The 109,042-nt window shown below is 51.8% G+C and overlaps 5 protein-coding genes and 1 long non-coding RNA gene across 18 annotated transcripts; 3 read left to right on the top strand and 3 right to left on the bottom strand.

The window, feature by feature from the left end:
• The first annotated feature begins 16,837 nt into the window (after window positions 1-16,837).
• UBE2L6 (ubiquitin conjugating enzyme E2 L6) lies at window positions 16,838-36,436 on the top strand. Of its 6 annotated transcripts, none has more exons than XM_008531111.2 (4): window positions 16,838-17,286; window positions 20,452-20,547; window positions 24,574-24,760; window positions 26,710-27,624. In XM_008531111.2, the coding sequence occupies exons 1-4, from the start codon at window positions 17,260-17,262 to the stop codon at window positions 26,859-26,861; spliced, it is 462 nt and encodes a 153-aa protein (XP_008529333.1). In that variant the 5' UTR covers window positions 16,838-17,259; the 3' UTR covers window positions 26,862-27,624. The 6 variants fall into 6 exon arrangements, with proteins under 6 accessions (XP_008529333.1, XP_008529331.1, XP_008529332.1 ...); XM_008531109.2 differs by lacking the exon at window positions 26,710-27,624 and adding an exon at window positions 34,912-36,436 and having other exon boundaries at window positions 16,925-17,286; XM_008531110.2 differs by lacking the exon at window positions 16,838-17,286 and adding an exon at window positions 17,588-17,857.
• On the bottom strand, window positions 28,334-40,383 carry SMTNL1 (smoothelin like 1). Its single transcript, XM_070563930.1, has 8 exons — window positions 40,258-40,383; window positions 35,171-35,871; window positions 34,792-34,924; window positions 34,627-34,678; window positions 33,361-33,522; window positions 33,048-33,162; window positions 32,723-32,874; window positions 28,334-28,956 (listed from the first exon to the last, which is right to left on the bottom strand). Exons 2-8 carry the CDS (start codon window positions 35,867-35,869, stop codon window positions 28,812-28,814), a joined length of 1,458 nt encoding a protein of 485 aa, XP_070420031.1. The 5' UTR covers window positions 35,870-35,871; window positions 40,258-40,383; the 3' UTR covers window positions 28,334-28,811.
• Window positions 40,384-45,628: 5,245 nt separating this feature from the next.
• TIMM10 (translocase of inner mitochondrial membrane 10) lies at window positions 45,629-48,426 on the top strand. Of its 4 annotated transcripts, none has more exons than XM_008531113.2 (3): window positions 45,629-45,868; window positions 46,361-46,472; window positions 47,993-48,426. In XM_008531113.2, the coding sequence occupies exons 2-3, from the start codon at window positions 46,402-46,404 to the stop codon at window positions 48,192-48,194; spliced, it is 273 nt and encodes a 90-aa protein (XP_008529335.1). In that variant the 5' UTR covers window positions 45,629-45,868; window positions 46,361-46,401; the 3' UTR covers window positions 48,195-48,426. The 4 variants fall into 4 exon arrangements, with proteins under 4 accessions (XP_008529335.1, XP_008529334.1, XP_070420030.1 ...); XM_008531112.2 differs by having other exon boundaries at window positions 45,800-45,933; XM_070563929.1 differs by having other exon boundaries at window positions 45,805-45,868; window positions 46,305-46,472.
• Window positions 48,427-56,572: 8,146 nt separating this feature from the next.
• LOC103558235 (uncharacterized) lies at window positions 56,573-59,091 on the bottom strand. 2 transcript variants are annotated; one of them, XR_011523883.1, is made up of 4 exons: window positions 58,951-59,091; window positions 58,276-58,428; window positions 57,351-57,576; window positions 56,573-56,747 (listed from the first exon to the last, which is right to left on the bottom strand). It is a non-coding gene; the product is annotated as an uncharacterized lncRNA (long non-coding RNA). The 2 variants fall into 2 exon arrangements; XR_011523884.1 differs by lacking the exon at window positions 58,951-59,091 and adding an exon at window positions 58,571-58,679 and having other exon boundaries at window positions 56,573-57,153.
• SLC43A1 (solute carrier family 43 member 1) lies at window positions 57,380-80,595 on the top strand. 4 transcript variants are annotated; one of them, XM_070563926.1, is made up of 15 exons: window positions 57,380-57,607; window positions 58,911-59,077; window positions 65,779-65,956; window positions 66,068-66,123; window positions 66,255-66,331; window positions 69,123-69,215; window positions 70,862-70,995; window positions 71,917-72,095; window positions 73,224-73,370; window positions 73,467-73,502; window positions 73,736-73,874; window positions 76,183-76,324; window positions 76,579-76,652; window positions 78,367-78,490; window positions 79,853-80,595. In XM_070563926.1, the coding sequence occupies exons 2-15, from the start codon at window positions 58,924-58,926 to the stop codon at window positions 79,997-79,999; spliced, it is 1,680 nt and encodes a 559-aa protein (XP_070420027.1). In that variant the 5' UTR covers window positions 57,380-57,607; window positions 58,911-58,923; the 3' UTR covers window positions 80,000-80,595. The 4 variants fall into 4 exon arrangements, with proteins under 4 accessions (XP_070420027.1, XP_070420026.1, XP_070420028.1 ...); XM_070563925.1 differs by lacking the exon at window positions 57,380-57,607 and adding an exon at window positions 57,709-58,258; XM_070563927.1 differs by lacking the exons at window positions 57,380-57,607; window positions 66,255-66,331 and adding an exon at window positions 58,177-58,258.
• A 6,552-nt stretch (window positions 80,596-87,147) lies between these two features.
• RTN4RL2 (reticulon 4 receptor like 2) lies at window positions 87,148-103,106 on the bottom strand. Its single transcript, XM_070563923.1, has 3 exons — window positions 102,520-103,106; window positions 95,687-96,168; window positions 87,148-88,503 (listed from the first exon to the last, which is right to left on the bottom strand). The coding sequence occupies exons 1-3, from the start codon at window positions 102,548-102,550 to the stop codon at window positions 87,754-87,756; spliced, it is 1,263 nt and encodes a 420-aa protein (XP_070420024.1). The 5' UTR covers window positions 102,551-103,106; the 3' UTR covers window positions 87,148-87,753.
• Window positions 103,107-109,042: the final 5,936 nt, after the last annotated feature.

The raw sequence follows: 109,042 nt of genomic DNA, 5'->3' as shown, positions 1-109,042 counted from the left end.
CCCTCTACCTCCACCTCCGGTTCTATGTGTGAGGCTAGAAGGTGGTAGAAAACCGATTAACCTCTTACCCAGAGGGTCTAGGGAACATTAATCTTTCCCTGTGTCCAGCCCATCAGCAGGCATTTGAGTAACATCTCCAGAGTGTATCGGGAATGCACTGGCTTCTCTCCTTCTCTGGGGCGTAACCCCAGGCCAGCCACAGTCATCTTCACCTGGACCACTGAAGAGCTTCCTAACTGGTTCCCATGCTTCCACTCGGCCCCTTCTGTGCATTTTCCATTGCACAGCCAGAACTGTAAAAATACAAATTGGTTTTCCATGGGAGACCATTCTGATGGGAAGCCAGTTAAAAGACTTTCTTTCCACTCATGATAAAATCTAACCCCTCTAGCTTGGCCAATGCGACTGGTGCCCTCCCAGCCCAAGCTCCTCTTGTGTTACTCAACCCCCGTAGTTCCATCTAGCCCCCAGCCTTCTGACAGTTTCTAGAATATCCACCCTCTTTCTTGCCTTTGCCCTGGCTGTTCCCAGTGCCACAACTGCCCTTTCACCAACTTTCTGCACGGCTCGTTCATCCTTCAGATTTGAGCCTTTAAACAACCCACCCGGAGAGGGCTTTCACCCGCCATCTCTATTATTCTCTACCACAGTGTCCCTTCGGTTTTCCTCATCACATTCGTCACAAGGGGAATAATCATTTTGTTTGCTCATTGTTCACTTGACTATTATTTGTCTTCCCCACTAGACTGTGAACCACATGAGGGCAGGGACCCGGTCTGTCTTGTTCACCATTGTATCCCTGGCATTTTGTACTGTGATCACCATCTAGAAGATATTCCATAAATGCTTGTTGAATAAGTGGCTGCATCCTGCCTAAGCTAAAAGACAGATGTTCTCTCATAGGGGCTGGATGTACTGCTGAGAATCTCAAGTGATTGTCCCAATAATTAGTGACAACCATATGTATTCTGAGTGAGGAGATGGGTGAATTACCTGGGAATGAATCCAGTACAAAAGTCATGCATGGGGCCGACCCGGTGGTGCAGCAGTGAAGTTCGCACATTCTGCTTCTTGGCAGCCGGGTTTCGCCAGTTCGGATCCTGGGTGCAGACATGGCACCGCTTGGCAAAAGCCACGCTGTGGTAGACGTCCCACGTATAAAGTAGAGCAAGATGGGCATGGATGTTAGCTCAGGGCCAGTCTTCCTTAGCAAAAAGAGGAGGATTGGCAGATGTTAGCTCAGGGCTAATCTTCCTCAAAAAATAAATAAATAAATAAAAATAAATTATTAAAAAAACCCAGAAAGGCCTTCACCCAGAGGCAATGTGGGATTCCCATCTGTTGGTCTCTAACAATTCTATCTTTCTGCTCCCTCCCCCTCCTTCATTTCTGTGAAAGAGAGAAGACTACCCACCAACAGAATGCGTGGGGGTTAAAAGCAGCACATCGATTGCACACTGGTGTCACTTGCTAACTTCTGCTGTGGCTGGGGGCTAATGTGGGACGTCCTTGTGGTTCAGAGTCAGAATTCTCGCCTGCCTTGTGAGAGGCTCAGATTCCATTTCTGGTTCAGGCAACTTCCTTTCAGCCCACCACCTGGCACACAGCAGAATCTCAATAGATATTTGTTGAATGATTGAATGGCCAAGGTCCTTTGATATTGGCCATCAAGGACACACATGAAATGGTCCCCCTGTGCATTCTAGCAATTATTTTCTCCTACACACCCATCCCTACAGTCACTTCTGGCAGCTGCTACCAGGAAGCTGGTGGTGCCTGTTACCTCCTCGGAAGAACTGATAAGGCTAAAAGAGGAGAGACACAAAGATATCACATGGAGTTGGGGGTGGGGCGGGGGGGAGCAAGCCCTCCCCCAAATGCCAGAGAAACAGCTGCGCCAGGAGCGTATTAACAATTCAAGGCCAAAGCCTGTTCTTTATCCCACCCACCCCCACCCCGATATACTTCAGTCATGCTTTCCCTGTGCCTGCTAGCCCTGAGTTGACTCTCATTTTCCTACCCAAAACACCACTTTATGAAATAGATAGAAATTCAAACGTTAACACTAGTTGCCTGTGTTTACATGTGTGCTACAAGAAAATGATCTTTCGGTAAACATTGAAAAATATTGCAAATAGGGCTGGATTGATGCTCTCTATCCAACCCAACTGAACTCCACCCTTGCTTAACTTCATCCCCCGGTTTCCTTGCTCAGCTTAGCATTTGTCTGGGATTCAAACCCGGCTGAGTCTTTTCATTTAGTCACAAGCTCCCTGGGCCCTTTCCGGGCCATGCTTCAGGCCGCTGTGTTGCTCAGACTAGCGGCAAAAGCTCCTGGCTCACAGAACTCTTCCCCGGTCTGCATTTTCAGAGACTACATCTTCGTCTCCCACTGCCATTCTCATTCACCATCCAGACAACTGACCCAGAAAGTTGACCCATTGGTGGATACCAGCTCTCCTGCCAGGCCTCTGGACCTTCTCCCTGGCCTCTAATCCATTAGCCTAAAGTGGAAAAGCAAGAGAGGACAAAACCCTGGGGGAATGGGGTAGCCAGGACCCCTTCTTTCCACCTGGGGATGTGTCCTCTGATCAGGATATGGTTACCTGTGTGACAGGAGTCAGTCCTCAGGCCTTCAAAGAGGCTCCCTAGTCAGAATGCTAATTGACTCTTCTTCAAAGCTCCCTCATTTCTTAATTTTTTTTTTTTTTTTAACAAGGTGCTACCCCTGGGTTTAAAGGACCTTTGTCCTTTCTGAACAATTTTTAAAGCTGTTTTCTGCTGGAAACAAAACCCAGTTCTGAAGTAGTTTCCTCCTAGGGTCCTCTGGGAAGCTGAGGCCCCAGGCCCTGGGGCTTGGCAAGAGCAGGCTGGGGGGTGAGTCCTGCATCCCTGTGGACAAGGCCCAGGTCTGAGGCCAGTGGGGAAGGGCTCATCCCATTTCCAGGAGGGAGCTGGAGGAGCCAGGGGCCTCATCGCAAACTGTCCTCTAGGGTCGGGAAGGCTTAGGATCCTGGCCTTGGCTCCACGGGGCTGTGTTCCTAGGCCTCGGTCCCCTCACCTGTACAATGGAGGGCTTTCATTTGTGCCATATTCCCACACACCTTTGTACTATTATGTGATGAGGATTATTTTGGGCTGGTTACTTTTAAAAACTGCAGATGAGAAGGAGGCTCTGAGGAGTGGAATTTGCTTGCCCTTTGATGAGAGAGATTTGCATTTGTGAAGGAAACCTCCATCTGTGGGGGTGTCTCCCTCTCTGCACCAGGAGGAAGGGGGGATGGGCTTATCTCTGGAAACTCTTAATGGGGAAGGCAAGGACTTAAGTCTTGTTTATTGTGCTTGTCTGGTAACCTCATGTAGCTGACCCCCCCCTCCCCCACCACCACCACCAACATCCTCCTTTGTCTTTAGCTGAAGATAATATTTAAGGTGGTGGCTTCTGCCATTTACTTAATCCGGTCTGATTCTTATCTAAAAGTTATAAGACCACCCAACAACCAGACCCCACCGGCACTGATACCATTTTAACAACTTTTTTAACATATTCTTTCCTTTGTCTTGTAAAGAGATAACTCACATACCTATGCCTTAAACTTAGCCCTACCCTCAACCCATGTTTGCAGGAGCGGCTCTTTACTGCCCATGGGTCCTTTCCCCATGCTATTCCACACTATTCTCTAAATAAAAGAGCACTACTGCCAGACCTTGAGAGTCCAAGCAATCTTTCTTTCGACTCCTGGGCTCACCAACCCCGCATCACTATGTACTTTCATATTTGCTATGAACTGAATTGTGTCCACCTAAAATTCCTATGTTGAAGCCTCAACCCCTGACGTGACTGTATCTTGAGCTCGTCTTCAGGAGGTAATGAAGGTTAAACGAGGTCATAAGAGTGGGGCCCTGATCCAATAGGACTGTGGCTTCACAAGAAGAGGAGGAGAGAGACACATACACGTCCACTCCCTCCGTGTGAAGACACGAAGAGAAGACGCCATCAGCAAGCCAGGAAGAGAGACCTCTCCAGAACCCTACTAGGCCAGCACCCTGATCTCTGACTTTCAGCCTCCAGAACTGTGAGAAAGTACATTTCTATTGTGTAAGCACCCAGTCTATGCTCTTCTGTTATGGCAGCCCAAGCTGACCGATACAATATTGCTTAACGGACTCATGTTGTTTACTTGAATACACTGGTATAGAAAAGGAGCTTGACATCTCCTCTGTAAATGGAAAATCGATAGCACTCACTGCAAAATAGAATGAATCAGGGCCAACTAGGCCCAGGGCCTTAAGCCCAGGATACTTTTAGGGACCTCCAAAAATGCTTTAATTTTAATTTCCTTCAAAATCAGAAGAAAAAATAAATACAATAATGAATCCAACCTGAATTATATTCTTATTTATACCAATGCTGTTGTAAAATGTAGTTTATTATTATTATTTTTTAACGGAGGAAGGGGCTCACTAAGGCAAAAGTGTTTAGGACCGGTGAAAGTTAGAATGCAGCCCTGTGATGAATGAACGTAACTATAAAAGAAACACAATGAAAATGGTACAATGTTACTAAATTCTGGCTGATTCTGCCTGCTGAAATCTGTACCTCTTTCCTTCTTTTTTTTGAGGAAGATTCGCCCTGAACTAACGTCTGCCTCCAATCCTCCTCTTTTTGCTGAGGAAAACTGGCCCTGAGCTAACATCTTCCTCTACTTTATATGTGGGATGCCTGCCACAGCATGGCTTGACAAGTGATGCATAGGTCCGCACCCGGGATGCAGGCTGGCGAACCCTGGGCTGCCAACGCAGAACGTGGGAACTTAACTGCTGCACCACCAGGCCAGCCCCATCTACCTCCTTCCTTCTGTGCCTCCTCATTCAAAAGGAGATTACCACTGTTGAAGCAAATAATCCACAACCAATTTACAAATCAAAATTGGAGTGAGTTTATCATGAGCCAGATCTGAGGACTAGCCTGGGGCCTTCCTTCCCCAAGGAAGGAAGGGCACCAAAGAAGTGGGGTGCACAAATAGGTTATATACAGTCTTGGAACAATGAACATACATCACATATGTTAGAAATGTCCCTTTTACAATTTTCAGGAGATGCTTAGCTGGCACAGCAGATCGGTGGTCTGCAGGTCAGAAGTCACAACATAAGTGGTCACCAAGTGAGCACAGCAGGTCAGTAATTAATCCTTAGTTTAGGGAGAGATGCTTATCCTAAAGGAAACACGGATATAGGGGGAAGTTACATCCCTACCTTTGGGGGCATCATTCTTGTCTTTGGGACATAGTAAATATTCAAAGCAGATGTTCAATGCATGCTCAACAGGCCATGTCAGGCTCTTTAGGAAAAACAAGGTCAGGCCGAATTAGTTTTAACCCAAATGCCTTCCTCATATACTCTAATATATCCTATTTCTTGTCATTTATTTACCACCATGCGTTAGGTGTTAAAGGTGGACTAGCACCGATCTGATACTTTGTCCTTGAGAAATCAAGAAGGATCAAAAGAAACTGAAAAAGGAAAAGTTTTCTCAATCTTTGATTTATTGCTATTTGGTACCACCTAAAATGCTTGATACCCATTCAGTGGGTTCATCCTGTACTCCAGAGACACTGGATTTGATGATGATGATGTCTGATGTGGATCAAGTCTGCCCCAGGGAGAGAAGCCCAAGGCATCCTGGCTTACATGCTGATCTATATGAGCTGATTCATAAAGTTATATGACCACATGATAACCAGACCCCACCTGCACTGTACCACTTTAATGACTTTTTACATTATCTTTCCTTTGTCCAGTAAAAATGTCACGTACCCATGCCTTATAAATTTAGCCCTAACCTTCAACACATTGCAGGCCTTCACTGCCCATGAGTCCTGTCCCCATGCTATTCTCTGAATAAAAGAGCACTACTACCAGAACTTGAGAGTCCAAGAAATCTTTCTTGTGACTCCTTGGCTCGCCGAGCCTGCAGCAGCTGATACTTTGTCCTTGAGAAATCAAGAAGGATCAGAAGAAATGGAAAAAGGAAAAGTTTTCTCCATCTGTGATTTATTGCTATTTAGTGATGTGGGCTCGGTGAGTCAAGGAGTCGAAAGAAAGATTTCTTGGACTCTCAAGTTCTGGCAGTAGTGCTCCCTTATTCAGAGAATAGCATGGGAACAGGACCCACGGGCAGTAAAGAGCTGCAAGGTGTTGAGGGTTAGGGCTAAATTTATAAGGCATGGGTACGTGACTTATTTTTACTAGACAAAGGAAAGATGATGTAAAAAGTCATTAAATGGTATCGGTGCAGATGGGGTCTGGTTATTGTGTGGTCGTATAACTTTAGATATGTATTGGATCATAGAGATTGGCATGTAGGCCAGGACGCCTTGGGCTCTCTCCCTGGGGCAGCCTTGATCCACATCAGTTAGTACCACCTAAAATGCTTGACACCCATTCACTGGGTTCATCTTGTACTTGGGAGACGTTGGATTTGATGATGATGATGGCTCTTGTGTTATTGGGATCCAGGTTCCTTACTGATGAGGATTTTTAGGCTGGTTAATTTTAAAACTACAGATGAGAAGCAGGCTCCGAGGAGTGGAATTTGCTTGTCCCTTTGCTGGGAAGCATTTACATTTCTAAGGGAAACCTCTATCTGTGAAGATGCCTCCCTCTCTGTGCCAGGAAGAAGGGGGATGGCCTTATCTCTAGAAACTCTTAATCAATGCCAGAGGCAAGAACTTAAGTTGTTTGCTGTCTGGCAACCTCATGTAATTGACCCCCTCCCCCCCTCAAATCCTCCTTTTTCTTTAGCTGAGGATAATATTCAAGCAGTGACTCCTGCCATTAACTCAATCCAGTTTGATTCTTATCTAAAAGTTGTGGGACTGCCAAATGGCCGGACCCTATGGGCACTGATACCATTTTAACTATTTTACATATTCTTTGTCTTTTAAAGAGATAACTCACATACCTATGCCTTAAATTTAGCCTTACTCTCCACCCAACTTTACAGCAGAAGCGGCAGCAGAAGCGGCAGCAGCAACATGCCAGCAGCAGCTCTGCCTGCCCATGGGTCGTGTCCCCATGCTATTGCATACTATTCGCTAAATAAAAGAGCACTACTGCCAGATCTTAAGAGTGTAAGAAATCTTTCTTTCGACTCCTCGGCTCACTGACCCCACATCATTACGAGGGCTTCCTGTATGTCAGGCCCTGAGCTAAAAATTTTCATATTCAAATCTCGCTTAATCTTCACTAGGACATTGGGAATAAGGTCTTATTATTTCCGTGTTATAGATAAACTAAAGCTCAGAGAGGTTAAGTAATTTGCTCAAACTCATTTAGAAAATGTCACAATTTTAACTCCACGTCGGGGGGCTGGCCTGGTGGTGCAGTGGTTAAGTTCACACGGTCCAATTCAGTGGTCTGGGGTTCGTTGATTCGGATCCCGGGTGTGGACATGGCACCACTTGGCATGCCATGCTCTGGTAGGCGTCCCACATATAAAGTAGAGGAAGATGGACATGGATGTTAGCTCAGGGCCAGCCTTTCTCAGCAAAAAGAGGAGGATTGGCAGCAGATGTTAGCTTAGGGGTAATCTTCCTCAAAAATAAATAAATACATAAATAAATAAATCCAGGTCTGACGGACCCTGAATCCCATATTCTTTTCTTTTTCTTTTTTTTTGAGGAGGATTAGCCCTGAGCTAACTACTGCCAGTCCTCCTCTTTTTGCTGAGGAAGCCTGGCCCTGAGCTAACATCCGTGCCCATCTTCCTCTATTTTTTATGTGGGGCGCCTACCACAGCATGGCGTGCCAAGGGTGCCATGTCAGCACCCGGGATCCAACCCTCGAACTCCAGGCCACAGAGAAGTGGAACGTGCGAACTTAACCGCTGCGCCACTGGGCCGGCCCCACCTGAATCCCATGTTCTTAATCATTAGGTATTATTTCCTATTTTTGCTTCCCTCTTTTCAATTAATTTTCTTTAAAAAACACATCGTATTTGTTTATAGTTTTGAATGGATAGTTATTCACATCGTAGGAAATTTTAAAAATACAAACAGTGGAAAGTAAGCATGCTCCCCACCCCATCCCAAGGCATCCACTTTCTGTTGCCAAACTAATAAACCATCATCAACCAGCATCTTTCTCAGTTAGTCTATAACTGTTTAAAGATAATTCCAGAAGAAGGGAAAATCATGACTCTCATACAGATGTAAAATGGACACATGAAAGATTTCATTCCACTCACTAATCAATGATAAAACCAGGCAGATGTTAGAATCAAAGAGAATCTGAAAACAGACACATTTACAGATCAAGAGTATTGAAATGAATATGTAAATAGAGGCAAAACTGGTTTTTCCACGGGGTGGAGGAAAGGAAGTCAGTGAAACCCCTCTACTGAACAGAAAGAATTTACATGTCTATAAGAATAATTTGCACGTTCTCAGTTACTACAATTTACAGAGTTGTAACATACTCAAAGACGAGGAAAGGCAGACAGTCTGAAAAGGGTATTCTGTATGGAGACAAAATTTTTTTCCTCCCAAACTGATAACTACTCTATCGGGTTCTTAAGTATCCTTCCAGGTGAATCTTTTAACATGTAGACATAAACGTGTACACTGTAGTCATTAACCGCACCGGTAAGGTGCCAGACTCTCCGTAGGGCCTGAAAAGTATTTTTTTCCCAACTCTCTTTCAGATGGTCCCTGAGACCCCCCATCAATGACAGAGATGTCAAAAAGGAAGGTCCTGCCTCCTCCAGGGGTGGAAGATGATAGTTCTCCCCTGTGAAGGCCCTGGGACTGTCCTGAGCAGAGACCACACACTGTCACACCTCCCAGACCTACACGTTTACATCTGCAAAGCCCGAAGCCATCATGGGGCATGAAAAATGCTGACCCTGGGAAGGAAAGGAAAGGAGAGTCTGAGAGAGAGAAAGTTAGCAAGAGCAAAGAGACTCCAGAGCAGGCCTTCTGGACAGGGCCAAGCAGCTAAAAAAAGCAGGTGAAACTGGTCAGGCCAGGAGAAACAGGGAGTGGTGAGGACTTCAATACACAGGAGAGCGCATTCCTGATCTAGAGGGGCAGCCCCTGCTCGGCTCCACCGAGCCAGGGCCATGAAGGAATGGCCACCTAGGATCACCAAGAGCTTTATTTTCCAAGAGAAACCAGGAATAAAAATTTTAATGTAAAACCTTTCTGTTTTAAAGAGAGAATATTTTAAAATTTAAATGTTATTCGTTTTTGAAGAGGTAGTTCATTCACACTTTCAAAGACTTAAAAGGAAATGGGGTTTACAGTGAAAAATTTTCCTCCTCTCTCATACCCAGTCACCTAGTTACCCTCCCCAGAGACCATCACCATCTCTTATATCCTTCCAGCGACATCACAGGCAGACAGAGGCAAATACTATTTTTCCCTTACTTGCACAGATTACAGCATACTTTTCACACTGTCCTGAATTTTGCTTTTCTCTCTTAAAGTTAATCTTTAAGAGCCTTCTCTATCAATACATAAACAGCCTCCTCATTCTTGAGTACAGCAGCAAAATATTCCTTTGTATGATGTAACATAATTTATTTAACCAAATCCCTCTTGATAAACATAGAGATGGTTTCCAAAGTTTTGCTGTAATAAATAAGCCTGTATTTATATTATTTCACACATTGATAAATATATCTACAAGCTAAAATCCTAGAAGCAGAACCCACGGAACAAAGAAATGCATATTTATGATTTTGATAGTTACAAGATAAAGATTGTACAAATTTACATTTCAACCAGCAATATCTGAGAATGCCTATTTTTTCAGACTCTCTTAAAGATGTGTATTCTCCAGCTTTTTAATTTTTTGTCAATTTGATAGATGAAAAATGGTACGTTGGTACTGTTTTCATATGTATTTCTCCTATTATGAGTGTAGTTGCTGGTCTTTTCACATGTTTGAGAACAATTTCTACTGCTTTTCACTAAATATCTTTTCACATCTTTTATTCGTTTTCTACTAGAGTTGTTGATATTTTTATTCATTTGTAGGTGCTCTTTATATATTAGGGAAATTAACCCTTTGCTTGGAATAAGTTACAAATAAGTTTCCTACTTTGGTGCTAATATATCTTTCAATTTAAAAATGTTGCATCATATTCAAAAACATGTAAAGCCATATAAAGCACACCTGCAAGATTGATCTTGTTTCTGAGCCAACAGTTTGCCACTTCTATGTGATAATCCTAAGAAAATGGATGGGAAAACCAAGGTAGAGAGGCTGTTGATTGACCAAGAGTCATGCAGCTATGACCATGGAACTCACCATATCCTGGTTGTGCACCAGGGGACTTTTCCTAAATACCAGCTGTCCCTGAGGGCAAAACAACAGTGAAGTGTGACCCCTTTGCTCCCACCAAAAGGCCCAATTCAGAAAAATTTATAGATGAGGCTGGGGCTGAGGCAACCGGATGAAGGCTGCGAAGCACTCACCAGACCAGATAGAGATATCTGAGTTCTGATCTGTGACCTGGGCAAGCCATTTCCTCTGTCTTGGCCCCTGTTTTCTCCTCCACATGGCGGGATGTGACAGAGATTGGGGTGGTTAGACAGCACTAGACAATCCCAAAGCTCCCTTCCAGCTCTGGGATTAAGAGGACCTGGGGCTAATTTGAATGTCCTGGGACAGCCACATTCTAGAGGCTGTGCCCTGTTAAGAATAACAATTTAGATGTGCACATCCCTCTGCAGAGTCAAAGTCCTCTGGATATAACCTCATGAAGCACACAGGACAGAAATTCTCATCATCATCTTTTTTTTTTTGAGGAAGATTAGCCCTGAGCTAACATCTGCCACCCATCCTCCTCTTTTTGCTGAGGAAGACTGGCCCTGAGCTAACATCTGTGCCCATCTTCCTCTGCTTTATATGTGGGACGCCTACCACAGCGTGGCTTGCCAAGTGGTGCCATGTCTGCACCTGGGACCCGAACCGGCGAACCCCGGGCCATCAAAGTGGAACGTGCGAACTTAACCGATCACCACGGGGCCGGCCCTTTTTTTTTAAAGATTGGCACCTGAAGTAACAACTGTTGTCAATCTTTTTTCTTTTTTCCTGTTTTTTCTCCCCAAACCCTCCCAGTACATAGTTGTGTATTTTTAGTTGTGGGTCCTTCTGGTTGTGGCATGTGGGACACCGCATCAGCCTGGCCTGATGAGCGGTGCCATGTCCATGCCCAGTATCTGAACCAGTGAAACCCTGGGCCACTGAAGTGGAGTGCGCGAACTTAACCACTCGGCCATGGGGCCAGCCCCTCATCGTCATCTTTAACATGTAGAACTGAGGCCCAGGTAGACATGGTGGTTAAGAAGCAGGAAGTCAGCAGTCTGGGTTCAAGCTCCAGCTTAGAGACTGGACAGATGTGCGACCTTGGGCCAGTGACCTAGCCTCAGTTTCCTTACCTATAAAATGGAGACAATAAAAGAACTTATTTTATCAAGTTAGAGTGAAAATTAAGCAAGAACCATGAAACAGATCAATTATGATACTGCATGTCAAACACTTAGCACAAGTGCGAAACAGTCATGTCCCTCCCCTAGATTCCTAGGTTGAAGCCCTAACTCCCTAGTGTGGATGGTTTGGAGATGGAATCTCTAAGGAAGTAACTAAGATTAACTGAGATCAGGGGCTGGCCAGTGGCACAGCGGTTAAGGTCGCACGTTCCACTTCAGCGGCCTGGGGTTCGCTGGTTTGGATCCTGGGTGTGGACATGGCACTGCTTGGCAAGCCATGCTGTGGCAGGTGTCCCACATATAAAGTAGAGGAAGATGGGCACGGATGTTAGCTCAGGGCCAGTCTTCCTCAGCAAAAAGAGGAGGATGGGTGGCAGATGTTAGCTCAGGGTGGATCTTCCTTAAAAAAAAAACATTAACTGAGATCAGAAGGGCGGGGCCCTGATGCAATAGGATTAGTGTCCTTATAAGAAGAGACATCAGAGAGCTAATGCTGACTCTTTCTCTTGCACACACACCAAGGAAAAGCCATATGAGGACACAGCGAGAAGGTGGCCATCTGCACACCAGGAAGAGAGCACTCACCAGACACCAAATAGGCTGGAATCTTGATCTTGGGCTTCTAGTCTGCAGAAGCATGAGGAAATAAATTTCTGTTGTTTAAACCACTCAGCCTGTGGGGTTTTTTATGGCAGCCCCAATCGGGCTAACACAGCCTGTCACAGTTCACTGCACGTTAGTAATTATTGTTGTCCTTGTCATCACTGTTATCTGTCATCCAAAGTCCCCCAAGGGGCAAGTAAGCGAGTGGCTGAGCCAGGCTGAGGACGCAGGTTCCTCCACTCACCAGGCCACCTCCTTGCTCTTGCGGCAGGAATCCGTCCCGCTCCTCTCCTGGTGACCTCTGCTCCGTGCCCTCCACCTCACCCACAAGGGGAGGGCTCACCTCCATTGGGGTGCAATCGGTGAGGAGAGGTTTGTATGTGGCGCGCGTGCGTGTGTGTGTGTGTCTGTGTGTGTGTGTGTGGGAGACTTACCCAGGAAAAGGAGATGTGTAAGGTGGACAGGAAGAGGGAGTCCCTTCCTCAGTCCGAAGAAGCAGGAAATTCTCTTCTGCCTTTGGTGCCTGAGAACTTCTCTGGGCTCCAGGGCAACAGGGAGGGCTAGAGTAATTCTGAGAGCAACCCTCCCTGCCCCAGACAGGAATAAGCCCAGGGAGAGGGCTTGGAGGAAAACAACAGCTCCTTCCTAACACAACCCTCCCCTCAAAGATGAGGTTCTTTTTTTGTTGTTTTTAAAGATTTTGTTTTTCCTTTTTCTCCCCAAAGCCCCCCGGTACATAGTTGTGCATTTTTAGTTGTGGGTCCTTCTAGTTGTGGCATGTGGGATGCCGCCTGAGCATGGCTTGACAAGCAGTGCCATGTCCGCGCCCAGGATTTGAACCGGCAAAACCCTGAGCCACTGAAGCAGAGCACGCAAACTCAACCATTAGGCCATGGGGCTGGCCCCTCCTCCAAAGGTTCTTGAGCATTCTGAACACCTTGAGCCTCTTGCCCAGAACTCTCCACCATAAACGGGTCAAGTGCTTTATTACCTACAATGTGCCCCTCATGTACACAATCTCATTTTATTCTCTCAATAAACAGACTGGAGGGGCCAGCCCCGTGGCATAGTGGCTGGGTTCGTGCACTCCGCTTTAGTGGCCTGGGGTTCACCAGTTTGGATCTTTGGTGCAGACCTACACACCGCTGGTCCAGCCATGCTGTGGTGGCATCCCACATACAAAGTGGAGGAAGATTGGCACAGATGTTAGCTCAGGGCCAATCTTCCTCACCAAAATAAATAAATAAATAAAATAGACTGTAAGTCAAGCCTAGAGGTCTTTTTTTTTTGTATCTCTTCTTTTAACTTTAAAAAAATGTTTTTTGGGGCCAGCCCCGTGGCCGAGTGGTTAAGTTCACTTGCTCTGCTTTGGTGGCCCAGAGTTTCGCCTGGTTTGGATCCTGGGTGTGGACATGGCACTGCTCATCAAGCCATGCTGAGGGGGCGTCTCACATAGCACAACCAGAAGGACCTACAATTAGAACATGCAACTATGTACTGGGGAAGCTTTGGGGAGAAGAAGGGAAGGAAAAACCAAAAAGGGTTGGCAACAGATATTAGCTCAGGTGCCAATTAAAGAAAAATTTTTTTATTGAGATATAATTGACATATAACATTACATTAGTTTCAGGTGTACAACACAAGGATTCAATATTTGTGTATATTGCAAAATGCTCACCACCATAAGTCTAGATAATAACTATCACTATACATAGTTACAATTTTTTTTCCTGTAACGAGAACTTTTAAGATCTACTCTCAGGGGTCAGTCCTGTGGCTGAGTGGTTAAGTTTGCGTGCTCTGCTTTGGCAGCCTGGGGTTTCATTGGTCTGGATCCTGGGTGCAGACATGGCACTGCTCATCAGGTCACGTTGAGGCGGCGTCCCACATGCCACAACTAGAGGGACCCACAACTAAAATATACAACTATGTACTGGGGGACTTTGGGAGAAAAAGCAGAAAAAAAAAACTGGCAACAGTTGTTAGCTCAGGTACCAATCTAAAAAAAAAAGATCTACTCTCTTAGCAACTCTCAAATATCTAATACAGTATTATTAACTATAGTCACCACGTGGTACATTACATCCCCAGGACTTATTTATTTTATAACTGAAAGTTTGTACCTTTTGACCCCTTCACCCATTTCGCCTACTCCTCATCCCCCATTTCTGGGCACCCACCAATGTGTTCTCTATATCCATGAGTTTGTTTTTTTTGTTTTCTGGGTGTTTCTTTTTTTTTAGGTTCCACATATAAGTGACTTAGAGGCCTTTCTCCTCCAACCTGTTTTTATCCATACAGATGAATGTCTCTTCTGCTCAATGGTAAAGACACAGAGTTGTCCTCACCCCTCCCCGTGTCCCGCGGAGCACTCAACACAGGGCCTTGCATAACCAAGCGCTCAGTAAATTTTTGGAATAGATGAATAAACGCCAAGACTAGATCAGAGAGAAGTAAAAAGGGTTCTGTCAGGGAAGATAGTTTTGCCACTGCTCTAAGGGGAGCAAGCTCAGGCATCTCCTCCTCCAACCCAGCAAATTCGCTCCTGGGCAGGCACTCGACATCATTTTAATATTTATTATTATTATTATTATAACTATCACATATTGTCCAAATATCAACTCATCACTCCTCACATTCACTATCATTAACCCCATTTTACAGATGAGGAAATGGAGGCACAGATAGGTTAAGTAATTTGCCCAAGGTTATTCAGCCAATAAGAGTGGAGCTAGGACTCAATCCTGATTATTTATATCTTGGACTTACAGTTTTCAAAGTTCCTCCACTTCTGTGAGCTTAGCCTCAGTGGTCCTGGGAAGCAGGTGGAAGTTTCCATGGTCCGCTCAAGGCCGTGCTGCCTTGGGGGGCAGATGTGGAACCAGAATCCAGGTTTCCCTGGGGCTCCTTCTGACACCCAAAGGTCTGCATTGTGTAAGGACATGGAGTCACGTGCCCCTCCCAGCTGTGTAGGGGTTTAGGATCCAACAAAGGATGGTGAGGCTGGACTAAATCTATGACTCTGAATTCACTTCGAGGATGCAGGGTTTCTGTAAGAGAAAGGAAGGAGAAGCACAGAGCAGTGGACAGACATTGTTCCACGTTCCGGAACCACTTTCGGTTTCTGTATACACTGCCACCTCATCTTTACTCATGTTGCTCCTTCTTGGAACACCCTCCCACCACGTTCTTACTCTAGCTAACTTATCTTGCTTGGCAACTCACTTGGATTTTTATCTCTTCCAGGAAAATTCTGCCCCTCTGATGTGGGACCAAGTGACCCTTCTTAGGCTCCCACAGCACCAGATGATTCCCCATATCCTTACCACTTTGCATTAAAAATGCAGGGGCTGCATTCTTTCCCCTTGTCCCACTAGTCCAAGAGCTCCTCAAGGGCCGGCACACCACTCATGAAGGGCTAGGACACCACTTTTTTTTTTTTTTGAGGAAGATTAGCCCTGAGCTAACTGCTACCAATCCTCTTCTTTTTTCTAAGGAAGACTGGCCCTGAGTTCACATCCGTGCCCATCTTCCTCTACTTTATATATGAGATGCCTACCACAGCATAACTTGCCAAGCAGTGCCCTGTCTGCACCCGGGAACCGAACCCACGAACCCTGGGCCGCCAGAGCGGAACATGTGCACGCCAGAGCAGAACGTATGCACTTAACTACTGTGCCACCGGGCTGGCCCCAAGCCACCACTTTCTCATGGTAGTGTTCCCTAAATTCAGTGCCTGGCAGTCAGTAGTAGATGCTAGCTAACTGAGATGAATCAGATGCCTCGGTTCCCTCATCTCTACCTATGTGAAGGGACTGTGGACAGTGTCCTGTTCATTTCTGGCCTGTAAAAGATGCCCAGGTAAAGTTGATGAGATTGGATTAGAATGAATCATTCTGCAAATACATCCCACATCTGAGCAGAGAAGTAATTCGGTTCCAAGACACTCAGACAAAAACTACATGGAGGAGTGAGTTCAGAACTCAAAATACGCTGATTTCTTTCCTTATTTGGGCTGAGGGGTGTGGGGTGAGGAAGATGGCTTCGGTCCTGCCGAGGAGCCGCATTAGTACTCAGATTCTTCCTCAGATGCTGCTCCGTGTTCAGGAGCTGCTATTCCGCGGTGGCCTCAGCTTTGGGCTGGGGGAAGGGGTCTCTGCCCTTGCACGGAGGGGTGGAGATTCCTGGTTATGGGGGGGGGGGGGCACACAGTAGGCCTGCAGTTTGTAATGGACCGGTGGTAAAATAAGGGAGGCTCCTGAAGCCTTGGGGCTTGTCTTGGGGCTCCCCTGGCACAATGTTTCCTAAATGGGCGTTTAGTAGGCACTTATTAAAGGCTAAAGCTAATGAAGAACCGAATGGTCGACCAAACCCCCAAAGCAAGAGAGACTCGGTCCAACAGCGCCCCCCTTGCGGTGCCCTGCACCAAGCAGCCATCTGGGAGAAAGATCCTTTAGTCCCACCACCACCAAACGCTTGACAGCACAAAGGATCCCAAGAGGCCAAGGGAGGGGTCTTCGGAGGGGGGCTAGTTTACGCCGGTCCCCATCCATTTTTAGACGTGGGGCACTGGGCCCAGAGAGGGGAAGTGACTTGTCTGGGGGGCTCCAGGAATTCGAGGAGGGGGCTTAGGGCGGTCTGATGGTGGAGGCCGCTGAGCGACCTGTCGCGGAGCTGCGCTTGCACTGCAAGCTTCCTGTATTTATTTAGGGCGAGTGTATATTTGGGGCGGCGCGGAGGTGGCTCATGGAGATTGAGGAGCCCCCGGCGCGGCCTCCGGCGGCGGAGCTGGAACGGGAACCCGGATGCGCGGACTCCGGCCCCCCGAGCGCTCGCTGCCTGGCGCACGGCGCCCCCCAGCGGGCCGCAGGGATCCGGCACAGCCGCGCGCTCACGGGCCACCCCGGCTCCCGACAAAGAGCGCGAGTTCCGGGGATACGAGCCCACCGCGCCGGGGCCCAGGCTCATTCTCCCCTCAGCCGCCCCTAGTCCCAGCCGGGCGGGTGGGGAGCACGTCTGCACGGACCCCGGACCCGCGCTGGTGGCGCGGGGAGTGGGCGGGGCTCCCGGAGGCGGGGTCCCTGGGGCGGGGCGCCCCAAGTCCGCGGCCAGTGCACTGTGTGGCTGGAGTCCGCGGAGCCCCACGCTCCGTCCCGAGATGACGGCGAGCAAGCGGGTGGCGAAGGTAACTGCATTGTAGGAGGACCCCTTTCTCTTGGCTCTCCTCACCCTCCCATTCCCTCCTCCCTCCGTCCCTCCCCCGGCTTTCCGCTCTCCGAGCGCTTTCGTCTGGGTACCAGGGCTGGCTGAAACCCTGTCATCCATGCCCCCTTCCCAGAGGCGGCATGGGTCTGCGAGAGAGGCCAGAGCTGGAGTTTTGGGAGGTGGGGGCACATCAGGCGGGGGTGTCGCTGGCACCCTGAGCTGTGCGGGGATGGGGATGAGCCAGCTCCCCCCAAAGTGGTTTCAGTTTCATTTCTCCTGCCAGAAACTTGTGGTAACAATTGCCTGCGTCTCAGATGCTGGAAGGGTTCCTTGGCGTCTTCCTGGAGCCAGGGGCTGTGCTGGGGGTGGGTTATGAACAAAGATAACCAAGACAAGGTTCTTGCCTTGGAACAGCCCACTGCCCGCCCCATAATTTGGTACCTACATCGGAGGCCCGAGAAGTATGGGATGCTGAGCAGGAGTCAAGAGCAAGGTTCTTTGGGTATTCTCGGGAGGAAAAGATGCCAAGGTGGACCTGGAGGTGTCCTGCAGTAGGTGGCATGCATTCATTCTTTCTGCAAATGTTGTTGAATGCCTACTGTGTGCTGGCTGCCATTCTAGGAGGTAGGGAGGCAGAGAGGAACAAGAATCCTGCCGTGGTTGGGCATTCATTCCAATCAGGGACACAATTTGAAATGAGATCTGGAAGGATGGGGAGGGGGGCGATTTCCCCCAGGAGGTGGGAAAACCCAGGGAGTTTGGAGGACTGGGGTGCAGCCAGGAGATGGAGATAGAGGGGGAAGGACGAGCAATCCTAGTGAAGTGGGTCTGACACCCTCCAGGCTTTGAGTCTCTCAGAAGTGCCCCTCCAAGGTGCAGAGTGAGGGGCAAGCTTGAGGGGGATGAAGGAGGGCCTGCTAGCCTCAGCCTCTGAGAAGAAGATCATCTCAGATTGGGGCCCCCAGAGCAGGCTCAACCCAGAAGAACTGAAATCTGGAGGTTGGCAGCAAAAGGGGGCAGAGAGTGTTTCCAGCCCAGTGGGAAGGAGCCAGGAGCCAGTAGTTACTCCACTGGCACCATTAAGCGTTTACATTAGTTATTTCATATAATTCTCCCAGCAACCCTGTGAGATAAGTCATATACCCCCATTTTACAGATGAAGAAGTTGAGGCTCAGAGAGAATAACTTGGTTGTCCAGCGTCACCCAGTCGGTAGTGACGGGGCTGGGATTTGAGCCCAGGTGGGTGGGGCTCCAACCCGCAGGTTCCTTCAGTGGCCTCTGTGCTTTCATTTTCTGTTCCTCTGAGTCAGGGGATTTCCTAACCGGCCTCTCTGAAAGAGCTGTGTGTCCTAGCTCGGGTTTCAACATCCTCAGGCTTGCGGAAAGTTTTGGCAGAACTCATCTGTAACAGATGAAGTCCAGGTGATCCTAGTTATAGTGAAGTCGGGAAATGTCCATTCTGGAGCCTCTCTGTTCAACCTGGGCCTTTGTTCTTGCCAAAGAGTCACGGATGACGCTAGAACTATGACTTATAGTAGCAGATGCTTCTAGTTTGGGGTAAAAGGTAAATGAGAGGTGAGAGACACTGGGCAGAAGGTGCGAGAAGCAGTTCGTTGGTAAGAACAGAGATGGAGTATTGCCTGGGAGGTAGGAAACGGGATGGGGTGTGTTTCTATGTTGGGGGGGCAGAGAAAGGTCAGATGGGGCACAGTGTTAAAGGCCCCTCCCCAGCTGTGGACTGCGTTTGGAGAGCTCTCTCTCTGCCTTTGTTTACACTAGGATTTCTCAACCTCGTCACTATTGACGTTTTGGGCCAGATAAGTTTTTGTGGGATGTTTGTCAGCATCCCTGGCCTCTACCCCCTAGAGGCTAATAGCACTCCCCCAACTTGTGACAACCAAAGATGGTTCTAGACGTTGCCAGATGGGGCAGGGGGTAAAATAACCCCTGGGTGAGAACCACTGGTTTACACCTGTGTGTGTTCCAGAGGAATATGCCCTGCCCTGGAATGTCTGTTTATCTGTTGTTTTTTCCCCAAAAAAGAGGTCTGTTGTCCCACAGGATGGACCCCAAAAGGCAGAGAGGAGTTCCTTGGTCAAATATATTTGAGAAGAAGAAGAATTTGCATGCTGTGGGCTCACATCCTGGAGATTCATGATACACAACAGCATAGTAAAGCTTTGGGAGGTCCTGGAGTAAAGAAATCTGTTTAGCCTAGTGTTGCCCAACGTACTTGACCATGGAACCCTTTTCTTGTAATAACTGTTAACCTTGCGTGGGACACACTGTGCACATTTGCTCTCACTGGGCCTCTGCCTTGGTACCTCTCCGCTCCTCTGCAGCATGGGCTCCTATTTATGCGGCATGGCCCAGCTCACAGTGTCACCCTCTGCGAAGCCTTCCTGCTCCCCTGCCCCCTCCTTTCCTGTTATGTAGCCACGCATCGTCCACATAATCATGTTGATGTTTCTTCCATGACTCCAATGAAGTTCTCGGGGGCTGGGCCCTGTCTTAGTTGCGTGTCCATAGTGGATGTTCAGGAAAGGGTTGTAGGGCGAATTCAATGATGTCCAGATGACTGGGCCACCTTGTCCGCTTGTTTCCCTGCTCGGTGTGTGGACTTCTCCCCTGCTGTGGTCCGCCTGAGTCATTTCCTTTCCCCAGCCCCAGTCTGGAGGAGACCGACAGGGACAGGGTGATGACTTTGCTGCCCACTCTGCTTTGAGCACTGTAAGGGCATGTCGTCATGCTGGACACTCAGTGGATGCTATGGAAGGAAGGGAGGGAGTTAGGACCTCCTGACTCCTAGAAGGATGAGAGGATGGAGCTTAAGTACCTCGGTTTCAGGAGAAAGGCTCCCAAGAGTCTTTACTCCCAAGTTGTAAAATCTGGAAGCAGAGACCTTTGTCTTCCCTCCACCTAGTTCCTGCAGAGCTGTGATGAGGCTAAGATCAGATAATTCACTTAAAGCGCTCAGCACCGTGCCAACATATCCTAAACACTTAGTAAATCGGGGCTCGGACTTTGGGGGCTTCTGTCCCTAGGGTGCCCTGTTTGAGACTTGGGACAGCTTGCTTCTGGGATAGGGGAGGGGGCTGAATAGGGGAGGCTGGGCCCACTGTCTGCTCGCTGTGCCCCCTGCAGGAGCTGGAGGATCTTCAGAAGCAGCTTCCCAGGTACCTGCGGGACCTGTTCAGCGATGATGCCGACGTCCTGGTGTGGCATGCCCTCCTCCTGCCTGTGAGTGTCCATGGGGATCATGGCCTTGGATTAGGGTGACTTAGGCCAGGGGCCTGGGCAGGGAGGGTTAGTTAGGACTGGGCAAGAATTTTCCCTGTATTAGAATCTTTTTTTTTTTTTTTTGAGGAAGATTAGCCCTGAGCTAACATCTGCTGCCAATCTTCCTCTTTTTGCTGAGGAAGGCTGGCTCTGAGCTAACATCTGTGTCCACCTTCCTCTACTTTATATGTGGGATGCCTACCACAGCATGAATTGCCAAGCAGTGCCGTGTCCACACCTGGTATCCGAACTGGCGAACTCCGGGCCGCCAAACCAGAACGTCCGCACTTAACAGCTGCGCCACCAGGCTGGCCCTGAGAATCTTTTTTTTACTGGAGTTTATCATTGGTAGAGGGAGTCTCTCTCTGGATCGATTTCTTCTGAGGTCGAGGCAGGCTGATGAAGGGGCTAAAAGACTTTGGGACTTAGTCAGCAGCCCCTTCCTCAACCAAGCCCCCCACAGAAGCTTCAGCAGACGAACAGCATCAAAAAAAAAGGAAGGAGAAAGATCTCTTGGACCTTTGTCAAGGGGTAGGGATCAACTTCCTGTTTCCCACAGTTGGTAGGACTTGCTCCCTCAGACCTAAAATATATCTTGTTTTCTTTTAAAGATCATGTTTCAGAAAATTATTGCTCCATATGCCAACACAGATAACTCATCTCTGCTATTCTGATTTTTCTCTGCTGTTAGATATCATCTTGATAAAAATCTCCCTTTGAAGGCAGTCGTCCAAAGGACCTATCAGAGTGCAAAATCTTTATTTTTTTCATCTAATTGTTAGTGACTGAAGATATTTTCTTTTTTTTAAGGTATGCTTTTTGGTGAGGAAGTTTGGCCATGAGCTAACATCTGCTGCCAATCTTCCTCTTTTTTTTTTTTCTCTCCAAAGCCCCAGTACGTAGTTGTATATCCTAGTTGTAGGTCATTCTAGCTCTTCTGTGTGGGACACCACCACAGCATGGCTCGATGAGAGGTGCATAGGTTTGTGCCCAGGATCCGAACCGGTGAACCCTGGGCCGCTGAAGTGGAATGTGCTGAACTTAACCACTACACTGCTGGGCCGGCCCCTATGAGGTCATATTGAACTCTCTCAACCACCCCATGAGGGAGGTTATCGTCCTTTTACAGTTGAGGAAATGGAGGCCTAGGAGGTTAAGTGACTTGTCCAAGATCACACGGAATAAAGTGGTGGGCCTGGGAGAAAAGTAAAAATGCTTTATTTAACCCAGAACTTAGAAGGAAGTAGGATTTTCTCCGCTGAGCCTGCGGTGCAGTATGAAGCCCTCTGTCTGGTCCCACTTCTTCATCTTACAGATGAGGAGACGGAGTCCTAGAGGCGCTCACAGCCGCACAGCAAGCTCGAGGCAGAGCTGGTGCGGGTTCCCCAGCTCTCGGCTCCAGGCACTGCCACCTCCTTCCTCCGTTAAGACCCTGGAAGCCCAGCCGGCAGCCCCTGCGGACAGGACACACACACACTCCCCATCCTTCTCTGAGGCCTCACCCTTGGCCTTGTCTCTGCTTCCCAGGTCCCAGCTTCCTCTTATTGCTGAGAACATAAAGGCTGAGACATTTTCTTATCTGACCACTAGCTGCCCCACTTCTTATCTCAGACACACCCACAACTGCTATGGTTTCCGTTTGCCTTCTGCTAAGGAAGGGGAGCTCTCTTAAAGCCTTGACTCTGTACTTAAATACGTATGTCATTCTGGCTGTCTTTGTCCTGTCTTCTCCATAACAAAGGTTCTGGAAGGGCTTGGAGCTTTGGAACCAGCCTGAAGGCCCATGTGCTCTGTGCTGGGGTCACCGCCGCTCTGGGTCTCCTCCCTTCTCGGGTGTAGAATAGTGCTCATGTGGAGAGCTGTAGAGTCGACAGCGCTGGGGTCCCACCCAGAACTGCCACTGTGGCCCTGGCCAGGTTCCTTACATACACTGAACTTGAGTTTCCTCGACTGAAAATGGAGATGCTCACAGTTGTGAGTTTTCGTAATTCTCACCATAATAGCTGACGCATATGTAGCGCTTGCCACGTGCCAGGCCCTATTCTAAGCCCTTAACAGAAAGCCGCTCATTTAATGCTCACAGAAACCGTATGAAGAAGTCTATTATTATTCCCATATGGCAGCACAGAAAGGTTAAGTTACTCGTCTGAGGTTACACAGCTAGTGAGTGGCAGAGCCACGATTCACACTCAGGCAGGGTGGCTCCAAAGTCCATGTGACCCCTACACTCTGCTGCGTGGGCTAATGTGTGTCAAGCCCTTAGCTCCGTGCGGCACGGAGTAGGTGCCCAGGCAAGTCTTGAGGTTGCCGAAAATCCAGAGGGTCTTCCGCTGGCTCCTGGCAGCCTTCAGTGGCTCCAGCCCCAAGTTGTTTTTTTTATTATTTACGGTAAAACACACACGACAGTATTTACCGTCCTAACCTTTTTGATGTTTACAGTTCAGTGGTGCTAAGTACATTCACGTTGTTGTGCAATCACCGCCACCATCCGTCTCCAGAATTTCTTCCTTTCCCCATCCTGAAACTCTGTCCCCGTTAAACACTAACTGCATTCCTCCTCCCATCTGCACCTGGGGACTAATTTTCTTTTTTTTTTCTTTTTGAGGAAGATTAGCCCTGAGCTAACTGCTGCCAATCCTCCTCTTTTTTCTGGGAAAGACTGGCCCTGAGCTAACATCTGTGCCCATCTTCCTCTACTTTATATGTGGGACGCCTACCACAGCATGGCGTGCCAAGCAGTACCATGTCTGCACCCGGGATCCGAACCAGCAAACCCCGGCTGCCAAAGCGGAACGTGGGAACTTAACTGCTGCACCACCGGGCCAGCCCCCCCCCGCTAATTTTCTATTTTATGTCTATGAATTTGACAGTATTCTAGGTACCTCACAGAGGTGGAATCATACAATATTTGTTCTTTTTTGTGTAGCTGATTTCACTTAGCAGAATGTCTTCCAAGTTCATCCATGTTGTGGCATGTATGAGAATTTCCTTCCTTTTTAAGGTTGAATAATATCCCACTGTTTGGATATACCACATTTTGTTTATCCATTCATCCCCTGAGGGACATTTGGGTCATTTCAACCTTCTGCTATTGTGAATCATGCAGCTTTGAACATGGGCGTACAAATACCTGTTTGAGTCCCTGCTTTCAGTGCTTTTGAGAATAGACCCAGAAGTGGAATTGCTGGATCATGTGGTCATTCTCTGTTTAATTTGTCTGTGTGTGTGTGTGTGTGAGGAAGATTGGCCCTGAGCCAATACTTGTGCCAGTCTTCCTCTATTTTATATGTGGGATGCCGCCACAGTGTAGCTTGACGAGTGGTGCTAGGTCTGCGCCCAGAATCCGAACCTGTGAACCCTTGGCCACCAAAGCAGAGCACACGAACTCAACCACTATGCCACCAGGCCAGCCCCTCTGTTTAATTACTTTTGAGGAACTGTCGTACTGTTTTCCACAGTAGCTGCACCATTTTACCTTCCCAAGCCCCTGACTTCTTATGATTGCCTCATTTTCTCCATTTCCTCCCCCACGAGCAATGATGTTCTGCTGTACTTGCTAACGGCTTCCAAAGAGAGGATGTCTGTCTTCCTTTTCTATAATTCCCGGAAAGACTTTAAAGCTGAGATGGTCCTTAGAGCTCATCCAGTCAAACTTTACGCATTTTTCAAGTGAGGAAACTGAGCCCTAGAGATGGGAGGCGGCTGGCTCGTAGTTACATAGCAAAGCCAGGATCCACCTTTTGTGACTCCCAGGCCAGTGTTCTTTTGGACTCCACTCTTCCACTAGTCCATGACTCAGTTGCCAAATGATTGCAGGTACCGTCTGTGTCCCCGTTCATGATTCTTCCTAGGAGTGGAGCAGAGGATGCCTGGGATCCTGGAGTGGGGGCGGGGAGGAGGGGAAACTAGACCAAGGCCCTGGGAGGAAAACGATCTTTTCAGAGCTGCCACACCTCGGAACAGAGCTTGACCCCTTCTCTTGCACAGGAGAAACCGCCATACAACCTCAAGGCCTTTAAGCTGCGCATCAACTTCCCCGAGGAGTATCCGTTCAGGCCCCCCACGGTGAAATTCACAACCAAGATCTACCACCCCAACGTGGACAGTGACGGACAGGTGTGCCTGCCCATCATCAGCAATGAGAACTGGAAGCCTTGCACCAAGACCTGCCAAGGTGGGGCTGGGTCTTGCTTAAAGGGAGGGACCAATACTTGGGGTTACAGGACTGATTTTGAGTTAGAAAAGCCCCAAGAGAGGAGATAAAAATTGTGGCTCTCAGCTGAGGCTGCCATCAGATAGAAGGGATATATCCTGAGATCCTGGGCTGGCTCATCTGCTTCTGGCTCTGTTGTGATACCTGGGCAGGTATGACAGAGCAACGTTGCTATGAATCATGGGAGAGATAAGTAGCTGGGCTGTAGAGGGAAGGGCTTGGGATAAGGAGGCCCAGTGCTCTGTGTGTGGACCCTGGTGAAGTCTGTTCCTCTCCAGGGCTCCGTGCTCTATATGACAGTTGAGGGGCTAATAGTGATCATACACATCAGTTAATTAAGCACTTTCAGCACTGTGCTAAGAGCATCACACATCAGCTTCATTTAATCCCCCCAATATCCTCCTGAGATGGTGCTATCATTAGCCCCATTTAACAGATGAGGATGCCAAGGCATATGGGACGTGAAGCACTTGCCTGAGGTGGTGCAGCTGGCAAGTGGCAGAGCTGGGATTCCAAGCCAGGCTTGGCTGACCCTAGAGCAGGGCTGTCCAGCAGAGCTTTCTGCAGTGGTGGAAATGTTCAATAGCTGCACTGCCCTATTCCATAGTCAGTAGCCACGTGTGGCCATTACACACTTGAAATGTAGCCAATGTGACTGAAGAACTGAATTCTTTTTTTTTTCCTTTTTCTCCCAAAGCCCCTACCCCACCCCCCGTACATAATTGTGTATTTTTGGATGTGGGTCCCTCTAGCTGTGACACGTGGGACGCTGCCTCAGCATGGCCCGACAAGCGGCGCTATGTCCTCGCCCAGGATCTGAACTGGCGAAACCCCGGGCCATGGAAGCAGAGTGTGCGAACTTAACCACTGGGCCACGGGGCCGGCCCCAAGAACTGAATTCTTAATTGTAGTTTATTATTTTTATTTTTATTCAGTGTCTTCCTTTTCTTCGTTTTTTGATGGAGATCAGCCCTGAGTTAACATCTGCTACCCATCCTCCTCTTTTTGCTGAGGAAGATTTGCCCTGAGCTAACATCTGTGCCCATCTTCCTCTACTTTTTATATGTGGGATGCCTGCCACAGCATGGCTTGATAAGCAGTGCGTAGGTCCGTGCCCAGAATCCAAACCAGCGAACCCCAGGTTGCCAAAGTGGAGGGCGCAAACTTAACCATTACGCCACCGGGCTGGCCCCTGTAGTGAATCCTAATTAATTTAAATTTAGATGACCACATGTGGCTAGTGGCTACCATATTGGACAATGAGCTGTAGAGCCTATGGGTGTAATCAGTGTGCCCCTGGACCAGCTCAGGAGTTCTTAACCCTGAAAGTAAAGATCCTGGGCTGGAGAGGAGGAGTGGTCCTTGGATGAGCTTCAGGGATTCTGTGAAGTGCTCTTAACTCAGAACTGCATGCCATGCATACGCGGATGTGCCCTTGCTGGGGACATGGGCCACTGCCTTCGCCGGGTTCCCAAGGGCACCTGTGAAAGATAAGCACCATGAGGCAGTAGTGTTTTCCAATCTTCAGCCTCAGAACCCTTTTTCCCAAATACAAGTTTATTTGGAATCCTAATATCAAACAGAGAAAAACAGTGGTTCTTGCTGGAGAGGGGGTGGGACCTAGAAACCCCGTGTATCTCCCCCACCCCCAGGATGGGAAGCTTCTCTGGAGCTGTGGGACGCAGTCTGAAAAGCACTGATACAACCAGTCAGGCCTTTGGGCATCATCAGCAGAGAAAGCGAGGGGTGTTTGATTTGGCTGTAGAGTCATCCCAAGAGATGGAACCTCCTTGGGGGTCCCCCAGGGAGAGAGTGTGGCATTTCAGGGGGATCTGGGAGCGGGCAGCATCACCTCCTTCCCAGGACTTTTTCTCTCCATCCTGATATTCTGATGTGGTCTCTCTCCCCAGTCCTGGAGGCCCTCAACGTGCTGGTGAACACACCAGACCTGGGGCAGCCCCTTCGGGTGAGACTCGCTGACCTGCTGATGCAGGACCCGGAGCTGTTCCACAGGGAGGCCGAAGAGTTCACCCTGCAGTTTGGAGAGGCCCGACCCTCCTAACTCTGCTTCTGACCCCTCCCCGTGCCGGCTCCTCTCTGTGTGATGGACAGACACTCCTCATGGACTAGGGGTCAGAGCCCCTTGGTGGCCCATTCCCTTCTCATCTTTTCCACTTTTCCCTTCTTGGGTTGTTAGTCATTCGTTTGTGTGGGAGGTCGGGGAGGGGCCGCGGATACGTGTGTGTGGGGTGTGGACCTTCTCCGGGGTTCACCTGGCCACAGGTGTGCTTCCCCCACTCCCTTTCTCTGCCCCAGAGCCGGGGCAGTTTAGGTTTGCAGAGCTACAGGCGAGCTCTCCGGTGCTCTCCAGTGTGAGAATCCTGGGCTCACTCGTTGCTCCCTCTGAGAGACACAGGTCACCTTCCAGGCCAGCTTGCGGGAAGCGGACCCAGCAGCCAACCAGAGTCCCCCCAGGGCCCAGGTGTCAGGGGGCAGAGGGAAGTTGAGGTGGGGGTGGGAGGCAGCGCATATGGAGCGCATCATATTTACAAGTGAGTGCTTTGTTGATCGACTAATCGAAATCAGCTGGACTATGGATGGACGTGCATAGATTTAGGCGCTAAACCTTTTCTCTTCCACAAAGTGAAGAATACAGTCTCCATCCCAGAAATCTTACCACATGGTTTCTAACCACTTGCCATCCCATTAGGTGGCTAGTTCCTGAGGGCCAGGCTTCGGGCTGGGAGAAGTGTCCCTTCTGGCTTCCAGTCCAGGGGGAGCCACAGAAACCATGTGCTTGTCTAGCCATTAAAGTCACAGATGAATTGAGGAGTCTGGCTGAGTGTTTGCGGAGGGCTTGCAGTGGTTTCATCAGGAGGAGGTGAGCTGGGGATTTAGCTGCCATCTAGCAAAAGGTGTGACCCTCCTTCCTGTGAACTGATGGCTCACCCGGCATCGTGTAACCCCAAACGTTGTGAGGAAAGCTGGCCAGGAGGGGCTAGGCCATCCTCAGCCAGAGGGGCCGTCAACACGTCCACAGGGGTAACATTCCCATTTTATAGATGAGGCAACTGAAGTACAGAGTGCCTCAGTGGATTGCCAGGTCCGCTGTGCCCATCAGGGCAGAGCCCACACCTGCCGCAGTGCCAAGCTGGCTGGCTTTTGTTCTTGTGATTTTCGTGAGCTGTTCTCAGCAGCACAAACACTCCAAATGGCTGATGAAGCTGGACAGGCTTATTAGCAGGAAATGATGATCAGCTCAGGGGTTCATCGCTAGTGAGCCAAAACTTCAGCCAGAGTTGGAGGGATTAACTTAACCTGAAGGAAGAACTTTCTGGGTGCAATGGTTCTAAGCTACTGGAACACCACTGGCTTTTCAGAGACAGAATGTGGAGTATCTTTGAGTCAACTCAAACTACTAGCCTAGTTTGGGTGAGATTTCTAGAGAATCTTCTACTCCAGGCCTGGCCCTGGAATTCCCTAATATGGGAGAAGTGTGGAAAGAGGGACGAGAATTGGGAAAACTGCCATCAGTGGCTTGAAATATAAGGTTTATTTTTTATTTTTGGCCACCCATTATTGACCACTTAGGTGACAGGCACCAGGCAAGGCTTGGTGTCCATTTCATTATCTCATGTAACCCTCACAACACCTGCACGAGGTTTGAACTCCCCTTATCCCCATTCAGATGGTCAATTGAGGCTCAGAGAGGTTAACTCACTGGCCCAAGGTCACCCAGCTGGTTAGTGGTAAGACCCAGGCCTTTGTCCTTTCCCAAATGCCTTTCACGGTTGCTGAGATCATGTCAGGTGAGGAACTTTGGCAGCTGCGGTTTGTTGTCCTGGAGTGAGAGATGTTCCTGGGCAGGGTAGGGAGGGAGCGCTAAGGGGCCAGACTGGATTTTACAAAAGTACTTTTAATGCAGTTAAGACTGGTGCCACCTGCCCTTGCCTGAGTCCCAGCTGGTCAGCTGGGCGCCCTGCCCAGCTCTGCCCGCAGGGTCAGTCACTCCTCATTTCTTCTTGGTCTTCACCAGTCCCTTTTGCACAAGGCTGCGGTACAGCTCCTGGATGTAGGTGTAGACACATTTGGAGTCAGGCACCGCCAGCCGCACCATGTCATCCACCTCCAGCAGCTGGGCGCAGTCGGCTAGTTTCCTGAGGGGCAGGGGTGGGGTGAGGAAGAGAGAGTCGAAGGTGAAGCAGGTGGGCGCTAGAGGAAGGGGTAGGGCAGCCCGGCGAGGATGAAACCCACAGGATTGTGTATGTTGGAGCTGGGAGGTCATCTGAGCAACCATCCCATTGTACAGACGAGATAACTGAGGCCTGACAGTCAAGAGTCAGACTCAGCTTTGATTCCAAAGCTCATGTTTTCATTGGACTGTGTGTCCTCATATGGGAGCGGGACCCTCTAGTGTCTAGTTCCACGTTAACCCACCCCTTTCACCTGCTAGTCTATCTGTCCTCTGGAAGGCCAGGCTCCTCAGGAAGAATTGGAAGGCCAAAACCCCAATCCTATTTAGTGTTGGCTTGCGGCTGCAATAGCGCCATCTTCATTCAATCTCTGTGTATTTGAGGGCCTACTATGTGCCAGGCATTCTTTTAGGGAAGTCAGCTCTGAACAAGACCAAAACATCCCCACTTTCGTGTCACTGACATTCTTGTGGCAGAAGACAGACAGTAATCAAATCACGAAATAAATAGTACATCAGATGGTGAGAGGTGCTATGGAGAAAAATAAGGCAGGGAAGGGAGATGGTATGTTCCTGTGTTAGACAGGGGCTATTTTTAGTAGGGGGCTAGGGGAAGGTCTCTTAAAGAGAGTAAATCATGTGCACATCTGGAGGAAGAAGATTCCAGGCAGAGGAAACAGCATGTGCAAAGGCCCTGAGACAGGAGTGCTTGCTATGTTTGAGGAACTGCATGGAACTTAGCAGCCAGTCCTCTTTTTCTAACTTCCCAGCTGCTCTTTGGGGCCATGTGCTACTTCTGGCTTTGCTGAGACCGATCATCTGAGCTAAGCACTTTTGGGGCCTTGCTGCCCTGTGCCAGGTACTTTATCACAAGACTACCCCTTGAATGGTCTCATGTACTCTCCTCCATCTTCAACCAGCAGAAGAGCAACTGCAAACTCAGAACATTTGGCTGATTTGCCCAAGGTCAAAGTGAGTGACACAGCTGGGACTCAACCCCAGGCCTGCTGATGCCTCTGGCATCTTTGCCCTGAAGCCGGGTCTCAGCCGTCCCAGCCAGCCAGACCGCGTGGGTGCTGGCAGAAGGAGAAACCAGGGTCCCAGCGGAAATCCTCTCTTGGGGCTGAGACAGCTGGGCTGAAACCCAAGCCATACTGGCCTGGGAGCTGGGGGAGGAGCACAGACTGGAAGGTTTCGAAGAATCCAGTGCAGTGATCTCGGCTCCCTGGGTGTAGGCCCAGTACTGGCCTCCTGCACAGGAGAGGCAAGCGCTTCACTCCCATTGAGCCTGGGGAGCATGGCCAGGCTCCTCCAGCAGCACAACTGATCGAGCTCAAGCACTGGCTGTTCCCCTCTCTTATCCAAGCATTCCATGGGAATCAGAGGACAGTTCTGGAACAGCAGGGGCAGTGGGATGTGATGGCTGTGGCAGGGCCCCCTTACTTTGCACTCTTAATCTTCACGTCAAACCCTGAGAGAGGTTAAGTCAGCTGCTGAGGGTCACAGAGCTAAGAAGGAGGAGGCAGGACTCAAACTCAGCACCTCAACTCTATTTTCCACCCTCCATCCCCATGCATCCCCACCACATACTTCTCACTGCCTGACGCCTCCTGTCAGTCATCCCCATAACCCGATTATTCTGCTTTCCTGTGGCTCTGCCTGGTTGGAACCAAGGCAAGGACAATGACCTGTGACTCACAGGCCAGGGACATTTGGTCAAGGCCGAGCTGTGTGCCCTTCTGATGTTCACTTGGAGCTCTCAGCCCTGACCGGGGGGTCTCACTTTCAGATTCCGGTTCTGCCGCAGCCCACCTGTGCGACCTAGGACACCGTGCTACCTCTCTACTTGTGTCCACGCTCCGGTATTATTGTGAGCATCTGATGAGATGAGACAAGGAAAGCACTTAGTAGAATGCCTGGTACCTAGTCTCGCTTGATTCCTATGGCTTATCATCATCTTTAAAGGTGTTTCTGAGCCCAGAGCAGGACATGCCGCTCCCAGCCCGCTAAGCCCCGCACTCCAGGGTGCTCACCCCATCCCTTGGCAAGATAATATGAAAGTGGAGGGATCTTGCGGAACATCAAGTCTAGTGGTTTGCAAATGGCATCCTTGGTGCCCAAGGCCCTACAGAGATGCTTCAGGGACCATCTTGGAAAGGAGGATTGAGCGCTGAGCTGGGGTGCTCCAGGAACCCCCCCAACCTAAAAGCTCCCCCTTTAATCTGTTTTATATGTTGGGCATTCACTTAATATTTTGTTTGAGGAATCTGCTGGGAAAAAAACCCATTGTAAAGCACGGATCACTGTAATCCTCTCATTTTCCCCATGGAGACACGCAGGCCCAGAGACGGGGAGATTGCTGCCCTGGGCTTCTCTGCAGGTTCATGGCCAGGCCTGGGCCAGACGAGAGGGCTCAGCCTCCAGAGCAAGGTGCTGCTAACACCCCCGCTGACTTGTTCCCTGTCCCAGGGCTTTGGAAATGCCCTCAGCTGTCCACTCTGGGGCCTCAGGGTGGCCCTCATTAGCCACGCCCTCTGCATAGTCCTGTCTCTACCAGGTGGCTCAGAAGCCTCTCCCTGGGGCTGGAGAGAACGGGGCTCCAGGTATGAGCTCCTTGGGAGCCCTAAGGCCATCAGGGGGTGTCCAGGCCTCACAGGTGGGTAGAGGGGGAGGCCTCTGGCTGAGGCTGGTTTTGGTGCCTTGGTGGTGGGAGTGCCTCCCCCTCCCCCAACAGCCACGTCTTTGCCTCTAAGGTTCTTCTTGGGCTACACTGTTCCTCACACCCCTCCTGACTTTCTAGTACCGCCCCTTTCTCCATCCCAGCAGTACCCCTGGCACCCAGCTATGTGAGCCTCAGCAATAAACCTCCCTCCAGGTTCCCAAGTGAATAATAATTATCATCACAACTGTGATATCCTTCCTTATAATAGAGGGACAGCAGCTAAGATCTTTTTGAAGTGTTTGCTGTGGGTTAGGCACTGTTAGAGGGACTTAATTATGTACTTAATTCTCACACTAGCCCTGCAAAAGAGGAAATGTCATGCCCATTTTAAAGATCAGGATTTGGAGGGGCCAACCCGGTGGCCAAGTGGTTAAGTTCACATGCTCCGCTTCGGCAGCCCAGCGTTTCGCCGGTTCGAATCCTGGGCGTGGTCCTAGCACTGCTCGTCAAGCCATGATGAGGCGGCATCCCACATGCCACAACTAGGAGGACCCACAGCTAAAATATACAACTATGTACTGGAGGGGCTTTGGGGAGAAGAAGGAAAAATAAAATCTTAAAAAAGTAAAGATAAGGATATGGAGGCTCAGAGAGGTAAAGGAGCCTGTTCAAGATCACACAGCGAACAAATGGCAGAGTCAGAATCTGACCCCAAATCCCTTCAACCACCGTGTCTGAGCCAGCAGGCCTGCCTCTCCTCTGTCCCTTACCCCGCCTGCATTTCCTTTACGGCGCCTACTCCCCTTTGCAGTATATTTCAAGTGCATGTGTGTGTTTATGATCTGTCTCTCCCTTTAGAATGTAAGCCACGGGCAAGCGGGGATTTTGCTGGCTTCACCCACTGCCATGTCCTGAAACAGTTCTTGGTGGTCAAAAAATGTCTAGTGGATACATGAATGTGTGGCCACAGCCTCTATCTGAGCATCCTATGACCTCGCCCTAATGTAGCACTTGCCTTAGGCGGCCCCCGAGCTCCCACCCGACTCTGCCATCCGTGGCTGTGGCTTACTCTGCCGTGGAGAACGCCAGGGTGAAGTTGTGCCGGCGCTGCGTGGGGTCCAGCGCCGTGTAGTCAAAGGCATCGGGGAAGAACTTGTGGATGAGGGCGCAGAAGGCCATGCCGCTGCTCCAGCTTGAAGAGAAGTTCTGGATGTCCACGTGCTGCGGGCGAGAGGGGCCCAGAGCAGGCCTTGGTGAGCCTCAGGCCAGAGGGCCTGGACTGTGCCCCTCTGAGCCTCCTCCTTTCTGGGCTTTGTGCCACTCAGACCCTCCCTAGCACTGCTGCCCTGGGGAAGGGTCCCCTGCCCCACCGTGTGACCCTGTTCCATGCCCACCTCGTATTTTTTGGTCATGGCCCGGCACCACTCCAAGAGCATGTTCTTGACACCGCCAATGGCTGCCCCAGCTGCCTTGGTGTTTCGGAACAGGGCTGTGGTGCCCGAGGCTGCCCTGTAAGGGGAGAGGTGGAGATGGCCAAGCCAGAGAGGTGGGAAGCCATGAAGGGCCCCATCAGGGAGGACTCCCAGCCCCAGATGTCAGTCCTCCCACCTCGGCCTGGGCTGTTCCCACTGCCCCACCGTCCTCCCGCAGACCAACCAAGGTTCCCAGGGAAAGCCCAGCCCAGCCAGCTCCTCGCCTGCATCTTACCCGCCAAACTTGTCCACGATGGCTTTGCGGTTCTGTGCACGGGGCCCCCGGGGCCGGGCAGGGGCTGACACCCTGCGCTCAGGTACCTTCTCCTTCTTCTTCTCCTCCTGTGAGGGAGGGGGCTCCTTGGGACTCTGGGGCACATCGCTGGGTGAAGACTCACTGCATGGAAAGGTTCAAAGATGTATGAGAGGGCCTGGGGCCAGCCACTGCAGGGTACCGGCAGGGAGGGCAGAGGGCTGGCTGAGCGGGGGCGGTCCCTACAGTCTGAATGAGGCTTACAAAGTTGGGGCCCCTCCTCTCAGCACACATTTCCTCTGTGCCCAGCACTGGGAGGGGGTTGGGAAGGAATAATGAGGCTCAGGTGAACTTTGAGGAGCATGTGGGCTGGTGAGATGTGTGGCCAGAACGAGGATTAAGTCTGAGGTCTGACCTGAGTTTGAATCCTGGCTTTGCCTCTTATTTGCTGTGTGATCTTGGGACTGTCATGTCACTTCTCTGAGCCTCAGCTTCCTCATCTGTGAAATGGGGGCCAGGATACCTGCCTGACAAGGTGGTTCTAAGGCCTGAGTAAGAAGGGGAATAGAGAGCTCCCCTCCATGCCTGCCACATGACGGCCTGGGTGCTCAGTGAGTATTCCCTGGTTATCTTTCCTTAAGAAAGTGACACGAAGGTGAATTTGAGGTCAAAATAAAGGAAGATTCTTCTGTCGACTAAAGTGCAATGGCAAGAATAAGGCTCTCACTTTATCCAGTATCCTCCAGGCACCAACCACTGTGCTAAGTGCCTTACACACATTACGTCATTTAAGCCTCATAATAATCCTATGAGGTAGGTACAATTACTGTGCCCACTTCACAGATGAGACGTGAAGTGACACAGCCAAGGTCACACAGCTGGTAAGTGGCAGAGTCTGTCCAGACTCAGGCTTTCTGCTCATGCTTTTATGAATGGATGATGCTGATGCCATGGAAACATGCTGAGCGGTAAGATGAGGAGACCCTAGGAGGAGCTGTCAGGGATGCTGAAGAGCAGGCTGCAGCAGTGGAGGGGGAGGTGGGCCAGATATGTCCCATGCTCCCTTTTCTCCCATGCTCTGGCTCCTCTGGTTTCCTGGGCTCTGCCCTGGGATGGGAGGCTGAATGCAAGGAACACAGGAATAACTTGAGATTGGGAGCTGGGGAGGCCCTGACCCAGGTGATGGCAGCCTTTAAAGGGAGCGGGTGGTAGGAAGAGTCAGAGCTGGGGCCCAGAGTTTGACATTACCTGGCTGAAGGACTGGTCTCTCCGGAAGCCGCGGTATCTGGACCCAACCCATCTGGAGGAAAGGAGTGGGAGGGAGGGAAACTGGAGCTACCCATCATGCACTTCCTGCCCACCCCGTCAGGGTAGCCCCTGCAGCATCCCGTGGGCTCCTGGGCTCTCACTCACCTGGGCTGGTGCCGTGGCCCTCCTCCGTGGGGCTCTCGGGCCACTCCTCAGGGGAGCTGGGCATCACTCCTGCCCCTTCCTCTGACTCTCTCTCCTCCCCCTCATCCTGCTCCTCATTAGGACTGCCTGACTCCTGGAATGAACATGATCTGCGTGAGCTCAGCCACACAAGGACATGCCCCAGACTTTGTGAGGACTTCGGAAAGATCTGGAAACCTGAGGCCACAGTGCTGCATCCCCCATCCCTGGCTTTTGATATCAGTGGGAAAAAGACTAGACTTTCCCAAGGGAATAAAGCAGGGGAGGCTTGCTTCCTGGGGTGCAGGGGACTCTAGAATGTTGTGGGGGCCTCCTCCCTCCTCTCCTCTGCCTCACTCACCACCTCCTCCTTCACATCAGCCTCCTGAGGTTCAGCCTTGGCCTCATCTTCCACAGCAGCCTTCTTCTGAGAGTCTGCCTGGGCCTCTGGGACATGGGCTTTCTCCTGGGCTTCAGCCTTGGGCTCCTGTGTTTTGTCGCTCTCCTGAGAGGCTGCCGCGGCCTCCTCCTGCTCCTCAGCCTCCCTAGCTCCAGCCTTGGGCTCCTGCTCCCCAGCGGCCTGCTTCAGCTCAGCCTTGGCCTCCTCATTCACGTCAGCTTTCTCCCCAGATTCAGGCTTGGCCTCTTTCTCATCAGCCTTCTGCTTCTCAGAGGCCAGCATGGTCTTCTCTTTTCCCTCAGCCTGCTTGGGTTCAGATTTGGTCTCTTCTTTCCTATGGGCCATCTCCTGAGGAGCCGCTGTGGCCTCTTCCTTCCCACCATCTTCCTTCTGAGGTTCGATCTCCCCTTTGGATTCCACCTTGACCTCACTCAACCCATTTGCTTCCCCCTCGAATTCAGCTGAAATGCTGTCCTCGTTCTCGGCTGGTGCTCTTTCCTGTTTTCCTGCCTCATCTGGGGTCCCCTCTTTGACAGTCTTCTCTGCTGTGCCTTTGGCCACCTCCTCTGCAGAGGCTTCACCGCCCAGCGTCCCTGGGGCCTCTGCAGTCGGGGAGACGGTGGTCCCGTCCTCAGAGGGCTTCCCTTCCTTCTGCTCCATCTCTGGAAAGAGAAAAGAAGCAGGCGTGGTCATGCCCCATCCTTGTGTGGAGTCAAGTCCTCACCCTCCAAGCGCTGGCCCGGGAATCTGGAGGACTGCTGTTCGCTCCTGGGTCCCCCCACTTGGATATGTGACATGAGCACCCACGTTCCCTGTGGTAAAATGAGGGGATAGAGCACTGCTTCCCCAAAGGTGAGGTGTTGGGCCACCGTGACCTGAGGTTGGATGGAGTTCACCGCCTCTCTGCAGACTGTGGCTTGGGCTTTAAAGAACCTTCGATCACATAATGACTTTTCAATGATTTTGCCTCTTTTGGATCAAAGCCAAGGAGGCAGTTACAGTTTGAGCCTCACATCCTGGAACGCCCGTGGAGCAGTTGCTCGTCTCCCCTTTTCGCGGCGGGAGCTAGCCTCCGGCTCAGAGCCCAGGGCAGGCAGGAGTATCCAGATAGAATTTAATAACACTTTAGTTTCCATTGTATTTACTTTTACAGTTACTTTCTATTTTTGGCCAGTGATATGGAGTTTCCATTTCCAGTTGTGGTATAAAGTTTCGTTTAAAACTGTTTATTGGATTTTAAAGTAAGTGAATTCAAAGGAAGACATTCAGGAAAGCAGACTCCGGATGGCAGAGATGCAGCTAAATTACGGAGGTGGTGTAAAAAGGCCTGAAATTTGGGAAACCCTGGGCCAGTTGGTCTCTGGGTCTCTGCCTGCTCTGCCACTCGGTGGTTCTCAGGAAAGGTGGGCCTGGGCATGGAAGAGAGTCCTTTGGTGAAGAATGAGAATGTATTTACTCTCTCTAACCTCTGTGGGGAAATCTGACCTTCCAACTCCCGGGCAGTGTGGCGGGAGAGGGCGATTATGACGCCTTAATTTGGAGTTTCCTAGTCAAGTACTGTATATACTGTAGGATCTACAAAAACAGGTGTGCGGGAGAACAGGGCCAACTCCTTCATCCCCCTGCCCTTCTTGGGGGTCTGTTTACTAAGAAAACAATCCCCAAATAGGGTTCAGGGCATGACTCAGGCAGTAAAAGAAGTAGACACTCCAGTCACTGTCTAAAAATACCTCCTGCCCTCTGCAGTGCCATCCTTCTGGGTGACAGTACCCAGGGCACCTGAGTAATTGGGACAGAGGCAGGAAGACAAGCAGGTGAGGGGCAGGGCTCTGTTCCCACCATGCACTCAGGTCTTACTGCCCCCCAGACCAGAGTCCTGGGGTCCCTGGATTAGGTGCCCCCCATTTCCAAGGAAGCAGGCTGGGATTTGCAAAGATGCTCACATTGTCCTCCAATTCCCCCCTTCTACTCCTCCCCCACCAACCCCTCACACCAGAGCCCCTTGATGGTTCAGCTGCTCCAGCATGTATTAAAGTGAGAGGGGAACAAATAAGCCTGGGAGATGGAATGGGATCAGCAGGGAGCCAGGAGGCCGTGGAGCTGGCCTTGACCCCCATCTCCTAATCACTCACTCTGAGACATCAGCAAGTTCCTTCCTCCTTGGGCCTCAGTGTCCACTGACAGTGACAGGATTGGTCTAGATCAGGTTTCCTAAACTCTGTTCTGTGGAAAACTAGGGACTCCTTAAACATTAACAGGGGCTGGGGGATGTGTATTCTCTGGCTAAGGCTGTTCCAGAAACAGACATATACAACTTCACACATATATATACAGATATACAAGTTCCAGATCAATACAACTTCATTAGCACTTAAATAGATTCCATATACCCCACAGTAAGGAAACCTTAACATTGTTTAGCTTTATTTAACTCACTTTCCCCCAAACCTATCTGACCATGGATCTTTTTTCCCTTTACTCCCTTTGCTTTCTTTTCTTCCTTCCTTTCTTTTTTTTTTGTGAGGAAGATTGGCCCTGAGCTAATATCTTCCTCTTTTTGCTTGAGGAAGATTGTCACTGAGCTAACATCTGTGCCAGCCTTCCCCTGTTTTATGTGGGATGCCACCACAGCATGGCTTGACGAGTGGTGCTGGGTCTGTACCCAGGATCCCAACCCTTGAACCCCTGGCCATGGAAGCGGAGTGCGAGAACTTAGCCACCACGCCACTGGGCTGGCCCCTGCTTTCTTTTCTTTTTGCTTTGTTTTTCCTGAGGAGCATGTACCACCCTCCTCAGCAATGCCATGTTTGGCAGAAGAAGATACAGCAAATGCTCATCTAAATGATCCACACAACGTCTCCCTGCGTGTGTTCTAGTTTGGAAAACGATATGGAGAAGTGGTGAGAATCGCTCATTCTGGAGTCTTCCCACGATGGGATCCCGGCTCCCACTCTTTCCTAACTGTGTGACCTTGAGCAAGCTACCTGCCCTCCTGCATTTTGATTCTGGAAATAGAAATTGGGATGGTGGAGGGTTAAAGAAGCCAATGCGTAGAAAGGATTGTGAGGCGTGCCCGGCCTGGAGGGAGTGCTTGGTACACATCTGCTCTTATGGTGTGGGTTGGCCTGTGCCCAGCCCTGTGCCAGATTAAGGTCCTGACCCAGCCATGAGGGCATTTAGTTGGTAAGACAAGTCAAAGAGAGCGGAACACCAGTAAGATGATAACAAGCCCTTTTTATACCTCAAAGTGTAGTAATCGGCTAAGACATAGCTGAGTTGCAACCGTCTTTCCCTTCATCGACAGGTTACACACCTAGGGTGGTGGAGAAGGGCAGGCGTACACATGCACACACACACGCACATCCTGCGTGTTTGGCCATCCTGTGTGTTCATCACCTCTGCTTTCCACCCTCCAGGCTTGTCATAAATAGACAAGGAGTGAAGACACTCAGAATGCTGAGAAACCAGATAACATCACCCACCCCAGCATTAACAATTCTATAGCAATTTACAGCCTACGCTGCAGTGCCCTGCTTCATCTCACTGGTTCTTCGGAATAGGTATTATTGGCCCGATTTTAGAGATTAGGGGTTTAAGGCTCGGGGAGTTGAAGTCCCTTGACTAAAGTCATAGGACAATTAAATGTCCAAACTACACCTAGAACCCAGGTCTCCCGACAACCCATCCAGAGCTTCTGCCAAAGATGCTGCTCCCACCAGCTCCTCAGCCAGTGTCCCTTCAAAGGCTCCAGCCCAGAGTGAGGGGCACCAGGCTGGTAGGGGGGCAGTCAGATATGGCTGAGGAGTTCAGCTCGCTTCTTGTTTTTTTTTTTTTGGAAGATTAGCCCTGAGCTAACATCTGCTGTCAATCCTCCTCTTTTTGCTGAAGAAGACTGGCCCTGAGCTAACATCCATGCCCATCTTCATCTACTTTTTATGTAGGATGCCTACCACAGCATGGCTTCCCAAGCGGTGCCATGTCTGCACCCGGGATCTGAACCGGCGAACCTGGGCCACTGAAGCGGCACATGTGCACTTAACCACTGCGCCACCAGGCTGGCTCCTCAGCTCTCTTCTAAGTGCACAGGAGGCCCTTCCTTCCTCCTCTCCGCTTTCCTTCCTCCTTCATCCCCAGGAGACCTTCATACCATCCCTGCTGTGTGTCCAAGCAGCACTACAGACAGCTCCCTTTTCCCTCTGCCTGTTTCTTTTGGTAGAGCCAAAGGAAGAGAACCCAGGAGCCTAAGTTCCAAGCCCCAAACAGCAGAGACGACACTCGAGGGTTCTGCTGATACCTCCACGACCCACTGCCACCCAATCTGTCTTCCGGTGGTCCTGAGGCTTCCACTATCCCCCTCCCCAGCCAGGGACCCTCCCTTGGAGAGGCCACATTGAAGTGCTTAGAGAGTCTCCCTCCCAACTCACCTGGATTGGTGAGACCTGCAAGGCCCTCTCTACCCCTGTCAGGTCCTCCTCATGGACTGCCACCTGCAGGCTACTCTGCAGGTGATCTCAAGTTGCCCAACACCCCAGGGCTGAGTCCATGACCTCTGACATCTAAAGAGAGGGCACAGTGGTGGAGAGAATTAGAAAGGAGCCTGGGGGCCAGCCTGGTGGCTCAGTGGTTAAGTTCACATGCTCTGCTTCGGCGGCCAGGGGTTCACTGGTTCAGATCCTGGGCGCAGACCTACGTACCGCTTATCAAGCCATGCTGTGGCAGGTATCCCACATATAAAATATAGGAAGATGGGCACAGATGTTAGCTCAGGGCCGATCTTCCTCAGCAAAAAAAGAGGAGGATTGGTGGTGGATGTTAGCTCAGGGCTAATCTACCTCAAAGAAAAAAAAATAGAAAGAAAAGAAAGTGCCTGGCCCGTTGTCACTACTCAATAAGTATTTGTAAAAAAGAAAGGAACCTGGATTTCTCCAACCACGAGGCTCTACTTGGAATCTCTGGCCCTTGGAAGGTGGGAGGTGGGAGGTGGGAGGTGGGAGACAGGTTGGCAGAGGGAGGGGGGCAGTTAGAAAGGGGCCCAGGGCTTTTCCTACCTGTGGGGCTTCTGCCTGGGGGCTTGGGAGCGCTTTCCTTCCTCTAGCTGAGCGGCCTCACTCCCAGGCTGCCTTTAAGCCGGTAGCCTCTAGCCCCTGGCTCTTCCTTCCCCCGCCCCCCACCCCACCTTCCTCCCCGCTGTCCCCCCTTCAAGAGCCTTGAGCCACTGAAGACCATTGTTTACTACTCTGTTGGTACAACACTTTCCCCTGGCCTGGGAGGCTCAGATTTCCCAGGAAGGTCTGACAGGTGGCACCTTTCAATCATAGTGAGTCCCTCCCGCCCTGACCCTGGCACCATCGTCCTATGGTCATCTTTCTTCCCAGTGTACTCGCCTGGCCTTAGTAACCCTGGAAACCATCTGCAGGCCCATGTGGAGCATGGTCCACCAGCCCTCTGGCCTCCCCTACCTATCCAGAGACCAGGCCAGTCTTCCTCTGCTCCTTTCACCCCCTAACCCCGCTATGGTCCTTTAAATAGTCCCTTTTGCACTTTCTCAGACAAAAGCAGCTGCTGAAGGGTGGGCTAAGGAGGGGCTGAATGGAACAGCTGCTGACTTGGGGGATGTGTCTCGGGGATCACAATGGAGAGAGATTTGGGGTGGGGAGGGGCGAAGAGAAGGATGATGGCCCAACCTGATGGATTGCTGGGCTCGGAGTCTAGAAAATACAAAACTGAGCTCTATTTTGAGCCAAAGTGACTGGCACACAGTAGGCTTTGAACAAATTTTTGTACTAAATTGAGATTTTGCTCAGAAAAAACAAAACAAATCTTTACCTTCTCTATGTGTCATGTGATCTCAGAAAGGCCCTACTTTTGGAGAATGTGTGCAGGGGATAACCCTACCACTGACAAAGCTCGTGAGTCCCCCAACCCTCTCCCCTAGTCCCCACCCCTTCAGCCACACTGGCCTCCTTCCTGTTCCTGAAATCAATTGATTTCTTTTCACACTCAGGACTGTAACCTTTTTGCTTCTGCTCATTGTGAGACTGGTTCTTACTCATCCTCCTGCTCTCAGCTCAGATTTCATTTCCTCGGAGAGGTCTCCGTGACCTTCAGTCCCTCTCCATCATTTCATCCTGTTTTATTTTCTTCATAATATTTATTGGAATACAAAATTACCGTATGCATTTCCTTATTATCCGACTCTCTCAGGAGACTCTAAGCCCCATGAAGGCAGGAATTTTACCCACCATGCTCATGGCTATCTATGTGCCCAGGGCCTAGCCAATTTTCTGGTTCACACGAGGTGCTCAATAAATATATGTTGAATAAATAAATTAATTAGCTAATAGAAATATGGAATAGGAACTTGGGGCCTATGCGTGGGATGATCTGAAAGTCAGGTGTGGGTACCAATAGTTGAATAGTCTAATATTGATGGTTATCAGCTGCCTCTAGTGTCAAGATGTCTCCTTCACCCATTTAGAACTTATCTGCCCAAGATTGGTGAGCTTTTCTCTCTGGCCTGCTGTCCTTTTTTAAAATTAAAGCTCTTTTCTCTTCTTGTCCTGCTGTCCTTAGGTATTGAAAACAGCAAAATAGTAGATCATTGTATCGCTCATTAAACCTTCTCTTAGACAATTCATGTATTCACTGATTAAATGGTCTTTGAACACTTGCTGGGGATACAGCTGTGGAGATAAAAAATAGGCAAAACTAGATCATAGAGCTTACATTTTGGTGTGGGGAGATAGACAGTAAGCAAATTAATCAAAAGAATGTCTTATATTAGAGGCAGTAGGTTCTACGGAGAAAAATGAAGCAGAGAAGAGGATGAAGAGGCATTTTATTTGGGTGGGTGGGGGACACACTGTTAGAAAGAGGGGTCAAGGAAGCCATCACTAAGAAAGTGATACTGGAGTAAAGACCCAAAGGAAGTGGGAGAGTGAGGCATGCAGCTACCCGGAGAAAGAGCATTCCAGGCAGAGGGAACAGCAAGGGGAAAAGTAGGAGTGTGCTTGGTGTGTTTGATGACCAGAAAGGCCAGCAAGGCTGGGGCAGAGTAATGGAGCTGGAGAATGGAGTAGGAGATAAAAGGCAGTGGGGAGCCAAATCATGCGGGGACTTGTAGGCCACTGTAAGGACTTTGGCTTTTGGTCCGTGATCGGAAGCCATTGGAGTGTTTTCAGTTGTGAAATGGCATGATCTAACTTTAGTTTCTGACAAGATCTCTCTGGCTGCTGTTTTGAAAAGAGACTGAAGGGGGAGCATGAGCTGAGGCGGGGGAACCAGTGAGGACATTACTGCAGTAACCCAGCTGCAAGATGGTGGAGGCTTGGACCATGGCGTCAGCAGTGGAGGTGAGAAGGGGTGCGAATGGTAATAGTGGACAACAGTGATTAAGACTGTGCCAGCTTTCTTTTCTAGCTAATAGAATGACTATCCCATTCCAGGCATTGACGTTCTTATTGTCTCGTCTCCTGTTCATCTCAGGAAAGTCCACCCAGGCTGTCTCTCATGAGTGGTCACGGTCCATATAAGATCCTAGGTGACAACCCTCTCTCCCTTCCTCTGGGGCTAAGGTCCCATCCAAGAGGACAATACTAACCCGTGATGAGTAGCAAGTATGATTCCCCTCAGGGAGGCTGGGAGGCTGGGAATGGAGAGAAGACAGCATAGAGTGAGGGACCAGAGCTTCAGCATGGTGCTCACAGAGGTCAGCGGTTTTGGATGATGTATCTGGATTCCAAAGAGATCTTGGAAAGCTAGGGCTATAGAAATTGTCTTCTACAAGAAGAAATTTAGCAGGCACAATTGGAGATTCCTAGTGATAAGCTTCTCAAATCCCCAAATGTATAAATATAGGAAGGAAAAGACACAGTCTCATAGTAGATAATAACAATAACATCACCATCAAGAAGAACAATGATTTCCCAGGTGCTGGGGGGAGAGGAAATGTGGAGTTGCTGTTCAATGCGTGTAAAGTTTCAGTTATTTAAGACAAATAAGTTCTTGAGATCTGCTGTACAACATTGTGCATTTAGTTAACAATACTGTATCGTGCACTTAAACATTTGTTAAGAGGGTAGATCTCATGTGACGTGTTCTTGCCACGTTAAAAAAAGAGACAGTTTTGAGAAATTGGGGGAAATTGAATATGTGCATTGGATTACATGAAGAAATCACTATAATTCTGAGGGTATGAAAATGGCATTGTGGAAAAAAGACTTTATCTGTTAGAGATACAAACAGATGAGGAAAATATGGCTAAATGTTAACAATTGTTAAATCCTGATGATGGCTATGTGGAAGTTGCATATACCGTGCTCTCCACTTTTCTGTTTTAAATTTGCCCTAATAAAATTCTAAAAAAGAATATGAACAATGATTTTTATTGAGCATCTGCCATGGACTAGCTGCTTTAAGTACATTATCTTTTTTGTAATGATTTTTTTAGCTTTTTATTTTGAAATAATTATAGGTTTACAGGAAGTTGTATAAATAGTACAGAGAGGGTATTGAAGGTTAAATCTTACTTAAGATTTATCCGCTGAAGGTTAAATCTTACATAACTATATGCAATATCAAAGCCAGGAAACTGACATTGGTACAATGGTGTGTATAGTTCTATGACATCTTATCACGTGTAGATTCGTGTGAACACCTCCACAATCAGGACACATAACCATTCCACCACCACACAGATCTCCCTTGGGCTACCCCTTCATAGGCACATCTCCCTCCCCACCAACTCCAACCCCGGGCAACCATTAATCTCTTCTTCATCTCTGTAATTTTGTCACTTGAGAATGTCATTTATATGGAAATACAGTATGTAACCTTTCATAACACCTAATAAAAATCCCCCCTAGAAAGCAGATTCCTTTCGTAAGAACCAATCTCCTTTTTCCATGCAATTTTTCTTTCTTTCTCTCTTTCTTTCTTTCTTTTTGATGAGGAAGATTGGCCCTGAGCTAACGTCTGTGCCAATCTTCCTCTATTTTGTTTGTGGGATGCCACCACAGCATGGCTTGATGTAGGTCCCCACCCTGGATCTGAACCCTGGGCGCCGAAACAGAGCATGTGAACTGAACCACTACACCACCAGGTCAGCCCCTCCATGCCATTTCTTAATATTCCATAATACGTTGACTACATTCTCAAAAGCAAAAACCAGGGCAACATATATGCACTAAAACGTATGTATGACAATATTCATAGCAGTATTATCATAATAGCCTCAAACTGGAAACAACCCAAAAGTCCATCAACAAGAGAATGGAGAAGGACAGCAATAAGAAAGAATGAATAACAGATATGTATAACGATATGAATGCATTGAACTAAAGAAGTCAGGCAGAAAACAGAAGATCATGTATAATTCCAAGTACATGAAGTTCAAGGGCAGGCAACACTAATTGATGGTGCTAGAAGTCAGAATAGCTGTTAACTGCAAGAGAGGGGGTATTGACTGGGAAGGAACCTAAGATAACATTTTAGGGTGCTAGAAGCATTTTGCATATTGAGCTAAGTGGTGGTTTTCAGAATGAATAAATCTTAGAAAATTAAGCTTAAGATTCATGTATTTTACTCACTTTACTGTATGAATGTTATACCTCAATTTTAGTGTCAGGGCACAAGGTTTGACAAAGATGAGTCCTCAGAGCAGAAAAGGCCCAGGGTTGAAAATCGGACTTTCTTGGACAATTAGGGAAGCATATGGTGATCAACCATATAAAGTGTCCAGTCCACCTTTTCCAAAGGGCAGTGTCCCTTTGCATCATTAATCTGCATCTTCTATATTTCGTTTATTGGGAAATCTCTTGAAAAATCAAGGGTTGAAGCAGGTTTTTCTGTTGTGGCGGGAGTGCAGATGGAGGAATACATTGTCTTGAAAGATGAAGAGTTCACAAGTACCCTCCTTCTTCCTCACCCAAAGGTACTAGGTTACCTCTAATGAGGGCGAAAATTGCTCCTATTCATCTCTTTATGGCCCAGGGCGGTCTAACAGAAGTTGAATAAAACATAGCGCATACAGGTCTCGTTTTTCTGCGAGTGGGAACCGTGCCTGGCTTATCTTTGCAACCCCAGAGAAAGCTTAGTGACTACACCCAGCGGAATTCACTCAAATCCCTTGGAGCATTGGTCCTCAAACCTGGCTGCTCATAGGAATCACCTGGGTCCTACTCCCAGCGATTCTGATTTAACTGGTACGAGGTGACGCCTGAGCACCGGGATTTTTTAAAGCGTCCCAGTGACCTTAACGTGCAGCACAAACATAACTGCTGCTTGGGGGCGTTGCTCCTTCTCCACGCCTAATTTGTGCTCAGGCGTCACTCTCCGGGAGCGAGGGCGAGGTTCGGGGAACTCCGTCACCCTGCCCCTTCCTTCAGGACCAATAAACTCAAACCTCTCCGCCCAGCCGACTCGACATGCAGGCACTCTGCACCCCGCCCAAGCCTCTATGGTGTTTTGGCGTCCCCTCTAGCATTTCCAAGTCGCCCTCGCCCTCGGTCAGGGCCGGCCGCTCCGTCTCTATGGTAGCGGATTTCCCAGCGCCGGATCGTTGGCACTTGATTCCGGAAGCGGGTCTGGATCAAAGCAGAGGCGGGACTTCCCTCTCGGAAGTGACCCACGTGCTTCCGCTTTAGCCTCTTGAGGGCCTTGGTGAGTTTCTAGTGTTTGCCTGAAGTTGGGGACACCGGGAATATTGTGACCGTCCCCAGGCCGTGGTGAGTGACCATCAAGGTGACCTTGATGATGGCGCCGCCTTTTTAGGGGTTCAGCCCCGGAGTCGGGGCCCGGGCGCCTTAGCTCCGCCGGTGATCGAGTTCCCAGCTCCCCGGAGGTTCAGGCCAACGGTTTAGTGTGTCCGTTCTGGTCTCTCCATCTGCTCCTGGATAGAGGTGACCTCAAGGGACTGGGCATCAGGGCTCGGGAGCTCAATTTTAAGCCTTGCCATTGACGTGCTGTGTGACCTTGGGCTAGGCAGTGTTCCCCTTCGGGGCCTCAGTCTCCACATCTGCCAAATGGGGTGGTTGAACTCACTGAGGTCATTGGCCCCTGCCGGTCTGATGTCCTGTGATTCCTCCGCATCCTCTAGCCCCTGGGATGGGAAAGTGAATGGGAGGGGTGGCTGCTGAAGATGTCTGCTTCCAGGACTAGGAGGCTAGAAGATCTCTTCACGGTGCGGGGCGCAGATGGATCCGCTTAGGGCTCAGCAGCTGGCGGCGGAGCTGGAGGTAGAGATGATGGCTGATATGTACAACAGGTAAGAACCTACTCTGTGCTAGTCTTAGAGAATGATCCTGGGTCACCCATTCCCAGGGCAGAGGTGGATGACTTCTGAAAAATGCTTTTCTCAATCTAGGGGAGTCTGAGGTCCGTGCCTACCCTCCCTGGCTCCCCATGGTTGAGGGCTAATGCAGCCGCAGTATGGGGTCACTAGACCGAGTTGAGCATTTAGATTGGGATGGAATTGGCAATGAAGGAGCTGAGTGGGAGGAGAAGCTCCAGTCCAGGTTCAGGTTAGGTTCAAGGACACTTGAGCATTTGCCTTTTGACAAAGAGCACACAGCCCTCTTAGTAGTTCACATTTCTTAAACTCTGACTCTCAGGCAATTGTTGAGCATTTTACATGCAGTATCTTCTTTTTCATCTTCAAAATAATCCACTGGGTTAGTTTTACTTGTCCCATTTTAAGGTGAGGACATTGAGGCTTCTAGAGGTTAAATAAACTTTCTCAGAGTCCACAGCTGAGCAGTAACAATGTCAGGACCAGCACTTCAGTCTGACTCCAAACTAGTGCCCATGACCATTTAGCAAATTTGCGAACAAACTGTAGGTCCACCAGTCACCACCAGTATGGCCTTTGGCAAATTACTTGGGCTGTTTGACCAGTGGTTTCCCCATCTATAAAATGGAGATAATAGCACCTGTCTCATAGAGACGTCATAAATATTAAGTGTAAAAATATATAAGTTCTTAACATCAAGCCTGACATATAGTGAGGAGTCAACAAATGTTTGCTATTTTTATCGGCTTAAGCTCTCTGGTAGCCTCTCTTGATTAGTTGGTTTATCTTGGAGGATATATATTTGAATAATTTGTACCTTTACCACTTTTTTTTTTTTTTTTTTTTTGCGGAAGGTTAGCCCTGAGCTAACATCGGCCACCAATCCTCCTCTTGTTGCTAAGGAAGACTGGCCCTAAGCTAACATCTGTGCCCATCTTCCTCTACTTTACATGTGGGATGCCTGCCACAGCATGGCTTGACAAGCAGTGTGAAAGTCTGCACCCAGGATCCGAACGAGCAAACCCTGGCCCTCTGAAGCGGAATGTGCGAGCTTAACCGCTGTGCCACCGGGCTGGCCCCCTATTAGAATAATTTTTAAATGTAGGCTGTGGAGTCAGCTACCTGGCTTCAGATCCCAGCTGTGTGGGATCCTGAGGCTTTGTGCCCTAAGTTCCTTGTCTGTGAAATGGGAGTAATGATTGTGCCGACCTCATAAGGTTATTATAAAGATTGCATAACAGAATCCATGTCAGCACTTAGCGTAATGCCTGGGACATAGCTAGTACTCAACTAATGGTTTCGATTTAATTAGTCAGAAACGTGGGCTCCAACGAGGTTCCCCCTCTCAAAGAACTTTCAAGGTGGTTGAGGCACAAGCTCAGGATTCACACTGCCTTCTTGGGAGGTGGAATCCGTATAGCAGGGTGGGAATGGTTGAGAGGTCCTGGTATGCCACAGGATGCTGCCAACCTGACCTTGCCCTCCCTCCCCCACAGAATGACCAGTGCCTGCCACCGGAAGTGCGTGCCTCCCCACTACAAGGAAGCAGAACTGTCCAAGGGCGAGTCTGTGTGCCTGGACCGCTGTGTCTCCAAGTACCTGGACATCCATGAGCGGATGGGCAAAAAGTTGACAGAGTTGTCTATGCAGGATGAAGAGCTGATGAAGAGGGTGCAGCAGAGCTCTGGGCCCGCGTGAGGCCCAGACAGTATACGCCCCAAGGTGCACCCTGCCCCTTCCCACTTGTCTAATAAAAATGCCCCCATTGGGTGTCATCTGTGAAGACTGCCGGGCCTAGGCTCTCTCTGGAGAACCTCCAGGAGCCTAGAGTATGGTAGAGCTCTCTCCTGGTCAAAGAAGGGGTATTTCTCACACAGGAATGTGACTGTGTATGTGTGTATGTATATATATATTAAAGCAAGTCTGTTGACACCTGTGTGCAAAGCAACATGCCTGGCCCTTGGAAGTAAAGGCAGCAGACACAGCCTCGACCAGCAGAGGGAGTCTGATGTAGTGTTTATAGACTAGTGTGATGGCTTTGGTTAGCACCCCAGGTCTGCCACTTGCTGTGTGACTCTAAATGTGTCACCGCACTGTAGTTTAGCTTCATCATCTGCAAAATGGGGATAATCATTGTGTTCCCGTGAAGATTAGGTGAGTTAATATGTGTGAAACATTTAGAAAAGTGACTGGGTCGTAGGAAGTGCTCAGTAAATATTCATTATATATATGTTTAAATAACTACTTAAAATTTAGTGGAGATGGGCAGGCATTTTCACAAATGATAGAAAGGAATGATTTAGAAGAGAGGGTGGAAAGTGGATGGGATGTAAGAAGGAGGTAGCCAGCCTTTTGGTTCTAAATGGCAGGATTGAAACGTGTGAGGGGACCCAGCTTTCTTGCCGATGTGAGTGACCCTGCCTGGTAAGTGATCCAGGGCGGGGCCTGAGTGATGACCACTGCCATTCAGGGTTCCCCTGAACCAGGCACTGTGCGCATGCCTTGTCTTTGTACAACATCTAATCTCATCCATCTATCTGGGCTAAAGGTCCTAGTAGGCAGTGGAGGCTCAGAGAGGTGGTTGCCTGCTGGAGGGCACACGAATGGAGCGGTAACAGGCTGAGGCTGACTGCTGCGGTTGCTGTTCTGCTGGGGAAGGCTGCTTCTCATTCCTGTCCTGAGGATTGCCCTTGGAGAGTCATGCAGCTTTCAGAAGGTGTGGATCACACTGCAGGTGCAATTTTGGTTGACACCCATGCCCCTGTGAGGGCAGTACCTTCACAGGGGCCTTCACGGTAGAAGGAGGTATCTGGGAGGGAACCTCACCAGGTCATTGGGATGGAGAAAAGGAAACAATAGAGGGAGTGAATTTGGGGCTTAAAAGTGCAGGTTCAAGCCAGACCGCCTGGGGTGAAATGTACTAGCTGTGTGATCTTGGGTGAGGTTTTGACTGCCCTGTGCGTCAGTTACCCCATCTATAAAATGGCAATAAAGGTACCTACCTCATTGAGTGGTTGTGAAAATTAAATGTGTTGATAACTAAAGCCCTCAGGAGAGTGCCTAGCTCTCCCATGTTAAGTACTCAATAATGTTAGCTTTTTTTAATTATTATTTTATTGCTAAATTTGGTGTAAGGAGACATCGGATAAGCCCTCAGAAAATTTCATAACCATTGTCTGCCTACCTTGGTTGGTGGGCGGAAAGCTAAGGCTTCTTTCTAGGGACTGAAGTGCACATTTGGGTCAACAGGTGGCGCTGTCTGCTCACGGAATCAGCACTGCTGTGGCCAATTCAGCAAATGTGTATTCTCTGCCTGTTCTGTCTGGGCGTTGTGCTGGGAACAGGGGTGTGGTGAGGAAAATAGATACTGTACCTGCCCTCAGGTTTAGCAAGGGACATCAGGAAATTCTCTGATAGCACGTAGCTGGGACATCTAGAAGGAGTGGTAGGAGTGGAGGGAATAGCACTTGGCAAAGGCTCTGAAGTGGCAGAAAGTGTGGAACATTCAGGAAACAAAGCTTCAGCGTGTCTGGAGTGCTGAGGGTGAAGGAGGTCGTGGTGAGAGAGGAGGCTTTAAGGACTGGGCAAAAGAGCCTGATGAGCTGTGTTAAGAAGTTTGGATTATTTTCTACTAAGGGCATCAGCAAACTGTTGAAAGATGTAAACCCTGGCGGTGAAAATGACAGAGCTGCATTTTAGAGGCTCCCTCTAGCTGCCGGCCGGGTGGATAGTGGGATGTGATGGTAGGTAATGGATGAAGGGGAGATGTTCCAGGGAGCCTATAAGAATAGCTATGAAGTTGCTACAGTGTGCTAGTAAGTACATTATTTCAGTTAATCCTTTTAACAGCTCTGAGGCAGGTATGATTATTCTCATTTTATAGATGAAGAAGCTGAGACTCTGAGAAGTTAGTAACTTGCTGAAGGTCACACAGCAAGCTAATGGCAGAGCCAGAATTCCAACTTATTCAGACACTACAGCCCACTCTGAACCTCTCCTCTAGCAATGGGGGAGAATGCTCTGTAATGAGATATTTGTCAGCAATTTCATTCAACTATATTTATTGTTGGCCTGCTACACACATAGAGCGATAGAAAGTGTCCAAAGTGAATTAGCAGGTCCCAGCCCTCAGTGAATAGGTGCAGGTGGTGGGAGGGTGGGTATAGGAGAGATGGAACAGATCTACAAAGGGCGTTAGAATGGACTAAGCCCTTTCTGCCATAGAGAGGAGTCAAAAACTCCTAATCCTCATGCGTTTTTGCTAGGTTATCACAGTTTTAAAAATCAGGAAATGTCTCATAAAAATCTGGACTTAGCTTCTTTTAACAGTTTAGAAGATCTGACAAGTCAGCCTTCATTTGTGCTTGGCAGCAGTCAGCCGAAGGATGGGCAGGGGCTCGGCTGTCCACCAAACCTCCCACTGCTAATTTCTCCCCTCGTCATCCTCCACTTGACCTGTGGCCTGTGGTCTGTGCCTTCTGCTGCGTGTTCAGATGAGCGGATGCTGTATGAGAAAACATGTAAATATCCTGGCCTAGGCAGCCTCTAAGATGGCCCCCAATGATCCTGCCTGCTGCTCTTCATCCCTCAAATATAGGCATTTGCTGCATAATGCTGTTTCAGTCAACAATGGGCCACGTGTATGTCGGTGGTCCCATAAGATTAGTATCGTATAGCCTAGAGATGTAGAAGGCTACACCATCTAGGTTTGTGTAAGTACACCCTACAATGTTTGCACAGTGATGAAATTGCCTAATGACACATTTCCCCAAACGCATTCCAGTCATCAAGCAATGCATGACTGTAATCCACTTGCGTGTGCACTAGACATAGAAGCTTGTTTCTAACAAACAGAGCAAAGGTGATGGCATAACCTCTGAGGTTAAGGTACAAAAGATTATAATGGCCACCTTGTTAGTTCTCTCTCTCCTCTTGCTTGCTTACTCTGGTGAAGCAAGCTTCCATCTTGCAAGCTGCTGGGGAAGAGGCCTGTGTGGTAAGGAACTGAGGGTAGCCTCCAGCTGCTGAAGAACTGAATCTGCCAACAACCACATGAGTGAGCTTGGAAGCAGATCCCTCTCAAGTTGACCTTTCAGATGACCACAGCCCTGGCCGACACTGTGCAGGAGGAGACCCTGAAGCAGAGGACCCATCTGAGTTGCACCCTGACTCCTGACCTAGAGAAACCGAGATAATAAATCTTGCTTTAAGCCATTACATCTGGGGGTAATTTGTTATGTAGCAACACATAGCCAATACATGTGCAATTCTCACAACTGTTGGAATTGTCTGAGACCATGTTGTCCTTTCTACAACTTCACCTAGAATGGACCAGGTACCATTCCAGATATTTGGGATACATCAGTGAACAAAACACATAAAGATTCTTGTCCTTTTGGAGCTTACATTTCGGTGGGGATGGTTTTACAGAGTAGAAGTCTGGGCTGACAGTGCTGTTTTGAAGGAAAGAGCTCCTTCAGCTCCTGGGGAGAGGTTCTTAACCTCTTTCAGGTCTTAGATCCCTCTGAAACTCCAACAAGAGCCACAGACGGGTTCTTCAGCAAATGTATGTGCGCTTAGAATTTTGCACGCAATTTTAGGGATTTTCATAAGAATTGTTGTAGTCTGACCCGAGGGGAGTCTTGTGGCGAGCAGAAACAAGAGAAAATCTAATGGGGGAGACATACTAAAATAAGTCGCTTTTGCAGTTGGGCTAAGTGCTACAAGACATGACCAGGGAGGCATGGTGCTGTAAAAAGGAATGTGTCCCCAAGTCTGGGTGCTCAGAGAAGGCTGTCCCTCTGAAGGAGATAGGTGAGTGAGATTTGAAGGATGGGTAGGAATTTGCTAGGCGGGGGGCATGGTGGGTGGTGGGTTCTGTGTTAAGTGGTGGGAGGATGGTGGGAGGATGGTGTGGGCACAGGTCCCTGCTCTCTGGCCCATACAGTTCAGCAGAGGAAACGGACACATCGTGATGGGTTTTATGAAAGGGAAATGCGGATGATATGTATGCCACATAGCAAAGGGATTTATTGCTGGAGTCAGGCAAGGAGCCTTCCCCAAGGAAGTGACCCCTAAGTCACATTCTGAAGGATTAGCTTGGCCGGGGCAGGGGAATATTCCAGACCTAGGATGAACTTGGGGTGAGAGAGACCATAGGTTATGAATGAGCAAGTAGAGGTCACCATGGCGACAGCTTAGAGAGGAGGGAGGTCAGAAGTGGGGCTGGGGCAGCAGGTGGGGCACAGACAGACTCAGGGACACTATTGGGAATTTGTACATTTCCCCAACAGTCCTGGGAAGCTTTCAAGGGGAGCGACCCCATCTGTGTTTCCCGTAGATCATTCTGACATGGTGGGGTCATGTGCACAGGTGGAATCGGAAAGATGAGGTTGAAAGGGTTGCAGGAGACCAGGTGGAAGCTGCTGATGACCCAGGCTTCGGGGACAGCAGTGGATGGAGATGAGAGGTCTTTAAAGGGAGGAACCACAGGCTTGCTGGTAGGTTGGATGTGGAAGGTGAGGCTGGGAGCAGAGCCTGGGATAACTCCAGTTTTCTGGCTGAAGCAACTGAGTGGAGGGTGGTGCTTTTAGGGACGTGGGCAACAATGGAGGAGGAGCAAGTTAGAGAGGAGGAAGGTCATTTTTGGTTATTATTGAGCACTTATGATTATCTTAGAAGATCCGATGCAAGTGTATCTTTCCAGCTGCACCCTCACACCACAGTCCCCCTCATTCTACGTGCTTCATCCACCCTGTTCAGCTCCCGAAATGTCCTCCTGCTGTAGAACCTCTGCATGCGCTGTGTTCTTCTCTTGGGGGCTGATACATCCTACTGATTCGAACGTGGAAAGCTATCTTCAGATCGTGGCACAAGCAGCACCCTTACGGACCCCTTCCTGACCTCCAGTCTAGATCAACCCCCTCCCCAACTACATGTTCTGATAGCATCCTACCTCTGTCCTCCATCCTTTACCCTTCATATGTGATTATTTGACTCATCGATGCCTCTCTCCCACTGGCCTTTGTGTTTGTTGAGGGTAGAGTCTGTAGCTTATTCAGCATCGAATTCCTAGTGCCTGACACGTGCAAAAGTGTTCTTTTTAAATTGAGATATAATTCACATATCATAAATTCAGTCTTTTAAAGTGTACCATTCAGTGGATTTTACTATATTCACAAAGTTGTACAACCATCACCACTACCTATTGCCCAACATTTTCATCACCCCGAGAAAAAGCCCCATACCCTTTACCAACCACCCCCCGTTTCTCCCATCCAGTTCCTGGCAGCCACTAATATGCTTCTGTCTCAATGGACCTGCCTATTCTGGGCATTTCATATAAATGCAATCATACAATATTTGACCTTTTGTGTCTAGTTTCTTTCACTTAATGTTTTCAAGGTTCATCCATGCTGTAGCATATATCAGTATTTCATTTTTTTATGAGTAAATAATATTATATTGTATGTTAGCATACACTAATTTTGTTCATCAGTTGATGGACAATTGGGTTGTTTGCATTTTTGGGCTATCATAAATAATGCTACTGTGAGCATTTGTGGCTAAGTTTGTGTGTTGACATCTGTTTTCAATTCTCTTGGGTATATGCCTAGGAGTGGAATTGCTGGGTCATTTGGTAACTCTATTTACCTATTTTCAGAACTGCCAAACTGTTTTCCGAAGTGGCTGTAATATTTTATTCACATTTCTCATACAAAGGTTTGTAATAACTATTTGTTAGTCTGAATACATAATTTCTTTTTTCTTTTCTTTTCTTTCTTTCTTTTTTATGGAGGTACATTGGTTTATAATAATTTCTTACATAGTGAACTGGATACTATTGTTTCCAGCATTTAACAGACTAGAAGAGCGAGGCTCAGGAGCATAAGTGCCTTGGACAAAAACCACACAACTAGTCGGCTGCAGACCCAGGATCAGACTGGCCCAGGTGACTCCTCAGCGAGTACTCCTGTTCTCAGCTGTGGAGCAGACTCCAGCCAGGAGCCCACAGGAAATCCAATGTGATAACGCTCTTCTACTCAAGCCGTGAGTGGTGTCAGAGGAACAGAGCGAAGGAAAGGATTACTTTTGGGGGCAGGGACACAGATTGATAAATCCCATTGATTCTGATACGGAAGTGTGTCTTAAATCTCTTCCCTTTTCTCTTCCAGGTTTTTTTTTTTAATCTGAACTATTACACTGGTCGCCTACCTGCTCTAAAGTCTCCCTTCTTTCCGATATGTCCTCCTCCATTCATTAAACACACAAACACAACCATATCTCTCCCCCCTCCTGTCTTTTTTCTTTTTTCTTTTTTTTTTTTTTTGGTGAGGAAGATTGGCCCTGAGCTAACATCGGTGCCAATCTTCCTCTATTTTGTATGTGGGACACCGCCTCAGCATGGCTTGACAAGTGGTATGTAGGTCTGCTCCTGGGATCTGAACCCAGAACCTGGGCCGCCGAAGCAGAGCAGAGCACCACCCAACCAGGCCAGCCCCTCTATCTCTTTTCTTAAAAACAAACTAAAGGGGCCAGTCCCATGGCCGAGCGGTTAAAGTTCTGTGCAATCCGCTTTGGTGGAGCAGGTTCAGATCCCAAGTGCAGCCTACTCCACTCATCCGCCATGCTGTGGAGGCGTCCCACGCACAAAGTGGAGGAAGATTGGCACAGATGTGAGCTCAGGGCGAATCTTATACACACACACACACACACACACACACACAAACTGAAAGAAAACAGAATCCAGAAGTTCCCATCATCTATCACACTGGAAGTCCTTGGCCTCGCAGAGGTCATTCCAAACTGACCCCAGGCTACCTTTTCAGCTCCATTTCCCACCACTTCCTTTCATTTATTCAACAAATGTTAACCATGGGCTTGTTACATGCCAGGTCCTGTGCTAGGGAGCAGGCCTACGAATCACCTACAAATGTGGTTCCTGCCCCCAAGACATTTATATCTCATGGGGGGGGGGCAGGCAAACCAAACTGATGATTCTAGATCAGTGTGAGGGCTTCATAAAGGTATAATAGTACTTTGGTGGAGCACATGGGCAAGACCCCCAATCCAGCCTAAGAGATCAGATAGCTTCTAGAAAGAGCTGAAACCTGAGTTGAGTTGTGAAGGATGAGTACATGGGCAATGAAGAGAATCTGTGGTTCCTACAGAAGGAATAGCAGGAGAAAAGGCAAGGGGGTGTGAAACTGGCTGGCTTCACACTTCATTCCACAGGTGCTCACTGAGCGCCTTTGAGGTGCCAGGTGCTGTTCTAGGTGCTGGGAACACAGCAGTGAACACAGCAGACCAGGCCCTTGCTCTCACTGAGCTGACGGTTCAGGAGGGGAAGACATGGAAATAGGGGTTGAGGATGAAGGGTAAGTATTACAGCCATGGGGGTCCGTGGACCCCTAGAGCCCGTGGAGGGGGTACACCAAAACCCCGAAATTTGAATGTAAATGTGTGTGCTCATGTTCACACGTGCATTTTCACAGGGAGTGGACTCACGACATTTTATTGTATTCTCAAGGGGATCCATGACTGTCTTGGGTTAGAACCCTTATTCTAGGGACTCTGTGCTAAGCTAAGGAGTTTGACCTGGATCTGGAAGTTCTGAAAGCCAGCAATCAATCTTAAGAAGGGAAACCATCAGAGCCTGACACGGTGCTCCTGCCAGAGAGAACTCCTCGTGCCTTTCCCTCTGCTAAGCCTTTGTTCTTGCTGTTCCCCCTGCCCGGAGGAATGAAAAGGGCCACACTTAAAAGCCAGACAGATCTGATTTTGCATCCTGCCTTTACCCACCATGTTCCAGCTGCCAGCCACCAACCTTCTCCCTCTGTGAAAAGCTGTGAGCTTTGTATGAGACCATGATGTTCTGAGGATTTCATGATCATTTTTGTTTGGAAAGTGCCCAGCACATAGTGGCCACTCAGCAAATGTGACTTCCTCTCTTGGCTTGGTGGCTCAGCTGTTCAGAGAGCCTCTCTTCTCTGAGGTCTTCTTGGAATCTCCTGGGCAGTTGCTCACATTCCCACAGAGCTTTCCAGTATCACCAGTAACGCTCTCGGCACACTGTATTAAATTTACATCTGTATTTATTTGCCTTTGTCATCATCATCTCATTAATCAACACCACAGTCCAAGGAGTGACACCTCCCCTCCATTTTACAGATGAGGAAACTGAGGCTCAGGGAGGTTGAGACATTTACTGGGAATCAATAAGTGTCCGGAAGCATCCTTTCACCACGTCTTCTGAAATAATGACAGCCACCACCACAATTAACATTTATTATGCTTACTACATGCCAAGCACTGTGCTGAGCGTTGTACCTGCATCACAACCCCCAGTCAGAACCTCCACTTCCCTGCAGGTAGGTCGGTGCTATTGTCATCCGAATTTACAGAGGAGGAAACCGAGGCTCCGAGAGGTTAAGTAGCTTGCCCAAGGTAACCCAGGCCAGTCAGTTTCAAAGCCGAGACTCAGGCCTCCATCTGACTAACTCCAAAGAAACTCGTGTCATTCTGCCTCTCGGAAAACACTACTCCCAACTACACAGTTCAAGACCCCACCCAAGCCTGCCCTGCATCGCGGTCTGCGCGCTCCAGCCGAGTCGGTCTTTGTTTTGGCCAAAGATACAGAGGGCGCTGCCTGATTCGTCTGGGGGGCCGAGGGAGAGGGTGGGAGGCGAGAGTGGAAATTTTAGGTGCTGGGGCAGAGTATCTGGGGACCAGAAGGCGAGTCACGTGCGCGTGAAACTCGACCTAGGGGGAGGGGAAGGGAAGGGAACCCCCGCCCCTACCTCGGGGCGCAGCACCGGACGGGTGTAAATACCACTATTAACTCGGCAGACTCACTTCTTCCATGCCCTGCTTCGCAGATTGGTGGCGCCCGGCGGGTTCCCAGCTCCTGAACTTCTTCCGAGGGGGCAGAGAAGGCGAGCACAGCAGGCTGTCGGGCTGAACCTCCGAGGCCGCAGGAAGCCAGCGTGCGGAGGAGTCCAGAACGCCGGTGCCGTTCGTTGCTGGGCCCCCAGGACACCGGACGCCGAGAGTGTGGACCCGCCACGAAGGTTCTGCGCTCCTGCAGGAGGCGCGTGTGCTCCCGATAAGAGGTGAGCTGTGGGTGGGGGAAGGGGTTCCCCGGCGGCGCTTCCGCGGAGCCACGCGGGCCGGCTCCCACCGACGCTCCCAGGCTCCGCAAGAAAAACCCGTTACCTGAGCCCGTGGGTCCCGCGGCGCATTGTCCCATCTCTTCAAGCGCGTCCCTCCCTCCCCTTTACTCTGGTCCCCCCGACTCCCCTCTTCCGCTGGGCCCCCCTCTTGCTGCACTTCCTCTGTCTAGAGCAACACTCTTGCCAGAGTTCGAACGGACCTGCGGGAGCGTCTGAATCTAAAGCTCCATTTCACAGATGAGGGTACTGAGGTCCTCCCCTCCCCGGCAGGACTTGTGCTGTCCTCCCCTCCCCTCCCTCTTGCCCTTCCCTGCCCCTCTTCTCTCAGCTTCCCTGGGTCTCACTCCCCTTGTGCTCCCCGCCCCCGCCGCGCGCGTTGTATCTCCTCCCGCGGTGGCGGCCGCGGCGGCGGGGCGCTCCGGCTCCTTCCCTCCCTCTGGTAAACACACCCGCCCGCCAGCCCATCCGCCGACACTGCCCTTATAAAGTCAGTGACCGCCGGACTTCCTGCCAGAGCCCGATCCCCCTCCCCGGGCAGGACGAGGCGGGCGGGCTCGGAGGCGCGCAGCGTGGTGCCCCGCGCCCTACCGAGTGAGTGAGGGGCTTACGGGGCGCCGTGGACGCTGGAGGGCCCGCCCTAGGTCTCCTTCCACGTGGCAGCTGTTGGACCGAGAGACTGTAGAGACCTGGGTCGCCTGGTGCAGAAATGGGGAGGGCTTGCTGTCCATCAGCCTCAGAGGAGACGAGTGGTCTCATAGGGGCTACAGGAAGGAGGGGAGGGGGTCTTAGGCTAGCCTCAGATTTCCCCTTCCTCCTCCTGCTTGCTTCTGGGGGACCTTCCTGGCGCGGGAAGCCGGATACTGCCCAGCGGTGGCTTCAGAGCGCGCCCTGCCCCTTGCTGACCTTTGGGGACTTGGGGTTTGGCCCCCAGGAGCAGGGCTCAGCGCGTCCCGGACTGGGTGGCAGAGCCGGCAGCGCTCCAGAAATCTGTTGCGCGCAGACAGGACCTTCCTTATCTCTGATAGTGGCCCGGGGCGGAAGCCCAGCGCCAGGTGCACACCTGGCACTGCCAGTGCGCCCAGGGCCAGATTGGCGGCACCGGCTGGGAAGCCCGGGGAGCTATGGGACCTTCGTGAAAGCCCCCTTGCAGGCTGGCTCGAGGGGTCTCAGGAGCCACCATGATGCAGGACCCTTCCCAAGGGTTGCTGGGGATTCCTACGCTGAGCGCTCTGTTCCTGTGCAGGCTCGTGGCCAGCATGGCCCCTACGCTGCAGCAGGCGTACCGCAGGCGCTGGTGGATGGCCTGCACGGCGGTGCTGGAGAACCTCTTCTTCTCTGCCGTGCTCCTGGGCTGGGGCTCCCTGCTGATCATGCTCAAGAACGAGGGCTTCTATTCCAGCATGTGCTCAGGTATGCTGGAGAAGGGCCAAGTCAGGCTGGGGGAGGGGCCGCAGAAGGGGAAGGTGGAAGCTGGAAAAAGACAGGTGGCCTAGTAGACAGAAAGCAGGGCTGCTTAAGCAGTTGGACACGCCTGCTTCTTGATGTTTTCAAACTTCGTCTAAAGAATGAGGGCATTCTGCCCTCTCCACCTTGTTTATTTAATCCAGTGTTTACTGAATACCAGGTGTCCTGCTGGGCATCCAGAGCCTGCGACTGACTGGCAGGATCCTAAGCCTTTGGCAGCCTCAGGTCTAGAGCAAGATGGAGGCTCCTGGTAGGAGGAGAGGGATTTCTCAGTAGGGCTGTTGTAAGCTGCATAGGGCGAAGGAGAGCCCACAACGGGGATTTAAATATAAAGGGGCTGCGCGCCTCCTTTTTCAGGACCTTTGAGCCCCCAGGTCTTCAAATCATCCCTTTGCACACAGTTAATAACCTCATTCCCCCTAGGCCAGGCATTGTGGAGGGTCTCTTGTCTTCCATTTCGGTCACCCTGGCTTTGTGTGAATTGCCCCAAATGTGGGAGGGGGAATTCTAACATTACTGAATAGTACTTTATTGTCTGGATTTACCACATTTTATTTATCCATTCATCAGTTGACAGACATTTGGGTTGTTTCCGCTTTTTGGCTGTTATGAACAGTGCTCTTGTGAACGTTCATGTACAAGTCTCCGTGTGGATGTGTTTTCCTTCGTCTTAGGTGCTTATCTAGGAGGGGATTTGCTGGGCTGTGAGGGTAAGCCCTCGTTCCTCGTTTTGAGGAACTGCTGGATTGTTTTCCAAAAGGGCTGCACCGTTTTACACTCCCGCCAGTGGCGGGTGAGGCTTCCAGTTTCTCCACATCCTCACCCACACTTGCTATTGCTCGTCTTTTTTATTATAGCCATTCTAGTGGATATAAAAGTGTTACCTTTCTGAGGTTTGGATTTGCATTTCCCTGATGGCTAATGATGGTGAGCATCTTTTCATGTACTTATTGGCCATTGGTATATCTTCCTGGGAGAAAGGGCTCTTCAGATCCTTTGCCCATTTTTAAATTGGGTTGTTTGTCTTTTTATTATTGAGCTGTAAGAGTTCTTTCTATTCTAGGTGAGTCCCTTATCAGTTATATGATTTGCAAAATTTTTCTCCCAGTGTGGGTCATCTTTTCACATGCTTCACGGTGTCCTTTGGAGCACGAAAGTTTTTAATATTGATGAAGTCCAACTTGTCTATTTTTTCTTTTGCTATTTGTGTTTTCGTGTCATGTTTAGGAAGCCATTGCCTAATTTTAGGTCATGAAGAACTACACCTCTGTTTTCTTCTAAGAGTTGTATAGTTTTAGCTCTTACGTTTACATCTTTGATCCATTTAGAGTTCATTTTTGTGTGTGGTCTGAGGTATCCACCTGGTGTTTTGAGTTGCCCTGAAGCGAGTGTGTGTCTGAGCCTGTTGTTTGGGATGATTAGAGGTGACCGGTGTGAACCCGCCTCCTTTTCTCAGGACTTACGCGTCCACACGTGGAAAGCAGGCATAATGTGTCTCTCTTCCCCCACCTCTCTTTCATTCAAGGGTCTCCAGCCTAAATCCTTGCGACATCAGGCTGATTGGGGGTGTCTGCCTCCGTCATTATGCCCTATCGAAAGCTCCCACTTTCTGCTTCTTAAGCCTCGTTCCTTGCGGTCTCAGCCTCCCTCTGCAGGGTCCTGAGAACACAGAATCAGACCAGGAGTCTGTGTCCCCATGGTGTGTGGAAAGAGACAGGCAGCATGGCTTCCAATTCTGTGATGTGCTGCTTGGCTGACTTGAGCCACTTACTGGACTTGCTTAATATTTCAGTTATCTTGCATGTAAACCAGGACCAACGATCCTTACCTCAGGAGGCTGTTGTGAAAATGAAATGAGGGCAAGGATACAAAATTCAGACTATAAGTGGGGGTGGTTGTTATGTCCTAGATCCAGCTTTGCCATCATTTGCTGTGTGATCTTAGGCAAATCATCTATCTTCTCTGGATCTCCACTTCCAAGTCTGTGAAATGGTGTGGACAACCCTCACCCTCCGTGCCACAGAGCAATGATGCGAGGACCAAATGATATCATTTAACAAATGTGGAGCTCATCATTGACGTGTTCACTCGTGTTGGCTTTGGGGTTCCCTGGCCATACCTGCTGTCTTCTCAGTGCTTTCTGCTCTGTCTTGAGGTATGCCTTGGGGTGGGTGGTGACCCACCTGTAGAGATGTCACAGACAGCTGAAAAGGGATCTGATACTCAAGAATTTGGCTAGGGGCAATTCAGTTCACCACACGCTACTGTGTATCCAGCATAAGTGCCCAAATAATAAAGCAGTGGTTAAAGTTCACTAAGCACTTACTATTTGCTAGTTTGATCCTTAGTCTTCATAACAAATCTGTGATGTGTTATAATAACCCCATTCTATAGAGGAGAAAGCTGAAGCTCAGAGAGGCTAAATAGCCTTCCTGAGGTTACACAGCTAATAAATAAGGAGCAGCATGAGGATTCAACCCCAGATCTGATCCCAGAACCCTTTTCGTAGGCTCATGGGAATAGAGTAGCTCTCCCTCACCTTCAGCTTAGAGTTCTCCTGGGGGCGTGCAGCCAGAGACAAGAAGTGTATTTTGGTGGCTGTCACTATGTCGGCTGCAGGAAAGGCAAGCCTCAGGGAGTGAGGAAGGGCTCGCTGACCTGGGAGACAAAGAAAATGCGATCATTTGGTGAGTGTGTGCACGGCAATCCCAGAGCCAGCCTCTCAGGTGGTTGCACCCACTCTCCCATTTCACAGGTGGGGTAACAGAGCCTCAGAGTTTCAGCAGCACAGCTGGCGGGGCCAGGATTTGCATGTGCTGAGTTCAGAGAGGATGCCTAACCACAATCCTGTTTGCCAGCGCTTCCCAGACCTAGTCATTTGTAGTTTGCCTTCATGATTTTACCGTTTCTGTGTGTCATAGGTGGTATTGTTGACTTAATACTTCCTTTTAAATCAACCCACTTTTAAAAAAATTAGCCTCATTTTAGAATATTCTTTTTTTAATTTTTAAATTAAAAAAAAATTTTTTTTGAGGAAGATTGGCCCTGAGCTAACATCTGTGCCCATCTCCCTCTACTTTATACGTGGGATGCCTGCCACAGCATGGCTTGACAGGAGTGGTGCATAGGTCCACACCTGAGATCTGAACCAGTGAACCCCAGGCCACCAAAGTAGAACGTGCGAACTTAACCCCTGTGCCACTGGGCCGGCCCCTAGCCTCATTTTAAAGTGTAATATCCTTAGAATCTTGGGTTTGATGTTATTTATACACACATGCACACAGATCATACATAATATATGTTTCTAATACATAGATGTATATATATATACATACATGTCTCTAACATACATACATACATATGTTTCTGATACATATATATGTATATGTGTGTATGTATATATGTTTCTGATACACATTCAAATAACTAATAACTATGAAACATCAAAAACCATTCTGTGTACCTCCTAAACCCATCTTGAGTGCCCCACCTGCTCTGTATACCACATTTTGGGAAACCCTGTTCTTCCTGGCTTCTAAACTCAATTCTATCATTAACTTACTGAATGCATTTTCCCTGTTCCACCCCATGCCTCACTTTACTTGTCTATAAAAGTGGGGCGGTTGGATTTCAAAGACCTCTTCTGTTGTAATCGGCACGGATAGAGGTCTTGGAGGTCTTTGTATCTTGGGCTGGCTTCCCTCTTAGGTCTGAAGACTGCCTTTATTCAACCACTCAGAGTGATCAGGCCTCAGGAACTAACTCATATTAGTCAAACTCACAAGAGGGTGATGGATAAACCATTCACACGAATGCATTCATTGGCCTTGAGTTATTAGCAAGTCACTGGGCCAGAATTCTCTGCCAGTGGAAGAACACATTTCCTGCCAGCACTGGCACAGGCTCAGGAAACTTACCAAGCTGCCTTGTTCAGGACAGAGAGGCCCTGTGGTGCAATGGAAAAGTGTTGGCTTTGGAGATTGTCTTGAGTTTGAATCTGAGCCTACCTGTGCAAAGCCGTATCTGTGACTGGGAGTTGCTTTGCTTCTCAGAGCCTTGTTGTCCACAAAATGGGCATCATTAGACTCACTTTTCAGGGTTATTGTGAGGCTTAAATGAGATACTATATGAAGAAGGCTGGCACAAAGTAGGTGTTAATTAATTGAGAGCAAGTGGGATTGTTTGAGAATGGAAGGGTCATTTGATTGTGAAAGAGGAGCAGGGACCGTGTCTAATTCAGGGGCTGCAAACTCAAATGCCAACAGGGGCCAGGCAGTTGGTAGTAATTGGACAAAGCAGGGCCGATGTAAGATGGCAGACCTCTGGGAGCTAAAAGAGAGGCTGACGTGGGTGAACCAGAGAGGGCAAGCTCAGGCAAAAAGGGGGGCCTCCACTCACCTCCATCAGTGGCCAGATCTTCTGACTTCTTAAAGAGAAGCCAGATTTTTATGTGGTCACTCCCTATTTTCAACTGGCACCTGATTAAAATTTGCAAGCCAAGCAAAACATATATGTGGGGCATTGCCTGTTTGCCACCTCTAGCCTAGAATTTGCATTTCTTCCTGCTTTACCCACTGTCCCAACACAGTGTGTGTCATACGTAGATGGCCAATAAGTGCACATAGATTGAATAAATGGGTGCAGACAAACTTGGTGGAGAAATGAACAGTGATCATAAAGATCTCTAAATTATGGGGCTAGCCTGAACCCCAGAGACTGTGTTGTCTAAACCCCTGACTGCTTCTTCCTGGTGCCTGAGCACCCTCCCCAGGGTTCCTGGCAGCTGGCGCTTACCTATGGGAAACTCTCCATTGCTCAAGGCACTCCGTCCCCACCCAACACCCCCCCCACCGCCGTTTGGCCAGCACTCATGATCTGAGAACTCTTCCTTATGTTCTTCCTTATGTTAAGACACAGATCACTTCACCCTTCTGCTCCCTGCATGCCCTTCAACTATCTGAAGTCAGGGGTCATTGTCACCACTGAGGGTAGATGCTTCCTCCTGTCCCAGCATTCAGGCACTAGCCTGTCCTCCTGTTTTGCTCTCTCTTTTTTTTTTTTTTTTTTTTTTGAGGAAGATTAGCCCTGAGCTAACATCTGCCACCAATCCTCCTCTTTTATTTGCTGAGGAAGACTGGCCCTGAGCTAACATCGTGCCCATCTTCCTCTACTTTATACGTGGGATGCCTACCACAGCATGGCTTGCAAAGTGGTGCCATGTCCGCACCCGGGATCCGAACCGGTGAACCCTGGGCCGCTGAAGCGGAACGTGCGCACTTAACCGCTGCGCCACTGGGCCAGCCCCTTGTTTTGCTCTCTTGACAGCACCTGTCACGCTTAAATCAGCATCCATGGGTTTTCTTTTCAGGTTTTTTTTTTGCAATTATTTTATTGAGGTCATAATGCTTTAGAACATCGTGTGATTTCAGGTGTACATTATTATATATCCGTTTCTGTGTAGACCGCATCATGCTCACCACCAATAGTCTAATTTTTATCTGTCACCATACACGTGTTTTCTTGTTTATTATCTGATATAAGCCCCATGAGAGCTGAGAGCTTCCTTTCTTATTCGCTGTGGGATCCTCAGTGCATAGAGAACAGGCTCACCACATTGTGACCCTCCAGGGAGGCCATCATGTGCCCGTTCATCCGCTATTTCAGAAGCACCGTCTCAGACCTGGCCCCGTGCAAAGCTCTTCGTTCACCTTCTCCAGTTGACTCCCCTAAGGAGCCTGTGTGTTAGGCATTCTCTGCTCCCTTTTACAGGCAAAGGGCTTGAGGCTCAAGAAGAGGAGGTTACTCGTCCAAGGTTGCGCACCTAGTAAGGATGGTGGTGGGAATTCACACCCTGCGCTCTCTGCCTTCCAGGCGCACCCTGAGTTAGCCCTAGGCAGTGTTGCCTAAGCAATAAATAGGAGGGGAGCAGCCACCTCATGACTCTCTGAGCACTGATGAAGTGGAATCACCCTCCTCCCTCCACCACAAGCCTTTTCATTAACTTGTCACGACTCCAAGTTGGCAGTTTACCTCGAGGATGAGTCTTCCAGGTGAACTTCTAAAGGGTACTGGAGGGTGGTGCCATGGTCCTGATTCTGTGCCTCTCTTTCATCATCTGGAGAATGGGATACCTTATTGGCTGACTCATGGGGCTGTCAGGAGTTAATACAGTGACTGTCGAGAACAATGCCTAGAATATAGTTAAGTGCTCAATAAATATTATTGAATGTCATTTATGGGAAAAGCTTCCTCTGAGTTTTAAATGAATTCTTACTAGGTCAATTGAGCATCACTCGCTGACTTTGTCCCCAGATTCAAGGGTGCTTCCTGTTTCGAGTCTGCAATCCCCTAAGGTTGGACATTGAGTGACCATCACAACTTGTTAAATACTTTGATGTCCGTTATCACGTTTGAGCCAGCTGAGGCCTCAGATTGGGCGTATGACTCTCGCTGGGTCAGATATGAATCGCTGTCATTTATGGAGCCCCTCCCTGCCAGCTCTGACTCTAGGCCACCCCCAGAGTCACCTGGTTGCCAGTAAATCAGAGATATGGGATTTGAGCACAGGATTCTTGATCCCAGGCCGCTCCATCCCATGCCCAGCTGCTCCTGCTGTCATGTGCTGAGCCTTCCTTCCCCCTCCTCAGCTAAGAACACCACCAATGCCACCCAGGATGAGCAGCACCAGTGGCCAAGCTGTGACCGCCAGGAAGAGATGCTCAACCTGGGCTTCACCATCGGCTCCTTCTTGCTCAGCGCCACCACCCTGCCACTGGGGATCCTCATGGACCGCTTTGGCCCCCGGCCCATGCGGCTGGTTGGCAGGTGAGGTTGCCGAACCATGTGGAGCTGGAGGTCAGGGACTGGCACGGCAAGGGGTGGGGGGAGGCTCCGGGTGTTCACAGGTCAACCTGTCGCCCTCCCCTATCTCCACAGTGCCAGCTTCGCTGCATCCTGCACTCTCATGGCTCTGGCCTCTCGGGACACCGAAGGTGAGATGTCTGGCCTCTCATGGCCACACAAGCAAAAGATGGGTGGGATGAAGGTAGATGTTTACCCCCGCTCCTGCCTTTGCCTCCTACTGCTTATCAAATGCTCTCACCCACCCCTCACCCCTTCCCAGTTCTGTCTCCGTTGATATTCCTGGCGCTGTCCCTGAATGGCTTTGGTGGCATCTGCCTCACGTTCTCATCGCTCACGGTGAGTACGACAGGCCCCGGTTTGGCAGCAGGGCACCCAGGAGTGGGGTAGGGGTAGGAGTGAGTGAGGGTCAGGGGGCAAGAGGATCCAGTGGATGCAGATCAAATGCACGTGTGTGTGAAACCGCGCAGGCTGCCGCCAAGGGTGGCCGTGAGGCTGTGTACAGGTGGATGAGACTGCGGGTCAGAGGATGGATGTCAGGGTGTATGTGTGTGTGTCCCGGGCCCATAAAGTCTACTGAGCTCTGTTCTAGGCACACGGACTTCAGCACAGACAGAGTTTACAACTTCCTCACCTTCCTGGAGCTTCCATTTGGGGGTTGGGGGAGCGAGCAACCTGCCAAACAAGTAAACTGATAAATTATGTCTGTAGTCATAAGCGCTGGAAAGAAAATAAAACTGGGTAATGGAATCGGTAGTGACGGAGGGAGCAGCTTGAGACAGTGTGTGTGATGTTGGTCATGGAAGATGGCGAGCAGGTAAATGTACTGTGTGTGTGTCAGATTGAACCAGAAAAAACTGCCCAACTTGACTGTGCCTGACCTACAAGAACGGCTTTTTTTTTTTTTTAATTAATGTTATGATAGATTACAACCTCGTGAGATTTCAGTTGTACATTATTGTTAGTCATGTTGTGGGTACACCTCTTCCCCCTTTGTGCCCTCCCCCCCCCCCCCTTTTCCCTGGTAACCACTGATCAGATCTCCTTGTCAATATGTTAACTTCCACCTATGAGTGGAGTCATATAGAGTTCATCTTTCTCTGACTGGATTATTTCGCTTAACATAATACCCTCGAGGTCCATCCACGTTGCTGCGAATGGGCCAATTTTGTCTTTTTTATGGCTGAGTAGTATTCCATTGTGTATATATACCATATCTTCTTTATCCAATCATCAGTTTCTGGGCATGTAGGTTGGTTCCACGTCTTGGCTATTGTAAATAATGCTGCGATGAACATAGGGGTGCAAGGGACTCTTGGGATTTCTGATTTCAGGTTTACAAGAACGGCTTTTGCACACAGCTTGACCTCTTACGTATGTGTGTCAGTTTTGCGTGTGTTACTCTAAGTATGTATGTTGATGTATGTGAGTGAGTGAGTATAAGGGTTAAAGGCTTAGGAGTGTGTGGTGGGGGAGAGGTTCCTGGCTGGACTAGCCGCGGGGCCGTTTATCTTGGATGAGCTGAGCGCAGCCTGACCGCCAAACTGGATGTTTTTGGCTGAATTTCATCTCACCCAGCAGCCGCGTTTAATTCCAGCCGGGGGACGTTTCACAACTCTCTAAGGAAGCGGTTCCCTTCGTCCCCATCTCCCTCCCCCGGTAGCCCCTTTTTCACGCTGTGCAACTTGGCTCAGGGCCCTAAATCCCTTCTCCCCGCTGCCCTGCTCCGCACAGCTCCCGGCCTCACCTCCTCCCCTGCCCTGGCCAGCCATGGGGGCCTGCAGCCGCCCGCCGCCCCTCCCCCGGCCCCGCCCAGTAATCTCCAGCCAATGGCAGAGCCCGGCCCCTGCCCTGCCCCGGGCCCGACCCCGCCCCTGGGCCTCCGCGCTCTCGCTGACCCACCCCTGCCATGATGGCCGGTGCTGCTCAGCCCATCACTCGGGGTTAGCCAGGGTTAGCCAGGGTTAGCCAGGCCGGCCTCGCGCTGTGCTGGGCGGAGACAGCACCCTTGGACCCTGGGTGGGTGGGGGGGCAACCAAAGAGCCCAGCTGCTCTCTGGGCCCTGGCACTTTCCCGGGCGTCCTGGGCAGTATGCCTTGCAGACGCAGGGTGCCAGGGAAACCTCTGACCAAGTGGGGGTCAGCTGGCTCCACCCCCTTTTCATAGCCACTTGGAGGCTGTTGGAGGACTCAGTTCTCTGTTTGTCCACCTTCCTCTCCAGAACGATTTGAGGTCCTCTTCTTGGCCTCTGTGGAGAAGCTTTAAACGTTGTATGGCGTGAAGGCCCTTCTCAGCTGTGGCATCTGTTGACCTGGGGCGTATCGTGGGGCTGGCGCGGGTACACAAAGGGTGGCATGACTTTGCTTTCCCCTCCTCCTCGGGCCTGGCTTCGGCCGGTGAGCAGAACGTACGATCAATTAATTCTCCACTGGTGGGAGTTCTGGGCCTGCTCTGCACGTCAGAGCCACCTCCTCTGGACACCTGGCCTGCCCCTGCCCCCTCCCTTAGTTCCACCCTCACCTCCCTAGCCCTTCCCTTGATTTGTCCTGGCTCAGCAGAAACTGTGGGCCCCTTTGGGGCCACTGGGAGGGTGAAGGGGCATGATTCTGTTAAAGAGCCAGCCATAGTCACAGCCTTGGGGTCTGTGATAGAGCGAGGATGGCCAGAACAGGGGAGAAAGTCATTAACATGCTCGGTCAACTTGAGTACATTTCTTTCCCTCTCAGGGCCTCAATTTTCTCATCTGTCAAATGAGTTGCCCTCCATCAGTGTTTCTTAAACACCCTTTCCATGGGTTATTACTAGGCTTCACAGGATAAAGGGGCTCCAGAGAATACTAACTTGGAAAATCCTGGGGTTCAACAACATTGACAAAATTTCTCTTTGAGGGCTCTTCTGGGAGCCTTCTAGATGCTAAGGGCATCAAGAGAGTCTGTAGGAGGGGGTTAGAGCAGAGTTTCTGACATTGATTTTGCCTGAGAACTTTTCTGTTGCGTCTCATGGGGCCAGTGTGCCTGGATTTCACTGTGGGGCTAGATGCTTCCAGGCTTTCTCAGTGAGGCTGGGAAAGGGGAGCCCTGGGCTGGGTCACAGTCTGCTCCTGCTCATGGGTGTTGCTCTCTTCCTTCAGCTGCCCAACATGTTTGGGAACCTGCGCTCCACCTTCATGGCCCTCATGATTGGCTCCTATGCCTCCTCTGCCATCACGTACCCAGGAATCAAGGTACGGAGCTGCTTGGGGCACCAGAGAGGTCACTTGGGTTTTCTTTTCGCCTCGACACAAGAACTAGGTGGGGCTGGGTGAGTAGTGGCTAGTATGTCCATGACCCAGTTCCTGCCTTGAGGTCAGTTCCCATCTGCTCGGGGAAATCACTGAGGCGTGATAGGAAGTCAGGTGGCTGCGGTTGACCGGGGGTCTGATTTCTCTTCTCTCCTCCTTTGCTTTACTGTTGTCCCAGTCCAGGCCTTCATCCTCTCTCCTGGGCCAGTGCAAGCTTTCTCAGCTCGTCTCCCTGCTTCCGAGCTCTTCCCTCTCTAATCTGTCATTCACATGACTTCCAGAATGACCTTAGATGGAGGACTGGCTCACACACCTGCTCTGCTTCGCCTACAGAATCAAGTCCAACCTCTTCACGTGCATTCAAGGCTCTTAATTCTCTGGCCTCACCCAACCTGTCCGGCCATATGTCTTTCCCCTGTGCTGGAGAGGCTGGTTGACTTGGGTCTGAGGTCACAAAGCTAGTCCATGCCAGGCCAGATCCCAGACAGGTCAGCCTGGTGGACCTGGAGCCAGAAGGCTGAGTTCTAGCTCTGGGCAAGCTTGGGCCGTCATTTCTTTCTCTGCTATCAAACGATAGCAAAGCGCTCTTTCAACTAGGCCGTAATGTGCCCCTCAGATTCCGCCTTACTGTTAATTGGTTTGTTTAGAAGGCACTTGCTCAGCATCCCCAAAGGAGTTGGAGAGTGTGGCTTGGTGGGGGTGGCCATCTATCGTTCAAGTAGCAGCAGCCACAGAGGGTGGCGGTTCTCCCCTCTCTCGTGCGGTGGGGTTTGCGGACCCAGATCTTACCCCCACTCATTTAGGGGTGTGGCCCTTCGAAGGTCTGTCCTGCCTCCATGGAAGAAAGCGCCCCAAGGCCAAGGAGGAGCGGAAGTTTCCCCGGGCAGCGCTGGAGCTCTGAGCAGGAGCCTGAGGGGAGGCAGAGGGTGGCAGGGAGGACAAGAGGAGTGACACCATCTCTTGGTACCTGGCTGCCCCAGTAGAGGGGCTGACACACTGGCACGGAGTCCCAGTCAATTCAGAACCTACTTGTCCTGGGTTAGGAGGCCTTGGGCAGAGCACTAGCACACCCCCTCCCCGCTCACTTGTTGCACCTGTGAACACCTGTGAAAGGCGAGATAAGCCGGTTTGCCTTTCCCCTGGAGAATGTGCCAGGAAGGAGCAGGATAAACACGGTTAGGTCTGGTAAACCTGGAGCGTTTGTTCTCTTCTTTCGTACATAAAATGAAATGACATTTTTGTGTGAAAACAAGCATGTGTATGGAGTCACAGGCAAAAATTTGTGTGCCTTTTTAAGATACGAATTGAGATTTCAAAGACATTTTGAGCTTGTGGCCAGTGACTTAGCGCCTTGTGGGAACCACTTCCACCTATTTAGGGGGCTGGGGTGAAAAAGGAACAGGATGGTGGGGCCTCTAGGTCTGACTCTAAACTTCTGCCCTCGGTTTCCTCATCTGTAACCTGGGCACAGGGGATAGAGTGGAAGAGACCTTCTCTAAGGCCTCTGAGGCCTGGGGTCTACCTCGGGTGGGAACAGCCGGGTCTGGGGTCAGGCAGCCTCTTCCATGGGCCTTCCCCTCCTCACACAGCTGATCTACGACGCGGGGGTGTCCTTCTTGGTTATCATGTTCACCTGGTCGGGCCTGGCCTGCCTCATCTTTCTGAACTGTGCCCTCAACTGGCCCAGAGAATCCTTCCCCGCTCCTGAGGAAGTCAACTACACGTGAGTGCCTGTGGTGGGGGCTGGAGTGGGAGGGGGACTCCCCCTGCTGCAGAACAGGAGGCTGGGGGTGTGGTGGCATGATGGACAGAATCAGCTTTGGAGTCAGAGAGACCTGGATTTCCTGAGCTTTCTGAGCTCTGCTCTCACATCTGTACAATGGGCCCGATCCTACCCCCCACAGGTGTTTTACATAGACCTGGCACATAAGAGGCAGTCAGAACATGGTGACTTTATTATTATTGTGCTTTCTGGGTTTGGAGGATGGGATCAGAGGAGCAGGGACCCCAGTAACAGCACCACGTGCTACGTGGACCCAGAAGGGGGCTACAAAGGACTGAAATACCCTACCATTTGTAGGGCAGCCTGAATGCCAACTTTCCCAACCCCCAGTCAGTTCAGCAGGGGACGGGGTGATGTTCCACCACCAAGCACATAGGGCACCAGTCAAATAGCTCATGTTTATCGAGTGTCTACTGTATGTCAGGCATGCCCTCAGACCATTCTCAAACAGCCCTGTGCTGGGGATTCTGTTATTAATTCCATTAATAACAAAGGCACAGGGAACAAAGTGACTTTCCTAAGGTCATACCATTGAAAGGGGACTGAATCAAAGGTTGGAACCAGGCTCTCTGATTCCAGAGTCTGAGTTTTTAATGCTGCCTCCGTGGCAACAGCCCAAGTGGAAAAAACGACTCATCCAGCCTTCACTTACTGGCTTCTGTGCTAAGCAGGGCCCTGGGCCAGGCTCTGGTGACCCAGGCACAGGCCCTGTGCTAGGAGCTTGTCAGTGGTCATGTCAGTGCTGGGTAAAGTGGGTGCTCAGCACCCCTGGGACAGACTGGGACTGTCCCCTAGAGGCAGGCTGTTGAGGGTGTTCTCTGTGTGGCTGGGTCCCACATGCTCCGGCTTGGCTGCTGGCAGGAAGAAGATCAAGCTCAGTGGGCTGGCCCTGGATCACAAGGTGACAGGTGACCGCTTCTACACCCATGTGACCCTTGTGGGCCAGCGGCTGAGCCAGAAGGCCCCCAGCCTGGAGGAGGCACCTGATGGATTCATCTCATCCCAGGACGTTCGTGGCATCTCAGAAAACCCTCCTGAGAGTGAGTGTCTGGTCAAGGGGTGGGGAGGGTGGGTCCTCACGCTTAGTGAGCACTCATGCCTAAGCACTCATTCTCTCCCCTCTTCACCTCTCAGAACATCCCATGATGTAGGTGGGCCAGGCTCCCCATTTACAGAATGGAGGAAAATCAGAGCTCAGAGAACTCCGGGAAGTTCAGATTCAGGGTACTCTGCCGGATTCCTGAGATGAGAGAGGGAGGAGCTTCCAGAATGGGGCAGGGTCTCCAGGCCTGTGGGGAGCTGGTTTCATCAGGGCTCCCTGCAACTTCAGAGCCTCTTGCATCAGGTTCAGCCAGGTGAGCCGCCTCCAGGCTGGGCTCTTCCACGCTTGGCTGGCCGGCTCCCCCTGCCGGCCACCAGAGGAACCGCACCCTCTTTCTGCCTGGGCCCCTTCCCCAGGCGTCAGCTCTGAGATCAGTGGAAGAAACATGGACCTTGGAGGCAAGAGATGGGGGTTTCGGCCCCGCTCCCCACAAGCCATGTGACTTTGTAGATCACTTAACCCTGCTCTCCTTTTCCTCATCTCTTAAACTAGCATCAATAACACCCACTTCACAGGGAAGTCAGTTGCGAGGGTTGAATGAAACCATGGACGTGTAGGCTCTTTGTAAACTGCAGAAATGCTGTGCCCTTATGAAGGTGTTAGTCCCGCTGCTGGTCCTCCCACAGCTGAGTTATGGGCATGAGCTGAGTCTGGCCGACCTGCCACTTCGAGCTGTGTGAGCTCGGGCAAGTCATTGAACTCTCTGAGCCCAGTTTCCCATGTGTAAAATGTGGTAAAGACAGGGTTGTTGTACGCTTTGGTTAGATGGGATAATACACGTTAAGTGCGCAACGCATGGTAAGGCTTAATAAATAGTAGCTAGAGTTATTACTGCCACACCAAGCATAGGGTAGGCACCCAGAGGTCACGTGAGAATGTGCTGTTGAGACAGCTCTAGGGCTGGGCCAGAACTTGGAGGCCAGTGAGTCTGAACCCTTGTTTTTGAAGGAACCAGTCCATCTCCAAAGTCACATAGTTTCAGAGCCCCCTACTAGAACTGCATCCCCAGGACAATCAGACAGAATGGAAGAACTGGGCCTCAGGGGTGACCCTGCTATCTCCCCAGATTCTGTCCCCTTCCGCAAGAGTCTCTGCTCCCCCGTTTTCCTGTGGAGCCTCCTCACCATGGGCGTGACCCAGCTGCGGGTCATCTTCTACATGGCCGCCATGAACAAGATGCTGGAGTACCTCGTGACTGGTGGCCAGGAGCATGGTGAGGTGCTGCTGAGCACACTGGGGGTTGGGGGGCACAGGAGGGCCACCCTGGCTGAGCTCCTCTCACCCTGGCTTCTCCCCCACCTACCAACAGAGACGGACAACCTGAGACAAAGGGCGGCAGAGACAGGTAAGGGGATGAAAGCTGGGGCCCTGGCCCATACCCACCCTCCCACTGCCCACTCCACAGGGAGCCTGGATCCACCCTTGTCACCCTGGGCTTTTGGGGGAACCTAAGAATCTGGAGTCAGAGGAAGACTAGTTTGTACTCCCTCTCTGCCAGAAGTGGGTGGCAGTGCCCCCTGGGCTGCTGGCATCCATCATGCCAGCTCCTGACCCCACTTTTCTTCCCATCCTGCCCAGTTGGGTTCTACTCCTCCATCTTTGGGGCCATGCAGCTGTTGTGCCTTCTTACCTGCCCCTTTATCGGCTACATCATGGACTGGCGGATCAAGGACTGCGTGGACAGCCCCACTGAGGGCACTGCCCTCGGAGACGCCAGGTGATCTGCACAGGGATGGTGACAGCAAATAGTCAGATGATGCTTTTCATTTTCTCTGTGCTTTCACATCCAGCATGTCATTTCACACTCCCAAGAGCCCTGGGAGAGCAAGGGTACCTTCCTATTTTACAGATGAGGAAACTGAGGCTAAGAGAGGACATGGCAGGGCCGGCCTGGTGGCGCAGTGGTTAAGTTTGCATGTTCCGCTTCTCGGTGGCCTGGGGTTTGCTGGTTCGGATCCTGGCTGCGGACATGGCACTGCTTGGCAAAAGCCATGCTGTGGCAGGCATCCCACATATAAAGTAGAGGAAGATGGGCAGGGATGTTAGCTCAGGGCCGTTCTTTCTCAGCAAAAAGAGGATGATTGGCAGCAGTTAGCTCAGGGCTAATCTTCCTCAAAAAGGAAAACAAAGAGAGGACATGGCATGCTTGATAGCTGACACTGAGTGCTGACTGTGCACTAGGCACCTTGCATTGTCTTATTTAGTTTTGCAACAGCTCTCTGAGGTAGGTACATTATCCTCATTTCACAGATGAGGAAGCTGAGACATAGAAAGGTTAAGTAACACTGAAGATCACACAGCTTTGAGTAGCAGGCTCCAGAACCTGTGATATAAGGGGGACACTCTAAAGTCTACCTAAGGCTAGGAAGAGAGAGAGTTGGTGTATTTGATGTCTATTGCTGTGTAACAAATTACCCCAAAACTTGGCATCTTTAAACAGCAAACATTGATTATCTCATTTAGTTTCTGAGAGTCAGGAATCTGGGAGTAACTTGGCTGGGTAGTTCTGGCTCAGAGTCTGACTGAGGCTGTTCGGGCTGCTATAGCAAAATACACAGACTGGGAGGTGCATAAACAACAGAAATTTCTCACGGTTCTGGAGGCTGGAAGTCCGAGATCAGAGTGCCAGCATGGTTGAGCGAGGGCCACTTCTGGGTCACAGACTTCTCGCTGTGTCCTCACCTGGCAGGAAGAACCAGGAAGCTCTGTGGGGCCTCTTTTAGAAGGGCACTAATCCCATGATGAGGGCTCTGCCCTCAGGAGCTAATCACCTCCCAAAGGCCCCGCATCCTAATACCATCACCTTGGGCATCAGGATTTCAGCATAGGAATTTGGGCGGGACAAGCATTCAGACCATAGCAGAGTCTCTCAAGGCTGTAGTCCAGCTGTTGGCCAGGGCGCTGCAGTCACCTGAAGTATTGACTGGGGCCCGAGAGCCTCTCCTCAGCTCAATCGTGTGATTGTTGGCAGGAGGTTGGGTTCCTCCCCACCTGGGCGTCTCCATAGGGCTGCTCACGACATGGCAGCTGGCTCCCCCAAGCAAGAGATTGAAGGGAGGGAGAGCAAGACAGAAGCTGCAGGGTCTTTCATAACATCGTCTCAGAAGTGACATACTATCACTTCTGTTGTGTTCTGTTGGCCATACAGAGTGACTGTGACTGTGGTACAGCGTGGAAGGGGACCACACAAGAGTGTGAATACCAGGAGGCGGAGGTCGTTGGGGGCCATCTTGTTGGCTGGAGACCACTGTTGGGTCTTGAACCGAGGTCTTCTGACTGCTTGTGCTTTTTTTGTGTTAATCCACGTCGTCCCCGTTTGCCCCGAGAGGATGGGAGAGGGAGACTAGGAGAGAAGGCACTTCAGGAACAATCCAGTGGCCTCCCTCCCCACCAGTGGTGCCCTGGCCCTGGCGCCCAGCCTTCCTCCACTGCCCTCTGCTCCTGATGGCCAAGGTCCATTAGCCAAGGGCCCTTCTGTCTAGGACCGATGGGCAGCCTGCCCTCCTCCTAGCCTACTGACCTCTTCCCTGAGCCAGCTGCAAAGCCTTTCATCATGCTGGAGAGAGGGGCTTGCTGAGTGGTTAGGGGCCAAGCTGCTGTCCCCAGAATGGCATTTATGTTGCTCCAGGCTGGTGGGCAGAAACACTTTCCTGGGGCTTCTGATGAGAGACGGTGTGAGAGCTCCCCATGCTCCACCTTCCTTCCCATCATTGATTCACAGACTTCAGTGTGCATGTGAAATACTTGGGATCTTTGTCAAAATGCAGATTCCTGGGCCCCCTCCTGAGATTCTGAGGTCGGAGGAAAGGCCCAGAATATGCATTTTTAAGAAACACCCCAGATAATGCTGATATGATTGGTGGGGGAGCCACCTTTGGAGAAACACGGGGTTGGAGAAATATTTTTTTCCCCTTTTTTGCTGCCCTGACGGCAGAGGCACAGCAGAAGGGGGAGGGGCCAGGCTGAGAACCAGGGAGCTGCCGGGGAGGTGGAGGCAGCAGCCGGTGATGGCCTGTTCTCCTCAGGGATGGTGTTGCCACCAAGTCCGTCAGACCGCGCTACCGCAAGATCCAGAAGCTCACCAATGCCATCAACGCCTTCACCGTGACCAACTTTCTGCTTGTGGGTTTTGGCATCACCTGCCTCATCAACAGTTTACACCTCCAGGTACCCACTTCCATCCTCCCCACTCTCCCTGCCTCCAGGAGCTCCTCCAAAAGGCTGGTTCATCCAGCACCCGCCTTCCAGGAAGCTTCTCATCCCCGGGTCTGACTCTCTTCTGGGTTCTCCGGGAAGCATGTCCAGTAGGTTGGGTTGGTGAGGGGGCTCAAGGAGGCTCTGCTTCCCTCTTTACCTTACCCATCCTTCCTCCCACCTCCACACCTGCTCTTAACCTCTCTCCTCTTTCTTTTTGGTTTCAGTTTGTGACCTTTGTCCTGCACACCATGGTTCGAGGTTTCTACCACTCGGCCTGTGGAAGCCTCTATGCTGCAGTGTGAGTCAGCCTGGGCTGAACTGCCTTCTTCAGCCTTCTCCCCATAACCAGAGAATCCCAGAGCAGAGCGGATCACTCCTTAATGCCCGCCTCCCCAGCATCCCTGGAATGCTGACATCTCAGAGTTGCTGGGGGTCTTGGAGGCTGTCTGGTCCACTGCCCTCTCTGAGCTCCTCCAACGACGGGGAGCTCATTTCCTCAGGGGCAGCCTACCCCACTGCAGGACGACTCCTCTGTCAGAAAGTCTTCCCTCTGAGGAAGCTGAAATACTTGGTTTGATGGCACTTTGGTCCTATGTCCGCTCTCTGGAATGGCCCCCAAAGTGGTCTCCTCATGTCATCCCTATAGAAATTTCCAGAAGGCAGTCCTGTTTGTCTTATAACTTTCCTGCTTCATGTTGAACAGCCCCCGGTTCCCTTTCCCCTTCTCTTCTGGTTTCCGCTACCAGGCGCTGCTGAGCGACTCTTCCTTGTGTGTGTGACGGAGTAATATAGGACATTAGAACAGCGGTGACAAAATCATGACTGTCACTGAGCGCTGACTCCAGGGCAGGCACAGTGGGGGACACTTGACCAGCGCCCCCTTATTTAAACCTCCCTGGAGCCATCTCAGCTGAGGGCAGCTCCGTTTCCTTCGTCGCTCAAACCAGAACTTTGGAGTCGCCCTTGGCTCTTCTCTTCCTCACACTCCACACCCAATCTATCAGCCATCGTGCTGGCTGCACGTTCCACATGCCCCAAATCCCACCCCTTTTCATCCTCTCCACCACTGCCGTCCCATCCTGGATTATTGCAGCAGCCTCCCCGTCCGCCCTTGCCCTCCCTCAGGCCATTTTTAACACAGGAGCTGGAAACACAATAGGACATAAGTCCCTTCTTGTCACTGCATGGCTGCCCACCTTGTCTCACTCAGAGAAAAAGCCAAAGGCTTTATTATGGCTTAAAAGATCTGGCCCCTGGAACTTCTCTGCCGTCTTCCTTCCCCTTCCCTGCTCACTCCTCCCCACTTCTACTAGGGCTGCTTCATGCCTCAGAAACCCCAAACTCTACTCAGGGCCTTTGCACTTGCTGTTCCCTCTTTCTAGAATATTCTTACTCCAGATATCCACAAGGCTCATGCTGTCTCACCCTCTCCGGGTCTCTACCCAGCTGTCCTCAGTGAGGCCTCCCCTGGCCATCCTATCTACGTTGCAACCCCCTGACACCCCTACCCCCTTTCTCTGCTGCACTTCTCTCCTGAGCACTCATCACACATTTTGCATTTACCTGGCTTATTGTGTGACTACCACTCCGCCCACCAGAATGCCACCTCCTTGAGGGGCAGGTATCTTTGTCTGGTTCATTGCTGAATCTCCACGCACCTACAATGGTACCTGACACATGGTAAGAGCTCTATAGATGGTTGTTAAAAGAATAAACAAGCAGCCCAGTGAGGTTAGTGCAATCCCTGTTTACAGTGGAGGAAGTCAGGCTCAGAGAGGTTGAGTTACTTGCTGTTATCCCACAGACAATGGGTGTTAGAAGCCAGTTCGGTGGCCCTGAAAAGTCACAGCATATACCCTGGAGGCCAGGGACCGAAGAGCACCTGCGAAGAGCCTGAACTCTTAAGCTCTGCTGTGCTTGGCTAACACAGAGCGGGGTCTGGGGTGGAGGGCGGAAGTGGTGCCAAGCAGGAGACGACACGCCCCTCATGCTTGGCCCCCCTTCCTTGACAGCTTCCCATCCAACCACTTCGGGACGCTCACGGGCCTGCAGTCCCTCATCAGTGCCGTGTTCGCTCTGCTGCAGCAGCCCCTCTTCATGATCATGGTGGGACCGCTGAAAGGAGAGCCCTTCTGGGTGAGAACCGGGGGTGGCCTGGGGGGAGCAGGAGCCCCTTTCATGGGTGCAGTCGAGGAGTTGGGGGTGGGGGGCTTGTATATGATAGAATCCCTCCCTCCCTCTCATCTCAGCCAGAAGGCGCCCCAGCAGGCTCTAATAGGGGGCTTCCCAAGCGAGCTGCCCTCAGAACCCCTCATGGAGTGTGAAACATACAGACTCTCGCACCAGCCCTGATGGGCTAGTGGTTAAAGTTCGGTGCGCTCCACTTCAGTGGCCTGGGCCTGAGTCTCTGGGCATGGAACCACACCACTTATCTGTCAGTAGCCATGTTGTGGTGGCGGCTCACATAGAAGAACTAAAAGGACTTAAAACTAGAATATACAACTACATACTGGGGCTTTGGGGAGGAAAAACAAAAATACAGATTATTCAGCCTGCTGAATCAGCGTCTCTTGGCCTGGGCCCAGGAGCCTGTTTTTAATAAGCTCCCAAGTGATTTGTGAAAGGGCCCAGTCCTGAGCCAACCCAGTTCCACCCAAGGCAGGGATCCTCTTTCCAGCAGCCCTGAAATGGGGTTCCTGCAAGCCCTCTTAGCTCAAACATCCTCAGTGGTTGGGCGCCACTCCTGCACAAGCAATACCTACAGCTGTTGGTACTGTTGGTATTTTGCTTCCATTGAACTGACATCTGCCTCCATAAAGCTGATTGTCTCTCCCTGGGGCCACCCACTCCCGGAAACCCTCCTCCTGCAAGAACAATGATGAAATGACAGTTACCATTTACTGAGCGCTCACTAGGTACTAAGCACTCTATGTACGTTCACTTAATCTTTGCCATGACAGCCCCAAGAAGCAGGCACTTAGAGTGGAGATGACTTGCCCAGAGTTGTACAGCGCGTAAGGCAGAGCGGGATGGGGGCCGAGTCTGAGCCCACGCGAGGGCCGCTGTGCTGGGCCTCCCAAGCCTTCTGTCCTCTTGGCTTCAGCCCCAGCTCCTTTAATTGCCTGAGAGCATCTTCCCACCACCCTGAATGGGAGCCCATTGTCAGCGTCCTCAAAGGTCAAAGTTCCCAGCCCAGAAGGTCCCATTTCAGGAGCAGCCTGACCAGCCCAGACTCCCTCAGTGGGGTCGCCTTCCTCGTATCTCCCCGGGGTGCCAGATCATGTGGGCACCAGTGTTACATGGCTGCTGAAGATTAAATGAGATCCCGGTGGAACAGTGATTGAACTGAATAAGTGCTAGCTATATTCATCATTCCGGCCCAGGACCTGGAGCCAAAAGGGCTGCCTTCTCCTCCCTCTGGGAGGCTAAGGAGAGTCCCCGCGGCTGATGAGGGAGAGTGGGTACCTACTTGACTCTCTCTCTCTCCTTGCCCAAAAGGTGAATCTGAGCCTCCTGCTAATCTCACTCCTGGGGTTCCTGCTACCTTCCTACCTCTTCTACTACCGTGCCCGGCTCCAGAGGGAGTACGCCACCCACTGGGAGAACCCGCTGAAGATGCTCAGCAGCCCCGAGGTGACTGCATAGACCTCTGAGGCCAAGGGACCTGGATGACAGGAAGTCAAGACCTGAGCAACCAAAGGGAATGCCTCACATGGCTTTTCTACCTGTAACATACGCACAGAGCCAGCGGCCGTGGATTTATAAATACCGAGAGAAGTTCTATTTTTGTAGGGACTTGCTAAAACGAAAAAAAATCCTAAAAAAATCCCCAAAGCAATGCTCCATTGACTGAAGACAGTCCTTGTGCTAGAAGCATTGGGTCTTCCTCCTCCTTGGACTGGATGCAGGGTGCAGGGCTGTCCTTTGTCTGGGCCTTCACCCTAGGGTCTGCCTCCTGGTGCCTCCTGGGGGCTTGTGGGGTCAGCAAAGCAGCTACTCCTAAGGTCTCAGCTGTGCAATGCCCAGGGTGTGCATGCATGTGTGCATGCGTGCATGCATGTATGTGTGTGTGTGTGTGTGTGTATGAAACAGTCTTCCCCTCAGAGGAAAGGGGCCTGACGTGCTGGCTGTGTCCTGGATGGAGTGCTGACTAAGCCCCTTCAGGGGTCTGGAGGGCGGGTTCCCTCCCTGGTGCTGCTTCTTGTCGGTCTTAGAGGAAATAAAAAGGGAAGTGAGAGACAGGCTGGTGTGTGCCTGTGTCTCGAGGGGGGTGTCTTCCCACACCCCCATCCCTTGTCCTCACCCAGGCTTGGCTGGGCATTAAGTAGGACGCCTGAAGTGCCAGCCTGTCCTTTGGCTTTCTGGCTCACCTTCCTGTTCTCAACCATGCCCTGCCCTTCGTGTCTGGAGGGAGCCCAGAGTCTGCCCTCAGCTCCTGCCCCCCACTTCCCAGGGTTTGGGGTACACTTGGGAGACTGGCCTTTTATCCATACAGGGGATCAGGGTAGGATGCTTTAGAAAGAATGCTAAGGGCTGACTCTCAAACTTTCCTACCAAAGCATCCGTGGGGATTTGTCGAAAGTAACACTTTTTTATAGTTGCCTGTTTTATCTTAAAACTTCATGCAAATTTTGAGCTTCACTTTATGCTATATTTATATTTACTTTTAGCATTAAAGAGAGGCTTTAAAATTACCTACATCAAGGGAAGACACCATCTTTGAGGACAAGGGACCTTCCAGGAGGATACACCGTATTTATCCCAATCCTACACCTGTTGGTGTCCCTGGGACAAGCTTTCGAGGCTTATGGAGGGATGGGGCAAGGAGGCAACTGACATTTCTTGAGGATCTGCCTGTGCTACATAGGTATCTCATTTCATCCTAACTATGGTCCGAGGGGTCGGTATCTTCCTGCTGTTTTGTAGATTGAAGAAAACCCAGACAGGTTAAGACACCAGACCAAGGGCACACAGCTGGTAGAGGGGGAGCTGAGCTTGGAACCTGGTTAATCTGACTCCCGAGTCCTAACTATAGGCCTCCCAAGGCAATCCGGCAGAAGGGCAGGTCCAAGCTTCTCAGTCCAGCTTTCAGCTGTCCTCTCAGGGGCTGAGAGTGACCTCAAAGGCCTTATCCACCGCCCCCCCCCCCCACGCGCCGAAACGTTGAAGAAGCCCCAAATGTTAGCGCAGAGTGACATAGCTGATCCCTCGCTGCTTTGAGCCCAGACTCTTGGCTTCCGACACAGTGCCCTTTTGCGAAATATGAAATCAGAATTGGACAGCACCCACCAACCGGTTGGGCGGGTTCCCTGAAGACCTGCCCGGGCCTCACTGTGCTCTCTGTCCCGGACCTTGACTTTCGGAACATTCTGGTGGACGTTGATCGCGAGCGGAAGTGGGATCCCTCCAGATGAGGGGAGAGGGCGGGCGGAGGAAGCCGGGCGTGTGTGCCGGGCACTCGGTGTGCCCAGCAGGCGGCGCTGCGTGGCTGTGGCTGGGACCGGGTGGAAGGGGGCTCGAGAGCCAGACAGGGAACCCCCAAACCCCCACCTCCTACGCACTAGTTGGCCCTTTCCGGCTCTTGGCCTCCAGACCCCTACCCTGGCTTGCTCTTGAGATCTCCCCACGCCTTCCCCGACCCCCACCCTCTTAAGCGTTATCTCCAGCCCCACCGACCCTCGAGACGGAAGGAGGGGGCCTCGACGCTTGTCCCTGCCCAGCGGGGGCTTGGGACTGGGTGGGAGATGCTGGCAGAAGTCTTGGCCTCCTGGGGGAGGGGTGTCTTCTCACTCCCCCCCCCCCCAACTCCCGGGGCGGGGCGGGGGGGCGGGGAGGCGGGGGAGGGGGCTGGGCAGGGGCGGAAGCGAGCTAGAGCCGTGTTTGTCGCGGCGCTGCCGAGTGGAACAGATGGCTGGGGAGGGGAGAGGGTACGTGGCGGGGAGGAGGAGGGGTGCGGGGGCCGGAGGATGAGGAACGAGGAATTTCGACGCCCCGAGTCTCCCAGGAGAAGCCCTCCTCCCCATCTCTTCCCAGAAAGAGGGGCGGGCCAGCGCCTGCCTTTTTCCCCCGGGAAGCCCTGGCCTCTGGCCCGCGGCAGCCCCCGCTGCGCGTCCTCCACTCCAGGGCGCGCCCCTCACCCCCTGGTGCCCCCGCGGGGGCCGGGCGGGCGGGGTCGGGGCAGCAAGGAGCGGCCGGGTCGCAAGGGTTAACGGGGACGCACTCCGAGGGGCGAGGGGGCGGCGGGAAGCGGGCTCCCAAGCTGGGAGCGAGTTCAGGGATCGTAAATAGCTGAGGGAAAACGTGTTAATTGGAACTTTATGCAGATGAGCTGGGACCTGGAGGTTGGGGGCAGAGGGAGGAAGGTCAGAGGGGTGCTGGGCCAGAGCCGAGTTCCCAGAGTTCCCAGCGGAGGGGTGGAGGGCTCTGGCCGGGCCAGTGAGAGGTGTGTACCTGTATGTCGGTGCGTTGAACCACCAGGGAGGGCCGCTGGTCCCTGGGGATGAGAGGTTTCCTCCCTGACCCTCCGCCCCAGAATCGGGGTGTGGGACTCTTTCAGGGTCTCCACATCCCGGGACCAGAAGCTAAGTGTCTCAGGTCGCCACGAGGAGGGTGGGGGCACCCTGCAAGTGTCTGTCTCCGCTTGTGACTGCTTACCTTGGAAGTCACCTTCGCTGTGTCCCTCCACCCCCCCCCCCCCATCCGTCTGGATGTCCTCTCCCTCTGCCTCCTCCATCCTTTATTCCCCATCCCTCGCATCACCCTCTCCACGCAGGAGTTTTGTCTGTAACTTCCACCAAGGGTGGTGGGGGAGGGGGATAATTTTTCTCCCCGTGTTTTCTCCTGTCTGTCTGCCCCCCAGGGACCATTCCCCCTTTGAGATGTTTCTCAGCCTTCAGAGGACTTCATAACCCACCCTCACTTGTTAAAATGCAGATTCCAGGGCTCCCTTAGACATCTGAGTCAGCAGGTCCGAGGGGCTTGGGAATCTGCATTTAGCAGCTTCCCACCTAAATCAGATGTAAAAGACCTTCCTTTTTAGAAATCCTGTGCAGGGAATTGGTGGGCTGGAAAGACTGGGCAGGCTTCCTTCAACCGCCCTTCCCTCCCAACCGTTCCTCCAAGCTCCTGACCTCCCCTCTGCTCTGGGATGCTTGTCTCTGCTTCAGGGGGTGGAGGGGCTGCCAGGAAGGAGGGAAGGCAGGATGGCAGGAGAAGGAGAAAGGAGAGTGAGGCTGCACTTAGCTCTTCTCCCTGTGAGTGGAGTCTTCCCCTTCTCTGCTGCCTCCTTCCCTTGCTCTCCCTCAGCTGCTCCATCTTCCTCTCTTACTCCACCAGCCTTGCCTCACCTTCTGGATTCCCTTCCCCCTCCTCATCCAAAGTTTCTAGCAAGGCCAGAGGATCTTGGAGTGGGCAGTTTCAATTTTAGTGGGGGAATGGCAGAGCCACCCAAAGACCCCCCCCCCCAAACCAAAGAGACAGAGGCACCTCTGGGGTTGGAAGAAAACAGAAGGAGGGAGGTGGGACTTGAGAAAAAATAATAATTACAGCAAACATGTAGGTCACCTTTCCACACTCCCCACAACAAGGCATTTAGACAGGTGCTATTACCCCAAGGTTATAAATGAAAGCAAAATGCAAAACTGAGGTTCAGAGAGGTTAAGTAACTTGCCCAAGGTCATACAGTAAGTGGGAGAATAACTAGGTCATTCACCCTTCTACTTCCCCCAAATCATTTCTCCACAGGCTGCTGGGTGCTGACCCAGGCCTGCCTCCTCTGCCCCACCTCCAGGAGCAATGCGGATGGGGAAGGGCATCATGTACATAGATGAAAGGAGATGCTCAGGTTTCGGAACATCTGACAGGTCTGGCTGGAAGCATTAAAAATTCATGTAGAAACCTGACCCCAGCTGGACCTTGGGCCTGCCACCTGGACTGTCCCTGGCCTTGTGGCCTCTCAGAGCCCGGTGGGCAAATTTCCCTTTGGCAGTGTCCTGGGAGCCCCAAGTCTTTCTGTTTCATAGGAAAGGAGTCCTCTCACAGATTAGGGAGCTAAAGTCAGGAGCCAGCAGCTCAGAGAGCAGGGCTGAGAGCCCTCCCCGCACCCCGAGTGTAAGAACCTTAGAGGCTTAAGGGCTTATAAACCTTGTCATCTGGCATGTCCTTCTAGTCCTCTCCCCAGGCACATTGATGTTCACTCTCAGTTTAGGTGGACAGAGCCTGGGTGTGATTCCCAAGGTGGCCAGTTGGGGGCAGCCATCTGCTTAGAGGAAGCCTGAGCCTGAGCCTGAGCCTCTAGCCGCAGCTTTGAAGGACAGTGAAAGAACCCTCATGGATAATGTCAGAGAGATGTCCTTTGGGCCTTGGGGAAGGACTCTGTCATCTGAGGAGAGGAAGGGACTCTCTCGGGGGAGATTGAGGAACTTCAGGAGAGTTCAAAGGAGGTTTGCGGGTTTCGAGTGCATGACAACTGATGGCCAGCATGAGACAATCATTCTACCTGGAGTGGAGATGTAGGATGAGGCCATGAGAGAAAAAGTCAGAAAGGCCATTGGTACCTGACTCTGAAGGATCTTTGATGCTTTGCTAAGATGCTTTATCTTTAACCTGTAGGCAATAGGGAGCCATTGTAGGTTCCTGCATGACATGATGACATCCTGCAAATTCTGGTCAGGTGAATCTGGCCACCATGGGCAGGCTGAGTGGGAGAGAGAGATTGAATGTAGGAAAACCAGAGAGGAGGTTACTGCTATTTTCCTTGATATTCTAGGCACGAGGTAACGAGGAGATGGAGCAGGGAGATGGTGGGGGAACGGAAAGGAAGAGACGGGTTGGGGCCCCGGAGGGGGACTGGTTGAGTGAGTAGATATAGGAGGTTAGAGAAAGGGAGGAGTTAACTATAAGTAGGCTGGATGTCTGGCAGACAAGAGAATGCAGAATGTGAGCACACTCACAAAATGCGGGAGGTGAATGAGTTTTGTTTCTTTCAGAGATGGGGAGTTTTGGACAAGTCCCTTCCCCTCTCTGGGCCTCAGTTTCCCCATCAGAGTACTGGTGGGGATGAAACTGGGTGGCCTTGGAACTCCCTCCTGTTTGAGGGTGTGTGGTTCAAGGCTGTAAATCTGAGTCGTTGGGAGCTACTGGGGGTCCGTGCGTGTGAGATCTCTGGGGGTGGTCTCTGCGCAGGGTCCTGTTTGAGCAGCCATGCCTGCATAGCAGTATTTGGGGTGCATCTGCCTGTTTGCGGGCCCTGTGGGTGTTGGCGTGCCTACATGTGCTCTGTAGCTCCGCTTTGTGTGAGTGTGTGTGAGCGTGGGTGTGCACGTGATGGGCGTCCGTGGGTCTGTCTGGGCTGGTGGGGGCGGGGGTGGTGGGAAGCAGCTTTGCTGCAGGCTTCTTCCTGAGGCTCACACACTCCTCTTGCTTTCGCTGTTCTGAAATAGCATCTGGACCGAAGGCCCATGAATATTTCACAACGATAATTCTGTGACCTGGACAGCCTGCTTGCGATTTACCAGCATCCTCCCTCCCCCTGCCCAGGCCCCGGCAGTCTTTCCTCCATCAGCGCTCTTGCCTGGCTGGTCCCCTAGTCCCACTCACCAGCCTCCTCAAAACTAGCCTGACACAGGCTCCTGGGAGACCCCAGACTCTGAGCTCCCCAGGTTCCTAAGGACCTAGCTGCTCTCACTATCTGCTCCGGCCCCCCTTAACCAAAGTCCACTTGCCTTGAGCCTTAGATGTGGACACCTTCCCGTTTCGGTTCCTCTTCTTGCCATCCTTCTGACTTGCCTGGCTAGAGTCACAGAATCTCAGCTTCCATCCTCCTTGAGCCCTGCCATCTGGGTCCCCTCTGTCTGTTCATTCCCACATCCCAAGTTAGTTTCTTAATCCTAGATTTAAACCATCTGAAGTTCTCCCAAGTTGCTTCTGTCTGATGAGCTTCACCCCTAACCCCCATCCCAAGTCCTTCTAGCCCAGCTATTTTCTTTCCCCAGCCTCTCCACACACTGGAAAGATGAAGCTTCCGATCACACCTAAGCCGGAAATGTGCCCCAACTTGGGATTCTTGTCCCTGTGATCACGCTACTCCACTGGTCTCTCCTCTAACCTGCTTGGAGAACTGCTCCTCTGACCTGGTCCATCCCTGATGCTTTCTACCTCACAAGTAGGAAAAGAGACCGTTTGTCGACAGGGTTGCTGTGTACAGCTGTGCAGGCTGTACACTGCACAAGGGCACTCAGCCGAGGGGGTAAGTGTGAGCTGAAACCCAGCCTTAGGCTCTGCTTGCTAAGGAGTTGGCTCTGGCGTGGGGCTGGGTGCCCTTGAGAAAGAGGTGCCCTTTTTCAGATCTGCCCAAAGCCATGCTTGGGCTGGCTGTAACCATGGATGTCTATGTTACTCCTCCTTGCAGGGGAAGGTGGGAACTGCTCTTCTTTCCTGGGAGGGAGCTGTTAGCCAGGCTGGAGGTCTTCCCCAGGCTGAGCTCCTGAGGCGCCAGACAACTCAGGGTGGGCTGTAGCTGCTTCTCCTGGACAAATGCGGAGGTGAGGTGCCATCAGCACACATCCCTGGCTGTCAGATTTCACCCAGCCTGCCTGGGACTCCAGGGTCTCATTCCTCTTCCTCAGCCTTCAGCTTCTTGTCATGGGGGAGCAGCACACTCGCTCCAACCAGCAAGAAGTGCTTGGATGGCACAGAATGGCTCCCCTCCTGTAACCCTCCTGGCCTTAAAATTCTTTTGGCCCTAAGCCCCTTACCCACTTCGGAGGTGCTGAGCCAACAAATCTTACAGAAGGTAAAATAATAGAATTTTTTAATAAATTTTTTTTTCCCAAACAACTTCTGTTGATCTTCACCACACAGGGGCCATGGTGGAGAGGGAAGTTCTCTCCAGGCACCCTAAAAAGTGTCCAGGGTAGACTTAGGAGAAAAGTATTCCTCCAGTGTCGGGAGGTTGAGGGGGGCTAGGATAAGCAGGGGCCTGGGGTTAGCCTGGCCCCACTGAGGCATCCCTCCAAAGGGCTCCTGGGCGGGGCTCCCATCTCGGGAGCTTCCAAAGGCTCTGCTGGTGGAAGATGCTCTGCAGACAAAAGTCCCTCTCTGGTCCACTGTGGGCACTGGGAGAAGGGGTCAGCGGCTGCCTGGGGTGCCCCACCCCAGCCTTGGGATGGGAACAAGTTAATGGCTAGAATTGAAGACAACAGGGCATAGCCACCGGACACGCCTTCCTTGGGCTGCTGTAAGCCAGCAGCCCAGGAAGCAGGCAGTGGCGACCTGGTCCCTGGGGAAGAGAGAGAAGGGACAGGAAGGCAGCTAGGCCAGGGGCGGGGTTGGGGCCAGATCCCCAGCTGGGGATGGGGGCTGCGGGGGGCACAGTGGCCTCTACAGTCTCAGCACCGCAGTCAGAGGTGGTGGGGCGCCAGGAGCAAGAGGCAAAGCAGAGGCGTGCGGAGCCTGGCGGAGAGCGCAGGGCCGCGGGAGTCCGGGGGCGCCTGGCACGCAGCGCCAGGGCACGTCTGCTCGCCACGCTGGTCCTCGCCCCCGTAGCCTCCCCAGTAGTCGTCCTCCGTGGGCGCGTCCCCGCCCTGGCGCCCCCGCGGGTCTTCGGCGGGCAGGTCTCGGTAGAGAGTGGAGGGGTCGGCGGGGGGCGCCCCGGCCTCGGCCACCCCGTACAGGTGGTTGGAGGAGCTGTTGCCGCGGGCGCGACTGCCCGGGCGCGTGGGCGCCGCCGGAGGGCACGCCTGGAAGTCGGCCTCGCGGAGCGCGCGCAGGTCTCGGCCCTGGCGCTCCGGGGGGGTGGCACAGGTCACGTCGGAGCTGGACACGCGCGCGCGCTGGAACCAGGCCCAGAGCGGCCGCGCGCGGCAGTCGCACGCCCAGGGGTTGGCGTTGAGCCGCAGGAACTCGAGCGCCGGCAGGTCGGCGAGCGCCTCGCCGGGCAGCGAGGCCAGGCTGTTGTTGAACAGGTAGAGGATGGTGAGGCGGCTGAGGCCGCGGAAGGCCGCGCGGTGCACGCCCTGCAGCCGGTTCCCGTGCAACAGCAGCCGGTCCAGGCTGCCCAGGCCGCGGAACACGTGCTCCGTGAGCAGCCGCAGGCGGTTCCCGTGGAGGAAGAGGTGGCTCAGGTTGGCCAGGTCCGCGAACAGGTCATCCTGGGGAGGGGAGGGGGGAGAAGAAGAGAGTGGTCTTGAGACGGGTGGAGATTTCTCCCGCGGGCCTGGAGAAGAGGAAGGAAGGGGAGCACTGTAGAACAGAAAGGATTTGACCTTTGGATTCATAGGGTCCTGGGTTCGAATCCTGCCTCCTCTAACCTACTTAGAGTTTGATGTGGGAAAAGCACTATGGTTGAGGGCAGGGCTTCTTAAACTTTAGAATCCCCTGTAGACCCTTGAGCGCTGCCCCCAGAGCTCCTGATTCAGCAGGTCTGGGGTGGGGCCCGAGAATCTGCATGTCTTTACAAGTTCCCGGGAGACGGTGCTGCTGCTGGTGGGAGGACCAGGCTTGCAGAATGAGAACCTCGGGTTTGGTTAAGCTGCAGACTGGGGAGCTAGATTTCCTGACTTCAAATCCCGAATCTATCATTAACTGACTGCTACTTTGGGCAAGGCACAGTATCTCTGTGACTCACTGTCTTCATCTGTAAAATGTGCAGATTAAATGCAACGACATGTATTAAGGTGCTTAGAACGAGGTTTCCATGTGGTTGGCATTCTGCGAGTTAGCCATTATTGTTAAGTTGGCCAAGCCAGTAATCTCTCTGAGCCTCTTTCGTCATCTATAAAATGGGGATGAGTGTACCTCCTCGTGGGTTTGTTCTGAGGATTAAAGCAGACAAGCCCACATAAAGATCAGATGGGCACAGCGCCTGGTGCACCAGGATTCGGTCCAGGGACGAAGCCCACAGGATCAGGAGTCAGAGCCCGGGGATCCAGTCCAGCTTGGCGGCTTCCCATCTGCGTTCCTTTGCACAAGCTATTTAGCCTCATCGAGCCTCAGTTTCCTCAGTATAACTTGGAGAACAACGCCCTCAGCACCAGGCGGAGGGAGGGCTAGATGAGATCATGCTGTAAGGATACAGTACCCGGTGGGCACGTAGACCACCATCCATAAATGGTGGTTATTATGACACTAGGGTTTCAGTTAGAATTAGGTCCCATCCCTTTTTCTCTTGCAGAGGAGCCCAAAAGTTCTGCTACTAGGCTGGGCCATTAAGGAGACCAAGTGTCAGCTCCACTCCCCAGAGGCAGAAGGGGAGGGGAGGGAAGCCTGCTGCCTGGTGCCCTGCATTAGTGCCCTCCTTAGAGGGGCTGTCCCCTCTGCCTGGGGCTGGGGAGTCCCCAGATCAGGCCGTGTTAGTGCTGCAAGGCCCTTGAACTGTGGTTCAGAATTAACGTGGGTGGGGATGTGGGGAGGGGGCTGGAGGCTGCATTTTAACCAGCTCCCCAAGGTATTGGTGATGATCAGCCGGACCTGGGAGTCAGTGCTTCAGGGGCCACGGGCCCAGCCCACTTTTTACCGAGGAGAGCCCTGAGACCCAGAGAGATGAAGGGCTTGCCAGAGAGGGGACCAGAACCCCAGGACTGAGGCCCTTCCCTCTTGTGCAGGACGTCACCGTGGTCAGCAGGCCCAGGAGGTCTGCTTCTTGGGGAGTCGAGCATCGTATCTGCCCAAGCCAGCTCACCCTGGGGTCCTGTTTCCTGGCTGTGGTGCTCCCACCCTTCCCTGCCTGGGGAGGTGAGCCCCCCCACCCCACCCCAGAGCCTGACTGGAGGCTCCCAGTTGGGGGGAGGGCATTGACTCCCAGCCCACACCCACAGCCTCCACCTTCCTGAGCTCCTGCGTGTTCTCGCCCCCTCCCATCTGGCTTCCGCGCTCTCTGCTACAGGAACTGAGCCTGCCAAGAACCCTCCTCTTGGCCACATTGAGATCCGTCCCTTCAACCTTCTCCACTGCCTGTGACACCAGCGTTCTCTGCCCCCTGCCTCCCGGTCCATGCCCAGCTCAGGTCTCCTGTGGGCTCCCTGCATCACCGTGACCTCAGCCTGGCCCAACTTGGTCTGGTGCCCTTGTCCTTCTTTCCTGGTCCCCGAAGTGGGCTCTGAGTCCCTTCCACTCAAACACCTAATTAGGGTTTCTTTTTTTTATGGAGTGTCAGCAAGACTAGGACATACCCAGAGATACCTGGTCAGAGGATCAATATGCGGGGTGGGGGGGTAGAAGGAGCAGAGGTAATGGACACCTTGGGGACTTCAGAACATCAGGAAGGGACGACCCCAGGTTCAGGTGCCTAGGGAATTTAGGCACCTTTGACCCACAGCCCCACTTTATGGGTGAAAAAGTTATTCGATTCTAACCTCCTCCCCTTGCTTTTTTCCCTGTGTAGAAGCCGTGTCCCTCCCTCTCTGGGCCTCAGCCTGGGGGGGTCTATTCCCCCTCCCCCATCCAAGCTGTTGCCAAATCCCACTGCCACTTCCTCAGCTGCAGTTTTCAAATCCGGTCCTTCCTCTCGCCGCCCTTAAAACCATTCTCTGTGCATTAATAAGCGCTTGACTTTCACAGCCCTCGCCCTCCCCCACCACTCTCCCTATGGCCCCCTCCCTCTGGGCTGGGAGCATCTGCTAAAGTCATCCTCTTCCATTTCGAAAACCACATTTCCCTCACCTCCCCCCCGCCGCCGGTTCACAGCTCTCTGCATCCATTTGGAATCTCAATGCAGCATCCCTGCCCCGCCACTTCCCCTGGACAGCATCCTATTCTTAACCTTGCCTCCCTCCAACTCCCAGCTCCAGTATCTGGCACTAATCACATCAGCTGCTGGGCTGTGTGACCTTGGGTAGCTCTAGGCACCTCTCTGAGCCTCACTTTGATCGTCTGTGAAACACGGGACTTGAGATAGTTGATCCTCAAGATCCCATCCTCATCTGATATTTATGAGTAAGTGAGTCCTGGAATGTACCTCATTCATTCAACAAAGCTGTATTGAGCGTCTACTCTGTGCCAGGCACCCCCACTCAATCTATGCTGGGTATCATCGTCAACATCCACGTCAGCAACGTCAAGCAGCTGACTTACTGAGCTCTCACCATGCACCAAGTTCGTGCTATACAGACCCCATGTAGTAACCTAATCAGCACAATGCTAGGAGGAAGGTAATATTATTCATCCCCTTTCAGAGACTAGGAGAGGGAGGCTCAGAGTAGGCGAGTGACTTGCCTAGTGGCCAAGAGCTCTGTGTAGTGGATTGCAGGCGTGAACTTGGAGACAGGGCTCTGAACAGCTACACCCTGGAGTCAGACACTTTGGCCAGTTCTAGACTGTGCCCTTTACTAATTGAGTGACCTTGGACTGGTGCCTGGACTTCACTGAGCCTCAGCGTCCTTGGCTATTAGATGGGGGAAATGTTGCTTACTCTGAACCAGCCATCATGCCGAGGCCCTTTCAAGTAGCATCTCCTTTAATCCTCACAACGAATCCCCCCCAAGGAACAGGTCATTTCCTCCCTTTTATGGATGGGTCCATTGAGGCTCAGAGGGGTTAAGTAACTTGCCAAAGCCACAGAGCAAATCAGAGGTGGGGCTGGGATTCAAACTTGGACCTGCCTGAGTACACAGACTGCTCTTACACAACATGCAGGCTGCCGTAATGATTAAAAGAGAGAACGGGTGTCTCTATCATCTGGTTCCACTCCAGATACGCTCCAGGAGAGCAGGGACTCTGTTTTTGTTCACTCTGGAATCCATGGCACCCAGAACACTGCCTGGCATGGAGTGATGCTCAATAAACGTGTGTTGATGAATGCACCCCGCTGGCAAGTGCCTGGCACACAGCAGACAGTTTATAAGAACCTCCACCCCACCCCACTTCCTTTCCACCTTCCTCACCCTGAACAGCTGTGGTCCTCTGCCCTCCTCCGGAGCTCTCCGCTCGGGGGAGGCCCGGCTCCATCTTGGGTCACACTCGCATTCTGCGGATTGCAGCCCAGCCTGCATGTCCTCACCTGCCTGGGGCACCTCCCAGCCTAGTCTCTCCAGGCAGTTCACAGGCAGAGGCTGCCTCTGTTTCTCCTCTATAAAGGACCAGGTGTGGAGATGCGTCCTTCCCATGATGCCCCATACCATTCATGCCAGGGATGTGCAGAACAAACACTTCCCATCTCGGAAGACCCCAGCGTCCACTCAAGGTCTCCTTTGCCCAGGCCTTTCCTGATCCCAGACCCTGGCTGCCATTCATGCCCTGGGAGTCGATGGAGGATGAGGTCATGATGACATGTGCTTTATATAGGCTAACTCTTTTACTCTTTACAGTCATTCTTTGTGGAAGGTATTATTTTTATTATTCCCATTTTAAGGTTGAGGACACTGAGATTCTGAGAGGGAAGGCACTTGCCTAAAGCTAAATAAGTCAGAAAATAGCAGAGCAGGGATTTGAACTCAGGCCCCAGATTCCTCATTCTGAACAACTAATACACACTGGTGAGGAGGCCAGGGTCTCAATACTAACAATAATAGTAATAATGGCACCTATATATCCAGTATGCTGAATTTTTTTTAAATATTGGCACCTGAGCTAACAGCTGTTGCCAGTCTTCTTTTTTTCTTTCTCTCCAAAGCCCCCCAGTACATAGTTGTATATTCTAGGTGTAGGTCCTTCTGGTTGTGCTATGTGGGATGCTGCCTCAGCGTGGCCTGATGAGCGGTGCTAGGTCGGTGCCCAGGATCCGAACCGTCGAAACCCTGGGCCGCTGAAGCCGAGCACGTGAACTTAACCACTCGGCCATGGGCCGGCCCCCGAGTGCACTAAATTTTAATCTTCACTAAACGTCTTAGATAAGTATTAATATTAAGTACCATTATGATCGCTGTCTTATAGATGAGGAAATGGAGAAGGAGAGATTGTCCAGTCATATAGGAGGTAGGATTTGAACTTGGGTCTGGTGGACTCCACAGCGTGTGCTTTCAAAGATGAGCCCACACAGTCTGAATACGACCCTCCTGCTCCAAGACAGAGCCTAGTGGAGAGTTCTGAGTGATGAAAATGGCCTGAAACGTCATCAGACCAGGCAGGCTCAGGTACCACCAGCAATTCCCAGTTATGTGGCCTCAGAAACTTCATTCATTGTCCCTGTTGTCCCTACTGCCCGGCTGTTGCGAGGTTCAGTGTGATTATGGGAACACGTCGGCCCCAGTCACATTTATGTTTAGAGGCCTTCTATCTACAAAGTCTGGGACCTTGGGCTTCAGCTTCCTTATTTGTGTGGAGATACAGACAATCTCCCCACAGGGCTGTAGAATGCAATGAGGGGGCTGAGCGCACTTTGTAAACGGGGAGGTGTCAGGCAAATAGAAAGGAAAGAAAAGGGAGGGGGTATTGTGGGACCCACCCATGGCCTCAGGATAATCCTTGAAGTTGACCCAAATCTCCAGGATGGGGTCCAAGATGGGCTCTTTCCCCAAGACCAGTGCTAAATGAGGCTTGCTTCTTTTTTTAAAATAGGATTTTTAACAAGCATTTATATAGTGCTCACCGTATGCCAAGCACTAGTCTAAATGCTTTACAAATTATTCATGCACTTAACGCTTAAAAATCCCTTGGAGATGGGTGCTGTTGCTACCCCCATTTTGCAGATGGAAAAACTGAGGCTTAGGAAGGTTAAAAAAATGTGAGACACTTGTAAGTGGCAGAGATGATACCTGTAAAGTCCTTAGCATAGTGGCCGACACATAGTGTGCCCTCTAACTGGTGGTGGGTGCTATTATTATTATTATTATTTTTTTTTTTTGAGGAAGATTAGCCCTGAGCTAACATCTGCCTCCAATCTTCCTCTTTTTGCTGAGGAAGACTGGCCCTGAGCTAACATCTGTGTCCATCTTCCTCTGCTTTATATGTGGGACACCTGCCACAGCATGGCTTGACAAGTGGTGCATAGGTCTGCACCCGGGGTCCGAACTGGCCAACCCCAGGCCGCCAAAGTGGAACATGCAAACTTAACGGCTGTGCCACCAGGCTGGCCCTGGGTGCTATTATTATCATTGTTTATGCACTAATAATAATAACATGTGACATAGTTTTCCAACATATTATGTATTTTACTTGCCTCTCTCTCCCACTAGAATGCTCTCTCTGTGAAGCCAGGGAGCTTGGTCTGTTTTGTTCAATGCTGTATTCTCAGCACCTAACTTATAGTGAGAGCTCAATAAATGTTTGCTAAATTATTATTACTATTGTTACTATCATTAGCAAGATCAGCCCTGACCTGATTTTCAAACAGCATGTTGGTGACCAGCCTGGGGCGGGGAGGAGGAAGTGCCTGCCAGGTTTATGTGGGGAGAGGGGAGAATTTGGATATCTTTGTCCCCTTCCAGCCAGAGGCTGTGTGGCCGGGGACGATTTTCTCCCAGAGTGGTTTGGCGGGTGTGTTATTGCTTCCTGGAGAAATAGAATGGGAGGATTTGACTGTCACACAGTCAGCATAACAACAACAATAAACAATATTTAGATCAATAATAATAACAATAAATAGCAATTACTGGTATTCCTTCCGTTTTCAAAGCATCCATTTTCCAGCTGCTTAATAGGTCTTTTCCCTTTTTTCTCTTTTGCCCTTGCACTGAGATGGCAGGTTGTACAGGAATCTACAAAGAGTAGGTTTTCCCCTGGTCCTATTATCCAGCGAGTTGGAGAGAGGTGGCACCTTCTATGGGACGCCAGTTGCAGTGGCTCTGTGCTAGGTCTAGCTCCACCTCCCGTGATGTGGGAGGGCGTGGGGTGGGTGAGAGAAGCAGCCACAGAGGCCTCCGGGCTGGGGTGCCTGGAGAGAGCAGAGTCCCCCGAAGGCAAACAAGGGGTGAAGGAGAGAGCACCGAAAGAGACACATACTCACACCCAGACAGACATGGGGGTGTGTGTGTGGAGTGGGCGTGTGAAGGGAGACAGACAGAAGAGGCAGAAGACACATGGGGGAGGCAAGTTAGTGCGAGAGACAGAGAGGGACAGAAAGGGACAGACAGACAGACAGGCAGAGGCAGAGGGAGACAGATGGGGGGATGGGGAGTTAGTGAGAGAGAGGCAGCAAGGGACCCAGACAGGTGTAGACAGACAGAGGAAGACAAAAGAAAGAAAAGCCCCTGGAGAAAGTAAGAAGGACAGAAACTTAGAAAAGACATAGAGAAATAGAGAGAGATGCTGAGGCAGCAAGGGTGGCCTGGGGACACCCACAGGGACAGAGGAGGTGAGAGGCTGGGGGAGAGAGGAACGCAGAAGAGGACCACGTGCATGTGTGTGCATGCGTGTGCGTGTGTGCCCGTGCACAGGTGCGCTGGGGCGGGGCAGGCTCACCTGTAGGTGGAGCAGGCTGTTCTCCTGGAGGTAGAGGTACTGCAGGCTGACCAGGCCTCGGAAGATGTTGCCAGGCAGGCTGCTGAGCTGGCAGCGGTAGAGATGCAGCGACTGCAGGCGCTCCAGACCCTGGAAGGTGTCAGGCTCCAGAGAGCGCAGGTGCCGGTTGTCGCCCAGGTCCAGCTCCTCCAGGGCCTGCAGGTGGCGGAAAGTGCCCGGGTAGATGGTGGAGAGGTTGTTGGAGAAGAGCCACAGGGTGAGCAGGTTGGGCCCGAAGGTGCCCGGCCGCAGCGTGCGGATGAGGTTGTTCTGCAGGAAGAGTCGCTGCGTGCTGGGCGGCAGGGACAGCGGCACTGAGGAGAAGTTGTTGGCCTGGCAGCTCACGGTGGGTGGGGACGAGTAGCAGGTACAGAGCATGGGGCAGCTGGGGGCCGCTGGGGGCAGGGCCAGGAGCATCAGCAGGAGGCAGGCCGAGGCGGGACCTGCCGGGAGAGGGAGAGCAAGGTGCTCTGGATGGGCTGCCAGGGTGGGAGAGCCAGCGGGGGGCCTACCCATCCACCCAAATGGCCTGGAGCCTGGCACTCCTAGGTCAGGTGCTTCTGGGTGCAACCTCAGAGATGCAGGAGGCCCTGGCCACTTCCACTTTTTGAGGCTCCTGGTATATTAAAAAGCGAAGAAATGCCAAGAGGACATTGTAGAAAGTGCTGTGACAGTGTTGAAAGTTGTTTCATGAGTGACCGTCGTCTTTCATTCCTGTTTTCACTATGGTCGGTTTCCCTGTGTTAACTGTCAGGACTTCTCAACCTTGGGTTTTTTTTTTTTTATAGACAACTCTGCTTTTTTTCGTTGTTGTTGACTTTTTTTTAAAGATTTTTTTCCCCTTTTTTCTCCCCAAAGCCCCCCGGTACATAGTTGTATATATTTTTAGTTGTGGGTCCTTCTAGTTGTGGCATGTAGGATGCCACCTCAGCATGGCTTGATGAGTGGTGCCATGTTCGTGCCCAGGATCTGAATCAGCGAAACCCTGGGCTGCTGAAGAAGAGAGTGTGAACTTAACCACTCCGCCACGGGGCTGGCCCCTTGACTTTCTTTTTTTAAAGATTGGCACCTGAGCTAACAACTGTTGCCAGTTTTTTTTTTTTTTATTATTATTATTCTCCCTAAAGCCCCCCAGTACCTAGTTGTAGATTCTAGTTGTGAGTGCTTCTAGTTGTGGCATGTGGGAGGCCGCCTCAGCATGGCCTGATGAGCAGTGCCATGTCCGTGCCCAGGGTCCGAACTGGCAAAACCCTGGGCCTCCAAAGCGGGGCGCGCTAACTTAACCACTTGGCCATGGGGCCGGCCCCTCAACCTCGGTTTTGAGAGTTGGGCTGGATAGTTCTTTGTCGTGGGGGGCAGTCCGACAAGGAGTCCTATATAGGGTGTTTAGCAGCATCCCTGTCCTCTACCCACTAGATGCTAGTAACACCCACCCTCTCCCTGTTATGATAACCCAAATGTCTCCAGACACTGCCACATGTCCCCTGGGGAGCAAAATCGCCGCCATTTGAGAACAGCTGGAACTAATCTGAGACCCTTTGTGAATCTAAGGCTCGTGCAAAATGGCCCTCTGGCCACCCCAGGGTCTGGCCTTGCCGAGCCCCCCGGTGACCTCAGCCCTCCTCCCTCACCTTCCTGCAGCCTTCACCCTGAGAGAACCTGAGCCTCTTCATGCTGGAAGGCCCTTAGGGACCAGGGGGCAGTGGGTCTCTAACTGGGGCCCCCAGCCCCAGAATCAGCCCACGGTCCCGAGAGAATGCAGCTTCCCCGGCCCTGCCTGTGCAGAATCCGAATTCCTGGAGGGAAGCCCTGGAATCTGCATTTTACACCCCAGGCTCTTTTCATTCACAGTCACTTAAAAATTTTTTTTCAAAGTAACTTTTGAAGGTTGGAAGTGGTCCAGCTTTCTTAGGATGCGGATGGAGAAGCAGGCTCAGGGAGGCCCAAGGGCCTGGGGGCTAAAGAGCTGTGTCTAGGCCCCCGTGTCCCTGTGCCATAGCAGGGGTGCAGGGCCCTGCACCCTTTGCTGTCCCCCGCTTTCTTGCCCTCACTGCAGCTGATCATGGTCTGGGCTGGAACTAGCTTGACCTCTACCCTTTATCATGACTTCCAGATGACTCCTGGGATTTTCTTCCGGCAGGTCTGCCGGGGGGCTGGGGAGCCTGCACCCACCAAAGCCAGCCAGTCATTCCTGGGCACACATCAGCTGAACACCTGCTTCAAGCAATGTGCCAGTCCTGAAAGACCGGGGGAAGACCCTGTCCTTGGACCCAAGGACCTGAGATTCTGGGGTTCAGAGACCGGGTGGGCGGAGGGGGCAGGGGAGACTGAGGGGTGGGTGACTTTAAATGATGTCTTCTGCTCAGAGGTTGCTGTGTGTGACTGCATGTGTGTGAATGCGTGCGTGTAAATATGTGTGTGTGATTTGGGGGAACGGTGTGAGCGCGGTGGTGCTCACTACATGAGGTGCTGCTGAGCAAGGGGTGTGCGCACAGCCCGACAGACCCTGGGTGTGGCACGGGTATCACGGATGCTCCGGTGTGCCTGCCCCCATGGGAGAACACAAGTGCAGGGTGGGGGACCCCACGCCCGATGTGTGAGGTGCTCCCGCTGGCCCCCGGATTTCGGGCCCGCTCCAGCGCCGACCAGGCCCCATGGTGAGCGCCGGCCCTCCCCGTAGCCGCGGCGCCGGTGCGTGTGAACGTGTGCCGGCCGGCCTCCGCGTGTGTGTGAGTGCCGGGCCCCGTGCGTGTGTAGGCTGGGTGTGATGTAATACTCAGTGACACAGCGGCTGCTGTTCCATTCGTTCACACCACCTCCGCGTTTCTCGGCCCTTCTCACCCCTCCTCCGTGCGGCGTTTCACGATTACTTTCTCCTCCTGAGTTTTTCAGAGCCACGTGGGGTGGAGGAGCCTGTCTCTCTCACCCCTCATCCCAAGCTGGCAGGGGTGGGGGGTGGAGCACATTAGGGAACCCTGGGTGGGTTTCAGGAGGGCTAAAGTTGGGGCTTCGAACAGGAGATTCAGAGATGAAAAGGTCCTCCAGGTTCACCTGATTCAAACTCTTGTTCTACTGAAGTGACAAATGGAGTTCAGAGAGGGCAGGCGACTTGCCCAAGGTCACACAGCAAAGTGGTTGACAGGGCAAGGACCAGAAAGGAGGCTTCTGATGCCTGGCCAGGGCACTTCCCTTCCTGGCAGTCACCCTCTGAGCTTGCTTCCCCAAGGACTTGACACCAGAGAAAGCCAAATCCTTCTCTGACCCATTAATCACACCCGCTATCCACAAGCTCACGAGTGTGAACTCCAAAGGATTACAGAGCTCTTCCCCCAGCCTAGGGGGCTGACTGGTACCGGGGAGAGACAGAGGGAAGAATGTGGATTCCCAGAATACTCCAGAGTCAGGGGCCAGTCCCCTGGTGACAGGGTCTCCTCCAGCCTGCAGGCTGAGTGCAGCAGGGACTGGCAAGGGCCCCCTCACTCATCCTCTTACCCACCACTCCCTGGCCCCCTACCTGCCCACATTCGGGGGGGGGGAGGCTCCTCTCTTCTTTCCCCACACGACCTCCCACTTGCCACTATGTCTCCCCCCATCATGGCCCACCTCCCTAAGCTGGAGATGGTGCTCTCTGCAAGCTCTTTGAGGAGGGTCCCTGAGCAGGGGGCCCCTCTGTGACAGCTGCTGCGTAACAGTGACTCTGTTGCCATTTCTGGTCCTCGCCGCCGCCGTGCAAGGCAGCTGTAACCCAAGGAGCCTCATCCATAATTCAGGCTGCGGCTCTCACTGGAGGCGAGGAGGAGGGGCAGGTGGGGTCTCTGGGTTTCTCTGCCCCAGGCCTGGCTGGAGCGCTCCTGGGCAGAGGCAGCGGGGGCTGGTGAGCTGTGCCTTTCTCTCCCTCCTCCGCCTCTGGTTCCTGCCCAGCGTGTGCCCTTTTCCTTCTCACCACAGTCCCCTCCCCACCCCCTGCTTCTCACAGCTCTTCACTATCACTCCTCCCTCCAGACCCATATCCTCCCTCTCTTCCGGAGGACCACCCTTCCACTCCCAGCCCCTATTTTGTGAATCGCTGGCAAAGACCAGGGCAAGGTGCACAGAATGTCAGAGCTGGAAGGGGCGTACCTCAGCAGCCATCAAGAGCAAACCCCTTATTTCACAGGTAACACCATGGAGAGCTGGAGAGGGGAAGGGTCAGTTTCTTAATGAGCAGTTCAGGCCTCCTGGTCCGAATCTCTGACGGTCTGCCTTCAATATCGTTCTCGAAGCCTTTATTTCATGTCCCCACTGCAATATGGGGCGAGGAAAGCCCATTCTAACAGCCTCCTCCACCCTCGCTGCTCACCCCATCCTCTCTCCTTCCTCTTCCTTTTTTCTAAAGTCAGCAGGTGATGGCTAGAGATGCAGAGGAGTGTAGAGCAGGGACAGGTGGAAACCATCTGTTATTAAGCACCTACTGTGTGCCAGGCACTGTACTTGAACATGTCTTTATGCATAGACTACAACACAACATAATCCTCGTGAGATCAATAGGATGGCCCCCAGGTGCAGATGAGGGGCGGGAGGCTCAGAAACATGAAATGAGTTGCCTCCGGTCACGCAGCTAGTACAAGTTGGAACCCAGATTGGACAAGCGCATATCTGAAGGGACTCTCTCCAACCTTTCTTTGGGAGACCCCACATCATCCACGGAAACTGCCCCTGAGTATGAGAGACGCTGCCCTCAAAGTACAGGGAAGACAGAAATTGCGCCCAGGTGCACAGGGCTGGAGCAGCCAGGATGCAGGGCTAGGGCAAGGAAGGGACCTAGGCTCTCTGCAACGTTTCTCTCCTCGGCTCCAGGTTGTGGCTGCTCTAGGGGGCAGCCTGTTTGGGAGTCAAGAAGAGATGACCAGTGTCCAGAAGATGTGGCCAGAACTGACCAGGGGAGGGAGTGGAGAGAGGCCAGAACGTGGTATTGATCCCGGAAGGCTGAGGCCAAAAGTATCCATTCACCGAGGGACCATTGTCAAGGACTGTGCACTATCGCCCTGAGTACCAAGGCTCAGAAACAAAGTTCTCAGCCCGGGAGCTAGCCGTCCAGAGGCCCCTGTGAAAGAAGGAATTTGAGGAAGAGGCAGATGGACCCAGGGTAGAGGACAGGAGCCAGGATGCTCAGGGCAGAGTGACTTGTGCAGAGTGGCCTTAGGAAAAGGTGCTCCCTGGAAAGGGAACCAAGGGCTGTGGCTCTGAAGGAGAGTCCCAGGGTCCCAGAAGCAACAGCTCCACACCCAAAAGACTGGGGAAGGGCTGGGGTCTGCTGGGCAGACGCTGACTGGGCAGGGGCTGAGAAGGTGGGAGCCCAGGAGCGGAATGGAGGTGGCGGCGATGCCACTGACGCAGGGGCCTGGGGAGGCACTGATGCTGGTGACGGAGGTTTAGAGCTGCTGCAAACAGCTTCTCACTCTGCCAGAATGTAACACCCCAAAATAAGCAGGCACTATGGTGGCGGCGGCAGGTTCAGACGACGAGGCCCAGAGATATAAATGGCAGCAGGGAGCCAGCCAGAGTGCCCACCCTCGGAGGCTGCCACCCCACTGGAATATCCTCCCCCTCTTCCCCTCAAGCCGCCCCCAAGGCCCTGAGCTCAGAGCTCCCGGTCTGGCCCACTGGCCACTCCCTGAGAGGGGATGTGACAGGCAGGCGCTTTGGGAATGGAGGGCTTCCCACGTGGAAGTGGTTACCAGAAGCCTCTTTGTCTCATCCCTGGGCAGCCCCCCCTGATTCCTCTCTCCCATCCCTTTCTCTTCCTCCTCCCCTTCCTTCCTTTCCAGCCCCCATCCCCATCCTGATCAACCCCCAGCCCTTCTCCCATCTATGGTTCCCAGTCCCCAACCCTAGCAGTCATCCTTGACCCTCTTCTTCTGTTCCTGACACTCCATCTCTCTATCCACCATCCCTTTCCTCCTCTGGTTTCTGATCTTCCCTCTCCCCTTACCTTCCAGGTCCCAGAGTCATAGCCCTCATGCTCTTTCCCAATACCCCCACCCCTAGATTCTGGGTCCCTGCCCCTAGTCTTCTCTCCACCCCTCCCTAATCTGGTCTACCCTCTTCCTCCATCTTCACTGGAGTCCCACTCCTTCCATGCTTTTCCCATCTAACCTTTATTCCTTCTCCTCCCTATCTCCCTCCTTCCCCTAACTACTTTCTCCATCGTTGACTGCCCCTTCCTCGCCCCCCTTCTCTCGGACCCCTTCTCCACCCTTCCCCCAGTCTCTGCCCCACACCCTTGGCTGTCACTCAGTCCGTGGAACTATCGCCTTTCCAGCGCCCTCCATCTGTCCTACCAGGGAGGGCCATTTGGATTTCCCTCTGTGCCCCCTAGCCTCCCAGACAGCCCCCTACCCACGTCCCTTGTCCTCCCAGGTGACTGGAAAGTGCTGAGGCACGGGGCACGAGGAGTTGCTGAGTCGGCGCTTCCCCAGCCGGCCGGAGTCCTCAGCGTCCCCGGAGCAGGTGGAGCCGGGACAGAAGAACCTGAGCCTCCCTCCCCTCTCCGGGCCCGGTCCGCCTGCCCCCTGCGTCCCCCCTCGGTCACGAGCTCCCTGCACATCCCGGCAGGCTCCGAGCCGGTGCGCTCCTCCAGCCGGCAGCCCTGGGGGCGGGGGCGGGGCCCCCCGGCTAAGGTTTTCCCCCTCCCCAGGCTACCCTCACCACCGCCCCCCCCCCCCGCCCCAACTACCCCACCCTCGCGCCCTGGGGCAGCGGGCGCCCGGGTCCCCTCCCGATGCCCTCCGCCTCGGGCAGGCTGGGGTCCCTACCTTGCAGCAGGCGCCTGAGCCCGGGCAGCATCTTGTCTCGGCGTTCGGGGGAGGGAGCGGCGGGGGGAGGGCAATCCCACTCGCTCCCTGAGCCCGCCAAACGGACGGCGGGGACTCCGCGGGGCTCCGGGAGGGCCCGGGAGTCCCCGGGCTGTGTGGCCCGGTCGCGGCGCTCTACCCTGCGCCCCCTGGGCTGCGGGCCTCGGAAGGAGCCATCGGCCCCGACGGGACGGGGCGGGGCGCAAAGGGGTGAGGTGGGCTGGAGCTGGCCGTCGACGCCAGGTGCCGGCGCCCCCCAGCAGCGCAGGCAGCGCGCGAGTCCGTGAGTCCGTCGGTCCGTGCGCCCCGGCTGCTAGCCGAGGGAGAGTGGGGACAGCGAGGATGCTCTTCCCAACCGCCCCCCCTCCTTCCCGCACTCGCTGGCTCCTCCCTCACTTCCTAGCTTGCCGACTTAACCCTTTCCTGGCCACTAGAAGGCGGGAATGGCTTTTTAGCTCCCTCCATCCTGGCCCCCTCATCCTTGGCGGCCCCGGAGGACTGCTTTCGTTCGCCTTCGTGGCTCCACGCTTTTAGGGAAATTCCTTCCTGAGGGGGTGCGATTGTGTAAGGGAACCCCGTGGACTTGTCAAGTTCCCTTCTCCCAACTTTCCCGGAGGAGAAGGGCTCCCGAGTCACCTCTCCCTCTTCACCGCGTCGCCGGCACCCCTGTCCGGGCCTCCAGCGTTTCTCTATCCGGGGAGAGCTCCGAGATTCCACTTTCCCTCCCGTTCCCAGACCCCAAGTCCATATCGTGTACGACTATAAGAATAGTATGTGCAACTTTGTGTGTGCAAGATCGCGTGCATAGGAGCGTGCACACGCTCGTAAAGACGCTTGTGCAGGTGTGACTCAGAGTGCTCGCACGCTACCTTTTATATGGGCCCGCGGAAGCGGGGGGCGGGGGGGGGGCACGTGAGTGTGCGCTGAGTGCCCAGTGAGCGTGAGTGTCTGCGCTGGTGGAAAACGTGAGGCTGTGAGAGAGTTTGGCGCGAGCGAGCTTGGGGATAGGTGGCGAGGGTCTATGTGCCCCGGGGTGGGTATGCCCCTTAATGCATTTGCGAGTGGGTGCCAGTTCCGGTCCGCGTGCGAGTGTGTGCAATTTTATGTGTATGTGTGATGTGTCCTGAAGGGGATATCTCATCTCCCGCGGGGGGATAGGTGAGGACTCAAAGGTGCGGAGGAGACCGTTGGTTTCACGCCAGCTTCTTCTACCTCCTTTTAAAGAGGGGTGCATTCTGATTTCGTCTGGGCCACTCGCGCCCCTGGTGGCCGCGTTCGGGGCGATACCGGCACACCGGTGATCTAAGCGTCTCCTTACGAAGGTGGCGATGTTGTCCACTCTGGCCCGGACCTGGCCCAGGGCGCCGGGCATCCAGCCCTAGGGAGCCGCCCCGGACCAGGATAGGCGCGGGGCCCTGCGGGTGGGGGGCGCCGCTTGCGGGACGGCGGCCAAGCGGCGTGGGCGGGGTTGGGGCTGCGGGAGCGGCGCGTAAGGCCGACGGCAGGACCATCTGCGCGCAGCCGGCCCCGGCCCGCCGGCCCGCCGGAGCGCGGGAGCCCCGGGGCGGACGCTCCCAGAAGCAAAGAAAAGGAACCCCTCGCCCAGTCGCCTTGCTCTCTGGCTCCTCCTCTCCTATCTGTGCCAGAGTCCAACGCAGCGCCTGGCATACAGTCGGCACTTTATAAATGCTGGTCTCAATTGCCATTCATTCTCTCCGCCATCCAGTAGCCTCTCATTCTTCCCTCGTTCTCATTCGATTGCTCTCATTTTCTCCCCCTACTCTTATTCGTATTTTATGGTCTCCGTCCCTCTGTTCTCTCCCTCCTTTCTTTCCTTCCTCCCTCCTTCCCTTCGTTACTGTCTCCCTGTCATTCCCTCCCTTTGTGCATCTCTCTTTTTGTCACTATCTTCTCTCTCTCACTGTCTCTCCGTGTCTCTGTCGCTTCTCCTCTGTCCTTGTGGCTCCTTGCCTCCCTGTCTCTCCATCTCTGTGTCACGTGTCTCTCTTTCCCTGTCTCTGTCTCCTTTTCCGCCCCATTTCACTAGCAAGCTCGCGGCCCACTTTCACCCAGACGCTCGGGCGCCCCCTGTTGGTTCCATCCTCAGCCCTTCCCGGGCTCCGAGGCCGTCTCTCAGCACCCAAATTTCCTCTCCCGCCCCTCTCGTGTTCAGGTGAGGTAGGAGCGGAAAGGGGCGTCTCTGGGGCTCCCGTCCCCCTCCCATCTCTAGAAGGCAAGAATAGGCCCTGCGTTTCCCCAGACCCACCCTGCTGAGGGCCTGCGCCTGGGAGGAGGGCCTGGAGGGGGCGGCGGCGGGGAGGGAGTGTTGGGGGTAGCAGGGTGGGATTTGGCGTCCTTCCCCGGAATGAGCCGCGGCACAATCTGTCGCTGGGTTTGTTTGCCGAGCTGCCTCCGGAGCTCAGTGGGGCTGGCTCCCGGGGAGCGAAATATCACAAGATGCGGAGACAGACGCTGAGGGGCGGGTGGGCGGCGGGCTGACTCAGGTGTGCTGTCATCGGCTCCCGGGGCCCGCTCTCTTCTGAGAGGGTGGGGGGGACCCCAGGCCCCCAACACAGGCGGGCACCCGAAGCTGGGAGGGGAACCCTCATCCTGGAGTGAGCTGCAGGGAAGGGGGTGGCCCTGCCAATAATCCTTGGCTCCAGGCCTCTCCTTCAGGCCTGGGAGCCCCAAGGGACACCCCAAACTTGAACCCAGATGGTCACAACCCCTCTGCTTGTACGTACCCCATTATACAGCTGTCGGTTTCCCATAATTACCTGCTGACTCACCACTTCCCCCCACTAGACTGCCAGCTCCTCGAGGGCAGGAAACTCCTCCCGTCCATCTTTGTGTCCCCGCAGGTGCTCAGTGAACCATTTGGGATGGATAGATGGCCGGTGGGTGGTTGGCTGGTGTCAGTTTGCAGGAAATACCCAATGCATCTAGTCTTCCCTGTAGAGCGTGTTGACCCCTTGTTCCTCTGCCTGTGAACATTTGATCCCCTCCCCTCCCCCGCCCCCCCCCCTCCAGACAGGCAGGGAATCGGAAACAGCTCTCCCTGGAGTCTGAAGACCAGAGTTCTCTAGGTGACCCTAAGCAAGTTACTCCCTTTCCTGGTGCCTCAGTTTCCTCATCTGTACAGTGGGAATATACCACTGTACAAGATGTTTAGCTTTTCTAAGCCTAGGTTTTCTCATCCAGAAAATGGGTGGGGGGCAATATTAGTTCCCAGCTCACCCATAAGGCTTCAATAAACCTCCAGCCACTCAAAGTAGGAGAAAGTGCTTAGTAAAAGGAAGCTTTGATCAGTGTCTGTGGTGGTAGCTGTTTATCATGGCTGTTTTGGTGGGGATTCTTAAGATCTTTATCTCAGTAGAATCAGACACCATGTCTCAACACGAGTGGACATCCTGCAGTTAGATGTTTTGGGATCTGAGGGAGTAAGCTGATGGCAAAGTGTAGGGGACGGCTGTGCCATAGGGCATCTAGGTCCATCCCTGGCTGGACACTTGATCAAGCTCTTGGGGGCGGGCGGGGGGGGGGGGTGGGTGGGGGGGGTGGGGGTGGGGAGTGCGGTGCAGGGTCTGGCCACAGAGCTGGCCTGCCCTCTAGTGGCTATAGGTGGATCTGCAGCCCCAGAGAAGCCAGGGATCTCTGGCAATGGGCTGGAGGATGGATATTCCCTGAGAAAGGGGGAGGATTCGTTGGGTGGAGAACAGTGGGTTTTGGAGAGGAGGTCGTGTAGAAGATGGAGGATATTGGCACGAACTAGAGGAGTCTCGACTTTCTCTATGAGCACCCCTGCTCTCAGAGTGACACCTGAGGCTCCTCTTCCCTCTGGGGGACCCCACCTAGTGAGTCCACAGAACTGCTCTGGTTCTTTTCTCCACCTGTGTGGCAAGCTCACTGAGTGGGACGTTTGGCAGTTAGTGTATGAGGTGGTGTTCCTCAGTGATCAAGAGCACAGGCTTTGACAGGTTTATGGCTTGGCTCTCTGCTCCCTTAGCTAGATGACCTTGGGCAAGGTGTTTAACCTTTCTAAGCCCAGGTTTTCTCATCCAGAAAATGGGTGGTGGGTAATATTAGTTCCCAGCTCAAAGGGTTGCTTGAGGATTAAATAAGATAAAGCATGAAGTAACCTAACAGAGTACCTGACCCTGTGCTGAAGAAACACTTATTATTATTGATTTTCTCTTTTTAGCCTAACAACAACCTGTGAAAATAGATGTTGCAGTCTAGTGACAGAAAGCCATCAATTCAATCTAACGCAATCCCAACCTGAATCAGAAGTCTTGAGTTCTAGTCTGGACTCTGCCTCCATGGCTGTGGAACCCGGGACAGACCTCTCTCTTCTCTGGGCTTGAGGCTCGCTGTTGAGAGGAGCATCGTGGTCTGGATGCTCTTCAAAGTCTTACGAAGCCATGACTTTGTGACATCTTTGTTTTTCTATGGCTCTGTGTGATACTGTGATTTATAAGAAATATATATTTGGTCATTCAGATGACCATAATCTATTTCTCATATATACTTGGTCTTTGGCTACAGTTCTTGGCTCACAGCTCCCCAAACCCTTGGAATTTCCTAATTGAGGAAAATGATAAAGGTGTGTTTTGTTATGTGAATGAGGTGACTTTTGGAAGCACCTAAGGATGGGGGTTGGTTGCCAGGAGAACCAACCATATGATTAGTGTTGGAACTTTCAATCTTACCTCCCAACCTCTGGGGAGGGTAGGGGGCACTGGAGATTGAGTTTGGTTGCCAATGGCCAGTGATTTAATCAAGCATGCCTCTGTAATGAAGCTTCTGTAAAACCCCAAAAGGACAGTGTTCAGAAAGCTTCCAGGTTGGTGAACATGTGGGGATGCAGAGAGCATGGCTCCCCTGGAGAGGGCACAGAAGCACCACCCTTTCCCACATACTTTGCCCTCTTCATGGCTCCCATCTGGCTGTCCTGGGGTTATATCCTTTTGTAGCAACCCAATGATCTAGTAAGTAAAATGTTTCTCTGAGTTCTATGATCTGCACTAGCAAATTAATCAAACCTTAGGAGGAGGTAGTAAAAACCTTTGATTTATAGCCAGTTGGTCAGAAGTACAGGTGTCAACTCAAATAATCCATGATCAATCTATAAATTAAAATTTGGGGTGACTTTATTGTGAGGCAGGTCCGAGGACTATAGCCTGGGGGGCTTCCTTCCCCAAGGAAGGAAGCACACCCAAGAAGTGGGGTGTACAGAGTGGTTGTACACTGTCTTGGAACAAAGAGCATATGTCACATGTGGCAGGAAGATCTCTTTTACTAGTGTCATGAGATGCTTAGCTGGCACAGCAGGTCAGTGATCACAAAGTGAGCACAGCAGGTCAGAAATTAATCCTTAATTTCTAGGAAGAGATGCTTATCCTTAAGGAAATGATATGGGGGGTGTGGAGCTACATCCGTATCTTTAGGGGCATCATTCTTATCTTTGGGATGTTGTAAATGTTTAAGGCAGATGTACAATTCCTACTCAACAGGCCGTGCCAGGGATTTTTGGAAACATGAGGTCAGGCTGAATTAGTTTTAAACCAAATGGCTTCCTCATAGACTAATATATCCTATTGCTTTTCATTTATTTATTATAGGTAACAACCTGGCTTTGCCACTGGAGTCTGAAGTCCAAGGAGGGGATTGTTGGAACCTCCCATCTGTAGCTGGTCAGTCAGAAGCACAGGTGACAACCTGGCTTTAAGACTGGCATCTAAAGTGGAGAGTGAAGGGGTAGTCTTGTAGGACTGAACCCTTCACCTGGGGAATCTGATGCTGTCTCAGGCTGGATAGTATCAGAATTGAGTTGAATTGTAGGACACCCTGCTGATGTCCGAGAATTGTCTGTTGGGGTGGGGAACTCCCTCACCCCATGTTGGAAATTGGGTCTCAGAACACCCAAAAGACTCCAGAATTGGAAGCTACTGAAAATGGAACCTCTCAGCTGGATCCCATGCTGCCCTCACCTCCTCAGCCCTGGGGGGTGTGATGAGGGCCGCAGCGGGACATCAGAATTTCTAGGCATTCCCCCAGACCTCAATCTGGGCTCCTCAGTCCTGCTGTTGGCCACCAGGCCTGCCCCTGAGCCTGTCAGTGACAGCATGCATACTCTGGGGAGAGGGGGAAGGGGCTGGGCTTGCATTTGTCACCCAGAACCCTTCCCACAGTGAGCTCCATGTTCTACTCTGCCTGGCCTGATGGGGACAGGGCTTCTTTCCAAGTCCTTTCTAAAATACGGAAGAAAACCTAAACTAGATTAGTTTAAAGGTTGAGGGTATCAGAATGTGCTTCCTCCTTCCCTGCTTGGTTTCCAGGGTCTCTGTCCAGTTATGTTATTTATAATAACTGCCATTTATTAACCACTGACTTCATGTCATGAACATATGTGTGTTGGCTCATTTAACATTCAGAGCGGCTCTGTGGGGGAGGGTCTATTAATATCCCTTTTTTTTTTTACAGA

Source organism: Equus przewalskii, chromosome 11, assembly GCF_037783145.1.
Source record: "Equus przewalskii isolate Varuska chromosome 11, EquPr2, whole genome shotgun sequence".
Classification (NCBI taxonomy): domain Eukaryota; kingdom Metazoa; phylum Chordata; class Mammalia; order Perissodactyla; family Equidae; genus Equus; species Equus przewalskii.
Note: the sequence above shows the minus strand (reverse complement) of the source record. Positions and strands in the feature narration are given on the sequence as shown.

Coding starts and splice junctions, on each gene's coding strand:
- UBE2L6 (XM_070563931.1), top strand. CDS start 18,876: ATGAGAGGTGAGAGACACTGGGCAGAAGGTGCGAGAAGCAGTTCGTTG. Junction 18,924..20,451: donor GTGCGAGAAGCAGTTCGTTG/GTAAGAACAGAG, acceptor TGCCCCCTGCAG/GAGCTGGAGGATCTTCAGAA. Junction 24,761..34,911: donor TTGCACCAAGACCTGCCAAG/GTGGGGCTGGGT, acceptor GCTCCTCATTAG/GACTGCCTGACTCCTGGAAT.
- SMTNL1 (XM_070563930.1), bottom strand. CDS start 35,869: ATGGAGCAGAAGGAAGGGAAGCCCTCTGAGGACGGGACCACCGTCTCC. Junction 32,875..33,047: donor CCATGACCAAAAAATACGAG/GTGGGCATGGAA, acceptor TCTCGCCCGCAG/CACGTGGACATCCAGAACTT. Junction 28,957..32,722: donor CTGGCGTTCTCCACGGCAGA/GTAAGCCACAGC, acceptor CCTGCCCCTCAG/GAAACTAGCCGACTGCGCCC.
- TIMM10 (XM_008531113.2), top strand. CDS start 46,402: ATGGATCCGCTTAGGGCTCAGCAGCTGGCGGCGGAGCTGGAGGTAGAG. Junction 46,473..47,992: donor ATGGCTGATATGTACAACAG/GTAAGAACCTAC, acceptor CCTCCCCCACAG/AATGACCAGTGCCTGCCACC.
- SLC43A1 (XM_070563924.1), top strand. CDS start 58,846: ATGATGCAGGACCCTTCCCAAGGGTTGCTGGGGATTCCTACGCTGAGC. Junction 66,124..66,254: donor GGCCTCTCGGGACACCGAAG/GTGAGATGTCTG, acceptor ACCCCTTCCCAG/TTCTGTCTCCGTTGATATTC. Junction 70,996..71,916: donor CCTGAGGAAGTCAACTACAC/GTGAGTGCCTGT, acceptor GGCTGCTGGCAG/GAAGAAGATCAAGCTCAGTG.
- RTN4RL2 (XM_070563923.1), bottom strand. CDS start 102,550: ATGCTGCCCGGGCTCAGGCGCCTGCTGCAAG. Junction 96,169..102,519: donor GCTCAGGCGCCTGCTGCAAG/GTAGGGACCCCA, acceptor CTCTCCCGGCAG/GTCCCGCCTCGGCCTGCCTC. Junction 88,504..95,686: donor ACAGCCTGCTCCACCTACAG/GTGAGCCTGCCC, acceptor TCCCCTCCCCAG/GATGACCTGTTCGCGGACCT.